At 45.7% G+C, this 143,790-nt stretch overlaps 1 pseudogene; it reads right to left on the minus strand.

The window, feature by feature from the left end:
• Window positions 1-55,558: 55,558 nt before the first annotated feature.
• LOC147961309 (uncharacterized) lies at window positions 55,559-115,021 on the minus strand (annotated as a pseudogene).
• Window positions 115,022-143,790: the final 28,769 nt, after the last annotated feature.

Raw genomic sequence — 143,790 nt, forward strand, 5'->3', positions numbered from 1 at the left:
TGAAGTCTTTGCAATCATGCTGTAAAAAACAGAAACTTTAGCACTCACGAGAATTGCTTCCATTTTTATTTGGAGAGTTCTATTTAGTTAATTATTTTTGCAGATGATTAATAGATAAATTCCTCAGGTCCAGAAATTTATTTCAGAATTTTTGGGGTTCCAGAAGTATACGTTTGATCCAGATTACTACATACTGTTCTGTTTTTGATAGATTCTGTTTTCGATGTGTTGTTTGCTTATTTTGATGAATCTATGAGTAGTATCGGAGGGTATGAACCATATATAAGTTGGAATACAGTAGATATTACACCAATATGAATTTAGAATGAGTTCACAACAGTACCTAAGTGGTGATTTATTTTCTTATGCTAACAGAGCTTACGATTTTCCTGTTAAGTTTTGTGTTGTGAAGTTTTCAAGTTTTGGGTAAAGATTCGATGGACTATGGAATAAGGAGTGGCAAGAGCCTAATCTTGGGGATTACCAAGGCACCCCAAGATAATATTCAAGGACAACCAAGAGCCTAAGCTTGGGGATGCTCCGGAAGGCATCCCCTCTTTGGTCTTCGTTCATCGGTAACTTTACTTGGAGCTATATTTTTATTCACCACATGATATGGGTTTTGCTTGGAGCGTCATTTTATTTTCTTTTATTTTGCTTGCTGTTTGAATAAAATACCAAGATCTGAAATTCTTAAATGTTAGAGGGTCTTCATATAGTTGCATAATCATTCGACTACTCATTGATCTTCACTTATATCTTTCGGAGTAGTTTGTCATTTGCTCTAGTGCTTCACTTATATCTTTTAGAGCACGGTGGTGGTTTTATTTTATAGAAATAGATGAACTCTCATGCTTCACTTATATTATTTTGAGAGTCCTAAACCGCATGGTAATTTGCTTTGGTTATGAATTTAGTCCTAATATGATGGGCATCCAAGAGGGATATAATAAAAACTTTCATATAGAGTGCATTGAATACTAAGAGAAGTTTGATACTTGATGATTGTTTTGAGATATGGAGATAGTGATATCAATGTTGTGCTAGTTGAGTATTTGTGAATTTGAGAAATACTTGTGTTGAAGTTTGCAAGTCCCGTAGCATGCACGTATGGTAAACGTTGTGTAACAAATTTGAAACATGAGGTGTTATTTGATTGTCTTCCTTATGAGTGGCGGTCGGGGATGAGCGATGGTCTTTTCCTACCAATCTATCCCCCGAGGAGCATGCGCGTAATGCTTGGTTTTTGATGACTTGTAGATTTTTGCAATAAGTATGTGAGTTCTTTATGACTAATGTTGAGTCCATGGCTTATACATGCTCTTACCCTTCCATCATTGCTAGCCTCTTTGGTACCGTGCATTGCCCTTTCTCACATTGAGAGTTGGTGCAAACTTCGCCGGTGCATCCAAACCCCGTGATATGATACGCTCTTTCACACATAAACCTCCTTATATCTTCCTCAAAACAGCCACCATACCTACCTATTATGGCATTTCCATAGCCATTCCGAGATATATTGCCATGCAATTTTCCACCGTTCCGTTTATTATGACACACTTCATCATTGCCATATTTCTTAGCATGATCATGTAGTTGACATAGTATTTGTGGCAAAGCCACCATTCATAATTATTTCATACATGTCACTCTTGGTTCATTGCATATCCCGGTACACCGCCGGAGGCATTCATATAGAGTCATACTTTGTTCTAGTATCGAGTTGTAATCATTGAGTTGTAAATAAATAGAAGTGTGATGATCATCATTTTCTAGAGCATTGTCCTCAGTGAGGAATAAAAAAAAAGAAAGGCCATAAAAAAAGAGAAGCCCCCCCCCCCAAAAAGAAGAAAGGCCATAAAAAAAGAGAAGGCCCAAAAAATGAGAAAAAAAGAGAGAAGGGACAATGCTACTATCCTTTGCCACACTTGTGCTTCAAAGTAGCACCATAATACTCATGATAGAGAGTCTCTTGTTTTGTCACTTTCATTTACTAGTGGGAATTTTTCATTATAGAACTTGGCTTGTATATTCCAACAATGGGCCTCCTCAAGTGCCCTAGGTCTTCGTGAGCAAGCAAGTTGGATGCACACCCACTTAGTTTCTTTTGTTGAACTTTCATACATTTATAGCTCTAGTGCATCCGTTGCATGGCAATCCCTACTCCTTGCATTAACATCAATCGATGGGCATCTCCATAGATCATTGATTAGCCTCATTGATGTGAGACTTTCTCCTTTTTGTCTTCTCCACATAACCCCCATCATCATATTCTATTCCACCCATAGTGCTATATCCATGGCTCACGCTCATGTATTGCGTGAAAGTTGAAAAAAGTTTGAGATTACTAAAGTGTGAAACAATTGCTTGGCTTGTCATCGGGGTTGTGCATGATGAGAGCATTCTTGTGTGACGAAACTGGAGCTTGACCAAACTATATGATTTTGTAGGGATGAACTTTCTTTGGCCATGTTATTTTGAGAAGACATGATTGCTTAGTTAGTATGCTTGAAGTATTATTATTTTTATGTCAATATTAAACTTTTGTGTTGAAATCTTATGGATCTGAATATTCATACCACAATTAAATAGAATTACATTGAAATTATGCCAAGTAGCACTCCCCATCAAAAATTCTGTTTTTATCACTTACCTACTGGAGGACGAGCAGGAATGAAGCTTGGGGATGCTGATACGTCTCTAGCGTATCTATAATTTTTGATTGCTCCATGCTATATTATCTTCTGTTTTGGACATTATTGGTCTTTATTATCCACTTTTATATTATTTTTGGGACTAACCTATTGATCCAGAGCCCAGTGCCAGTTCCTGTTTTTTCCCTTATTTTAGTGTTTCGAAGAAAAGGAATATCAAACGGAGTCGAAACGGAACGAAACCTTCTGGAGAAGTTATTTTTGGAAGGAAAGCTGCCCGATAGACTTGGTGTGCACGTCAGGAAAGAAACGAGGGAGCCATGAGGCAGGGGGGCGCGCCCACCCCCCTAGGGCGCGCCCCCACCCTCGTGGGCCCCTCGCGGCTCCCCTGACGTATTTCGTTCTCCTATATATATCCATATACCCTAAAACGATCAAGGAGCACAATAGATCGGGAGTTCCGCCGCCAGAAGCTTCCGTAGCCACCGAAAGCTAATCTAGACCCGTTCCGGCACCCTGCCGGAGGGGGCAATCCCTCTCCGGTGGACATCTTCATCATCCCGGTGCTCTCCATGACGGGGAGGGAGTAGTTCTCCCTCGGGGCTGAGGGTATGTACCAGTAGCTATGTGTTTGATCTCTCTCTCTCTCTCTCTCGTGTTCTTGATTTGGCACGATCTTGATGTATCGCGAGCTTTGCTATTATAGTTGGATCTTATGTTTGTAATGGATTGAGTTTCCCCTTTGAAGTTGTCTTATCGGATTGAGTCTTTAAAGATTTGAGAACACTTTATGTATGTCTTGTCGTGCGTATCTGTGGTGACAATGGGATATCACGTGATTCACTTGATGTATGTTTTGGTGATCAACTTGCGGGTTCCGCCCATGAACCTATGCATAGGGGTTGGCACACGTTTTCGTCATGATTCTTCGGTAGAAACTTTGGGGCACTCTTTGAGGTTCCGTGTGTTGGTTGAATAGATGAATATGAGATTGTGTGATGCATATCGTATAATCATACCCACGGATAGTTAAGGAGACATTGGAGTATCTAGGTGACATTAGGGTTTTGGTTGATTTGTGTCTTAAGGTGTTATTCTAGTACGAACTCTAGGGCTGTTTGTGACACTTATAGGAATAGCCCAACGGATTGATTGGAAAGAATAACTTTGAGGTGGTTTCATACCCTACCATAATCTCTTCGTTTGTTCTCCGCTATTAGTGACTTTGGAGTGACTCTTTGTTGCATGTTGAGTAAGGATGGCAATGGATCGGGTTTGGATCGGGTTGAACAATATCAAATCCATATCCATATCCATAAAGACAGTCTTTACCCGCCCACGAAAAAAATACATGGATGAAAAATTATGTCCACGTCCAAATCCGATGGATATCCATATCCACTGGATATCCATTGGGTCCTCTCGAGACATATAAATAAGACTTACACAATATTAACATAAACTCTTCCATTCTTCAGCTCGTGACAGGTTAGGCTTCACTTATGGTAAATCAACATCCAATAGCAACCTAGGATCATTTAGTATTTTTCTAACATATGAGAATAACGAGTCATTTGAGAAGGAGATAAAAATAAGGGAAGGGGTGTTGGAGTATGTTACGGAGGGGATTGACTGTCAACTTATAAAAGTTATGATGAAGATTGTGTAATTTCTTATGCATGTTTTAGATAAAAAAAGTGTAAAATTGTTGTGGGACATGTGAACGTGGGGCAGGGATAACATATTTTTTTCCATTAAGTCATACTATCGGGTCGGGTTTGGGTATATCCATGGGTACAAGATTATATCCATCCCCTACCCACGAACAATCGGGTCAGGTCTGGGTATCCCCCATGGACACAAAAGCATATCCAAACCCTATCCATTCGGGTCGGATATCCATGGATATCCATGTCCATGGATAAAATTGCCATCCTTAATGTTGAGGGATAGTTATATGATCCAATGATGTTATTATTGTTGAGAGGACTTGCACTAGTGAAAGTATGAACCCTAGGCCTTGTTTCAACACATTGCAATACCGTTTACGCTCACTTTTATCATTCATTACCTTGCTGTTTTTATATTTTCAGATTACAAAAACTATTATCTACCATCCATATACCACTTGTATCACCATCTCTTCGCCGAACTAGTGCACCTATACAATTTACCATTGTATTGGGTGTGTTGGGTACACAAGAGACTCTTTGTTATTTGGTTGCAGGGTTGCTTGAGAGAGACCATCTTCATCCTATGCCTCCTACGGATTGATAAACCTTAGGTCATCAACTTGAGGGAAATTTGCTACTGTCCTACAAACCTCTGCACTTGGAGGCCCAACAACATCCACACGAAGAAGGTTGTGTAGTAGACATCAAACGGCCGACTCGGGGAGGCACGCGGTGACGGGGACGAGGACGGCGGGCTCGGGGATGCCAGCGACGAGGACGGCGCTGGCTCGGGGAGGCGACGGCGTTGGCGGCGGCAGCGGCGACGGCGAGGTGGAGCAGCCTAACGGCGACGATGAGCTTGGCGTCGTCGGCGGGGGGGGGGGGGGGCAACTGGCGATGAAAACTAAAAAATTTCACAAGTGTTTCTTATATAGTCGAAGCATTAGTCCCAGTTCGTGGCACCAACCGGGACCAATGCCCCCTTTCGTCCCGGTTGGTGCCACCAACCGAGACCAAAGGTCTCTTTTCAGCGGCCCAAAGCGGGAAGTGACGGCCATTGGTCCCGGTTGGTGGCACCAACCGGGACTAAAGGGGGGGCATTGGTTCTGGTTGGTGCCGCGAACCGGTACCAATGCACCCCTTTAGTCTCGGTTGGTGCCACCAACCGGGACCAAAGGCCTTGCACAACGGGGTGGTGGTGGGAGTTTAGTCCCACCTCGCTAGTTGAGAGGGGCGAGCAGTGGTTTATAAGCCCCACTGCCGCACCCCTCTCAAGCTCCTCTCCATTGCAGGCTTACGGGCCTAATTGTGACTGCTATGCCTAATGGGCCTACTGGGCCTTCTGCGGGCCTGAATCCTGGCCCATGGATGGGTTTCTAGTCGTATTCAAGCCGTGGTGGCATAGTAGGTGGCAATTTTTTTATATTTTTCCAGTTTTTTTGTTTTCTTTTTTGCTTTATTTTTTGTTTTGTTTCTACTTACAACAAAATACTTATTTATTTTGTTTTATTTTGTTTCTAATTACTTATTTATTTTATTTTATGATAATTCTTTTTGCTATTAAAGTTTCTAACAAAAAAAGTTCTTTATGAAAATTATTTTTGCTTTTAATGATTTTGAACATAAAATATTTTGATAATTTTAATTGCATCAATTTTATATAATTTTAGTTTCATAAATTTTAGAGGTTGCTTATAATGTTTTGAACAGAAAATACTTTGATAATTTTAGTTTCATAAATTTTATCTATGTTATTAAAGTTTATTTTATTTTGTTTCTACTTATATATTTTATTAAAGTTCATATTATTTTGTTTCAAATTACTTATTTATTTTATTTTATGATAATTCTTTTTGCTATTAAATTTTCATGCATTTACTGATTATTTTGAGCTATAAGACCCTAAAAATTGAAAAACATTTCAAATGAACTCTGAAAAGGTTAAAAGTTGGCATGGTATCATCATTTAACCCACATAGCATGTGCAAGAAAGTAGATAGTGTTACAGCAAAAACTGGATGCACTTCGTGTACAAAACGGATAATCTCTTTCGAAGTATCAGGGTCTCATACAGAAACTCGTCTGTTACAAAGGGATTTCATTTTTTTGAACTTATTTGAACTCCACAGTTTTTCTGTGTTCAAAGTGCACCATTCAAAGCCACACCATCAATTTTCAACCCTTTCTGACTTCATTTGTTATTTTTCGTGCATTTACTAATTTTTTAGCTATAAGACCCTGAATTTGAAAAGCACTACAAATGAACTCTTAAAAGGTTGAAAGTTGGCATGGTATCATCATTTCACCCACATAGCATGTGCAAGAAAGTAGAGAGGCTTACGGCAAAAACTGGATGCACTTCGTGTACAAAACGAACAATCTCTTTCGAAGTATTAGGGTTTCATACGGAAACTCGTCTGTTACAAAGGGATTTCATTTTTTTGAACTTATTTGAACTCCATAGTTTTTCTGTGTTCAAAATGCACCATTCAAAGCCACATCATCAATTTTCAACCCCTTCCGACTTCATTTGTTATTTCTCATGCATTGACTGATTTTTTAGCTATAAGACTCTGAAATTGAAAAGCACTACAAATGAACTCTGAAAAGGTTGAAAGTTGGCATGGTATCATCAAATCACCCACATAGCATGTGCAAGAAAGTAGAGAGGCTTACGGCAAAAACTGGATGCACTTCGTGTACAAAACGGACAATCTCTTTCGAAGTGTGAGGGTTTCATACGGAAACTCGTCTGTTACAAAGGGATTTCATTTTTTTAACTTGTTTGAACTCCATAGTTTTTCTGTGTTCAAAATGCACCATTCAAAGCCACATCATCAATTTTCAACCCTTTCTGACTTCATTTGTTTTTTTCATGCATTTACTGATTTTTTCAGCTATAAGACCCTGAAATTGAAAATCACTACAAGCGAACTCTGAAAAGGTTCAAAGTTGGCACGGTATCATCATTTCACCCACATAGCATGTGCAAGAAAGTAGTGAGGCTTACGACAAAAACAGGATGCACTTCGTGTACAAAACGGACAATCTCTTTCGAATAATTAGGGTTTCATACGGAAACTCGTCTGTTACAAAGGGATTTCATTTTTTGAAGTTATTTGAACACCATAGTTTTTCTGTGTTCAAAATACGCCATTCAAAGCCACTTCATCAATTTTTAACCCTTTCTGACTTCATTTGTTATTTTTCATGCATTTATTGATTTTTTTCAGCTATAAGACCCTAAAATTGAAAAACACTACAAATGAACTATGAAAAGGTTGAAAGTTGGCATGGTATCATCATTTAACCCACATAGCATCTGCAAGAAAGTAGAGAGGCTTACGGCAATAACTGGATGCACTTCGTGTACAAAACGGGCAATCTCTTTCGGAGTCTCATGGTTTCATACGGAAACTCGTCTGTTACAAAGGGATTTCATTTTTTGAACTTATTTGAACTCCATAGTTTTTCTGTGTTCAAAATGCACCATTCAAAGCCATATCATCAATTTTCAACCCTTTCTGACTTCATTTGTTATTTTTCATGCATTTACTGATTTTTTTTCCAGCTATAAGACCCTGAAATTGAAAAGCACTACAAATGAACTCTAAAAAGGTTGAAAGTTGGCACGGTATCATCATTTCACCCACATAGCATGTGCAAGAAAGTAGAGAGGGTTACGGCAAAAACTGGATGCACTTCGTGTACAAAACGGACAATCTCTTTCGAAGTATCAGGGTTTCATACGGAAACTCGTCTGTTACAAAGGGATTTCATTTTTTTGAACTTATTTGAACCCCATAGTTTTTCTGTGTTTAAAATGCACCATTCAAAGCCACATCATCAATTTTCAACCCTTTCAGACTTCATTTGTTATTTTTCATGCATTTACTGATTTTTTCTAACTATAAGACCCTGAAATTGAAAAGCACTACAAATGAACTCAGAAAAGGTTGAAAGTTGGCATGGTATCATCATTTCACCCACATAGCATATGCAAGAAAGTAGAGAGCTGCCAGGACCCCAATTCCAAGTCACATCGATCTAGCCGGGAACACCTCATATCACTTTGCGGCCTCACGCACGGTATTCCCACGGGTGTCACCTTACCATGGCCCGGGACCGTTTGCGCCTTTTGGCTCACGTATATGATAGTGTCGCTAGCATCCATATGACAGAGAACCCGGGCCGACATGACTAGTCATGAACCCAAAGTGACACTAACTTACGGGGACATGCATACATGAATCAACATCGAGCATGTCGGTCAGCAGCATGCGAATCCGGGCTGTAGCACTGGGCTAACAGGACTCTGGTGAACCGGGCTGTAGCAGGCTAGGCAGGACTCCGGATGTCACCATGTGACATTTCCCCGAAGGGACAGACACAGGAACGAAGTGAATCACATGCTAGCCAGTCAAGTGTTCCGGAGCAGTAGTGCTGGGCTAGCAGGACTACGGTGAACCGGGCTGTAGCGGACTACTATGGCTCATGGAAGCACAAGACTACATTTCCCCATAAGAGAGGCTACCAAGGATAAACAACTAGGTTGTTGGATCCCACACATACCCAGCATTTCAATCATACACACAATATGCTCGATATGTGTAAATACAACATGGCATCACAACATAACTCTACGACTCAAGTATTTATTCATTAGGCTCCGAGGAGCGAGATATTACAAACATGGGTCTCATGACCCAACATTCAGAGCATACAAGTCAAAGCACATGCGGAAGCTTAACATGTCTGAGTACAGACAACTACAAATGAAAAAGGCTGAGAAGCCCGACTATCTACCAGATCCTGCCGAGGGCACAAGATCATAGCTGAGGTATCAAGCTAAACGTCGAAGTCCACACGGAACTACTAGCAAGACTGACGTCTCTCTGCAAAACATAAAATAGGCAAACGTGAGTACAAATGTACCTAGCAAGACTTACATCAGAACTAGCTACTTATGCATCAGTATCAACAAAGGGGGTGGTGGAGTTTGACTGCAGCAAGCCAGCTTTGACTCAGGGGCTATCCTAAACTATGACTGCAAGTAACTCTTTTGAGGTGGCGCACACGAGTCCACATATTCACCATATCAATACACCACTATGGATCCACTCCCGTCTTCCTACGAGAAGGTCATCCATAGCACTCACGCTTATCTTGCGCGTTTTAGAGTATCCACTTTCACTTGTCTATGAACTGTATAGGCAACCAAGTAGTCCTTTACCGCGGAAGCGGCTATTCGAATAGACGATGTTAACCCTGCAGGGGTGTACTTCTTCATACACGCTCTCACCACTTACCATCGTTTACACGACATGTACTCGGCAACCTTCAAGCGGAAGCCCAATGAGGGTGTCGGCCACGGCCTACCTAAAAGTCTCTAGCCCAGGTTTATCGCCTACCCAGGTTCCATCCGCAGGGAGTCCGGCCGAGGTTTCCACATACGGCCCCGAACGATGTGTACAGGGTTCCCGAGACACCAAATGGGTGACTCGGTACACCGTGCCACGGTGTATCTACCGCTTCATAGCCCACCCCTAGGGTCAGCGCTATGCACGGCCGCCAACACATATCCTATAAACACCAGAAACTAGTTGCAACTCCTAGACAGAGAACTAGGGTGGTTAAGAAGCCGAGAGGGTCCATTGGTTTCGGGCCCAATGCGTGGTAGTAGCTGGTTCTTAAATCACACATACAGATCTCGGTGCTTAAGGACGGTTCCAATGAAACAACCCACCTTGTACTCCTACATGGACTCTCATCGATACCTTTACCAAATCGTGTTCAACACACTTAGCTCACACACAGTAGGACATGTTCACAACTTTCCAATTCATCCCTGATGAATCAGACCTAACACAACTCTAAGCAATAGCAGGCATGACAAACAAGCATGAATGAGTAGGCACATCAGGGCTCAAACAACTCCTACTCATGCTAGTGGGTTTCATCTATTTACCGTGGCAATGACACGTCATGCAGAGGAAAGGGGTTCAACTACCGCAGCATGTAACAGTTGAATCATTGTTGTCGTAATGCAGTAAAAGAGAGCAGGAGCGAGCAAGTTGGTTTGTATCGGAATGAAGGTTTTGCTTGCCTGGCACTTCTGAAGATAGTATAGCTCTTCATCGGTGTCATCGAACTCATCGTCGGAACATATGTCTACTGAGGGGGAACAGGTACCGGCAACAAAGAGAGAGCACAATCTATGCAATGCACAATATGATGCATGATCATGACGTGGCAGGATGTTGTGATTTGAGCTAATGCAACTAAAACCAGATTAAATGAAGTTGGTTTGAACCAAAGATTCAAATTCAACTCCATATGTGATTATTTAAATGCCACTTGTTTGATTTAACCTGATCAGCAGGCATAAGCTGTTCAAACATGCATGATAATGCCATAATCAGGTTCTTTGGATTTTTCTGATCATTTTTCATATATAAATTATTTGATTTGGAGCTACGGTTGATTTTCTATGAATTTTACAAGTTTTGGATATTTTCTGAAATAAACAAATCGTTTCTAATTTATTTAAAATCCTAGAAAACATTTACTACGTAAGCATGACGTCGGTGTGACATCAGCAAGTCAACAGAGGCGGTCGTCAAACCTGACCAGTGGGACCCACACGTCAGTGTAACTGGGCAGGGACAGAGGCTGACTGGTGGGTCTGGGTCAACGATGACGTGGCATGGTCAAACTGACACGTGGGGTTGACTATATTAATCTAAACTAAATAGGGAATAACCCCGGGGTTAATTAAGGCATGGGGCCCATTGTCAGTGAGAGAGGGGTTAGTTAGTGGCGTCATTAGCCACTAATGACAGCGCCACGTCGACACGGCCGGAGTTAAGCCGCCGGCGACCTTCCCGCGCGGCAGAGTCCACACGGGACGGCGCTAGAGGAGGCGGCTGGGCGAGAGAAGGGCACATGGAGGAGGCCCTCGCTCGCGCGCATCCAACAGAGCAGGTGGGAGGTCGCGGGGTGGTCGGAGCTCGGCGGAAGTGAGCTCGCGGCGGCGCCAGAGTTCGGGTGAGTGCGGGGTTGGCACTGTGGTGCGCGGGAGGGCGAGTTAGCATGTGCATTAGGCTCCTGGTGGCTTCCTGATCGTGGTGACGCGCTCCAAATCGAGCTCAAGCAGCTGCAGTGACGGCGGCGACATGGCCGGCGGCAGGGGAAGCTCGGCCACGGTAGTTGCTGATGCTAGGGGTCTAAAGGGACGGAGGTAACGAGGGAGAAAGGACGGAGATCTCACAGCGCGTCGACGGGTAGGCTCTGCGTGCTCGGGGAAGGCCGGAAGCAGGTGAATCGGTGGCGGCGGTGGTCGGAGCCCGAGGTGGAAGACGACGACGATGGCGACGTTGTAGGGCGCCCGAGGAAGTGTGGCTCGTCTGGGATGATGAAGATGACGACGCGGAGCCGATGGACACGACGATTGGTCGAGGGACGGGCGGTGAGCGCGGTGGCAGTGAGCGGCGGCGACGAGCTCGCTCGGCTTCGGGAGAGAGAGCGAGAGAGGCGAGGCAGGGAGAGAGGGAAGCAGTCGAGGGGGTCTAGGGGGGTAGCATGGCGACGCCAGAGGCGTCCAGGCCGTCGAGGAGGCAGGTGAGCAGGGTGGAGGTGGCACGCGCGTGCACCGTGCCCAGCTTCTCCTCTGCCTACTGGCAAGAGGTAGAAGACGAGGCTGCCCCTGGTGGGCTGGCCAACTGGGCTGTAACAGTGCCAGGCCAGGTAAGCTAGGTGGGTTTCTCTCTCTCTGATCCATTTCTATTTTAGTTTCTGTTTTCTATTATTCTGTAGTCTTTAGGGCTTTATTAAGAATACTTAAACAGATCCAAAAATCATGAAACTGCTCAATGCCACTGTTTGGAATATAACCAACAGCAAACATTTTAGTTTATGATTATTTGAGCATTTAAAATATTTAATAGCATTTATATGCCCAAATGCAAATACTATATGATTTAATTCAGAGCGCAAATATGTCATGGAAAAATGTGCAACACCTCTAGTTATTGCTTCTAGCATTTTCCAGAAATGATGAACTTTTTTGAAAGCCATTTGGATTCACTGAGAATATTTTAGTTGAACCTAGTGAATTCCTTTGATGCTAGGGTTTAAACAATCCCTATTTCAAGTTCATTTGAAACTTAAACATGATGCACTTATGAAGCTGGCCTAGTGCAATGCCAGAAGCTAGGGATGTGACAACTCACCCCCACTATACAAGAATCTCGTCCCGAGATTCAGGACATGAGGTGAGAAGACAAAGGGGATGCAAGGCTTAACACAATCTTCATGATCCAACTGCCTTCCCGGAGTTGTTGATTCATTGGCTCCAATTGACCTTGACGTCTTTGCTTCGAGAACTCCAACCCACATGACAACGAGAGGAAAAGGAAAAACTCTAGAAGGATTGATCTTCTCGAAGATCGAACGACCGATGATCAACTCATGGAATGAGACATTGAAACATCTCTCGAGCTGAGACATGAAACATACATCCAGGGGGATGGAGTGTAACAGATGACGAAGGTTCACTAGGTAGACAACAATTTCATGATTAAGAAGGTGGTGAACGGTTGTCAACATAGCGAGGAGTTGAGTTGCCATGATACCATAACGAGACATCTTAGAAGAAGGTGATTTGCAGAAATATTCCCTTAAGTGGCAAAAAAATACTTTTGATTCAGAGATCATTGAAACTCTTCATACCAGCCTAGGGCAAATCACAACAATCGTTTGGCGGAATACGAAGGGATGGCATATCCGGACTAGGATGGATGATGTGGACTACCTTGTTGAAGACAACACAAGGGATGATTTTTGCTTATCATCGGAGATGGATGAGACCCATGGTAGGTCCACTTTTGAAGATGATCTTGGACAACAACTGCTGAGAAGGCGGATCATAGTGAAAAGGCACAATGGTGGGTGCAAGCTGGGGACAAAATGCAAATGTTGGGAATGATTCTAGTAACTGGGGAGAAACCCAACAGTAGAGAGAGATTCCACTATTGGAAAGGTTATAGCATAACCGAGGAAACTGAGAGTAGATCCCAATTAATGCCAACGATAAATCCTAGTGATTGTGCATGCTCTCAAGAACTTGAGCATTCCCATATTCAACAAGTTTTACCAATATCCATGTCAAGGATCCTGGCAACACAACATACTACCATGATGAATAATGGTGGAGGATGCAATGCAAAGAAAGATAACACTTTCTCAGGTTTCACCTTAGCGATGTCAAGGGATCAAAATCTGGATGATCGACCGACAGACATTTAGCACTCCACTTCTAATGTTCTCCTTGATGTGCTAGCATAACCCATTTATTGATATGGTTTGGTATCTAGGACATCAAGTAAAAGGTCAGACTTCGGGAACACAAAAATCCATAAGGAACTACTATTGGAATAAATTCTATGAGATCCTTATGGGGAGGTGGCCAACTTCTTCAAACAAGATACTACAATAATAGGTCTTCCGGTTGGGTGTGTTGGCCACGTCATCCACTCTACCGGTTACCGAGAGACCAATATTGTAGCTCTTGGGAAAATGTCCCAACCATCACATTTGCCTGAGATTCAGATCTGGTTGGTGTCAGGATATAACATACTCATCGAGTCTATACAGAAAATTAAAGTTTGCAACACAAATCGACGAGATGACATTGCGAGATTCTCGGGAGATGAACTATGATAGCAAGCTCCAGAACATGAGCTGGTTCTGCTACAACATGTGAACACGCTGTCCCAGACAAGCATGACCACATAGTAGTCTTATAATAAAACACTACTGAGTCCAGGTGGGGAGCCATCATCAATGATATCGAAGTCCTTGCATAAGTCTTGCTCTTAAGAAGAGACTTCTTCTCCTTGAACAAATCAATCAGTGGCTTGGTGTGCTAGGGATACGTATAGAATGAGGATGATCAGTCTATCAGACCATAGAATACTTTGCACATGCATGACTGACTTGTGATGATTCCAGAGGAAGCAAAACAAACTTTCTCGAATTTACGGCGGCAACTTACATCAAATGCACATGAATCAAAGGAAGTCACTTCTTTCATCCAAACATATACTTCATGAATGGGGCATGAAGAAAATGCTTACACAAGTTTCCAACACTAGCTGGATGTTCAACACAAATCATGGAGGAGACAAAATGTTGCTGATGGGCTCAACAGCGACTCATCGAAATTTCCATATCACTGGACTTCCACCATTATGTGAACAATGTGATAGTATTGGTCAGACCAAAAGATGTAATGGTGTATTCTCGAGGAGTCAACCACGAGTAGACAACATTACGAATATCGTTGGTTCTGATTTGATTTGAGGATAGCCCACACTCAAATCAAGGTTGGACAAGATAATAGATTCAAGAACTGATCACGAGGATCAATCGATGAAGATATCATCTTTCTTCAACACACACACAACACAAGGATATCCCTTCCGAAATAAACTAAGTGTGAAAAGCTTTCATCTTTTAACTCTGCAAGTTGTTGTTTGGCTCAACCGACTAGTTCAGGGTATCCAACACAGAATCTTGGAGAATGGGTGGTTTGGAGGAAAACGAATATGATCACGAACTCAACATAGCGGTCAGGTGACAACCTGGTAATACTTCTGTGAAGATATCCGGAAAATCACGAACCACCAATACGACTCTAAGCTCGAGAATAATCTTGCTTTTCAGGGCAAGACGATACGATCGAAAGAGTGAGGGATTGACACAATCCCAACTCATGGATCGAAGAGTGCACTAGAAATAATGACTAGGTAGCACGATCAACCTTAGGATGATGATTTAATAATCAACACTCTAAGAATGAGAATATTGTCCATTTACTACAAAGCAACGAGTTGCTCGGAGTATTGATTTCACACATCACAATTCACTTATCAGCATTTCGGTTACAACAACACGGGGCCGAGGAATGAATAATGATGGCGAGAAGTATCATTGCGTCAAGAATTCATAAGAGGTGGTGCAATTCTCATGACATTCTTGACATAAAGATGGTAACACTCCAAGGTAGAACAGAGCAAAAGCTGGATTGGCATCTTGATCTGCGAAATACAACTACTTTGACCAGTCCAAGAAATGGATGAGGTGCTGGAGTTTGTTTCTCCTAATCATTCCAGAATAGAATGGCTTGTCAGACCACAAGGATAATAGGAATCGATAATGCGAATGCACGACTACTCCTGACTACAAATTGATAGTTAGAGGTCAGAAAACAACTAATGAGGGACAACTCAAAGAACATATGATTTTCCGAGTTATGGATGCATAGATTAGTATGTCGAACAAGTTCAACATATTTCTTCCGGATAACCCATGCAGAAGATAAAGGGACTGGCAGAATCACAATATGAATGGAGTACTCCTCAAGAGCACCCTGGTTGTGATCTTTTGGTTCAAAAGAACTTCTGCCATGATGGTTCATGGTATTTGGAAGAATGATATACCACGGACCTCAAATACTATCACAAAGATTACTACCATCCTAAAGGTACAAGCAACACTATCAACACAAGGTAAGTAGAGTGGATCTGGGGTCAAGAACCCAGGAGTAGAATACCTACTACTAAATGGCATCACGAGATACTTTCGAGAATGGTGGCCAGAATCATCACACCGGGAACACAAAACATGGCTAGATTACTAGGTGACTCCCTAAAACACCTAGGGTCATAATAATAGCCCCAACATATATACCGGTTAGTGTGCTTATTCTGACTAAAAAGGACATCGAGAACGGAAAGAAAGGATTTGCAAATGCATCAGACTATTTAGTAACCTGGGATGACTCGGACAACATAACGGCTGTAAATGCTCAAAAAGATTTGAGACATCCTGCAAAATGGTGGCATAACCACTCAACATCACAATATCAAGGTTCCGAGACCAACTATGAACATACGGAAGTACTGGAAACTGAACTGAGACATGAATCCATCAATCCTATAAGTCTATGGATTAGTAACACGTCATCCTGATAGATAGATGAGAAGGCCTAGTTTCTTAACCCCATAGAAAAGAAGAGGTTGACTCAGATCAGAAGGGCATAAGGTAAAGGAGTAAAAAGATCCTTACGTCCCCTTCCACAATCAATTCCCTTATATAACTAAAGCATTTCTAGACTCAACTTTGACCAGCTTGGCTTGGTAATCCTACAGGCAGTCAGGCTCTGGTACCAAAGCTGTCAGGACCCCAATTCCAAGTCACATCGATCTAGCCGGTAACACCTCATATCACTTTGCGGCCTCACGCACGGTATTCCCACGGGTGTCACCTTACCATGGCCCGGGACCGTTTGCGCCTTTTGGCTCACGTATATGATAGTGTCGCTAGCATCCATATGACAGAGAACCCGGGCCGACATGACTAGTCATGAACCCAAAGTGACACTAACTTACGGGGACATGCATACATGAATCAACATCGAGCATGTCGGTCAGCAGCATGCGAATCCGGGCTGTAGCACTGGGCTAACAGGACTCTGGTGAACCGGGCTGTAGCAGGCTAGGCAGGACTCCGGATGTCACCATGTGACATTTCCCCGAAGGGACAGACACAGGAACGAAGTGAATCACATGCTAGCCAGTCAAGTGTTCCGGAGCAGTAGTGCTGGGCTAGCAGGACTATGGTGAACCGGGCTGTAGCGGACTACTATGGCTCATGGAAGCACAAGACTACATTTCCCCATAAGAGAGGCTACCAAGGATAAACAACTAGGTTGTTGGATCCCACACATACCCAGCATTTCAATCATACACACAATATGCTCGATATGTGTAAATACAACATGGCATCACAACATAACTCTACGACTCAAGTATTTATTCATTAGGCTCCGAGGAGCGAGATATTACAAACATGGGTCTCATGACCCAACATTCAGAGCATACAAGTCAAAGCACATGCGGAAGCTTAACATGTCTGAGTACAGACAACTACAAATGAAAAAGGCTGAGAAGCCCGACTATCTACCAGATCCTGCCGAGGGCACAAGATCATAGCTGAGGTATCAAGCTAAACGTCGAAGTCCACACGGAACTACTAGCAAGACTGACGTCTCTCTGCAAAACATAAAATAGGCAAACGTGAGTACAAATGTACCTAGCAAGACTTACATCAGAACTAGCTACTTATGCATCAGTATCAACAAAGGGGGTGGTGGAGTTTGACTGCAGCAAGCCAGCTTTGACTCAGGGGCTATCCTAAACTATGACTGCAAGTAACTCTTTTGAGGTGGCGCACACGAGTCCACATATTCACCATATCAATACACCACTATGGATCCACTCCCGTCTTCCTACGAGAAGGTCATCCATAGCACTCACGCTTATCTTGCGCGTTTTAGAGTATCCACTTTCACTTGTCTATGAACTGTATAGGCAACCAAGTAGTCCTTTACCGCGGAAGCGGCTATTCGAATAGACGATGTTAACCCTGCAGGGGTGTACTTCTTCATACACGCTCTCACCACTTACCATCGTTTACACGACATGTACTCGGCAACCTTCAAGCGGAAGCCCAATGAGGGTGTCGGCCACGGCCTACCTAAAAGTCTCTAGTCCAGGTTTATCGCCTACCCAGGTTCCATCCGCAGGGAGTCCGGCCGAGGTTTCCACATACGGCCCCGAACGATGTGTACAGGGTTCCCGAGACACCAAATGGGTGACTCGGTACACCGTGCCACGGTGTATCTACCGCTTCATAGCCCACCCCTAGGGTCAGCGCTATGCACGGCCGCCAACACATATCCTATAAACACCAGAAACTAGTTGCAACTCCTAGACAGAGAACTAGGGTGGTTAAGAAGCCGAGAGGGTCCATTGGTTTCGGGCCCAATGCGTGGTAGTAGCTGGTTCTTAAATCACACATACAGATCTCGGTGCTTAAGGACGGTTCCAATGAAACAACCCACCTTGTACTCCTACATGGACTCTCATCGATACCTTTACCAAATCGTGTTCAACACACTTAGCTCACACACAGTAGGACATGTTCACAACTTTCCAATTCATCCCTGATGAATCAGACCTAACACAACTCTAAGCAATAGCAGGCATGACAAACAAGCATCAATGAGTAGGCACATCAGGGCTCAAACAACTCCTACTCATGCTAGTGGGTTTCATCTATTTACCGTGGCAATGACACGTCATGCAGAGGAAAGGGGTTCAACTACCGCAGCATGTAACAGTTGAATCATTGTTGTCGTAATGCAGTAAAAGAGAGCAGGAGCGAGCAAGTTGGTTTGTATCGGAATGAAGGTTTTGCTTGCCTGGCACTTCTGAAGATAGTATAGCTCTTCATCGGTGTCATCGAACTCATCGTCGGAACATATGTCTACTGAGGGGGAACAGGTACCGGCAACAAAGAGAGAGCACAATCTATGCAATGCACAATATGATGCATGATCATGACGTGGCAGGATGTTGTGATTTGAGCTAATGCAACTAAAACCAGATTAAATGAAGTTGGTTTGAACCAAAGATTCAAATTCAACTCCATATGTGATTATTTAAATGCCACTTGTTTGATTTAACCTGATCAGCAGGCATAAGTTGTTCAAACATGCATGATAATGCCATAATCAGGTTCTTTGGATTTTTCTGATCATTTTTCATATATGAATTATTTGATTTGGAGCTACGATTGATTTTCTATGAATTTTAGAAGTTTTGGATATTTTCTGAAATAAATAAATCGTTTCTGATTTATTTAAAATCCCAGAAAACATTTACTACATAAGCATGACGTCGGTGTGACATCAGCAAGTTAACAGAGGCGGTCCAGGTCGAACCTCACCAGTGGGACCCGCACGTCAGTGTAATAGGGCAGGGAGAGAGGCTAACTGGTGGGTCTGGGTCAACGATGACGTGGCATGGTCAAACTGACACGTGGGGCGGACTATATTAATCTAAACTAAACAGGGAATAATCCTGGGGCTAATTAAGGCATGGGGCCCATAGTCAATGAGAGAGGGGTTAGTTAGTGGCGTCATTAGCCACTAATGACGGCACCACGTCAATACGGCCGGAGTTAAGCCGCCGGCGACTTTCCCGCGCGGCAGAGTCCACACGTGACGGCGCTACAGGAGGCGGCTGGCCGAGAGAAGGGCACAGGGAGGAGGCCCTCGCTCGCGCGCATCCAACGGAGCAGGTGGGAGGTCGCGGGGTGGTCGGAGCTCGCCGGAAGTGAGCTCGCGGAGGCACCGGAGTTCGGGTGAGTGCGGGGTTGGCACTGTGGTGCGCGGGAGGGCGAGTTAGCATGTGCATTAGGCTCCTGGTGGCTTCCTGAGCGCGGTGACGTGCTCCGAATCGAGCTCAAGCGGATGCAGTGACGGCGGCGACATGGCCGGCGGCAGGGGAAGCTCGGCCACGGCAGTTGCTGAAGCTAGGGGTCAAAAGGGACGAAGGTAACGAGGGAGAAAGGACGGAGATCTCATAGCGCTTCAACGGGTAGGCTCTGCATGCTCGGGGAAGGCCGGAAGCAGGTGAATCGGTGGCGGCGGTGGTCGAAGCCCGAGGTGGAAGACGACGACGATGGCGACGTTGTAGGGCGCCCGAGGATGTGTGGCTCGTCTGGGATGATGAAGACGACGAGGCGGAGTCGATGGACACGGCGGTTGGTCGAGGGACGGGCGGTGAGCGCGGTGGTAGTGAGCGGCGGCGACGAGCTCGCTCGGCTTCGGGAGAGAGAGAGAGCGAGAGATGCGAGGCAGGAAGAGAGGGGAGCGGTCGAGGGGGTCCAGGGGGTAGCGTGGCGAAGCCAGAGGCGTCCAGGCCGTCGAGGAGGCAGGCGAGCAGGGTGTAGGTGGCGCGCATGTGCGCCGTGCCCAGCTTCTCCTCTGCCTACTGGCAAGAGGTACAAGACGAGGCTGCCCCTGGTGGGCTGGGCCACTAGGTGGGCTGGTCAGCTGGGCTGTAACAGTGCCAGGCCAGGTAAGCCAGGTGGGTTTCTCTCTCTGCTCCATTTCTAGTTTAGTTTCTGTTTTCTATTATTCTGTAGTATTTAGGGCTTTATTAAAAATACTTAAACAGATCAAAAAAATCATGAAACTGCTCAATTTCACTGTTTGGCATATAACCAACAGCAAACATATTAGTTTATGATTATTTGAGAATTTAAAATATTTAATAGCATTTATATGCCCAAATGCAAATACGATATGATTTAATACAGAGCCCAAATATGTCATGGAAAAATGTGCAACACCTCTGGTTATTGCTTCTAGCATTTTCCAGAAATGATGAACATTTTTTAAAGCCATTTGGATTCACTGAGAATATTTTAGTTGAACCTAGTGAATTCCTTTGATGCTAGGGTTTAAACAATCCCTATTTCAAGTTCATTTGAAACTTAAACATGATGCACATATGAAGCTGGCCTAGTGCAATTCCAGAAGCTAGGGGATGTGACAAGAGGCTTACGGCAAAAACTGGATGCACTTCGTGTACAAAACGGACAATCTCTTTCGAAGTATCAGGGTTTCATACGGAAACTCATCTGTTACAAAGGGATTTCAATTTTTTGAAATTATTTGAACTCCATAGTTTTTCTGTGCTCAAAATGCACCATTCAAAGCCACATCATCAATTTTCAACCATTTCTAACTTGATTTGTTATTTTTCATGCATTTACTGGTTTTTTTCAGCTATAAGACCCCGAAATTGAAAAGCACTACAAATGAACTCTGAAAAGGTTGAAAGTTGGCATGGTATCATCATTTCACCACATAGCATCTTCAAGAAAGTAGAGACGCTGACGGCAAAAACTGGATGCACTTCGTGTACAAAACGGACAATCTCTTTCGAAGTATCAGAGTTTCATACGGAAACTTGTCTGTTACAAAGGGATTTCATTTTTTTAAACTTATTTGAACTCCATAGTTTTTCTGTGTTCAAAATGCACCATTCAAAGCCACATCATCAATTTTCAACCCTTTCTGACTTCATTTGTTATTTTTCATGCATCTACTGATTTTTTCCAGCTATAAGACCCTGGAATTGAAAAGCACTACAAATGAACACTGAAAAGGTTGAAAGTTGGCACGGTATCATCACTTCACCCACATAGCATGTGCAAGAAAGTAGAGAGGCTTACGGCAAAAACTGGATACACTTCGTGTACAAAACGGACAATCTCTTTCGAATTATCAGGGTTTCATACGGAAACTTGTCTGTTACAAAGGGATTTCATTTTTTTGAACTTATTTGAACTCCATAGTTTTTATGTGTTCAAAATGCACCATTCAAAGCCACATCATCAATTTTCAACCCTTTCTGACTTCATTTGTTATTTTTCATGCATTTACTGATTTTTTTCAGCTATAAGACCCTGAAATTGAAAAGCACTACAAATGAACTCTGAAAAGGTTGAAAGTTGGCACGGTATCATCATTTCACCCACATAGCATGTGCAAGAAAGTATAGAGGCTTACGGCAAAAACTGGATACACTTCGTGTACAAAACGGACAATCTCTTTCGAAGTATCAGGGTTTCATACGGAAACTCGTCTGTTACAAAGGGATTTCATTTTTTTGAACTTATTTGAACTCCATAGTTTTTCTGTGTTCAAAATGCACCATTCAAAGCCACATCATCAATTTTCAACCCTTTCTGACTTCATTTGTTATTTTTCATGCATTTACTGATTTTTTCCAGCTATAAGACCCTGAAATTGAAAAGCACTACAAATGAACTCTGAAAAGGTTGAAAGTTGGCATGGTATCATCATTTCACCCACATAGCATGTGCAAGAAAGTAGAGAGGCTTACGGCAAAAACTGGATGCACTTCGTGTACAAAACGGACAATCTCTTTCGAAGTGTGAGGGTTTCATACGGAAACTCGTCTGTTACAAAGGGATTTCATTTTTTTAACTTGTTTGAACTCCATAGTTTTTCTGTGTTCAAAATGCACCATTCAAAGCCACATCATCAACTTAGTACATATAGCTCTCATGAATAGATAAGTGACCAAATTAATAGAAGTTCACCATCACATTAAAAACAAAGTACATACATAGTTCTCATTGAACAACATATAGCTCTCCAGAGCATGTAGTTAAACCATACATTGAAACTATGTAAAACCTTTCAATGCAACAACAAATGCGATCATAATCACAACCAAGGTAAAAATTGATCCAACGGCATAATGATACCAAGCCTCGGTATGAATGGCATATTTTCTAATCTTTCTAATCTTCAACGCATTGCATCCATATTGATCTTGTGATCATCGACGACATCCGCAACATGCAACTCCAATATCTTCTTCTCCTCCTCAATTTTTTTATTTTTTCCTTCAAGTAATTGTTTTCTTCTTCAACTAAATTTAACATCTCGACAATAGGGTCGATTGGAATTTCCGGTTCAACTACCTCCTACATAAATAAAATCTATGTCAACTTGATGGGCATAATTGTCAAAAACAATAAATGAACCAAATAGTTATAAAAGATAATATATACCACATCCGAATCATAGCCAGGACGAGGGCCAACGGGGGTGGATACCAAAACCATCACACTATATAATAACAAGCAATAATAAAAGTAAGAAAATTAGACAAGTATCTATCTAAAGTAAGAATTTTTTTCTTTCAGAAGAAGATAAGAACAAGAGGCTCACCACGGTGGTGCAGGCGACGAGATCGGCGCGGGCGATCGACGGCATTGAGAACGGGGACGGGACGTGACATACCACTAAACCTAGACAAATCTCGGGAAAATGGAGCTTGGAGGTCGAGCTTCGAGAGGAGAAAGCTTAACTAGCGTGGCTCGGGCATTTCATCGAACACCTCATGTGCATAGGAGGTGAACTAGAGCACCCAAATGCCCTCTCCTCGCTGGCCAGAAAAAATAGAGCACTGTGGAGTGCTCTGCTGCGGCGACGAGGTATATATAGGCAACTCATTTGTCCCGCTTAGTGGCTGGAACCGGGACTAAAGGCCATCCTTCTGTCCCGATTCCTTCCACGAACCGGGACCAATGGTTGTGGGCCAGGAGCGAGACCCATTGGTCCCGGTTCGTGCCAAGAACCGGGACAAATGGGCCCAGACGAACCGGGACCAATGCCCACGAGGCCCCAGCCGGCCCCCTGGGCTCACAAAATGGGACAAATGCATCCATTGGTCCCGGTTCGTGGCAGAACCGGGACTAATGGGCTGGCCAGGCCCGAACGAAAGCCCATTTTTCTACTAGTGCTACAACCTTGTGGGGGGGATGGTTTGTCGGCTTGCGATCTTCAGATTCTTATCCAGTCTTATCATCTGCATCACTACCGTTCTGACTGCGAGGGATGTTGAATATCCTGATTAGTTAGAACATATATGATAGACTAGGAATTATTCCAGTTTTCCTTATACTGCAAGTTGATCACGTACTTCTATATATACGTCATGAGGCTTAAGCAATACACCAACGATTTCACCAATCCCTCCATATTCCCTCTTATAGGCCCTCTTTATTTATACACTTGCAACTTCTTAATTAATGAAATGGCAAAGTTTTGTTATGTATATACAAGAAAAAGAATGAAATCTTTGTCCACTGTAGATCAATCGATGCCGGTATCTTTACTATACTATGTACGGGGTAACATGTATGTTTCTTATTTTTTCTGACGGGACATGTATGCTTCTCATTTGTTGCATGATACGGAGTACTGTCATGGTAGCATCTACAGCCGGGTGCGCCAAACCTCCCTCAAACACTCTGGGTGGATAGCTCGGTCATGACTGATAAAAAAATCCGACCCAGACCGGCGCCTCAAACAGGGCTCAAACGTTTGGGATGATCGACACCCTCATATCCAACTCAAATCTAGGGAGGATATGGGGAGGCCCAGACGCGTCCACCACGTCGGACTGGCGATGGGTCCCGCAGAAGAACACTCAAAAACCCGGCGATCCAAAGCTTGTCTCCTCCATCGAACCGATGGCGCCGTGAGGCGCCGCTCCGGCGGGCCACGTAGTTTCCTAGCTAGTCTATTTAATCCGATCGCCGGCATCGAAACCCTATCCGTCCACATTTTCCCCTCCCGTCCGCGCCACCTTCACTTTTTAATCGTCATCTGTCACCACTAGCAGTCATGCTCCCACGCCACCAGGTAAGAAGCTACCCATATATAACAGCATAGTGCCAGTTGCAGCTCCTTGAGCAAATCCGGGCAGGTTTGGCAGGGGAAGACATGGCCACGCTCCAAAAACCACCAAGACGGGTCCGATCGGGGATTCACATCCAACAACTATGGAGGCTGGAGCTGTGCCTTTCAGCAGCTGCACTGCAGTTGCAAGGCTACTGGTTTTTTAGGCTAAGTTGCGGCAACGACGTGCCACTCACGGCCTTCTGGTTATGGATGTCCTTCTGACTGGACAGAAACCACTGCTAGAACCTGGCAACTCATGCAATCACCATCCAGATTAATCAAGATCACTGTGATTTAAAGGCTTGGAAATGTGCATGTTACCCTCTGTTGAAAGCTTTGTAATTCGCAGGGAGTGCGCATTTGGTGCCCTCTATTGTGGTAAAGCTGGCACGGGACATAGTACTATATAGGTGTTGACACCAGATTTTGACACGGCCAAGAACTTAATTAAGATGGCCTCAAATGGAGAAGTGCTCAAAGTGAGAAAGTTGTGTATCGTCAAAATGAGAAACTTTCATATTTGGGCCATAGCCATCCGGTCTCATCTCTAAGGCCGAAGTTGTGTTTGAAGTACTCAGATTTTATATTCAGAACACTATTCCGCTGATTACGCCCCCAAGATGGCCTCATATGAGAAATCTTTCTACACGGATTGTCTTCGTCTCGTCGAGGTGATCGATTTCGATATAAAAATCGTCTAAATCGGAGTTCGTATGAAAAAGTTAGAGCCAAAACAGTGTGGGGCATAAGTTTGCCCCGGAAGTTTCGGCCAAAACTTCCGGCGAGGTTCCGGGCTAAACTGAAAGTTTGCACGCGGTGCGCCCCGAAAACTGGAATTTTAACATTGTTTGCAGATTTGCAGGGCCAATTTCGACATCAAGGTGACCTCGAATGAAAAAGTGATCAACTGAAGAGTTTTTCTCCATTCTAAGATCTACAACTTTGCTTTTGGGACCATCATCATCCGAAGTAGTATGCGGCCTGCAGATTCAGTGCAAGAGGGCTACTTGATATAATTTCAGCCCGGAAGTTCCGGGCCAGACCGGAAGTTCCGGCCCTCGTAGTCTGAGTTAGGGTAACTTTTGATGATTTGGACGTGATTTGAGTCCTTTTCTTGTACGGGAAGTCCAGCCGCCTCATATATATGTAAGGGGTGACGACCGATTGAACAACACACAATCGATCAATCAATATATCATCGTTTTACCTTTACCTTTATCTCTCTCCCGTGTTCTTCTTCTTCCTCGTTCTTCGTCCGTTCTTCTTCATTGCAGGACAGAGAACCTCGAGGCCCTAGGGGCGGTCAGGCCGACCTAGGGCAGCCCATAGCCGCTGCCCGCCCTGACGGGGTCCCTCCCGGACGTGTGGGGTTTCGGGTCCTCAAAAGCGCCCGCCGGATTGTCTTGCTTACCGCGCTTCCGGACGGGTCTCCTTCGACGTGAGTTGCGGTGCATCACCCCCGGCGTCGAGGGTACACGGTGACGTGTTCGTGTGCGAACACACTTTTTGGCGACTCCGCTGGGGACGGAGCTTTGAACGGTCTCCAGCCCGTTCTTGCTACGAAGAGATCGTCATCAAGTTGCTGCAATCTACAAAGGTAATATGAATACCCAATTTCCCTTTGTAGATGCAAATAATCCATATGTTGTTGCTGGATCACCTAATGAGCATAATGTATCGGCTAGCCCTAGCTTTATCAATCATGCACCTAATTATGTGCAAGGGTCGATGCAACAAAATCTCCATGATTCTACTTCATATAAGTTTAGCAACATGCGGCATATGTATCCCAACTCCCATGCATCGGCAACCCCACAAATTTATATGCCGATGAATAACATGATGAGTTCGGTTAATCAAGTTGAGACACCCTATGTAGGAACTTCCAATGTTATGCAACAAAGTGTTTCAAGTTTTTATTCATCGGCAAATAACTTGCAGTATGTTAATCCAAACATGCCGGTGGATAGGGGAATTGGCCATGTTACTACTAGTTATTTGGCCAATTACCCTCAAACATCATATGCTACACCTAGTGCTACTAATTTTTTGGCACCATACGCAACTGTTGATGTCCATAATTCGGCTCCACACCTTCATGGTCATGGCCGAATAAGTGAAACTTCTGCAGGAGCACAAATGCCTTCACCTACTACCGTGGCATATCATGTACCCCCTACACAATTACAGAATTTCGGCAACATCTCATTGCCGAAAGAGTCTAAAAGCATCGGGGGCAACCATATCCAGACTGGGTGGTTGAGAAAAAGCTTACATTCTCTTGGGATTTGTGCAACTCCATTCGACGGGAACTAATAGAAGGCGAGAAGCCTCATGATTTTGCTGCAGTAAAAGCTAGAGTTGTGCAAATGATGCGGTCGCCCAGTGCTGTACCATCTAGTGTACCCCCTAAACAATTGCAATGTTTTGGCACCTCATTGCCGGAAAAGTCTGAAAGTATTGGGGGGCAATCACATGAGGAGTGGATGGAAATTGAGATGAAAAAGTTTAAAGCTCACCAAGCTAAGATGTGGGCTAAAATTAGACAAGAGCGAGAAGCCTTGCAAATTAAAAAATATAAAGTCATTGATTCAAGTAACAAAGAAAATTCGGTTATTGGAAAAGCTGAATCAAGTAGTATATATTCTGAGTCCATCAAATCCAAAGAGGCAAGCATTATTGAGAAAGAGCATGGAAAGCATAGAAAAACAACCATGCTTGATTTTTCTGAAATTAATGGAACCTACTTCCTGCCCTATGAGTTTCGTGCCATAGAAATTGACGAGCTTCAAGGACAAGAACAAGTAGCCGAACAAAGTTCGGTTGAAAAAGATCTTCAAATTTATGATGCACGGAATCAAGAAGAAAATTGTGACGCGGTGTTGGGAAGCCATCCAAAAGCAAAGCACGATATTATTCATGACATGCAATCATCATGCTCTCCCAACATATTTGAAGAGGTATGTCTAGCAAGTAATTTACCTATTTTCAGATTTGGTCACAACTTTATTGTTGATGCATCTATAAGAAATATTCTCATAAGTAATTTTCAAAGACCAATGAAGAAGGGAAGTTTACTTGTTAGCAATAAAATTTTTACTAAGCATACCGGTCAATATATTGTACCATTCAAAGAGACCAATAGTGACTTATTACTGCAGCCAAAGCTTTTCCCATTGCTTTATTTAAAATTCATATCTAATTGGGTAGCTTTGCTTGCTTCATACTTGGCTTACACATGGTATCAATTGAGACATGTATGTTCTAACTACTTTGATTTCAGAAATTTAAAGCCAAGGTTAAAATCTTTTAGGAAAACCGATGCTAGTATAGTTTCTTATTTAAGGACATCGGAAAAAGTATGCGAAAGAGAATTCATAGCCGAATGGGAAGATGCCAAATCTAAACCATTCGTTTTCTTAACTCCAAAGCTGTTCTCACAACAAGATTGGCTAGAAAACAAAATGTATACCTTCAATTAAAACATGTGTGATCAAATCTTTGCTTTGTTGTTGAAAAATAATTACATTAGAATTCTTGATCACCATGTCAAGCCATCTATCCAAGGACGAATGTATTGTAAGTTGCATGATTCGTCCAAGCGTAATTTTGAGGACTGCCACATGTTTCGTCAAATCGTTAAATCGGCCATTGAAAAAGGACGATTGAAATTTGTTGAAACACCAAAGGATGACCAGTCTATTCCGATTGGTCTTGATGGCAAAAAGTTTTTGCATCAGCTACTTCAAGTTGATCCATCTAAAGAGAAGGTAAAAACTGCAGGTGATGGGATCAAGCTTTCAAGTAAAGAAGTAGTTGAAGATCACAATGAACATGAACTTGAGGGTGAGAATTCCATCGAAGCTACAATGAAGACGCTAAGGACTGGGGGCAACAAGGAAATCCAATGATCGATGAAAGCAAACCAAAAGAAAACAAAGGCCGAAATAAGCGCAAGTGTAAGAGATCAAAAATCACCTTCGCTGAACTATTGGATAAATATCAAAACAAGAGTGAAGAGAAGAATGCTTATCTGCCAAATCATGCAAAGAAACCAAGATCACCCCAAGGCGCAAATATGAGGATCGGTATTGGCAAAGTGAGCATTTTAATGCAACATATTCATATCCTTATTTTGGGCCGCCAGTGCCAATGCCATGGATGCATCCCTATGCTCATGTAGATCCATATCCATCATGGAACAGGTATGATACAAGGGCACATTCTCCATCTTATTTTAGACCATCTAACCAATATTATGCATCTCCGAGAAGATCAACATTTGAACAATCATATGTTAAAGACCGTTTCAATCATAAGGAATCGTTCCGGAGCTCAAAGAAGAAGAAAGAGGTGGTCAAACAAGTGTACCGTGTTAAAAGAGATGGTCATAAGAGTGCAACTTCAGATTTGATCTCAAATGAAAAAGAGCCAATTAACGTGTTGACATTGGCTACTAAAGGCAATGAGATGAAGCAACCAATTATCAAGAGTCAAAGTGGCAAATATGAAGAAAAGAAGTTGATAGTGCACAAGGTAAAACAAGAATTGCCATTGCTTCAAACAAAATCACAGCCGGGGTGCCCACTCGGCTTATCGTATTGGCGAACGAAGGAATTACAAAAACTTAGTGCACAAGAGCTGAAAAAGAAGAACATGGCATGGGTTCTCAAGAGGAGCAGTCAAAATAAAAATGATGTGCAACCTTCTATTGCAACAAGTGTTATAAAAGTGAAGAAAGACAAGGATGGAAACCAGAAACAATTAAGCCGGAGGTTTGCATCACCCTGATACGTCTCCAACGTATCTATAATTTTTGATTGCTCCATGCTATATTATCTACTGTTTCGGGCAATATTGGGCTTTATTATCCACTTTTATATTACTTTCGGGACTAACCTATTAACCGGAGGCCCAGCCCAGATTTGCTGTTTTATACCTATTTCAGTGTTTTGAAGAAAAGTAATATCAGACGGAGTCCAAATGGAACGAAATCAACTGGAGAAGTTATTTTTGGAAGGAAACACACTGATGGACTTGGACCCCACGTCAAGGAAGGAACGAGGTGCTCACGAGGGTGGGGGCGCCACCCCAGGGCGCGCCCCCTGCCTCGTGGGGCCCCCGTGGCTCCCCTGACGTGCTTCTTCTGCTTATATATCTCCATATACCCTAAAACTTCCAGAACGCACAATAGATCGGGAGTTCCACCGCCAGAAGCCTCCGTAGCCACCGGAAACCAATCTAGACCCGTTCCGGCACCCTGCCGGAGGGGGCAATACTTCTCCGGTGGCCATCTTCATCATCCTGGTGCTCTCCATGACGAGGAGGGAGTAGTTCTCCCTCGGGGCTGAGGGTATGTACCAGTAGCTATGTGTTTGATCTCTCTCTCTCTCTCTCTCGTGTTCTTGATTTGGCACGATCTTGATGTATTGCGAGCTTTGCTATTATAGTTGGATCCTATGTTTCTCCTCCCCCTCTTCTCTCTTGTAATGAATCGAGTTTCCCCTTTGAAGTAATCTTATCGGATTGAGTCTTTAAAGACTTGAGAACACTTGATGTATGTCTTGCCATGGATATCTGTGGTGACAATGGGATACCACGTGCCACTTGATGTATGTTTTGGTGACCAACTTGCGGGTTTCGTGACATTGGGAACCTATGCATAGGGGTTGGCACACGTTTTCGTCGTGATTCTCCGGTAGAAACTTTGGGGCACTCTTTGAGGTTCTATGTGTTGGTTGAATAGATGAACCTGAGATTGTGTGATGCATATCGTATAATCATACCCACGGATACTTGAGGTGACATTGGAGAATCTAGGTGACATTAGGGTTTTGGTTGATTTGTGTCTTAAGGTGTTATTCTAGTACGAACTCCAGGGCTGTTTCTGACACTTATAGGAATAGCCCAACGGATTGATTGGAAAGAATAACTTTGAGGTGGTTTCGTACCCTACCATAATCTCTTCGTTTGTTCTCCGTATTAGTGACTTTGGAGTGACTCTTTGTTTCATGTTGAGGGATAGTTATGTGATCCAATTATGTTATTATTGTTGAGGGAACTTACACTAGCGAAAGTATGAACCCTAGGCCTTGTTTCAACGCATTGCAATACCGTTTACGCTCACTTTTATCATTAGTTACCTTGCTGTTTTTATAATTTCAGATTACAAATACCTTTATCTACTATCCATATACCACTTGTATCACCATCTCTTCGCCGAACTAGTGCACCTATACAATTTACCATTGTATTGGGTGTGTTGGGGACACAAGAGACTCTTTGTTATTTGGTTGCAGGGTTGCTTGAGAGAGACCATCTTCATCCTACGCCTCCTACGGATTGATAAACCTTAGGTCATCCAGTTGAGGAAATTTGCTACTGTTCTACAAACCTCTGCACTTGGAGGCCCAACAACGTCTACAAGAAGAAGGTTGTGTAGTAGACATCAAGCTCTTTTCTGGGGCCGTTGCCTGGGAGGTGAGTGCTTGAAGGTATATCTTTAGATCTTGCAATCGAGTCTTTTAGTTTCTTGTTTTATCACTAGTTTAGTTTATAAAAGAAAACTATAAAAAAATGGAATTGAGTTTGTCTCATACGCTTCACCTTTTTAATATCTTTCGTGAGTATGATGGAAAGGATAATTGTGCTCAAGTGCTAGAAGAAGAAATCTATAAAATGTTTGGCACTAAATATTTGAATGATGAGCATGACTGCAATATTGTTAGTATGAATTCCTTGAATATCCATGATGCTAATGATATGCAAAGCCACAAGCTTGGGGAAGCTATGTTTGATGAAGATGATATTTTTTGTTCCCCAAGTTTTGATGAGCAAATTTATTATGATGAAATCATGCCTCCTATCTATGATGATTATTGTGATGACACATATGCTTTAAAGAATAATGATAACCATGAAACTTGTCATCTCGATCTTAATTTTCAATCACATGATAGTTATTTTGTTGAGTTTACTCCCACTATTATTCATGAGAAGAATTTTGCTTATGTGGAGAGTAATAAAATTTCTATGCATGTAGATCATGAAAAGAATGCTTTAGGTGCTGGTTACATTGTTGAATTCATTCATGATGCTACTGAAAATTATTATGAGGGAGTAACATATGCTTGTAGGAATTGCAATAATATCAAGTTTCCTCTCTATGTGCTTAAAATCTTGAAGCTATGCTTGTTTTACCCTCCTATGCTAGCTGATTATTGTTCCCACAAGTTGTTTGCTCAAAAAATCCCTATGCATAGGAAGTATGTTAGACTTAAATGTGCTAGTCATATTCTTCATGATGCTCTCTTTATGTTTCAATTCTTATCCTTTATGTGAGCATCATTGAAATCATCATGCCTAGCTAGGGGCATTAAACGATTGCGCTTGTTGGGAGGCAACCCAATTTTATTTTTGTCCCTTGATTTTTGATCCTGTTTAGTAATAAATAACTCATCTAGCCTCTTTTCAGATGTGGTTTTATGCTTTTAATTAGTTTTTGTGCCAAGTAAAACCTTTGGAAGACTTGGGGAGAGTCTTGTTGATCATGCTGTAAAAAACAGAAACTTTAGTGCTCACGAGAATTGCTGCCATTTTTATTTGGAGAGTGATATTTAGTTAATTATTTTTTAAGATGATTAATAGATAAATTACTCAGGTCCAGCAATTTATTTTATAATTTTATGAGTTTCAGAAGTATACATTTGATCCCGATTACTACAGACTGTTCTGTTCTTGACAGATTCTGTTTTTCATGTGTTGTTTACTTATTTTGAGGAACCTATGGCTAGTAAAATAGTTTATAAACCATATAGAAGTTGGAATACAGTAGGTTTAACACAAATATAAATAAATAATGAGTTGGCTATACTTTCAAGTGGTGTTTTGTTTTCTTTCGCTAACGGAGCTTACGAGTTTTCTGTTAAGTTTTGTGTTGTGAAGTTTTCAAGTTTTGGGTAAGGATTCGATGGACTATGGAATAAGGAGTGGCAAGATCCTAAGCTTGGAGATGCCCAAGTCACCCCAAGGTAATATTCAAGGATATCCAAGAGCCTATGCTTGGGGATGCCCCGGAAGGCATCCCCTCTTTCGTCTTCGTTCATCGGTAACTTTACTTGGAGCTGTATTTTTATTCGCCACATGATATGTGTTTCGCTTGGAGCGTCAATTTATTTTGTTAGTATTTTCTTGCTGTTATTTAGAACAATATTTTGCATCTTTTATTTCAATAAAAGTGGCATTGATAGGCCTTACTATGCCTATGTTACAAGTATACATGTTGCTGTTTGAAAACAGAAAGTTTACCGCTGTTGCAATAATTCCGTAGAAACGTCAGAATGTGATAAAATGTTGAAACCTGCTGCATATTAAGCTCTGATAAATTTACTACAGTGGTAATTTCATTTCATAATTTTTGGAGCTAGGGAAGTATGGATGTTGCTGCATTCTTTACAGACTATCCTGTTTAGGCAGATTGCTGTTATGTTTGCATTCTTTGCATATGTTTGCTTCTTTAATGATTCTATTTGAGGATAGGACTATTAAATATGCAGAGGCATTTAGTATGCAATGTTTAATAATAATTTTAGTGATTTGCTACAGTAGAGTATAATAAGGTGTTGGCAATGGTTTATACTAACTTATCTCACGAGTCCTTGTTGAGTTTTGTGTGGATGAAGCTTTTGAGATTTAGGGAGACCGTGATATGAGAGGAATTAAGGAGACACAAAAGCTCAAGCTTGGGGATTCCCAAGGCACCCAAAGAAAATATTTCAAGAAGTCTCAAGCATCTAAGCTTGGGGATGCCCCGGTTGGCATCCCACCTTTCTTCTTAAAAAACTATCGGTTAGTATCAGTTGATCCTAAGTTTTTGCTTCTTCACATGATGTTTGCTATTCTTAGAATGTCATTTTATTTTGCTTTGCTTGCTGTTTGAATAGAATACCAAGATCTGAAATTATTAAATGTTAGAGAGTCTTCACATAGTTGCATAATTATTCGACTACTCATCGATCTTCACTTATATCTTTCGGAGTAGTTTGTCATTTGCTCTAGTGCTTCACTTATATCTTTTAGAGCATGGTGGTAGTTTTATTTTAAAGAAATAGATGAACTCCCATGCTTCACTTATATTATTTTGAGAGTCTTAAATAGCATGGTAATTTGCTTAAAATCCTAATATGCTAGGTATTCAGGAATAATAAAATTCTCTTATGAGTGTATTGAATACTAAGAGAAGTTTGATGCTTGATGATTGTTTTGAGATATGGAGATGGTGATATTAGAGTCATGCTAGTTGAGTAGTTGTGAATTTGAGAAATACTTGTGTTGAAGTTTGTGATTCCCGTAGCATGCACGTATGGTGAACCGTTATGTGATGAAGTCAGAGCATGATTTATTTATTGATTGTCTTCCTTATGAGTGGCGGTCGGGGACGAGCGATGGTCTTTTCCTACCAATCTATCCCCCTAGGAGCATGCGCATAATACTTTGCTTTGATAACTTCTAGATTTTTGCAATAAGTATATGAGTTCTTTATGACTAATGTTGAGTCCATGGATTATACGCACTCTCACCCTTCCACCCTTGCTAGCCTCTCTAATATCGCGCACCTTTCGCCGGTACCATAAACCCACCATATACCTTCCTCAAAACAGCCACCATACCTACCTATTATGGCATTTCCATAGCCATTCCACGATATATTGCCATGCAACTTTCCACCATCTAGTTCATCATGACACATTCATCATTGTCATATTGCTTAGCATGATCATGTAGTTGACATAGTATTTGTGGCAAAGCCACCGTTCATAATTTCTTTCATACATGTCACTCATGCATCATTGCACATCCCGGTACACCGCCGGAGGCATTCATATAGAGTCATACTTTCTTCTAGTATCGAGTTGTAATCATTGAGTTGTAAATAAATAGAAGTGTGATGATCATCATTAATAGAGCATTGTCCCAAAAAAAGAAAGGCCAAATAAAAAAAGAAAGGCCGAATAAAAAAGGGAGACAGGCCATAAAAAAAGGGCCAAATAAAAAAATAATAAAAAAAATAAAAAGGGGCAATGCTACTATCCTTTTACCACACTTGTGCTTCAAAGTAGCACCATGATCTTCATGATAGAGAGTCTCCTATGTTGTCACTTTCATATACTAGTGGGAATCTTTCATTATAGAACTTGGCTTGTATATTCCAATGATGGGCTTCCTCAAAATGCCCTAGGTCTTCGTGAGCAAGCGAGTTGGATGCACACCCACTAGTTTCTTTTGTTGAGCTTTCATACATTTATAGCTCTAGTGCATCCGTTGCATGGCAATCCCTACTCACTCACATTGATATCTATTGATGGGCATCTCCATAGCGCATTGATACACCTAGTTAATGTGAGACTATCTTCTCCCTTTTTGTCTTCTCCACAACCACCATTCTATTCCACCTATAGTGATATATCCATGGCTCACGCTCATGTATTGAAGATTGAAAAAGTTTTGAAAAAGTTAGAGTATGAAACAATTGCTTGGCTTGTCATCGGGGTTGTGCATGATTTAAATACTTTGTGTGGTGAAGATGGAGCATAGCCAGACTATATGATTTTGTAGGGATAACTTTCTTTGGCCATGTTATTTTGAGAAGACATAATTGCTTTAGTTAGTATGCTTGAAGTATTATTATTTTTATGTCAATATGAACTTTTGTCTTGAATCTTTCAGATCTGAATATTCATATCACAAGTAAGAAGAATTACATTGAAATTATGCCAACTAGCATTCCACATCAAAAATTATCTTTTTATCATTTACCTACTCGAGGACGAGCAGGAATTAAGCTTGGGGATGCTTGATACGTCTCCAATGTATCTATAATTTTTGATTGCTCCATGCTATATTATCTACTGTTTTGGGCAATATTGGACTTTATTATCCACTTTTATATTACTTTCGGGACTAACCTATTAACCGGAGGCCCAGCCCAGATTTGCTGTTTTATGCCTATTTCAGTGTTTTGAAGAAAAGGAATATCAGACGGAGTCGAAACGGAACGAAATCAACTGGAGAAGTTATTTTTGGAAGGAAACACACCTGATGGACTTGGACCCCACGTCAAGGAAGGAACGAGGTGCTCAGGCCAACTCCGCCGCGCGACCCCAAACGGACGTCCGTTTTGTCCTGTTTTTGTCCCTTTGGGTAGGGATTTGGGGTCGTGTCCGGGCCTGTCCTGGGATGCGGTGGCCGTGCGCCCACCGCGCGGACGCATCCTTTTGCCCCATCCTGTCCGTCAGGGCCAAGAAATGCCCAAATTTGCATTAAAACTAGTTTTGAACCCAAATTTTTGTCTGAAAATTAAAATAGTTTTACAACCCAATTGAAATTGTCTTTAATAAAATAGTTTTACAACCAAATCAAAATTGTCTTGACTGAACATAAAATGGACAAATACATCTATTGGTTGCCAATGTGACCCCACACGTGCTCAACCAAGTCATTTTGAAGATTCACATGAGTGTGCCAATCACGCATCTCACGGTGGAATTGGGCAAACTGTTCAAATGTGGCTGGGTCTTGGTGCAGGGGCTCAATATTTTCACCTTGATAATCAAATCCTTGGTCGAAGATACTCTCATCACGCTCGTCCTCGACGATCATGTTGTGCATGATCACACAAGCAGTCATCACCTCCCAAAGCTTCCCTTCATCCCATGACAGTGCAGGGTTTCGAACGATACCCCACCGGGATTGAAGCACACCAAAAGCATGTTCCACATCCTTTCTAACACTCTCTTGCATTTGGGCAAATCTCTTTCTCTTCTCACCTTGGGGTTTCGAGATTGTCTTCACAAAAGTTAACCACTGAGGATATATACCATCAGCTAGATAGTATCCCTTGTTGTAATGGTGGCCGTTGATCTCAAAGTTGACAGGTGGGGAGTAGCCTTCTGCAAGCCTCGCGAAGACTGGAGAACGCTGCAGCACGTTGATATCATTGTGAGAACCTGCCATGCCGAAGAAAGAATGCCATATCCAAAGATCTTGTGATGCCACCACTTCTAATATGACAGTGCACCCGTTAACATGCCCCTTGTACTTGCCCTGCCAAGAAAATGGACAGTTCTTCCACTCCTAGTGCATACAATCTATGCTGCCAAGCATACCTGGAAAGCATCTAGCTGCGTTAGTCGCCAATAATCTCTCTGTATCAGCGGCAGTTGGCTGCCTCAAGTACTCTGGGCCAAAGACCTCGATCACAGCCTGGCAAAACTTGTACATTGACATCAGACATGTTGTCTCACTCATACGCACATACTCATCCACCAAATCGCCTGGAATTCCATATGCAAGCATGCGGATGGCCGCGATGCATTTCTGGTAGGAGGAGAATCCAAGCTTGCCAAGGGCATCCGTCTTGCACTCGAAGTATGGGCCATGAGCAACCACTCCCTCTTGAATATGATTGAACACATGCCTTGCCATACGAAAATGGCGACGAAATTTATCCGGCCTGAAGAGCGGGGTGTTGGCAAAGTAATCTGCATAGAGCAGGGCGTGGCCTCTCTCCCTGTTGCGGTTCAGGTTGGGAGCACGGCCAGGGAGTGACCCCCTGTACCGAGGAAGCTGCCGTTGAATATGGTCGTGAACGACCAGTGCAGCCACCACAAGATCGTCATCATCCGACGACGAATCGTCCGATGAACAAAGGAAGTGATGGAAGAAAAACTCGTCTCCACTGTCCATACCTTTGTTGGCAAAAGGTCGAACACCTTGCGGTCGTGGTGGCGAAGAGGCCGCGATGATCACCTCGACGCAGCAGGGTGGTTGCCGGCCGGCTACAGGCCGCTCTGGAGCTCTCGTCGGAATCCGGACATTTGTCCGTTTGCACCCGCGCGCTGGGCCGTCTCGTTTGTCCCTTTTACCCCAAACGGACAGGGGCGGATAGGATAGGGTCGCGCGGTGGAGTTGGCCTCACGAGGGTGGGGGGCGCCCCCCCCCCTTAGGGCGCGCCCCCTGCCTCGTGGGGCCCCCGTGGCTCCCCTGACATGCTTCTTCTGCCTATATATCTCCATATACCCTAAAACTTCCAGAACGCACAATAGATCAGGAATTCCGCCGCCAGAAGCCTCCGTAGCCACCGAAAACCAATCTAGACCCGTTTCGGCACCCTGCCGGAGGGGGCAATCCTTCTCCGTGGCCATCTTCATCATCCCGGTGCTCTCCATGACGAGGAGGGAGTAGTTCTCCCTCGGGGCTGAGGGTATGTACCAGTAGCTATGTGTTTGATCTCTCTCTCTCTCGTGTTCTTGATTTGGCACGATCTTGACGTATCGCGAGCTTTTCTATTATAGTTGGATCCTATGTTTCTCCTCCCCCTCTTCTCTCTTGTTATGAATCGAGTTTCCCCTTTGAAGTAATCTTATCGGATTGAGTCTTTAAAGACTTGAGAACACTTGATGTATGTCTTGCCGTGGATATCTGTGGTGATAATGGGATACCACGTGCCACTTGATGTATGTTTTGGTGACCAACTTGCGGGTTTCGTGACATTGGGAACCTATGCATAGGGGCTGGCACACGTTTTCGTCGTGATTCTCCGGTAGAAACTTTGGGGCACTCTTTGAGGTTCTATGTGTAGGTTGAATAGATGAATCTGAGATTGTGTGATGCATATCGTATAATCATACCCACGGATACTTGAGGTGACATTGGAGTATCTAGGTGACTTTAGGGTTTTGGTTGATTTGTGTCTTAAGGAGTTATTCTAGTACGAATTCCAGGGCTGTTTCTAACACTTATAGGAATAGCCCAACGGATTGATTGGAAAGAATAACTTTGAGGTGGTTTCGTACCCTACCATAATCTCTTCGTTTGTTCTCCGCTATTAGTCACTTTGGAGTGACTCTTTGTTGCATGTTGAGGGATAGTTATGTGATCCAATTATGTTAGTATTGTTGAGGGAACTTACACTAGCGAAAGTATGAACCCTAGGCCTTGTTTCAACGCATTGCAATACCATTTACGCTCACTTTTATCATTAGTTACTATGCTGTTTTTATAATTTTAGATTACAAATACCTTTATCTACTATCCATATACCACTTGTATCACCATCTCTTCGCCGAACTAGTGCACCTATACAATTTACCATTGTATTGGGTGTGTTGGGGACACAAGAGACTCTTTGTTATTTAGTTGCAGGGTTGCTTGAGACGAACAACGTCTCCTACGGATTGATAAACCTTAGGTCATCCACTTGAGGGAAATTTGCTACTGTTCTACAAATCTCTGCACTTGGTGGCCCAACAACGTCTACAAGAAGAAGGTTGTGTAGTAGACATCACACCCCATCAAAATCTTCGGTTAGCACATCATCCATGTTTTTCAACCATACCATTGATGCCTTTGCCATTGAATTCATCATCATGTATGATAAATTACCCTCCCTGGATTTATTTTGATCCATGGAAGCGACATAATTTTCTGCATCATGAGAGGGTATTACCAAATCCCTATACAATTTATTAGCTACATTTTTTCTTGCTAATCCAAAGGGCCGAAATATTTGGTTGCTATTTCATTTATTTATTTCGGCTATACATGATTTGGTGAATGAATTTTACATGGACCTCATGGTAATGGCTGATACTTATCTATCGCCCTAAGAATATATGTAAGAATGGCCGGTGTGGTGCTCTAACACCGTCCTTAGTTTGAGTAGTGATTGAGATAAGTGCTTGCAAAGGAATTTGTCAAATTGATGCCATTGAGGATATTATGCATAGACCAATTCACCAAAATTGCAAAGTGAACTTATGTTTTGATTGGGTGTGCTTTGGCTTGTTAGTTTTCAGAACTTACGTAAGGCCAAATCATGGTTGATTTTATTATTGAGCATCATATTGACATCATGCATAATATTGATTTTAGTTGATCTCTCTAGTACCATGGAGATTATATATTGATGGTTAAATTTGTAGCAATGGCCAAGGTGTTGGTGTTGTTTATATATCTCCTTATGGTGCTATTTTGTGAAACCTCATGCCGCTTAAAATATTTTTGCACAATGATCAAAGCCGAATATGCATTGTCATTCGGATTGGAGCTTTGCCTTGCTATAGGTGCTATACATATTGAGGCTTCCAGTGATTCGTTATTAGTAGTGCAACAAATATCCAAGGGTTATCAATGTTTTGACGAATCACTTATAGTTTATCTTTTGGTATGTCTAGATGCAAGATTTACCTTGGGTTGCTTTAAAATTGTTCATATATATAGACATGACAATTCGAAAGAGTTGGCACAACAAGCATCCGGCTGCTATGTTAACCATGGTGTATTGCATTTCTATCAATAGCCGATGCTAGGTCTTGTCAACATAGGTAAGGCCGAATCGGAGCCCATCGCTTCAGCCACTAATGAAACTTTTATGTAGACGAAGTAAGGATTGAAGGAAGTTCATTCTTGATTATTTGCAAAATCCTAGCGAAAGGGAGAACAATATGGTTCGGAGGATGGTTTTGGTCTATGGAACCTTATCACCGGATTGTTATAGAAGCTGAGAAGTTTTCACCCAAGTTTGCCTCAAGAGGTTCAAACAAGCAATGGCCGATATATACTTATCGAACTAAGAACATGCAAAATGGCCGATGGAGTGTTGACATCGTCCTTAGAAAAACCATCGTGCAAGTTATTTTTCGGCAGACAAGTTTGCCGAAAAACAGGGGGGCATGTGTTGACACTAGATTTTGACATGGCCAAGAACTTAATTAAGATGGCCTTAAATGGAGAAGTGCTTGTCGGTGTCAAAACCGGCGGATCTCGGGTAGGGGGTCCCGAACTTTGCGTCTAGGCGGATGGTAACAGGAGGCCGGGGACACGATGTTTTACCCAGGTTCGGGCCCTCTGGATGGAGGTAAAACCCTACGTCCTGCTTGATTAGTATTGATGATATGGGTAGTACAAGAGTAGATCTACCACGAGATCAAGAAGGCTAAACCCTAGAAGCTAGCCTATGGTATGATTGTTGTTCGTCCTACGGACTAAAACCCTCCGGTTTATATAGACACAGGAGAGGGCTAGGGTTACACAGAGTCGGTTACAATGGTAGGAGATCTACATATCCGTATCGCCAAGCTTGCCTTCCACGCCAAGGAAAGTCCCTTCCGGACACGGGACGAAGTCTTCAATCTTGTATCTTCATAGTCCAGGAGTCCGGCTGAAGGTATAGTCCGGCTATCCGGACACCCCCTAATCCAGGACTCCCTCAGTGCTCAAAGTGAGAAAGTTCTGTATCGTCAAAAGGAGAAACTTTCATATTTGGGCCATATCCATCTGGTCTCATCTCTAAGGCCGAAGTTGTGTTTGAAGTACTCAGATTTTATATTCACAACACTATTCAGCTGATTACGCCCCCAAGATGGCCTCATATGAGAAATCTTTCTACATGGATTGTCTTCATCTCATCGAGGCGATCGATTTCGATATAAAAACGTCTAAATCGGAGTTCGTATGCAAAAGTTAGAGCAAAACAGCGTGTTGCATAAGTTTGCTCTGGAAGTTCCGGGCAAAACTTTCGTGGAGGTTCCGGGCTAAACCGAAAGTATGCACACGGTGCGCCCCGAAAACTGGAATTTTAACACTGTTTGCAGATTTGCGGGGCCGATTTCGACATCAAGATGACCTCAAATGAAAAAGTGATCAACTGAAGAGTTTATCTCCATTCCAAGATCTACAACTTTGCTTTTGGGACCATCATTATTCGAAGTTGTATGCGGCCTGCAGATTCAGTGCAAAAGGGCTACTTGATATAATTTCAGCACGAAAGTTCCCGGCCAGCCCGGAAGTTCCCGGCCAGACCGGAAGTTCCGGCCCTCATAGTCCGAGTTAGGGTAAATTTTGATGATTTGGACGTGATTTGAGTCCTTTTCTTGTACGGAAAGTCCAGTCGCCTCATATATATGTAAGGGATGACGGCCGATTGAACAACACACAATCGATCTATCAATATATCATCGTTTTACCTTTACCTTTATCTCTCTCCCTTGTTCTTTTTCTTCCTCGTTCTTCATTCGTTCTTCGTTTGCAGGGCGGCGAACCTCGAGACCCTAGAGGCGATCGGGTCGAGCTAGGGCAGCCCATAGCCGCCGCGGGTCCAGACGGGGTCCCTCCCGAACGCGTGGGGTTTCGGGTCCTGAAAAGCACTCGCCGGATTGCTTGCGTACCGCGCTTCCGGACGGGTCTCCTTCGACATGAGCTGCGGTGCATCACCCTCGGCGTTGGAAGTACACGGTGACGTATTCGTATGCAAACAATAGATAAATAAAAGCGGACGGGCCGGGCCGGGTTGGACGGACGGACGAGACCGTCCATTCCAACCGGATCGAGGTGTGGTGCCGTGCTACTGCTCGTGATAGATAGATTCCACAGGTTTGGTCAGGTCAGGAGTCACGACACAGGAGCAGGCAGGCAGGCGAGCTGCTGGGCACGGCTTGCATTGCATGCATGCATGCGATCCCGCAACACGTCAATCAATCATTGGAGAAACGAAACGAACGAAGAACGGTGCGTGCCACTCCACACCACTCATCCTTGCCGCTGCCCGTCCAAGATCGGCATGCAGGAATCCAAAGCCGAGGCTGCTCCGACATGGAATTTTAGCTACAAATGTGCGTGTCACTTGTTTTCTTTTCATCTTCTGCAAGAAAAGCGTGCGTGTGTGTGCCGGCCACCTTTTCCTCCAGCAGCTAGCAGGTGTGCATCGCTTGTCACCCTGGCCCTGGCAATCCACTACACACTGTGCCTTTTTTTAGCAGTGAGATGCTCCCATGTACGCGTACACGATTTTCTCTCAAACTATACGTGCACGTTGCTTGTTGTTGGGCCATGCTGCTGCTATGTTCGCCCCAATTAGTCTCGCAGCCATGTGGGTGCCCTGACATCACGTGTGTCGGTGTGTGTGTGATGGTAACGGACGGCCGAGAACGCACGGGGTCACGGAACAACTGTTGTGTGTGCAGGCCGGGTTTCATCAGAGAATGAAACGTGGTGCAATGTGGAGCGTGGGCTCAGCCTCCGCGCGCAGATGTTGTTGGGCCAGAACGGTTGTTGCCTTTGTCGGCACGGTTCTAGCGTCACTGTGTCGGTGTATCGTTCATCGCTCCCTTTTCACACGTAAGATTGTAAAAAGTTGGCTGTTTTTTCTCAAAAGATACAAAAAGATTGTAAAGTTTGTGTCGCCGTCGCGTTTGATTGCATGCGTTGCTTCACGAGGTGCTCGACCTCCACGTCCTACACGGGACCATGTGGGACGGTTCGGCCATGGCTCCTGGCACCCATGGTTCGGTGCACAGGCACGGCCGCCGATCCTCGTCCTGTTGCCCAGCAGGCCAGCACTGTTAACTGTTGTCAATTAACTAACCATCACGCATCATCACTGCAGCTTTTGGCTGCTGCTGCTGCTTAGATTGATCGCGAAACGGTCACCTGATGAGCCCTACTGTTACTGGATGTATATGCCCGTGACAGAGCGAGCGAGTTGTGACAAAGCTCCACCCCGCAACGTGGTACAGGTTTCTCGATCCGTTGCACGGGTACAGATAGGGCGGCGGCCGGTAGGGTAGCCTCAGTCCATAGACGCACTGCCAGTGTTTATTTAGGACAAACGGGATAAACATGCCTGTACGTGACTAGAAGTAGATCTAGAGTCCCAGTGGACAGTGGTCGATGAAACTGGGGAGTATCACGGCTTGGTCGTGGATCAATTTTACGGCTACCATATTTTCACCCAGAAATGATGCTGGCAATGGTAGCAAGCGGCGTGGGCGATCACGTGGAGTGAAAAGATTGGCCGGATCCAGGAGAGGATACCTCCTGTCCTGCCTCGCCTCGCCTCTGCATGCATGCTACTACACCTATCTCCGACGTGACAAATCATAGGCACGTTAAGAGAAGGCGGCCGCTGCACCGTGCTCGCACACATGCATGCTCCGGCCATCCATCCACCCCCGGCCGGCCACCGCGCGGTACAGTACAGTGCACGTCTCAGAAACCCCACGTTTCTACGCCGGAAAAGGCATAGGCCCTGTTTGGATCCCTAAGTTAGAGTTAGTTTTAGTTTGTTGGAGCTCAAATAACCTAAAAGAATTCAAACATAATGGGTTAGTTTGGATTAGTTGGATCTAACCCATCCAAAAAAACTAGCCCACACTAGAGGAGCTTATTTGGGTTAGTTCTCTTGGTCTCACTAAAAAAATAAATAAAAAATGTTACCCCTCCTATCCAAACAGGATCTAAAGTAGTCAAATGATTGAGAAATAATATTTATTATCAATCTAATCCTACCATCCAAACAGCTCTTTGGTTAGAGTTAGTTCAGAATTAAAATCTAACTCTAATCTCTAACGAAGTTAGAGTATACAAACAGGGCCATAGACCAGTCCAAGTAGAGTAGGGCGCCCATGCACGGCACGCGGCAGCAGCCCACCATGCATGTCAATAACTAAGGCCAACTCCACCGCGCGACCCCATCATGCCCGGCCCCGTCCGTTTGGGGTAAAACGAACAAACGAGGCGGCCCAGCGCGCGACGGCCCGGACCCATGTGGTCCGTTTTGTGTCCAGGCCGACTCATTTCAAGCGCATCTTTGCGTCGGGTTTGGGTCGCCGCGGACACCGGATGGACGCGGCGCTCGTCCGCGTCTGGCCGCGTGGCGGGGCGGCCACCTACCTCCCGCCCGCCAACATCAATGCGCACGGGTGGCTGACCCCACCTGTCATCGGCCCAGTGGAAGGTCGTCGTCCTTCTTAAATAGGGAACCCGTGGACCGGTCGTCGTCCACACTGCCCCACTCCATCCAGCGGCCTCCTCGAAACCCGACCGCGCTAAACCCTAGCCCTCCCTTGCCGAGCTCGCCGGCCGGCCACCCTCGACGCCATGGGCTTCTGGAACCGTAAGGGGAAGCACGACCGCGAGGCCGGCTCCTCGTCGGGGTGCCGCACCAGCTCCGTGAAGAAGGAGGCCGCATCACCACCACGCCGGGCCCCCGCGCCGACGGCTTTCTCCTTCGCCCCCACGTCCGCCGGCGAGCGCGACCGGCACTACATCCGCACGTCGGTGTGCCGCCGTTATTGGGAGACAAGGACGCCGCTCCCCTGGAGCGATGCCCACCTCCCCAACGGATGGCACCTCAGCGCCGACCGTGTGCCGATCCCGCCGGTCCCGGTGACCGGCCGTGCACGCCGTCAAGAGATCGAGCGCCGCCGCCGCCTCCTCCCCGACGACCTGTACTATGATGACAGGTACGCCCGGACTCCTCCCTCTGGGATACCTGGCTCAGGGACGAGCACGATGTGCGGCATGCCTCTTTCTTCGCCAGCACGGCGTCTGGGCCGTGGCGGCCACGTCGGGAACGCGCAGTGCCTGCTCCCCAGGAGCGCGGGCGTAGGCTGGTGCGCGGCCTCATGCCCATGCCCTCGCCGTCGCCTTCGCCATCTCCGTCACCACCTCCTCGCATGACAGCGGAGGAGGAGGCCCGTCTCATGGCGCGTGTCATGGAGGACTCCATGTACACGCACGATGAGCGGCAATGGGAGGGCCTGGAGGAGATGATGGCCCGCTCCACCGCCGGCGAGGTAGCCATCCCCGAGGAGGAGGCAATGGAGGAGGAGCCGGTGGCCGCGTTCCACCCGGGTCTGCTGGGCCAGGGGTGGGGTTGGTCCTGCACTGCACCAGAGATGGCCGCCGCCGTGGGCGTGGACTGGTGCGCCACTCCGCCGCGGTCACCGGAGCGGGAGGCGTCGTCACGGGAGGAGGTCGTGCAGGCACCTCCTGTCGTCCAGCCCGCCCCCGTCTACCGTGCACCGCCGGCCCACCTCTGGACGCCGCCGGCCTACGTGGACCTCGTCAGCGATGACGACGACGCCGGAGGGCACTGAAGACGGCGACGGCGACGGCATCGACGGGCACGGGCAGGAGCGCGCTGGCGGCGGTCGTTTTTTATTTACTTTTTTATGTTTAATTATGTCAAGTTGGACGTGAAACTGGGCCGTTTTGTGGCCGTGGCGACCCTAACTAAGTTTTATGTTTATTAAACTACGCTTATTTAATTTTTTTAGTCATTTTATTTACATTTTTCTATTTTTTTAAATCATGTCCAACGCGGACGTGAATTGGGGTGCGGCCGCACGGTGGGCGCACACACAACCCAACGGACAAGACCGGACACAGGCGAACCCATCGCCGCCCCAAAGAGACAAAATCCGGCCAAACCGGACGTGCGTTTGGGGTCGCACAGTGGAGATGGCCTAAGCTATGGGGCCGTGACAAGACTTGGCGTGCCTGAAAGGTTGAAACAGTGCATGACCCCAACAGTGGCTGGCTAGCTAGAGAGAGGGTGCATGGGCCATGTCCATGGACACTGTTTGCCATGCTACCAGCTTTTTTTTGAGCATCTGTAACCTTTATTAAATCTGGATGTTCATAGGGATACAGATGATGTCGGGCGGTATTAACGAGCCACAGGTGGCGCCCGAGAGATAGAGAAGCCGCAGCTTTTGCAAGAGCATGCGCTTCAAAATTATGCTTTCTATTCTCATGAACAAAACGGATATTAGGGAAATTTCTATCCCTATGGTTTATCTCACTCAAGACCGAAGCGAACTGACAAGGAACTTCCCCGCCGATCATAGAGATCACGGTGGCACAGTCTGACGCCACGCATACAGAGTTGAGATTGAGATCCGTCGCCAACGCCAGGGCTTCATTGCATGCTTGTGCTTCCAAAGAGGGCGGATCCGTGAGACCGTCGAAAACTCTGGCAGAAGCTCCCAGAAACAGTCCCGCTCTGTCACGGCATACCACAGCTGCTGCGCCTCTGTTACCAGATCTGGACACGGCCCCATCTGCATTTAGCTTTGCTTCTTCGTTGGTTGGGGGTAGCCAAACTGGTGGTGACATTCTGGTCCTTGGATTCTCCCTTGTTACATGCAGATCCCTTGGGTTCGCATGCAAGTCCTTCAGACGTGACTTGTTCACCGCCGTACAATCAAGCTCCACCAGAAATTTCTTAACAAAAACCAAAGTGCTCAGGGGACTTTGGTACTGCTCATCGTGGATAGCACGGCGTCGCGCCCACCATATGGCCCACATGGTGATCAAAATATGAATAACTTCCTGCTCTGCTAAAGTATCCAGAAGCCAGAACAACCATAATCGAGCATCCTCGGTTCTGTTGGAGATCATCACTTTTGTTTCTTCCTCATTGGCCAAAGCCCAAACACACCGTGACATATGGCAATCCAGCAGAGAATATCTCCAAGTATCTACTGCCGCTTGGCATAAAGGGCAAGCCGGCGAATCTGCCATCTTCCGGTGATTCCTAACTTCACCGGTTGGGATCGATGTCTTGGCTAGCCTCCAAGCAAAAATTTTGATTTTGGATGGTATGCTCAATTTCCAAAGTTTGCCCCAAGCCTTCTTATCTGCTTCCGAATGTGAGTGTCCCGGAACATGCTCCAACCAATCCGTTCTCTGTTGCTTTGTAGCCGCTAGTAAACGGTACGCCGACTGTACTGAGAAAATACCTCTTCTATCATAGTGCCATGCCCAGAAATCGGCTTGAACTCGTGTACTCAGGGGGATATTCAGTATTGCTTCCTTGTCCATCGCATAAAAATGCTCATCCAGTACATGAATGTTCCAGCCCGCATTAGTGTGGTCGAGCAACTCCGACACCAGTTGCAGGGGTTTGGAGACTTTGGGCATACCGGTCGTAGTTTATGATCTCGCGGTATCCAGTTGTCATGCCATATGCTTGTCTCGCTTCCCGTCCCTATCCTTTTGATGATTCCCAACTTAAGGGTGTCACACCCTTCATGTATGGAACGCTAGACTTGGGACGGATTACTTCCCAACTCGGCTTCCAGAACGGTACACATGGGATAATATACTGCTTTCAGTATGCGTGCACTTAGCGAGTCAGGATGTTGCAGTAGGCGCCAGGCTTGGCGGGCAAGTAGGGCTAAATTAAACAGCTCGATGTCACGAAAGCCCATACCTCCCATAAATTTTGGTTGTGTCATAACCTCCCATGAGACCCATGCGGTTTTTCTTTCTCCCTTCTTAGAACCCCACCAGAACTTCCGGAGCAAGCCGTTAATATGTTGGCAGAGACCCCTTGGTAACTTGAAGCACACCATCGAATAGGTGGGTATCGCTTGCGCCACCGATTTTATAAGGACTTCTTTGCCACCCACTGAAAGGATCTTCTCCATCCACCCTTGAACATGTTTCCAAATCCTATCCTTTAGATACTTGAAGGATCCCTCCTTTGCTCTACCGACGTCCGAAGGGAGCCCCGGGTACTTCTCGGATAGTTGTTCCTTATTCACATCCAAGACTTGCATAACTACTTTCCTCAAGTCCTCAGAACACCCCTTGCTGAAGAAGATTGACGACTTGTCTTTATTAATACGTTGTCCCGATGCATTGCAATATCTCTGAAGCAAATCATTGACCCGTGTTGCCATCTCAGGTGTAGCATCGAAAAAGAGCAAACTGTCATCAGCAAAAAGGATATGATTGACACGTGGGGCATTTGGAGCTACCTGAATGCCATTGATAATCTCCCCTGGGACCGCAGATTTCAGCAAGGACGAGAGGCCTTCTGCCGCCAACAGAAACAAATAGGGCGAATTGGGATCACCCTGCCTTAAGCCCCTTGTTGGCTTGAATTCCTCCAGCTTACCTCCGTTGAACATGACTGAAAAAGATACCGAGGTCACACACCTCATGATAGTATCGGTGAACCGAGGGCTGAACCCTAGCTTTAGCATGACTGCCTTCAAATATGGCCACTCGAGTCTGTCGTAGGCCTTCATCATATCAAGTTTTAGAGCACAAAATCTGTTTCCCTTCAACTTCCTAGTTTTCATGTAATGTAGGCACTCATAAGCAGAGATAAAATTGTTAGTGATTAGGCGACCAGGTACAAATGCACATTGTTCCTCTGATATGATGTCGGGGAGAATGAGTTTGAGCCGGTTAGCCAATACCTTTGATGCAATCTTGAAGATCACATTGCAGAGGCTTATTGGTATGAACTGTGCTAAATTTTTTGGACTAGCAATCTTGGGAATAAGAACGATGAACGTTTTGTTTATCTCCTCCGGCGAATCATCACCACTTAGAACACGCAGCACCATATCGGTTACCTCGTCACCACATAAGTCCCAGTGTCGCTGAAAAAAGTGAGCGGGAAAACCATCAGGCCCCGGGGCCTTTGTCGGGAACATTTGGAAGAGTGCAGATTGCACCTCTTCCTTCCTATAAGGTGTGTTCAACATGCAATTCATTTAGCCATCAACTTTCACCGGTATATGAGAGAGGACTTCTTCCATGCCTATAGTGTTTTCTGAAGCATACAGATTCTCATAGAAGCTAGTTGCCATCGCTGCCATCTCATCGGGGTCGGACGTCATAGAACCATCAGCTCTCTGGAGCTCCATAATGCGATTCTTGGCTTTTCTTGCACTAGCTTTTTTATGAAAAAATTTAGTATTACTGTCCCCTTCCAAGAGCCATTGTATACGGGCCCTTTGTCGCCACATAATCTCTTCTCGGCAACACAGCTCGACCATCCGAACTTCAACTTCCTCCTCTTCCGTGTTTGGTCTGACGCACATTGGTGCAGCTCGTAGATCCTCGAGCCTCTTACGGAGTCGTCTAAGCTCGGATCGGACCGACCCAAAAGTATGCCGCCCCCACTTCTGTAGCTCTGTAGCCACACTAGCCAGCTTTCCAGAAAAATCTGAAACTGTCTGCGCCCTGTCCTTTGCTTTCCACGCACTTTCCAGAATAGCACCAAAACGGCCATCTCGTTCCCACATACATTCATACCGGAAGGGCCGCTGGGCTGCCCGAACACTCTCATTGACTAGGTCAGTCTCCAGAAGAATTGGAGAGTGATCCGACTTGATTACCGTGAGATGCTCTAAGCTGGCAAAAGGGAATAGAGTGGACCAAGAAGCCGATGCCAGTGCTCTATCAAGACGAACTCGACAATAATGACCACCTGAGACTTTCTTCTCCCAAGTCCAATCCAGCCCCCTATATCCCAAGTCCGCTAGGGCACAAACATCCGTTGCCTCTCGGAAAGCCTCCATTTGTGCACTGTCTCTCTCATTTGGCCCCATCTGCTCTTCTTTTCTGAGAATTTCATTGAAGTCACCAATGCACAGCCAGGGCAAAGTACTTTCTCCTCTCAACCGCTTCATCATATCCCAAGTTTTATAGCGGAGGCTTCTGTTTGCTTCGCCATAGAAACAAGAGAGCCGCCATTGTTCCTTCAACGGCTCCCTGACCCATGCATCCACATGATACTGAGAAAAGTTCTTTATTGAAACAGTCAACGAATTTTTCCAAAAAATACAAATGCCGCCACTGCGGCCCGAACTACCGACTCCAAAACTGAAATAAAAACCTAGCGAAAAACGAAGACCTTCAACATGATTCTTCGGAAATTGAGTTTCCACTAAACAAAGAATCGACGGCGTACTCCTCTCCACGAGATCGCGGAGTTCTCTGACCGTCGCGGGGTCGCCAATCCCGCGACAGTTCCGGCATAATGTTTTCATTGGGCCTGGCGGAGCCCCGACTCGGAGCCCGCCAATGACGCCATCTTGTTTTCCTTTGTTGGTGAGGAACCCTTTCTGCTTTCTTTAACTCCCTCGGAGACATGTACACTGGTGGAGGCGGTGGAGTATTAGACGTAACAGCAGGTATAGGATCAGCTCCCTTTCCTGCCAGCGTCTGCACTTGGCTTTGATCATAGATGATCATGTTTGACCCCCTGTTGTTTCTCTCCTTGGGTATGTTGGTACTTGCAATAAGGGCACCATCCAGATTACGCCTAGCCGCTGGCTCCACATCCGGTACAGAACCAAGATCAGTACTAGGTTTCAAAGGGCTGGTTACCTCTGCCCCAAAGTCCTCTCCATCTTCAAAACCAGCATCCTAGGATGACCTCTTCCGCGGACCATCCTGTTCCCTTTGTGGGGCTCTACCACACCCAGCCCCGGCTCTGCCACGACCCCGGGACCAACCCCCGCGAGTAGAGCGACCATACTGCTGTTGCTCAGGTGCAACTTCCTTGCGTTGGGCCAGCATCCAGCTTCCAAACTGCCTTTGTTTGGGTTCCCACACCCCATCTCCACACTCTTCATGGTTGTGCCCCATGATGCCACAAACCTGACAAAAGTAGGGGATCTTCTCATACTTTACTGGGAGGAAACGACGCCCCTCCCCCGTGACATTTAATGGCGTAACCCTAGTCAGAGGCTTATCAACCATCACCCTTGCTCGCACCCTGACATAATCTCCCTCATAGTAAAGCTTCGGAGCAAGTACCACCTCCTTCACCCTGCCAATACGGCAAGCGAGTTGATCAACAACTTCTGTTTTGCGATACAATTCAGGGATATTGTGAATTTGAGCCCACACGTACAAGCCATCGAAGACCACCGACTCTGGTTCTGTCTTGCCATCATAGTCCTCAATCAGAAGGCCCATCCCCTTGAACAGCCACAGGCCGCCATGGACGACCTTCTTCCAGTCCCCCAAGCAGAACATCTAAAACACAAACAGATTATCGCCTGCCTCTCTGAACTTCGGCACCTGAGCTAGCCCCCAAACCGATTTCATGGTCTCAAACATCGCGGTGGAACTAAAACGTCTCGACGTGTTCAGCTTCCCGATTGCCATCCAGCGAGTCTCTGCCTCAAATTTCCTCAACTCCTCCTCGCCTACGACCACGTCATCCAGCTCCTCATCCTTCAGATCAAGGTGCTGCAGCATCTCCTCCAAGTTCTTGCCAGTCCAACCGGTCGTCGATGAGCCGCCTTCCGAAGTCGCCATCTAGGGTTTGGGACCCAACAGCCGCTCCACGGGAAAAAGGGGAAGACACACCGATCCTACTCTCCCCGCAGCAAACCAGCACGGTGTGCGCAAGCAGGAAAAGGACCGGCTGCAAGGTAAAAACTCACAGCGGCGATGAGATCGCCGCCGGAGGACGAAAACCCTAAACGAGAGGGTGCTCCGAATTGTGAGGACCGGCCAGCTAGGAGGGCCGGCCGGGGCATGCATGGCCGCTACGCTACACTACGATGGTAGAGTTGGAGTAGTACACGGGAAAGTGTTTTTTTATCCCAACCTCATATGCTCCTCATGAATAGTAAAATCGTGAATAGTAAAAAAATTAAAATTTTAAAAAGTTGGTGGTAAACATTGTGAAAGTTTCACTATGTGCAAAAAATTGTGATAATATGACATTCGTGGAAATGTGGGAAAAAATCAATGCTCGAAAATGCTTTCAACAATAGTTTTTTCGAAGCATCAATTTAGTTTTTTTGCCCACATTTCCACGAATATCATTTCGTCGTGATTTTCCCCGTGCAATGAAAACTTTCATTAATGTTTATAAAAGAATTCAATTTTTTGAACTTTTTTAGTACTTTTTTGATTTTACTATTCATTAGAGAGCATATGAGCTTGACATACTCCACATCCACACACGTCTTTTCTTCCATGCATGCATGCCGCAGCTGCAGCGGCGGATGAGCTGATGGGACACATGGGATTGAACTTAGAGCAAATATGGCCTTCTAAGCATTTGTGGACGCGTCTGGTCAGTGACCGAGCGCATCTATTTTGAGCCTCTATTTGTCCGTTTATATAACCACACTTTTTTACTAGCACATATGCCTGTAGGTTGCAACGAGAGTAAACGCCATCCTCAGTGTCCTCCTCGTACGGTATGGGTGCCTGCGGGTCGAGGATAGCTTCTGCCCTATGGCACATAATTCAATGAACACCATGCAGTGGGAGCACAACTAATGGGTGTAGCCTAGGGCAACATCCTATAGTCAATCATGTTCTCGACGGGTCTTGGATGGTGTCGAGGCACCACCGATTTGGACCCTCCTTTCTATCAAAAGAGATGCCGAATTTCACGGAAGGAAACAAACACCCAATTCTTGGAATGGCAAACACCCTAAAAAATAAGGGGAAGTCAAGGAAATTGTATCTATAGGGAGGATCTCTGCATAAAGTTGTAGGAAGCGGCTCCCACTCGTGATCGGAGATAGCATTGAGAGTGACGGTGCCTAGGTTAGCCTATTTGCCTTCCCGTGTGGCTCCTCTACGCTTGTCATCTTATTGCCTTGGCGTCGCTAGCTAGATAGATAAAGAGCGCAGAGGCATGTCCATGGACATTGTTTGCCATGCTAGGCAAAATTTCATGTTTTGACCCTTTTGTCAAAATTAATCGAGATCTGACCCCTGTTCAAAACTATTTCGGGATCCGACCCTTTTGCTACCGCCAGGGATCACGGCGGTAGGCATATACAGGCTACTGCCATAATGAGCGGCGGTAGTTTAACGGCGGTCGCCGTCAGCCAGCCGCAGTGAGGCCACCTGGCGTAACAGTCCTACCGCCGCAGGACAGGGCGGTAGGCTAGCTATGGCTACCACCACATGGCTCGGCTGTAGGGTCGTAGGCTATACCTCGACGGCATTCGGTACTGTAACGAAGAAGGGGTGCCCACTTGGCGGTAGGGTACCACAGCCTACCACCATAGGGCTTGGCGGTAGGGTCATGCACACATGTCATTACTGTAACGAAGAAGGCGTGTCCCCTTGGTGGTAGGGTACCACAACCTAGCGCCCTAGGGTTGGCGGTAGAATGGTTGAACCTACCGCCATGTCGTCCGGCGGTAGGGCCTGTGCCACTTATTCTCTAAACAGGTTCTTGATCCTATCAGTCACAAAAATATAAACAACACGACAAATATTGTTTGTAATTGAAAATATGATGATTGCACACATTGTAGATAGCAAATTGACATGTCAAATAGGTTCAATATAATTTGAAAGTAGCAATTCGACATCGCCAACAAAGCTTGAAAGTACCAAATAGACATCACTAACATAGCATACAAGTTCATGCTCACAACTAGTTGCACTAAACGACATCACCAACATGACCTATCACTTGATCATGCCCCTCTTAGCGGTACGCTCCTCGTTTCTCTTCGAGCGGGTTTCGTCCGGCTTCTTCGTCCGGCTCAAAACATCCCGGTGTGGATGAGATACCCTCTTCCCTGGCTTGGCTATGTCGGTTGAGGCCCGTCATCGTCATCGTACTCTTCCTACTCTTCCTCTTCCCCCTTCCATTTCTTCTTCCTCTTCCTCATGATCTTCTTCCTCTTTCTGCTCAACAACACGAGATGACGAGGCGGCATGGGTAGAGGAAGCTCCGCCGGCATGGCTCGGTGAAGCGATGGCACGCATCGACCCTCTAAGAGCAGGATCATGGACGCTGGCCGCGCGAGCGAACCCAAGCATACACACTATCTTACGACAATGGGTCATGAATTTCTGCAATAGTAAACAACCAAAAACATAATAAGGATCAACTCAAGCATGCCCAGGGTTCACGGCGGTAAGCTTCTGCGATAGTATAACGTGGCTAAGGAAGCTCGATGTTACCTTCACCGTATCCCTCGTCTTGGTGTTGGATTCCATGGTTCCGGCTTCATACGGAAGCGTGTTCGAGCCATCAATAATGCTTCTGTTGAGCTTCGAAGCCTACACTTGTAAGCATTATGTTAAAGGCCAAGTTTTCACCCAACTGCTCATAGCTCAAATTAAATGAGAACACCACTTAGCACTCTGTTTATCAGGGGCGCATACTCCCTGAAATCACCTTCAAGATCTCGGAGCCGTCCATGGTATGCTTCGTCCTCGCTGTCATTCTCCTCCAATTCAGCGATATTTTCTTTCCGTCCACTGCGGCCTCATGCGTAGACGGTACTTGACACCATCGTCATACCACTTCATGTGGTATTCACGGTACGCGTCCAAGTTAGCCGCTCTCCTCTCGGCGTCTTTTTGATACCCCCTCTCGTCCCACGCTTTCACGTGGTCTTTGTGCTCGTGCCCCCAGTCTATGATGGACCAACAATTCTTTCTACTCTTCCCGCAAGGCATAGGAAGTAGCCGACGTCATGACAACATCAAACACAAGAGAAAACACAGCAAGTAGAGAACAATGTCCTCACCAGTGAAGGTCGGAGCCGCCGGTGTCGGTGGGTCTACCTAGTGGGGTATGTTGGAAGATCCCAAACGGTGTGGCCACACGTTGTGGTTAGTGTCACTCAACGGTGTGCACACATATCAAGGACACAATGCACCGCAAGGCAAGCCGATCCTCCTCGCACATCGAGTTGAGCTCGAACCCCCATTCTTGATTGTGGTACAACCTCCAGTTAACCTACAGAAGGATTGATAAGAACAATGAAAGTTGCTACGAAACGATTGATAAGCTACTTGGTATACCTGGAATTCTATTAGGTTATCCAGCTTGTTGTTGAAGAGCTTGTATAGCATACTGGCCTTGCCTGTGTAGACCTTCACCTTGTCCCAGGCATACGTGGCGGTCGGGTACCGGGCACTGTCCCCTTCTTCTCCATAACCCGTCCATGCACACGAGCGAACTCTCTTAGGATGACCAACCGGCAACCACTCCCACATCCAAATTGAAAGGGCCCAAACAAATCCACACACGCTGGAGGTATCTTCGGTCCTCTGTGTTGCGTCATCCAGGTACAAACATGAAGTGATGATGATCAGATAACACAATCTAAAACAACATACATAGGTCAAAAAATGAGTATTGAGATTTTTATCGTATCGAGCGGTATAGGTAAGCTAGGCCGGCAGACCCCCAGCTTTACCCCGCATCCCAGTCCTCCAAGAAGCCGATATACGTCCATAGGGCGTAATCCCCAAGCAGTCTGGAAAGATGACCTCGTCAGAAGGTACCACAAATAGGCCCTCGCGTACTACTCCACGGTCCGCTCATCGGCATCCTGCAGGCACACAGACCGGTTCTCGAGGAGCCACTTGAGTCGCACACCAGAAGTTCTGTTCCCCTTCATGGGAGGGCAGTCGCCGATGAGGGCGATCACCCTCTCCTACCAGTTGGTCATCTCCACTCGCCCAGTGAGACCATGGCCCTGGATGGGCAGGGCCGTAATTATGCCGAAGTCCTCGAGAGTCACTGTCATCTCACCGCAGGTGAGGAAACTGTGCGTCTCGGGGTACCACCGGTCGATCAATGTCGTGAGAGCCGAGTGGATGAGCATGGGCGGGTGTCTTTTGAACTGAAGAACGAAACCCAACATCTGTGCTCTCCTAAAGTACGGAGTGTCGCGCTCGTCGTACTGCATCTGCACGGCCTTCGTGTGGCCCCTCATCCGCAATAGGGGGAGCATCTACAAAATGTAAACGGAATTATTAGTGACTTATTTTGTCATGAACAATACAACAAATTTATGATAGACATTACCACTCCGTTCTCCATAAAACGTGCATGGTGAGCATTGTCGAAAGCACAATCAAGCATGGTGTACTTCATGCCGATTTCTGGTGCAAGGGGGGCGGGGGGTGCTATAACAATTAGAAATGATGTCATCCATAAAACGTGCACGGTGAGCATTGTCGAAAGCACAATCAAGCATGGTGTACTTCATGCCGATTTCTGGCGCAAGGGGGCGGGGGGTGCTATAACAATTAGAAATGATGTCATTTTCAACCAACTTGTATCATTTTGAACAAACATGAAACATATCAAGTCCAAATATAAATGAATCATATTCAACCAACATGAATCATATCATTTTCATCAATCATCACTTATTCAACCAACATTCATCAAGTATCATATATTCAACAAATATTAATGATCAATGCGAATGAATCATATTCAACCAACATCTTTCATTCTACAACATTCAACCATCACCACTACTAGGGAAAACGTTATACACAGAACTTTAGTAGTAGCGCTTGTTAAAAGAGCACACTACTGCTAGACAGCAGTAGCGCGTGCAAAATAAGCACGCTGCAGATGGAAATATATCAGTAGCGCGTCTCACCGAAAACTCGCTACTACTAAAATTCCAATCACTTAGCCGATGGGCTACACATAGTAGTAGCGATCTACTAATAAACTTATAGCAGCGCGTTTATGCGTAAATCGCTACTACTAGCGAAAAGAAAATAAAATGAAAAATGAATAGAGAAGTAAATGAAAATGAAAGAAATAGAAAAAGGAGAAAGGAAAAATATATAATGTAAAGAAAAATAAATGAAAAAGGGAAAAAATGATGAAGATGTAGCAATAGCGCGTTCTCTAAAATGCGCTATAGCTAACTTAGCTATAGCGTGTTTTCTGTAACGCGCTACCGTTACTTTTGACTTAACCAAAAACGGTTTCCCCCCGGCCACCACTTCTCCCCCAAACCGATCCCTCACCCCACTTCGCCGCCTTCTCCTGCCAGCGTTGACGCCGCGCTCATCCTCACGACCGCCGCCCCGAGGCCGCCCAGCCTCACCGCCGCCGTCTCTCGGGGCGCCCACAACCTCACCGTCGCCTCCCTCGACCTCACCGCCGCTGCCCTCGACCTGACCGCCCCCGAGCCCACCAGGACCACCGCGTCCCGATCCTGAGCCAGCCCTCACCACCCCTACCTCCATCGCCGAGCACCTCCCCGCCACCGTCCATCCCCTCTCTCTAAGCCCCCCACCCATCCTTTTTAGTTAATAGGTGTTAATGTTAAGTAGTAGATAATGTTGATGTTTTTTAGTTAGGGTAATAATAGACGATGTTAAGTAGTACATAATGTAGATGTTAATTAGTTAAGTAGGGTTTAGTTTTTGAATTGAGTTTGTTTAACTAGATGTTAATTAGGGTAGTAGGGTTTAGTTTAGAGTAAATTTTAGTTCAGTAGTTAACTAAATATAATCTATATTTCGTTTTTGAATTGAGTTTGAGAGAGCATGAGATTTGTGTAGATTTTCTTGAAGTGTCAAACGCTAGGACATGCAAATTTGAAGTGGTCAGGATATATGCAAATTCCTCAATTGTGTTTGCCCATGTTTCGATTGTGCCCAAGTGGCTTTGTTGTTTCCAGGAAATGAACCTGAGTGGCCTATGTTTTGCTAGAATGTTGATTCATATCCGTTCCGGCAAATTTCAGATTCTCGATTTGTCCACTTTTTAGCAAAAGTCATGCCGAATTTTTTCATGAATTTCGGCATGACTTGTGCTACAAACTAGGACATATCGAGTGCCCGGGATTTGCCACACCAGGAAGGAGTCAACGTTCCTGAAAAACATAGACCTTTTGTATGTCATTATTCATTTTATTAGGTTTAGAATTAATTGACTAGATTTAATCGTAGGAAACATGGCTAGCAACGATGAAGGACAGGGTTCTGGTGATTGCGACGACGTCTACCTGGCGATAGACGAATTTTTGAGCCTTGCCAATGATCAACCAATGTTGTTGCTTGGCCCACCGGTCGCATCGGGGACTGAGACCGACACGCAGACCGGCGCTGAGACTGAGACCGGCGCTGAGACTCAGACCGACATCGAGACCGGCGCTGAGACTGAGACCGGCGCTGCCTCGGGGAGCGGAGCCGGTATAGAACTGAAAGCAAAGAGGCGACGACTTCCTAACAAGCTCAGGACTACTAGACTGGTGGTCACGGAGGTGGACGACGGCAATTTTGAGCCAAACGCACCCGAGGAAGAGCGCGCGTGCTACAGCAATGAAATTGGCTGCATCATACGGACAACCGCCACCATCAATGATGAGAAACTAAACAAGTTAGATAATATGAGGCCCTCCCTCCTAAAGAAGCTGCACCAGATATTCTTGTTCCCGGGCCAGAATGAAAAGGATTATAAAGATCCAGAAAAGGACCCGGCAATGAAGAAGATAAACAAACACGCCATGAGCAAGTTTAGCGACGCATTGGCCGCCTGGAAAGCAAGGGTGAAATATCGGATCTTCAACGAAAAGGAACCCTACTCCGAGATTGTAAAGGATAATCCGGCAATCACGACAGAGCACTTTGAAATATTCAAGGCGGCTTGCAAGGCCGAAGATGCCAAAAAAGTCAGAGTACATGAAGGGGCTTCAACAGAAGAACATTGGGTACCACCACCTCGGAAGCCGTGGTTACGGCGGGAAGAGGTCCATATGGGCCAAGGAGGACGCGGAAGCCGCGAGTCTGGGCATCCCAGACCCCTTGGCGGAGTTCACCGTCCTGCAGGAGCGTGACGTCCTCAGGTCCCGGCACCGTTGGGACCCAGTGAAGAAGGTTTTCGAGAAGAACGCGGCCACGACGGAGTTCATTAGACTGCTGGTAATTTTAGTTTCTGATCAATTTGACTGCATGTTAGTCATATTTGTAAATGATCCTTGTGCCTTTTGCAGAGAGAGCAGCACAGGATTGCGGTCGAAAGCGACTCGCCCTCTGAGGCGTTGGCAAGGCCCAAGTGGGACACTCCATTCAACCGGGCATTGAACATATTGAAAGGACTCCCGGTGGAGACTCGACCGTCGTATGGACGCGTGCACGGTGTCGGAGACGGCGCCACGTGGAAGAAGTACTACCGTGAGACCACGGAGGAGAGAAAGGAAAGACGGAGGTTAACTGAAGAAAACATCGACAAGAAGGTTGAGATTGCGGTTGAAAATAAATCATCTGAGACAATTGCAATAGCGGTAGCTTCCGCAAAACAGGTGCTTGTAGATATGTCTACTACCTTGGTTCCGGCCGTTTTCAATTGGAGCAGGCAAAATCCAGAAAAAAATGCCGCGGACTTTCCCCTTGCTGACTTCCTCAGGAGCAGCTCGACTAGCGTTGCACTAGCACCAGCACCTGCTCCCGCACCTGCTCCGGCACTGGCTCCTGCACCTGCTCCTGCACTTGCTCCTGCACCGGCTCCTGCACCCGCTCCCGCACCGGCTTCCGCACATGCTCCGGCACTGGCTCCGGCAACGGACGTGCTCGGCGGTGCTTCGTCTTTGGCTGAGCTCGACGCCCTCACGGTATCTATCACACCGGCCCCCTTCAATAAATGTATAATCTCCCGTTTTCGTTGCCTTTCGGATGTCTCACGATGCAGACTTTTTTTTGCAGGCCAACGAAACCCCATGCACCATATTGTACACCATCGGCGACCAGAAGGTGGACGTGGGGAAGGCGGCGATAATGGAGCCAAAGGAATCATTGTTCCACAGCCGGCCGATCCCCCCGGAAGTCTTCAAGGTTTCCGTGGCCAGTGTCAAACCGGGACATGAGAATTTGGCTCCTCCGGTACTAGTGGGGGATGACGACGAGACCCCGCGGCGGCTTGGTGATTGTTGCAATGGGTGGGTCCTATTGTGGCCAAAGAGTCTGCTTCATCTAGAGGCAGCTGGGAGCACACGCACAAGCACGCACTTAGGTATGAACATCAACACCTCGCCTACTCCATTAGTCGCTGGTGACGTCGACATAGATGAGGATGAGGATGACGATGACACTCAATAGTATGTCCGCACTGGCGCCTACTTAGGGGTTGAGCTTCATGAGTGGGTGCCTGAATTGCCGCCTCCGGAGTCTGAACGTATTATGGACAACCTTCCGGTAGTAAAGAAGTCTAGGAAGAGACCGAGGAAAGGCAAAAAAGCTGCTTCTGTGATCGAGCAGCCTCGGGTTCAAGACCATATAGATATCCCTGGTGCGGCAAAATGGCATATCCCCGGTCAACCAATCCTACCTGAAGCAGCGCTGCGGGCGAGATTCGGCGATTTAAGGAGACTTCATGATGATGTGTTACGGATAGAGAAAGGCCTCATCGCCTCAAAAAATCCAGGATACCCACTCTACGTGGTTAACGTGCCGCAGGGATTGTCATACGTCGACACATTCCCCGCGGAGAAGTTCTTCCTTCGATTCGATTACATCTTCGACATGTTTCACTTGAAGAAGCTGGATCTTGCGTTTGTCCGCCTTTATGCTTTGCACATGAACTACCTCATTGGGTTGAACATATACCTTATATCTGTGTCGCTGACCCGTACTTCATGCATGAGGCCATCTTGGGAGTCTGCGCAAAGCACTGTGAATACGCGAGGGAATACATCATCAATTTCATGCTCGCCAATAAGGATAAGGAGGCAATTCTCGTACCTTATCATCCCATGTAAGTCATCTGGGCGGATATCCTTCCTTTGATTTCAATCATTCATTTGCACGGTGGAGGCTAATTAATTTGAGGTGTACTTATTTTCCGCAGCGGCGGGCGTGCCTTCCTCATCATCCTCTTCCCCCGATACTCCCACGCTATTTACTTGGACTCGTCGAAGAACATTAACAAAAAGGATTACACCCACATCAAGTCTGTTCTCGACAGTGCTATGTTTTACTATGGCGCACGAGGTGGAGAGGTCAAGGACAAGAAGAAAAAGGACGGCATGCCCGACTTCGGCCATAAGACCGACTTTTGCTGCATCCAACAACCGAGTGGTTCTCTTTATGATGAATTTTATGTCCTACACCAGATGCTGGAATACAGACGGGATCACCAGAACCTTCGCATGTCACCTACATCCGGCGATGCCCATAGAACCCTTTAACAGTCGCGCAATGTGCACTTGCTCGCCGTGTCCACGTCAGCTTCAGTACACGCCAACGCATGAATAGTGCTTTCAGTTCCGATTGGATGTGAATGGGTTGGGCAGGAGCGCCTCGTTCGTGGCCAGATAACCGTCAGATTACATTAAGATGTGTGCAATTGTATTAGTACCAGAACAAATTGGTTAAACTTTGACTCTTTAATTAGGAAAGAATTATTGCTTGATCTGGACACTTAATACCCTTATTAAATAAGAAAGAGAAAATCAGCAATTAATGGTTCATGCATGCTACGCATATTTAATTGATGGTTATACTTTTTTTGTATATACCTTGTCACGTACTAATTCATATACCTATAAAAATTCACGTACTAATTCATATACTTATAAAAACTCATATACTTCATCACGTACTAATTTATATATTTATAAAAATCATATACCTAGTCACGTATTAATTTATATATCTATAAAAATCATATACCTAGTCACGTACTAATTCATATACCTAGTCACGTACTAATTTATATACCTATAAAAATCATATACCTAGTCACGTACTAACTTTTTCATATACCTAATCAATATCTGCCGTATATGTAAATTATACTATTTTTGGGTATATCTCTAATATCATTTACGAGTATGTCTCAAAATATTTTACGTGTATTAAAAAATGGTGTATCATTTTTTGGGTTATGTACCGTTCAAAGTATATTAGTTTTGCGTGTATCTTCAAAGCATGCATGTATTGAAAAAGGATATGCGGGTATGATATGTTAGGTCCATGTACGTACTAAAAATCACGTGTGGGTATTAGCATGCATCATATATATTTGTAAAAGTAAAAATAATTAGGATTACATTTAATATTATTTGGTGACTTTATTTTTGAAAAAAATATTAGTCGCCAAAAAGTGTGACCCGGCCCTAAATTTTTTAATACTAGATACCTTGAAAAGTAAAACACCAGAAGAATGCATAATATACATCGTAACTATACATACAAACATTTGCGACGATATTTCGTATTATTTTGACATATTTGATACCTTAAAAAATCAAAGTGTATATACATACCCTTTTATTTAGGAAAGGAATCATTGCTAGGAAAGTACTAGAATATTATTTTTGGAAAGCAATAATTGCCTATTGGAACTGATAGTGCATGCAAACAAAATTTGGAAAGTCATATGTCGTGGATTGTACATCACGCATCATGAATATCACTTATTATAACGGTATATATATATATAGGGTCGTGCTATTCGTCACCCTGGATGAGGAATAGTTATTCTTCACCCCCTCTATTTTACCATCAATGCACCGTAATTTTATGTTCCATAAGTTTTGTCTTATTTCCGACGCAAAAAAGGGACCGTAAGAAAATATATAATCGCCGTAAAAAATATTTTATGTTATGTAAAATTACAAACGTAAAAACATAGTCTAAAATACACATAAACTGCAAATTTTCTTGTCTTATGACCTATATTTTTATTTTTCTTATGTCAAATTTTACATAGTGAATCAACAGGAATGTAACTATTTGAATTCAAAATGTAATTTAATTACGAAATGATCGTAAGATAACTCGGGTGAAGAATAACCTATTCTGCACCCTAGGTGATGAATAGTAACACTATATATATATATATATATATATATATATATATATATATTAGTTTAGTCATGTGCATCTGTGGTGCTAACCTTCAGTTCAATCCTATGTTATATGTGTGCTTCAATGAGTTCATGCTGATGCTTGAGATGACAAAGCTTTTCGGTGCATCCTACAGGGTAATCCACCAGAGCAATAGGACGATGGGAGCTGAGGCCTGATCGGGATGCAGCGCCCGTCCCGGTCCCTGCTGCCGTCAGAGAGGCGAGGATGCCGTCGGCCGCGCCATAGCAGCTCGGCAGTTCCATGAACAGCGGGGCGACCTATGCCGCCGCCACGCTGTTGCACGGCTCCACACCCCCAGCATGAATGGGGATGGGTATGACAACGACGACAGCTACAACGCCACGCGGCCCGTGAGTACCCTGTTAGGATGATCTCCACCGTGTGGGCCCAACGGCCCACCGGGCCCTTAGATCTGTGCCCTGATCGGGGGCGCTCAACCCACTATGGTTGACGACCCCTTTCACCTGCACTATATAAAGAGGTGGGGGCCGGCGGCTCACATCACGAGGTTCGTCACGACACCGTACACCCCACCTACATCCCTACTGATCTAGGGTTAGTGCAGTGCTGACGGAAAGCTCCGCCGCTACCACTACTCTCTGCCATCACCGGCCCCCGTCGCCATGGCCGGCACTGGGACCTCCTTGAGCCACAAGGAGAAGGTAAGAAGTACCGCGAATCATCTGGCTTACCCGATCCAAAGGAAATAACAATGGTATCAGACCATGCAAGGCTAAGATTTTCGGTACAAAGAAGATACAGAGAAAGAAAGATCCATCCCTCCCCCCAAGAACCCTAGACAGGGCAAAGAAAAATTCCTCAACAGAGAAAGTAGTGCCGCCGTCATGGCCGCGCCGTTCCTCTCGATCCGGATGGGCATCGGCATGCCGAGCCATTCGGAAGAAGAACACGGGCAATGGGGTCACCACACCTTTGCCACTGCCAAAAGAACAAACCCCATCGGGGGAAAGGGGCACCGCGGCCAAACCGCTCGATGGCGGCATGCTCACCACACGGGGAATGTGCAACCGGCGAGGGGGATGGCAACGGCGCCACTGCAGGACTTCTCTGCCATCGCCACGGGCAGGGAGAGCACAGAAGGGCGCAGCCACACGTCTCACTCCCTCTCTGTTACAAAAAGGAAAAGAGGGAAGGGAAAGAGCTCGCGCAGCACGGTGGCACAACGTCGTCGCTGGCGGGCGCCGGGACCCCATCCCGCCGAGCCTAACAGGGGAGCAGAAAAGGCTCCACCGCATCTCTCTCTGTTGAAGGATGCGTGGGTGGAGGAACAAAGAAGGGGAAAGGGAAGAAGAGGTGGCGTGCGACGCAGTGGCCGCCGACTCCGCCGTCGGCCTGCCGGCGGAACGGCTGGATTCCTGGAGGAGCTCCGCCGCCGCGGGAGAGAGAGCGAAGAAGGAGAAAGAAAAGGGCGGCGCGGCGCGGTGGCCGTCGCCGTCGCCGGTGCCCTGGCGCGGCGTGATGGCGCTCGACGCCGTCGCCAGCGGCCGGGGGCGAAGCTCTCTTCTCCGCCGTCGCACGGGACAGAAAAGAAAAGAGACGAAGGAAAAACAGAAACGGCTAGGGTTTCGGTCGGGAGGATCGATCGAGGAATTTTGATCCAGCGAATCGCACGGATGGCCGTCGGATTTCCATGGATGGTCCAGATCAAAACCCTAGCGCAGCACTGGGCCATTTGGGCCGAAAGTGGTGGCGGACCAGGCCGAGGCCAGGCTGGCTTGCGAGGCGCGGTGCGCCGAGCAGGCCATGGGCCGGCTGGCTTCCGCTGAGCGCCGCGTGCGCTACGCTGTGCTGCTACTATTTTTTTGTTTTTTCATAAAATAAAAGGTTTCTGAAAAGTAAATAGAAAAGTTTATGATATTTTTGCTTTTTCAGAAAATATAAAGTTTCTGAAAAGTAAAATAAAAGTTTTTGAAAATGAAAATAGAAAATTTTTAGAAAAATAAATGTTCATGAATTTTATAAAGAAAATAATAAAGTTCATGAATTTTTATTTAGTGAAAGAAAAGTTTCTGTAAAAAGAAAAAGTTCATGAATTTTCTATTCATGTTTCCGCTGGAAATAAAAATAAAAGTGATCTTTTAAAAGTGAATAGAACCAAAGTAAAAGATTAAATTGTTGCTTCTCTAATGCATTTTTTGAACCAACCCGTTAAAATATCTTAGAGAGTAATAGAGTACAGAATTGTTTCTGAATACAATATTCTAAATTTCTGCTGCAAAGTGAAAGTTCTATCCTCCAATTAAATTGGAACCAACGGGAAAATTTAATTGGAAGAACTGTTCTTAGCAATGTTTTTTCCCATGTGGGTGAAATCAAATTCAGATAGTTTCCGCTATGACAAAAGAAAGATATTTGTTTTTCAAGTTAAAATATGGTATTGTTATTTTCTAACCAACGCTGATGATAACAGTACTATAATTCTATGAGTCTTATGTTCAAAGTTTAAATCTTTGATAAATTTTGTATCAAAGTGATCATTTTTCAGAGAAGAGTTAAAGATGAAGAAATGCTCTTGAACTAGAGAAATGTATTTTTTTTGTTTCCGCTGCAATAAAGTTGACGATGATGATTATTTCTTATCAAAGTTGTTTAATATAAATATTATCATCACATTGTTTATGAGTTATATGCATTATTTCCATTTGAGCCCAACAGTGATATGGAATTAATGTAGAAGAATGAGTTTTATTCTAATTCTACCACAATGGTGATTTAGAGTATAAAAAGGAAGTTTTACAAAAGTTTAATGTGCATATTTTTTAACCAGACCAACGTAGGGTTATGTTTATGCTCATTATTGTTGACTATTGGCTAAGTTTTCTCAGACTAAAAGTTTTCCATGCTTTCATTCGTGAAAGCGAATGGCTGGGTACTTGTGACCCAAAAGATGACCAGGAAAGGTCATAACGTGAGGGAGTATGTTCTCTCTAAAGAATGGCTTCAAAAGAAAAGAATTCTTGGATATTAATCCAAGAGGAGAAAACAGATAGATCATTGAGAGTCTTGGTTGATGAATGTCTTTCATGTATTCTATATGAAGAAGATTTATCAGTCAACATGATTTGAGATGAAACAAGCAACATGCGTGTTTAATTTGACCAACGTCGGATCAAGCATGTGTGTCAAAGAGTATTAGGATTTATTCCTAAATTTGATGATTGAATAATGCAGTCAAAAGAGTCAATTCTTGCATTTATGTCCCTTACAGGGAATTACCCGCATAGCGGGAGAAGATGATTATGATAAAACCCGCATGGCGGGAAAAGTCTGGGAAAATACCTGCATAATTAACGTGGTAAAGTTGACATATTATTATGTCAAAGTATCTACAATGAAAAAACAAAATATGAATTTGTTTGCAATGGTACTTAGAGTAGCAATTTGCTTTATTATACTAACGGCTCTTACCGAACTTTCTGTTGAGTTTTGTGTGGATGAAGTGATCAAAGATCGAGGAGGTCTCGATGCGAGGAGAAGGAGGAGAGGCAAGAGCTCAAGCTTGGGGATGCCCAAGGCACCCCAAGTAAATATTCAAGGAGACTCAAGCATCTAAGCTTGGGGATGCCTTGGAAGGCATCCCATCTTTCTTCAACAAGTATCGGTATGTTTTCGGTTTCGTTTCGTTCGCGTGATATGTGCAAATCTTGGAGTGTCTTTTGCTTTTAGTTTTAATTTTTCTTTTATGCACCATGATGGTATGAGATAGTCCATGGTTTATTTATAGAATACTCATTTCACTTCACCTATATCTTTTGAGTGTGGCTTTATAGAATGCTTCATGTACTTCACTTATATCATTTGAAGTTTGGATTGCATGTTTCTCTTCACATAGAAAACCGTTATTTGAAGAATGCTCTCTTGCTTCACTTATATTTATTAGAGCATGGTCTTTTGTAGAAAGAATTAAACTCTTATGCTTCACTTATATCTATTTAGAGAGTCAACGAGAATTGGTCAATTGCATGGTTAGTCATAAAGTCCTACATAAAACTTATGGATCACTTAATATGATATGTTTGATTCCTTGCAATAGTTCTGCGATATAGAGATGATAATATGTGGGAGGTACTAGTAAATGATTGTGGTTAGTAGGAATATTGGTGTTAAGATTTGTGATTCCCGAAGCATGCACGTATAGTCTCTCGTTATGCTATGATGTTGGAGCATGATTTATTATTGATTGTCTTCCTTATGAATGGCGGTCGGGACGAGCGATGGTCTTTTCCTACCAATCTATCCCCCTAGGGGCATGCGTAGTAGTACTTTGCTTTGAGGGCTAATAAACTTTTGCAATAAGTATACGATTTCTTTATGACTAATGTGAGTCCATGAATTATACGCACTCTTAACTTTCCACAATTTGCTAGCCTCTACGGTACCGTGCATTGCCCTTTCTCACATCGAGACGTGGTGAAAACTTCGCAGGTGCATCCAAACCCCGTGATATGATACACTCTATCACACATAAGCATTATTATATCTTCCTCAAAATAGCCACCATACCTACCTATTATGGCTTTTCCATGGCCATTCCGAGATATATTACCATGCAACTTCCACCGCTTCCGTTTGATGACTTGAGTATTCATTGTCATATTGCTTTGCATGATCATATAGCTGACATAGTAGTTGTGGCTCAGCCACCGTTTATCATTTTTCATACATGTTACGCTAGATCATTGCACATCCTGGTACATTGCCAGAGGCATTCATATAGAGTCATATTTTGTCATAGATATCGAGTTGTAATTTTTATTCCTTTGAGTTATAAGTAAATAGAAGTGTGATGATCATCATTATTCATTTTTAGAGCAGTGTCTGAGTGAGGAAAGGATGATGGAGACTATGATTCCACCACAAGTCGGGATGAGACTCTGGACAATGAGAGAGAAAATATAAAAAGAAAAAAAAAGAAAAAAAGCAAAAAAAAGAAGAAAAAAGAAAAGAAAGGAAAAAAAGAAAAAAAGAAAAAAATAAACAAAGAGAGAAGGGGCATTGTTAGTATCCTTTACCACACTTGTGCTTCAAAGTAGCACCATGTTTTTCATATGGAGAGTCTCCTATGTTGTCACTTTCATATACTAGTGGGAATTTTTCATTATAGGATTAGATGCACACCCACTTAGTTTTTATATGGAGCTTTCATACACTTATAGCTCTTAGTGCATTCGTTGCATGGCAATCGCTACTCCTCACGTTGATATCAATCGGTGGGCATCTCCATAGCCCGTTGGTTAGCCGCGTCGATGTGAGACTTTTTTACCTTTTTGTCTTCTCTATATTTACCCCTATCATCATATTCTATTCCACCCGTAGTGCTATATCCATGGCTTGCGCTCATGTATTGCGTGAGAGTTGAAAAAGCTGAAGCGCGTTAAAAAGTACGAACCAATTGCTTGGCTTGTCAACGAGGTTGTGCATGATAAATACTTTGTGTTAAGAAGACATAGCATGATAAGACTATATGATTTTGTAGGGATAGCTTTCTTTAGCATTGATATTTTGAAAGACATGATTGTTTGTTGGGATGCCTGAGTATTGATATCTTTATGTCAAATTATAGACTATTGCTTTGAATCACTTATGTCTTAATATTCATGCCATGATAAGATATATGATCAAGTTTATGCTAGGTAGCATTCCACATCAAAAATTATCTTTTTTATCATTTACCTGCTCGAGGACGAGCAGGAATTAAGCTTGGGGATGCTGATACGTCTCCGTCATATCTATAATTTTTGATTGTTTCATGCCAATATTATATCACTTTCACATATTTTGGCAACTTTTTATATGATTTATTGGACTAACCTATTGATCCAGTGCCAAGTGCCAGTTCCTATTTTCTGCATGTTTTTTTGTATCGCAGAGTATCCATATCAAACGAAGTCCAAATGCAATAAAATTTTACAGAGAATTATTTTGAAATATATGTGATTTTTGGGATTTGGAATCACAGCAAACGGAGGCCCACACAGGGCACAAGACACCAGGGCGCGCTAGAGGCCCCTGGCATGCGGTGATGGGTTGTGCCCACCTCGTATGTCAGTTGGACCTCTACTTCGGGCACAAGGAAGCTTATATCCAGAAAAAAATCATGTTAAAATCTCAGTTCAATCGGAGTTACGGATCTCCGGACATATAAGGAACGGTTTCGGCCAGATCTAGAGAGCACGAAACAGAAGAGAACAGAGAGGGAGATCCAATCTCGGAGGGGCTCCCGCCTCTCCGCGGCCATCGAGACCAAGGACCATAGGGGGGACTCTCCTCCCATCTAGGGGGAGGAGAAGGAAGAAGAAAAGGAGGGGGGCTCTCTCCCCCTCGCTTCCGATGGCGCCGGAGTGCCACCGGGGGCAACGGTCGGGACAACGATCTACATTAACAATCTTACTACCGTGAACACCAACTTTCTCCCCCTCTATGCAGCAGTGTAACACCTCTTCCCCGCGCTGTAATCTCTACTTAAACATGGTGCTCAACTCCATATATTATTTCCCAATGATCTATGGTTATCCTATGATGTTTGAGTAGATCCGTTTTGTCTTGTGGGTTAATCGTGATCTTGGTGGGTATGATTGTATATTTTATTTATGGTGCTGTCGTACGGTGCCCTCTGTCTCGCGCAAACGTGAGGGGACCTCGCTGTAGGGTTTTGCAATATTTTCATGGTTCGCTTACGGTGGGTTGCGAGAGTGACAGAAACTTAAACCCGAGTAGGTGGGGTATGACGTATGGGAATAAAGAGGACTTGATACTTAATGCTATGGTTGGGTTTCATGACCTTAATGATCTTTAGTAGTTGCGGATGGTTGCTAGAGTTCTAATCATAAGTGCATAAGATCCAAGTAGAGAAAGTATGTTAGCTCATGCCTCTTGCTCATGTAAAATTGCAAGAATGATTACCGGTACTTGTTATCGATTGCCTAGGGACAAATGACTTTCTTGTTGAAAAAAGCTATCCATTTTTATTACCTTGCAATGTTTCCGTAGTTTTATTCCCGCAAAGTACTCGTAGTTTTATCCTTGCAAAATAGTTTCATACCTGTTTCTGGTAAAGCAAATGTTAAAGTGTGCGTAGAGTTGTATCGGTGGTCGATAGAACTTGAGGGAATATTTGTTCTACCTTTAGCTCCTCGTTGGGTTCGACACTCTTATTTATCGAAAAAGGCTACAAACGATCCCCTATACTTGTGGGTTATCACCAGCCTTAACTATGTAGCAGCTAGCACAATGGAGCCCATCCAGGAAAGGTTGTAGATGGATGCGTCTCCAGGACTGCCTCGTTTTCTTCCTGAGGCAGCTAGCCGCATGTTAGGTTATCTGCACCGATTTTGCTTGCATTGCATGTGTTTCTATGATGAGTCTTATCGAGGTAAAGCAACCTACAATCAACATCTGCATATAGGTTGGTTGTCCGTATCTAGGCTGGCTGCATGAGGGAACCAATATTGACCCGACGTTTGGTTGGCTGCGTTGCAGTAGGCGCACAAATCACACACTGTTTGGTTGCAAATTGCAGAACGTGATGTCACCATTTCTCACTAGTGATGACCTTACTACACACGATCGGAACTTAGTTTCAGTCTTAGCGAGGAAACAAACCGCGGTTCTTCCTACCTACTAACAAACAGCGGTACAAATTATTAAGAGCCATATGATTGAATAGGGGAAAGTTCATCGATGGTAACTAGGTGGAAGTCCGTCCTCTTCCTCTTCTTTTCTATTGCTTCTTCTTCATCGATGGTAACTAGGTGGAAGTCCGTCCTCTTCCTCTTCTCTTCTTTCAAAGCACCCACAAATCCTGGCAAAAGGTGCTCTTTCATTCAAAGCATCCACAAAGCCTATGTGTCGTTGCAGTTGTACATGTAGTTCAGATTATCCATCCTCTCCTTATCCTTGATTAACATTGGACCATAACAGATGATAGGCTTATCACCATGACGAACAACTCTCTTGTGGATCAACATAAACCATGCCTAAATCATAACCATCAGTGTTGTAGGCTGAACTACTAGCTTCATCCGCGCGTCCATAACCTAGCCGACATCGAGGGTGCGTGAGCAATGGAGAAGTTGATCCTAGACCTTGCCTAACAGTCTAATATGGACCTAACATAAGGGGGGTCCTCGGTCGCTTACCAGCTCCGGAGACGACGGCGATTAAGGGGGATCATGGCTGAGTCAAGGATGACCAGATGGTGGCCAAGAGGAAGGGGAGAAGCAAGTCCTGCTGTCGGAGACTCATGTTGCGCCATGCGCCGCCTTTGTCGCTGCCGCTTGCGCATCTGAGTCGCCGCCTATAGGGAACGTAGCATGGAATTTCGAAAAATCTCCTACGATCACGCAAGATCTATCTAGGAGATGCATAGCAACGAGAGGGGGGAGCATCTTCATACCCTCGAAGATCGCAAAGCAGAAGCGTTTATCAACGCGGTTGATGTAGTCGTACGCACCTTCACAATCCGTCCCAATCAAGTACCGAACGTACGGCACCTCCGCGTTCAGCACACATTCAGCTCTATGACATCCTCGCCTTCTTGATCCAGTAAGACTGGTGAATTAGTAGATGAGTTCCGGCAGCACGATGGCATGGTGATGGTGTTGGTGAAGAACAATCTCCAAAGGGCTTCGCCAAGCACAACGGAACCTATGACGGAGGATAAACTAGAGGGGACAGGGTTTCTGGCACACGGCTTGGTGATTCTTGATGTGTCTTTGGTGCTAGCCATGCCCCTGCATTTATATGTTGAGCCTTGGGGTCGATACTTGGAGTAAAAGCCTTCACAAAGTCAGTTTCACCCGAAAGGCAAGAGTCCTTCTCGGACTCTAGGGCCAGACACCAGGGTTCCCGGCGTCTAGGCCCAGACGCTAGGGACCTTGGCGTCTGGCCCCTGGACTCCGCAAGACTTCCTTTTGCGCTTTCAAAAACCTTGTGGATTCCCCCCTTTGGCCCAAATAAAGTGTTCTCGTACCCAACCATTTCGGGAACCATCAAGAACCCCTTCCGGAGACCAAACACTATTATCCCATATATTAATCTTTACCTCCAGACCATTCCGAAGCTCCTCGTCATGTCCATGATCACATCCGGGATTCCGAACAACATTCGGTTACCAACATACATAACTCGTATAGTACTATATCGTCAACGAACGTTTATGCGTGCGGACCCTACGGGTTCGAGAACTATGTAGACATGGCCGAGAGACTTCTCCGGTCAATAACCAATAGCGGAACCTGGATGCCCATATTGGCTCCTACATATTCTACGAAGATATTTATCGGTCGAACCTTATGACAACATACGTAATTCCCTTTGTCATCGGTATGTTACTTGCCCGAGATTAGATTGTCGGTATCCTCATACCTAGTTCAATCTCGTTACTGGCAAGTCTCTTTACTTGTTCCATAATGCATCATCCCGCAACTAACTCATTAGTCACTTTGCTTACAAGGCTTATAGTGATGTGCATATCGAGAGGGCCCAGAGATACCTCTCCGATACACGGAGTGACAAATCCTAATCTTGATCTATGCCAACTCAACAAACACCTTCGGAGACACCTGTAGAGCATCTTTATAATCACCCAATTACGTTGTGACGTTTGATAGCACACAGGGTGTTCCTCCGGTATTCGGGAGTTGCATAATCTCATAGTCAGAGGAATGTGTATAAGTCATGAAGAAAGCAATAGCAATAAAACTAAACGATCATTATGCTAAGCTAACGGATGGGTCTTGTCCATCACATCATTCTCTAATGATGTGATCCCGTTCATCAAATGACAACACATGTCTATGGTCAGAAAACATAACCATCTTTGATTAATAAGCTAGTCAAGTAGAGGCATACTAGGGACACTATGTTTGTCTATGTATTCACACATGTACTAAGTTTCTGGTTAATACAATTCTAGCATGAATAATAAACATTTGTCATGATATAAGGAAATATAAATAACAACTTTATTATTGCCTCTAGGGCATATTTCCTTTAGTCTCCCACTTGCACTAGAGTCAATAACCTAGATTACATAGTAATGATTCTAACACCCATGGAGTCTTGGTGCTGATCATGTTTTGCTCATGAGAGAGGCTTAGTAAACGGGTTTGCAACATTCAGATCCGTATGTATCTTGCAAATCTCTATCTCTCCCTCCTTGACTTGATCGCGGATAGAATTGAAGCGACTCTTGATGTGTTTGGTTCTCTTGTGAAATCTGGATTCCTTCGCCAAGGCAATTGCTCCAGTATTGTCACAAAAGATTTTCATTGGACCCGATGCACTAGGTATGACACCTAGATCGGATATGAACTCCTTCATCCAGACTCCTTCATTTGATGCTTCCGAAGTAGCTATGTACTCCGCTTCACACATAGATCCCACCATGACGCTCTGCTTGGAACTGCACCAACTGACAGCTCCACCATTCAATATAAACACGTATCTGGTTTGTGACTTAGAGTCACCCAGATTAATGTCAAAGCTTGCATCGATGTAACCATTTACGACAAGATATTTGTCAACTCCATAAATGAGAAACGTATCCTTAGTCCTTTTCAGGTATTTCAGGATGTTCTTGACCGTTGTCCAGTGATCCACTCCTGGATTACTTTGGTACCTCCCTGCTAGACTTATAGCAAGGCACACATCAGGTCTGGTACATAGCATTGCATACATGATAGAGCCTATGGTTGAAGCATAGGGAACATCTTTCATTTTCTCTCTATCTTCTGCAGTGGTCGGGCATTGAGTCTTACTCAACTTCACACCTTGTAACACAGGCAAGAACCCTTTCTTTGACCGATCCATTTTGAACTTCTTCAAAACTTTATCAAGGTACGTGCTTTGTGAAAGTCCAATTAAGTGTCTTGATCTATCTCTATAGATCTTGATGCCTAATATATAAGCAGCTTCACCGAGGTCTTTCATTAAAAAATTCTTATTCAAGTATCCTTTTATGCTATCCAGAAATTCGATATTATTTCCAATCAATAATATGTCATTCACATATAATATTAGAAATGCTATAGAGCTCCCACTCTCTTTCTTGTAAATACAGGCTTCTCCAAAAGACTATATAAAACCATATGCTTTGATCACACTATCAAAGCGTATATTCCAACTCCGAGAAGCTTGCACCAGTCCACAAATGGATCGCTGGAGCTTGCACACTTTGTTAGCACCTTTAAGATCGACAAAACCTTCTGGTTGCATCATATACAACTCTTCTTTAAGATATCCATTAAGGAATGCAGTTTTGACATCCATTTGCCAAATTGCATAATCATAAAATGCGGCAATTCCTAACATGATTCGGACAAACTTAAGCATCGCTACAGGTGAGAAGGTCTCACCGTAGTCAACTCCTTGAACTTGTCGAAAACATTTTGCAACAAGTCGAGCTTTGTAGACAGTAACATTACTGTCAGCGTCGGTCTTCTTCTTGAAGATCCATTTATTCTCTATGGCTTGCTGATCAGCGGGCAAGTCAACCAAAGTCCATACTTTGTTCTCATACATGGATCCCATCTGAGATTTCATGTCCTCAAGCCATTTTGCGGAATCTGGGCTCATCATTGCTTCCTCATAGTTCGTAGGTTCGTCATGGTCAAGTAACATGACCTCCAGAACAGGATTACCGTACCACTCTGATGTTTACTACACAACCTTCTTCTTGTAGACGTTGATGGGCCTCCAAGTCCAGAGGTTTGTAGGACAGTAGCAAATTTCCCTCAAGTGGATGACCTTGAAGGAAATATGCCCTAGAGGCAATAATAAAGTTATTATTTATTTCCTTATATCATGATAAATGTTTATTATTTATGCTAGAATTGTATTAACTGGAAACGTAATACTTGTGTGAATACATAGACAAACAAAGTGTCACTAGTATGCCTCTACTTGACTAGCTCGTTAATCGAAGATGGTTATGTTTCCTAACCATAGACGTGAGTTGTCATTTAATTAACGGGATCACATCATTAGGAGAATGATGTGATTGCCATGACCCGTTCCATTAGCTTAGCACCCGATCGTTTAGTATGTTGCTATTGCTTTCTTCATGACTTATACATGTTCCTATGACTATGAGATTATGCAACTCCCATTTACCGGAGGAACACTTTGTGTGCTACCAAACGTCACAACGTAACTGGGTGATTATAAAGGTGCTCTACAGGTGTCTCCAAAGGTACATGTTGGGTTGGCGTATTTCGAGATTAGGATTTGTCGCTCCGATTGTCGGAGAGGTATCTCTAGGCCCTCTTGGTAATACACATCACTTAAGCCTTGCAAGCAATGCAACTAATAAGTTAGTTGCAAGATGATGTATTACGGAACGAGTAAAGAGACTTGCCGGTAACGAGATTGAACTAGGTATTGAGATACCGACGATCGAATATCGGGCAAGTAACATACCGATGACAAAGGGAACAACGTATGTTGTTATGCGGTCTGACCGATAAAGATCTTCGTAGAATATGTAGGAGCCAATATGAGCATCCAGGTTCCGCTATTGGTTATTGACCGGAGACGTGTCTCGGTCATGTCTACATTGCTCTCGAACCCGTAGGGTCCGCACGCTTAACGTTACGATGACAGTTTCATTATGAGTTTATATATTTTGATGTACCGAAGGTTGTTCGGAGTCCCGGATGTGATCACGGACTTGACGAGGAGTCTCGAAATGGTCGAGACATAAAGATCGATATATTGGACAACTATATTTGTACACCGGAAAGGTTTCGGGTAAGATTGGGACAATACCGGATCACCGGGAGGTTATCGGAACCCCCCGGGAGGTATATGGGCCTTATTGGGCCTTAGTGGAAAGGAGGGGAAAGGAGCAAGGGAGGGGGCGCCCCCCCAAGCCCTATCCGAATTGGGAAGGGGGTCGGCCCCCCTTTCCTTCCTCCCTCCTTCCTCTTCCTTCCCTCTCCTACTCCTAATAGGAAAAAGGGGAGTCCTACTCCCGGTGGGAGTTGGACTCCCCCCCTTGGGCGCGCCACCCTCCTTGGCCGGCCCCCTCCTCCACTCCTTTATATACGGGGGCAGGGGGGCACCCCAGAGACACAACAATTGATCATTGATCTCTTAGCCATGTGCGGTGCCCCCCTCCATCATAATCCTCGATAATATTGTAGCGGTGCTTAGGCGAAGCCCTGCAACGGTAGAACATCAAGATCGTCACCACGCCGTCGTGCTGACGGAACTCATCCCCGACACTTTGCTGGATCGGAGTCCGGGGATCGTCATCGAGCTGAACGTGTGCAAAAACTCGGAGGTGCCGTAGTTTCGGTGCTTGATCGGTTGGGCCGTGAAGACGTACGACTACATCAACCGCGTTGTTATAACGCTTTCGCTTCCGGTCTACGAGGGTACGTAGACAACAGTCTCCCCTCTCGTTGCTGTGCATCACCATGATCTTGCGTGTGCGTAGGAATTTTTTTGAAATTACTACATTCCCCAACAGTGGCATCCGAGCCAGGTTTTATGTGTTGATGTTATATGCACGAGTAGAACACAAGTGAGTTGTGGGCGATATAAGTCATACTGCTTACCAGCATGTCATACTTTGGTTCGGCGGTATTGTTGGATGAAGCGGCCCGGGCCGACATTACGCGTACGCTTACGCGAGACTGGTTCTACCGACGTGCTTTGCACACAGGTGGCTGGCGAGTGTCAGTTTCTCCAACTTTAGTTGAACCGAGTGTGGCTACGCCCGGTCCTTGCGAAGGTTAAAACAGCACCAACTTGACAAACTATCGTTGTGGTTTTTGATGCATAGGTAAGATTGGCTCTTGCTAAGCCCGTAGTAGCCACGTAAAACATGCAACAAACAAAGTAGAGGACGTCTAACTTGTTTTTGCAGGGCATGTTGGGATGTGATATGGTCAAGGCATGATGCTAAATTTTATTGTATGAGATGATCATGTTTTGTAACCAAGTTATCGGCAACTGGCAGGAGCCATATGGTTGTCGCTTTATTGTATGCAATGCAATCGCCCTGTAATGCTTTACTTTATCACTAAGCGGTAGCGATAGTCGTAGAAGCATAAGATTGGCGAGACGACAATGATGCTACGATGGAGATCAAGGTGTCGCGCCGGTGACGATGGTGATCATGACGATGCTTCGGAGATGGAGATCACAAGCACAAGATGATGGTGGCCATATCATATCACTTATATTGATTGCATGTGATGTTTATCTTTTATGCATCTTATCTTGCTTTGTTTGACGGTAGCATTATAAGATGATCTCTCACTAAATTTCAAGATAAAAGTGTTCTCCCTGAGTATGCACCGTTGCCAAAGTTCGTCGTGCCAAGACACCACGTGATGATCGGGTGTGATAAGTTCTACGTCCATCTACAACGGGTGCAAGCCAGTTTTGCACACGCAGAATACTCAGGTTAAACTTGACGAGCCTAGCATATGCAAATATGGCCTCGGAACACTGAGACCGAAAGGTCGAGCGTGAATCATATAGTAGATATGATCAACATAGTGATGTTCACCATTGAAAACTACTCCATTTCACGTGATGATCGGTTATGGTTTAGTTGATTTGGATCATGTGATCACTTAGAAGATTAGAGGGGTGTCTTTCTAAGTGGGAGTTCATAAGTAATATGATTAATTGAACTTAAATTTATCATGAACTTAGTACCTGATAGTATCTTGCTTGTTTATGTTTGATTGTAGATAGATGGCCCGTGCTGTTGTTCCGTTGAATTTTAATGCGTTCCTTGAGAAAGCAAAGTTGAAAGATGATGGTAGCAATTATACGGACTGGGTCCGTAACTTGAGGATTATCCTCATTGCTGCACAGAAGAATTACATCCTAGAAGCACCGCTGGGTGCCAGGCCTGCTGCTGATGCAACTGACGACGGTAAGAACGTCTGGCAGAGCAAAGCTGATGACTACTCGATAGTTCAATGTGCCATGCTTTACGGCTTAGAACCGGGTCTTCAACGACGTTTTGGACGTCATGGAGCATATGAGATGTTCCAGGAGTTGAAGCTAATATTTCAAGCAAATGCCCGGATTGAGAGATATGAAGTCTCCAATAAGTTCTATAGCTGCAAGATGGAGGAGAACAGTTCTGTCAGTGAGCATATACTCAAAATGTTTGGGTATAATAATCACTTGATTCAACTGGGAGTTAATCTTCCGGATGATTGCGTCATTGACAGAATTCTCCAATCACTTCCACCTAGCTACAAGAGCTTCGTGATGAACTATAATATGCAAGGGATGGATAAGACAATTCCCGAGCTCTTTACAATGCTAAAAGCTGTGGAGGTAGAAATCAAGAAGGAGCATCAAGTGTTGATGGTCAACAAAACCACTAGTTTCAAGAAAAAGGGCAAGGGGAAGAAGAAGGGGAACTTCAAGAAGAACAGCAAGCAAGTTGCTGCTCAGGAGAAGAAACCCAAGTCTGGACCTAAGCCTGAAACTGAGTGCTTCTACTGCAAGCAGACTGGTCACTGGAAGCGGAACTGCCCCAAGTATTTGGCGGATAAGAAGGATGGCAAGGTGAACAAAGGTATATGTGATATACATGTTATTGATGTGTACCTTACTAGAGCTCACAGTAGCACCTGGGTATTTGAGACTGGTTCTGTTGCTAATATTTGCAACTCAAAACAGGGACTACGGATTAAGCGAACACTGGCAAAGGCGAGGTGACGATGCGCGTGGGAAATGGTTTCAAAGTCAATGTGATAGCGGTCGGCACGCTACCTCTACATCTACCATTGGGATTAGTATTAGACCTAAATAATTGTTATTTGGTGCCAGCGTTGAGCATGAACATTATATCTGGATCTTGTTTGATGCGAGACAGTTATTCATTTAAATCAGAGAATAATGGTTGGTCTATTTATATGAGTAATATCTTTTATGGTCATGCACCCTTGAAGAGTGGTCTATTTTTGATGAATCTCGATAGTAGTGATACACATATTCATAATGTTGAAGCCAAAAGATGCAGAGTTGATAATGATAGTGCAACTTATTTGTGGCACTGCCGTTTAGGTCATATCGGTGTAAAGGGCATGAAGAAACTCCATACTGATGGACTTTTGGAACCACTTGATTATGAATCACTTGGTACTTGCGAACCGTGCCTCATGGGAAAGATGACTAAAACACCGTTCTCCGGTACTATGGAGAGAGCAACAGATTTGTTGGAAATCATACATACAGATGTATGTGGTCCAATGAATGTTGAAGCTCGTGGCGGATATCGTTATTTTCTCACCTTCACAGATGATTTAAGCAGATATGGGTATATCTACTTAATGAAACATAAGTCTGAAACATTTGAAAAGTTCAAAGAATTTCAGAGTGAAGTTGAAAATCATCGTAACAAGAAAATAAAGTTTCTACGATCTGATCGTGGAGGAGAATATTTGAGTTACGAGTTTCGTTTACATTTGAAACAATGCGGAATAGTTTCGCAACTCACGCCACCCGGAACACCACAGCGTAATGGTGTGTCCGAACGTCGTAATCGTACTTTACTTGATATGGTGCTATCTATGATGTCTCTTACAGATTTACCGCTATCGTTTTGGGGTTATGCTTTAGAAACGGCCGCATTCACGTTAAATAGGGCACCATCAAAATCCGTTGAGACGACGCCTTATGAACTATGGTTTGGCAAGAAACCAAAGTTGTCGTTTCTGAAAGTTTGGGGCTGCGATGCTTATGTGAAAAAGCTTCAACCTGATAAGCTCGAACCCAAATAAGAGAAATGTGTCTTCATAGGATACCCGAAGGAGACTGTTGGGTACACCTTCTATCACAGATCCGAAGGCAAGACATTTGTTGCTAAGAATGGATCCTTTCTAGAGAAGGAGTTTCTCTCGAAAGAAGTGAGTGGGAGGAAAGTAGAACTTGATGAGGTAACTGTACCTGCTCCCTTATTGGAAAGTAGTACATCACAGAAACCGGTTTCTGTGACACCTACACCAATTAGTGAGGAAGCTAATGATGATGATCATGAAACTTCAGAACAAGTTACTACTGAACCTGTAGATCAATCAGAGTAAGATCCGCACCAGAGTGGTACGGTAATCCTGTTCTGGAAGTCATGCTACTAGATCATGATGAACCTACAAACTATGAAGAAGCCATGGTGAGCCCAGATTCCGCAAAATGGCTTGAAGCCATGAAATCTGAGATGGGATCCATGTATGAGAACAAAGTGTGGACTTTGGTTGACTTGCCCAATGATCGGCAAGCAATTGAAAATAAATGGATCTTCAAGAAGAAGACTGACGCTGACGGTAATGTTACTGTCTACAAAGCTCGACTTGTCGCAAAAGGTTTTCGACAAGTTCAAGGAATTGACTACGATGATACCTTCTCACCCGTAGCGATGCTTAAGTCTGTCTGAATCATGTTAGCAATTGCCGCGTTTTATGATTATGAAATTTGGCAGATGGATGTCAAAACTGCATTCCTGAATGGATTTCTGGAAGAAGAGTTGTATATGATGCAGCCGGAAGGTTTTGTCGATCCAAAAGGAGCTAACAAAGTGTGCAAGCTCCAGCGATCCATTTATGGACTGGTGCAAGCATCTCGGAGTTGGAATAAACGCTTTGATAGTGTGATCAAAGCATTTGGTTTTGTACAGACTTTTGGAGAAGCCTGTATTTACAAGAAAGTGAGTGGGAGCTCTGTAGCATTTCTGTTTTTATATGTGGATGACATATTGCTAATCGAAAATGATATAGAATTTCTGGATAGCATAAAGGGATACTTGAATAAGAGTTTTTCAATGAAAGACCTCGGTGAAGCTGCTTACATATTGGGCATTAAGATCTATAGAGATAGATCAAGACGCTTAATTGGACTTTCACAAAGCACATACCTTGACAAAGTTTTGAAGAAGTTCAAAATGGATCAAGCAAAGAAAGGATTCTTGCCTGTGTTACAAGGTGTGAAGTTGAGTAAGACTCAATGCCTGACCACTGCAGAAGATAGAGAGAAAATGAAAGATGTTCCCTATGCTTCAGCCATAGGCTCTATCATGTATGCAATGCTGTGTACCAGACCTGATGTGTGCCTTGCTATAAGTCTAGCAGGGAGGTACCAAAGCAATCCAGGAGTGGATCACTGGACAGCGGTCAAGAACATCCTGAAATACCTGAAAAGGACTAAGGATATGTTTCTCGTATATGGAGGTGACAAAGAGCTCATCGTAAATGGTTACGTTGATGCAAGCTTTGACACTGATCCGGACGATTCTAAATCGCAAACTGGATACGTATTTACATTAAACGATGGAGCTGTCAGTTGGTGCAGTTCTAAACGAAGCGTCGTGGTGGGATCTACATGTGAAGCGGAGTACATAGCTGCTTCGGAAGCAGCAAACGAAGGAGTCTGGATGAAGGAGTTCATATCCGATCTAGGTGTCATACCTAGTGCATCGGGTCCAATGAAAATCTTTTGTGACAATACTGGTGCAATTGCCTTGGCAAAGGAATCCAGATTTCACAAGAGAACCAAGCACATCAAGAGACGCTTCAATTCCATCCGGGATCTAGTCCAGGTGGGAGACATACAGATTTGCAAGATACATACGGATCTGAATGTAGCAGACCCATTGACTAAGCCTCTTCCATGAGCAAAACATGATCAACACCAAGGCTCCATGGGTGTTAGAATCATTACCGTGTAATCTAGATTATTGACTCTAGTGTAAGTGGGAGACTGAAGGAAATATGCCCTAGAGGCAATAATAAAGTTATTATTTATTTCCTTATATCATGATAAATGTTTATTATTCATGCTAGAATTGTATTAACCGGAAACGTAATACTTGTGTGAATACATAGACAAACAAAGTGTCACTAGTATGCCTCTACTTGACTAGCTCGTTAATCGAAGATGGTTATGTTTCCTAACCATATACATGAGTTGTCATTTGATTAACGGGATCACATCATTAGGAGACTGATGTGATTGACATGACCCATTCCATTAGCTTAGCACCCGATCGTTTAGTATGTTGCTATTGCTTTCATGACTTATACATGTTCCTATGACTATGAGATTATGCAACTCCCGTTTACCGGAGGAACACTTTGTGTGCTACCAAACATCACAACGTAACTGGGTGATTATAAAGGTGCTCTACAGGTGTCTCGAAAGGTACATGTTGGGTTGGCGTATTTCGAGATTAGGATTTGTCGCTCCGATTGTCGGAGAGGTATCTCTGGGCCCTCTCGGTAATACACATCACTTAAGCCTTGCAAGCAATGCAACTAATAAGTTAGTTGCAAGATGATGTATTATGGAACGAGTAAAGAGACTTGCCGGTAACGAGATTGAACTAGGTATTGAGATACCGATGATCGAATCTCGGGCAAGTAACATACCGATGACATAGGGAACAACGTATGTTGTTATGCGGTCTGACCGATAAAGATCTTCGTAGAATATGTAGGAGCCAATATGAGCATCCAGGTTCCACTATTGGTTATTGACCGGAGACGTGTCTCGGTCATGTCTACATTGTTCTCGAACCCATAGGGTCCGCACGCTTAACGTTACGATGCCAGTTTCATTATGAGTTTATATATTTTGATGTACCGAAGGTTGTTCGGAGTCCCGGATGTGATCACGGACTTGACGAGGAGTCTCGAAATGCTCGAGACATAAAGATCTATATATTGGACGATTATATTTGTACACCGGAAAGGTTCCGGGTAAGATTTGGACAATACCGGATCAACGGGAGGTTATCGGAACCCCCCGGGAGGTATATGGGCCTTATTGGGCCTTAGTGGAAAGGAGGGGAAAGGAGCAAGGGAGGGGGCGCCCCCCCAAGCCCAATCTGAATTGGGAAGGGGGCCGCCCCCCCCCTTTCCTTCCTCCCTCCTTCATCTTCCTTCCCTCTCCTACTCCTAATAGGAAAAAGGGGAGTCCTACTCCCGGTGGGAGTTGGACTCCCCCCCTTGGGCGCGCCACCCTCCTTGGCCGCCCCCCTCCTCCACTCCTTTATATACGAGGGCAAGGGGGCACCCCAGAGATACAACAATTGATCATTGATCTCTTAGCCGTGTGCGGTGCCCCCCTCCACCATAATCCTCGATAATATTGTAGCGGTGCTTAGGCGAAGCCCTGCGACGGTAGAACATCAAGATCGTCACCACGCCGTCGTGCTGACGGAACTCATCCCCGACACTTTGCTAGATCGGAGTCCGGGGATCGTCATCGAGCCGAACGTGTGCAAAAACTTGGAGGTGCCGTAGTTTCGGTGCTTGATCGGTCGGGCCGTGAAGACGTACAACTACAACAACCGCGTTGTTATAACGCTTCCGCTTCCGGTCTACGAGGGTACGTAGACAACACTCTCCCCTCTCGTTGCTGTGCATCACCATGATCTTGCGTGTGCCTAGGAATTTTTTTGAAATTACTACGTTCCCCAACAGACCTAAGGTTTATCAATCCATGGGAGGCATAGGATGAAGATGGTCTCACTCAAAGAACCCATCAACCAAATAACAAGGAGTCTCTTGTGTCCCCAACACACCCAATACAGTGGTAAATTGTATAGGTGCACTAGTTCGGCGAAGAGATGGTGATACAAGGCAATATGGATAGTAGATATAGGTTTTTGTAATATGAAAATATAAAAACAGCAAGGTAACTAATGATACAAGTGAGCACAAACGGTATTGCAATGCTAGTAAACATGGCCTAGGGTTCATACTTTCACTAGTGCAAGTTCTCTCAACAATAATAACATAATTGGATCATATAACTATCCCTCAACATGCAACAAAGAGTGACTCCAAAGTCACTAATAGCGGAGAACAAATGAAGAGATTATTGTAGGGTATGAAACCACCTCAAAGTTATCCTTTTTGAATGATCTATTCAAGAGTCCATAGTAAAATAACACGAAGGTATTCTTTCCGTTCAATCTATCATGGAGTTCGTACTAGAATAACACCTTAAGACACAAATCAACCAAAACCCTAATGTCACCTAGATACTCCAATGTCACCTCAAGTATCCGTGGGTATGATTATACGATATGCATCACACAATCTCAGATTTATCTATTCAACCAAGACAAAGAACTTCAAAGAGTGCCCCAAAGTTTCTACCGGAGAGTCAAGACGAAAACGTGTGCCAACCCCTATGCATAAGTTCACGTGGTCATGGAACTCACAAGTTGATCACCAAAACATACATCAAGTGGATCACCTGATATCCCATTGTCACCATAGATAAGCACATGCAAGACATACATCAAGTGTTCTCAAATCCTTAAAGACTCAATCCAATAAGACAACTTCAAAGGGAAAACTCAATTCATCACAAGAGAGTAGAGGGGGAGAAACATCATAACATCCAACTATAATAGCAAAGCTTGCTATACATCAAGATCGTATCACCTCAAGAACACGAGAGAGATCGATCAAACACATAGCTACTGGTACATACCCTCAGCCCCGAGGGTGGACTACTCCCTCCTCGTCATGGAGAGCACCGGGATGATGAAGATGGCCACCGGAGAGGGATTCCCCCTCCAGCAGGGTGCCGGAACGGGTCTAGATTGGTTTTCGGTGGCTACGGAGGCTTCCGGCGGCGGAACTCCCGATCTATTCTGCTCTCTGATTTTTTATGGTATATGGATATATATAGGCGAAAGAAGTCGGTCAAGGGAGCCACGAGGAGCCCACGAGGGTGGGGGTGCACCCAGGGGGGCAGGCGCGCCTCCCTGCCTCGTGGCCACCTCGAAGCTTCCTTGAATTCAACTCCAAGTCTCCTGGATCACGTTTGTTCCAAAAATCACGCTCCCGAAGGTTTCATTCCGTTTGATATTCCTTTTCTGCGAAACACTGAAACAAGGGAAAAAACATAAACTGGCACTGGGCTCTGGGTTAATAGGTTAGTCCCAAAAATAATATAAAAGTGCATAATAAAACCCATAAACATCCAAAACAGATAATATAATAGCATGGAACAATCAAAAATTATAGATACGTTGGAGACGTATCAGCATCCCCAAGTTTAATTCCTGCTCGTCCTCGAGTAGGTAAATGATAAAAACAGAATTTTTGATGTGGAATGCTACCTAACATATTTCTCTAATTAATTCTCTTTATTGTGGCATGAATGTTCAGATCCATAAGATTCAAGAAAAAAGTTTATTATTGACATAAAAATAATAATACTTCAAACATACTAATAAAGCAATCATGTCTCCTCAAAATAACATGGCCAAAGCAAGCTATCCCTACAAAATCATATAGTATGGCTATGCTCCATCTTCACCACACAAAGTGTTTAAATCATGCACAACCCTGATGACAAGCCAAGCAATTGTTTCATACTTCTGATGTTCTCAAACTTTTTCAATCTTCATGCAATACATGAGCGTGAGCCATGCACATAGCACTATGGTGGAATAGAATGGTGGTTGTGGAGAAGACAAAAGGGAGAAGATAGTCTCACATCAACTAGGTGTATCAACGGGCAATGGAGATGCCCTTCAATAGATATCAATGTGAGTTAGTAGGGATTGCCATGCAACGGATGCACTAGATCTATAAGTGTATGAAAGCTCAACAAAAGAAACTAAGTGGGTGTGCATCCAACTTGCTTGCTCACGAAGACCTAGGCCATTTTGAGGAAGCCCATCATTGGAATATACAAGTCAAGTTCTATAATGAAAAATTCCCACTAGTATATGAAAGTGATATCATAGGAGACTCTCTATCATGAAGATCATGGTGCTACTTTGAAGCACAAGTGTGGAAAAAGGATAGTACCATTGTCCCTTCTCTCTTTTTCTCTCATTTTGTTGGGTCCTTCTCCTTTTTTATGGCCTTTCTCTTTTCTTTTATTTTCGTCCGGAGTCTCATCCCGACTTGTGGGGGAATCATAGTCTCCATAATCCTTTCATCACTTGGGACAATGCTCTAATAATGATGATCATCACACTTTATTTACTTACAACTCAAGAATTACAACTCGATACTTAGAACAAAATATGACTCTATGTGAATGCCTCTGGCGGTGTAGCGGGATGTGCAATGACTCATGAGTGACATGTATGAAAGAATTACGAATGGTGGCTTTGCCACAAATACGATCTCAACTACATGATCATGCATAGCAATATGGCAATGATGAAGCGTGTCATAATAACGGAACGGTGGAAAGTTGCATGGCAATATATCTCGGAATGGCTATGGAAATGCCATAATAGGTAGGTATGGTGGCTGTTTTGAGGAAGGTATATGGTGGGTTTATGGTACCGGCAAAAGTTGCGTGGTACTAGAGAGGCTAGCAATGGTGGAAGGGTGAGAGTGCGTATAATCCATGGACTCAACATTAGTCATAAAGAACTCACATACTTATTGCAAAAATCTATTAGTTATCAAAACAAAGTACTACGCGCATGCTCCTAGGGGGATAGATTGGTAGGAAAAGACCATCGCTCGTCCCTGACTGCCACTCATAAGGAAGACAATCAATAAATAAATCATGCTCCGACTTCATCACATAACGGTTCACCATACGTGCATGCTACGGGAATCACAAAATTCAACACAAGTATTTCTCAAATTCACAATTACTCAACTAGCACAACTCTAATATTACCATCCTCATATCTCAAAACAATCATCAAGTATCAAAATTCTCATAGTATTCAATGCACTTTAAATGAACATTTTTATTAAACCCATCTTGGATGCCCATCATATTAGGACTAGTTTCATAACCAAAGAAAATTACCATCCTCTTTAGGACTCTCAAAATAATATAAGTTAAGCATGATAGTTCATCTATTTCTTCAAAATAAAACCACCGCCATGCTCTAAAAGGATATAAGTGAAGCACTAGAGCAAATGACAAACTACTCTGAAAGATGTAAGTGAAGATCAATGAGTAGTCAAATAATTATGCAACTATGTGAGGACTCTCTAACATTTAAGAATTTCAGATCTTGCTATTTTATTCAAACAGCAAGCAAAACAAAATAAAAGAAAATGACGCTCCAAGCGAACACATATCATGTGGCGAATAAAAATATAACTCCAAGTAAAGTTACCGATGAATGAAGACGAAAGAGGGGATGCCATCCGGGGCATCCCCAAGATTAGGCTTTTGGTTGTCCTTGAATATTACCTTGGGGGTGCCTTGGGCATCCCCAAGCTTACGCTCTTGCCACTCCTTATTCCATACTCCATCGAATCTTCACCCAAAACTTGAAAACTTCACAACACAAAACTTAACAGAAAACTCGTAAGCTCCGTTAGTATAAGAAAATAAATCACCACTTAAGTACTGTTGTGAAATCATTCTAAATTTATACTGGTGTAATATCTAATGTATTCCAACTTCTCTATGGTTCATACCCTCCGATACTACTCATAGATTCATCAAAATAAGCAAACAACACATAGAGAACAGAATCTGTCAAAAACAGAACAGTCTGTAGTAATCTGTAGGTTTCGAATACTTCTGTATCTCCAAAAATCCTGAGAAATTAGGAAGTCCTAGGAAATTTGTTCAATCATCTACTGCAGTTGGAATTGGCATTTGATCGCTCTCTGGTAAAAAAATGAAAATTATTCTCGTGAGCGCATACTTTCTGTTTTTTACAGCAAGATCAAATAACAATCACCCAAGAAGGTCCTAAAGGCTTTACTTGGCACAAACACTAATTAAAACATAAAACCACATCTAACCAGAGGCTAGATGAATTATTTATTACTAAACAGGAGCAAAAAGCAAAGAGCAAAAATAAAGTTGGGTTGCCTCCCAACAAGCGCTATCGTTTAACGCCCCTAGCTAGGCATGATGATTTCAATGATGCTCACATAAAGGATAAGAATTGAAACATAAAGAGAGCATCATGGAGAATATGACTAGCACATTTAAGTCTAACCCACTTCCTATGCATAGGGATTTTGTGAACAAACAACTTGTGGGAACAAGAATCAACTTGCATAGGAAAGCAAAACAAGCATAACTTCAAGATTTTAAGCACATAGAGAGGAAACTTGATATTATTGAAATTCCTACGAGCATATATTCCTCCCTCATAATAATTTTCAGTAGCATCATGTAACGCCCTCGATGCGGCTATATCTCCCACGTGTCGAAGCACGACTTAGAGGCATAACCGCATTGAAAGCAATGTCACAAGTGAGGTAATCTTCACACAACCCATGTAATACATAAGGGAAAAAGATACATAGTTGGCTTACAATCGCCACTTCACACAATTACATGAATAAAGCATTACATCATCCAAATACAATCAAGGCCCGACTACGGAACCCAAAATAAAAGAAGACTACCCCAAAAGCGACACGGTCCCCAATCGACCCCAACTGGGCTCCACTACTGATCAACTAGAACGAATCAACACAAAGGACAAGATCTTCATGGAGCTCCTCCTTGAGCTTGGTTGCGTCATCTGCACGGTAACCTCGGCACTTGCAAGCTGGTTTTGGAAGTATCTGTGAGTCACGGGGACTCAGCAATCTCACACCGCCGCGATCAAGACTATTTAAGCTTATAGGAAGTGTAAAAGGTATGAGGTGGAGCTGCAGCAAGCGACTAGCATATTTGGTGTCTAACATATACGCAAAAGAGAGCGAGAAGAGAAGGCAAAGCACGTTCGAGAAATCTATGATCAAGAAGTGATCCTAGAATAACCTACGTCAAACATTACTCCAACATCGTGTTCACTTCCCGGACTCCGCCGAGAAGAGACCATCACGGTTACACTCGCGGTTGATGCATTTTAATTAAGATAAACTTCAGGTTTTCTACAACCGGACATTAACAAGTTCCCATCTGCCCATAACCGCGGGCACGGCTTTCAAAAGTTCAAAACCCTGCAGGGGTGTCCCAACTTAGCCCATCACAAGCTCTCACGGTCAACGAAGGATATTCCTTCTCCCAAGACAATCCGATCAGGCTTGGCATCCAGGTTACAAGACATCCTCGACAATGGTAAAATAGGTCCAGCAACACCGCCCGAATGTGCCGACAAATCCCGATAGGAGCTGCACATATCTCGTTCTTAGGGCACACTCAGATTGTCCAAACTTCCGGTAGGCCAACTAGAGTTGCCCCTGGTGGCCACCGGCGGCTGACAGGTTGGACCACCACTCAGAGGAGCACTGGCCCAGGGGGGGGTTAAAATAATGATGACCCTTGAGTCTGCAGAACCCAAGGGAAAGAAAAGGCTAGGTGGCAAATGGTAAAACCAAGGTTGGGCATCGCTGGAGGAGTTTTATTCAAGGCAAACTGTCAAGGGGTTCCCATTATAACCCAACCGTGTAAGGAAAGCAAAATCCGGGAACATAACACCGATATGACGTAAACTAGGGTGGCAAGAGTGGAACAAGACACCAGGCATAAGTCCGAGCCTTCCACCCTTTACCAAGTATATAGATGCATTAATTAAATAAGAGATATTGTGATATCCCAACAAGTAAACATGTTCCAACAAGGAACAACATCTCCATGTTCCAACAAGGAGCAAACTTCCTCTTCACCTGCAACTAACAACGCTATAAGAGGGGCTGAGCAAAGCGGTAATGTAGCCAAACAACGGTTTGCTAGGACAAGGTGGGTTAGAGCCTTGGTTTAACTATATGGGAGGCATGATAAGCAAGTGGTAGGTATCGTAGCATAGGCATAGCAAAAGAGCGAGCAATCTAGCAAGCAAATATAGAAGTGATTTCGAGGGTATGGTCATCTTGCCTGAGATCCCGCAAGGAAGAAGAACGAGTCCATGAAGAAGACAAACGGACGTAGTCGAACGGGTCCTCACAAACGCAACGTTATCGGAACCAACCCGAAGAAGCAACACCGGAAAAGAGCAAACAATCATGGTAAACAACCACCACATAAGCATGGCACAGTGCGCAAACAAGTATGATGCATGTCCGGTTTAATGAGGCAAGGCATGGCAAAGTGCACCAATAACCCTACAAATTAAGTGGAGCTCAATATGCAACTCCAACGAAACACCACATTCAAGTTATTTAGTTCGATCTCGTTTATGTACCCAACAATGTTAAATGTTGTTAAACATGGCAAGAGGGTGAAGCAAAGTAAAACTACCTATCTAATCAAGTTTAAATGAGGCCGGAAGCAACGAACAACAATTCCGGTAAATCCCCATATGCATATATTAGGTTTGGTACTGTTCTGCCCTAAACCATATTTTAGAGTTATTAAACATGCAAAGTGAGTACACCATGTTAAACTAGGCATTTTTCTACCCCATTTACATATGAAGTTTGTTAAATTTGGAGCTACGGTTAATTAGTTATGAATTAAAGCATTTTAGCATGGCATATGGGCAATATTACAGAAACAACATTTTAAACATTTTAAACATGGATGAAAGTGGCATATTATTAAACTAGATGAAATTTTAAGCATCTTTCATATTTAAAGTTTTTACATATGATGCACGGATTGAGAGTTACGATATGCATGCACTAGAGGGGCTATACTGTAAAAGTGATGTTCTCTGGGGAAAAAATAAGAAAAACGTTCTATGTAAAAAAACACGATACAGGCCGGATCTGGTTGGCCCATCAGTGCACAGGAGGGGCTGGGGGGGTCTCTCACCATGGGCCTCGGCCCAGCTGGTGGAGAGGTAGGCCGGATCTGGGCTTCGAGGCTGTTGGCCCAAGCGTTGTCGCGGTCAACGCGTGCCAGTGGATCGAGCGGGCGCCTCGTCCTGGAAGCAGAGGACGCAGGCGGCGGGAGAGATGACGGTGAACTTGGCGCGCGAAGAACTCAGGCGAGCGCAGGTCTCCGGCGAGGTCAGCAGGGCGAGGACGACGGCGAGGAACTTGGCGCGGCTGCGGAGCCTCAGGCGACGGACGGGCGACGAGGAGGTCGTCCATGGTGACAGGAACCTGCGGGGTTCTCTGTAGGCGCTCGGGCGATGAGGAGGTCAGGGCGCCGGCGGACGGTGTGGTGGGTTTTGCTCCGGTGAGAAACAAGGTGGAAGCAGGGTCGGGCGACGCTCGGGACTGCTACTGCTTCGGTGACTAGCGGCCATGGCTCCCTGCGAGGAACAACGGGACGGGGAGAGCGATTCAGAGAGAGAGAGAGAGCAGCGGGGAAGGAGGAGAAGGAGGGCATGGCCTGGTGATGTAGTCCGGTTGCATGCTCCAGCGAGGAGCTATAGGCGCGGGCGACGAGGACAGCCTTGTGCGTTCCCTCGGGGCACGCGGGCCGAGCTCAGGATGGCCATGGCGCTGGAACTCCTGGAGGTGATCATCGGCAGCGGCGCCGGTCATCGAGGTGAGGTGGTGGAGCGGTGGATGGATGGATCGATGGAATTGGCTGGATTTGGATGACTAGTGTGAAATCGAGGAGGGGATGGATCCCAAGAGGGATTTTGTGGAGTGGCGGCGGCGATGGGACAAACCCCCTAGAAATTAGGGCTGGCTTGATTTAGTAGGGGTTGGACTATATATATAAAGCAGGGGATTTTGGGTAGGGGCTAATCCGTCTCACCGATCCTAATCGGACGGTCGGGAAAAATAGGCTATGGAGCCTAAATAAGAAAACGGTGATATTTTGTAGATGTTTGGGGATGTTCCGGACACAACGGTAACGATAGTCCGGGTCGGGCCCGGGACAGCTATCGGACGCGCGCGCGAGGAGGGCCACGGGATGACGAGAGAGCTTAGGTTGGATCTGGCGGTAGGTAGTGGGCTGTGTAGACGGTCTCGAGCTGAGAGAAGAGAAGAGAGGGAGGCCCGGCGACTGTTTCCAGAGACCGAAAACGTCCGACGTTAGACCGACTATATTGTCGCTATAGTTAATCGTTGGGGCATCAAACGAACTCCGAATGCGATGAAATTTGGCAGGCGGCCTACTGGAAACATAACAACACCACACGCCAACTTTCAACCCATTCCGAGAACATTTTCCGGCCACTTATAAAACACTATTTTGGACAAGCCGCGGGCGCGTGCAAGTGTGGTTGGGCTCAGAACGGACAACAGAGAGGACGAGGAGACCGGGACAGATGCAAGTTTTGAAAACATGATGATGCAATGCACACGATAACATGATAAAATGCAACACGCAAGCAAAAGACATGACAACGATAGGGAATAACTGGAAGACACCTGGCGCAACGGTCTCGGGGCGTTACAACACTCCACCACTACGAGAGGATCTCGTCTCGAGATCAAGAATGGCACCGGAGGGAAAAACGGAAGAGGAAGAATAGCGGTAAAACTAAGTTGCTTCTTTGACCAATGAGTGAAACCAAAGAACCTTGAAAAGGTTAAGCCAACTCGAGAAAAGAATACAACGGAGATAAATGAAGTTGAAAACACTCCATTAGAAAAGATGAACTAGGAAGAACAACTTCGGGCAGAACTCCGATTGAAAAGAAAAGGAATTGAATAAGAACTTGGTAAGATGAGAAGATACTTGATGAAATCACAACACACTGCCTCCGGAACTAATGAATGAATGTAACAAGGGGTAAGAAAGATCTCAGACAGCACTCCGGTTGAAAAGAGATGCAAGGCTTGATAAGGCGAAAAGAACTTGAGCAAAAGGGCACAACACTCCGGTTAAATGGATAAGCACAAAAAGAAGATGATCTTTGACAAAACGAGATGATGGGTTGAAAAGAGCAACATGACAATGCCCCCGGAACAAAAGAATAGAAGATAGATAATTGACATAGGAGAATGGAGAAGAAAAGGCCAACTTCTGCTACAAAAGAGCTTGAAAAGGTATCCTTAGGAGAATGGTTGAACGGAGTTGTTGGAAAACCAACAACGAAAAGAATAACCTTGATATGGTCTTATGGAATACATCTCAAATTATGAGGTGACAACCAGCCACTTACGGTAAAAGAATTGGATTGATATCAACAAGGAGACGAGAAAGTATTTCATCGGGAGGATAAAGAAGAACTTGGGTCTTTTATAAGCACCATATATAGCAACAAACCTTAGGGAAGGCTTTAGGTGAAATATAACCCAAGATAACTCCAAAGAAGAGATTGATGGATTCAAAATACCTCATTCCTAACAACATGTGAATCATGAAACATGAACCCAAATTATCAAGAATGACATAATACCACCTCCAACAATATGGTAGAAAGAATTGCACTCCGGATTGCAAGAAGAAGAATACTTGAGCTACTCTGAAAAGAATCTTGACGAGCACTTCGAGAAGGAACTAAATCCTTGGTGAACCATCATGTAGAACCTCCATGAAGAACTCCGGTAATAAAAGGATGATCAAATGAAAGGAAAGAGAAGTTGAAAACACAAGGTGAAACCTTGTAATGATTTAGATGGATCCCCGTGATAATTAGAGCATGGAACTCCGAGAAAGAAAAGATGAACAAAAGAAAATCAAGAATTTATTCATCATGAACAAACTCCGGAGGAAGGGATTTATCACTTGGATAAAACAAGAATAAGAATTATGTTATGCTTATCCTTCACCAATTTAAATTGATGACAGGCAACGGATTTGGCACGCTACTTATTCTCATAGAAAGGATTAAGGTAGATATAGTGCAAACTTGAGAAAGTGTTCAATGATCCACTGGTAGAATTGAAACAATGAATAGATTGATATGATAACAACGAAAGAGAATCCTGGAAGAACCACCGTAAGAATTAAAAATGAATGAGCAAAAGATAAAGGAACATCGGGAGGAATTAAAAAAGAACGAAGATACTTGAGAGAATTGATACAAAAGAACAAAGAGATCACGAGCTGACTAGAGAATACTTGAACGATGCACCGGTAAGATTTGGAGAACGAGAGCTAAAAACCGGGAATGAGTAATATTTGAAAAGATGGTCTCCGGGGGAAAGAAATGGAAACAACTCATGAAATGCTCCAGATGGGTGAAAAGAATTCTCACAATCGAAAACAATTATGAGAGGAAGGCATCAAGCTAGAACCATGAATCTCGAGAGAACAGGAAGGATATGGAGGAAAAACTCTTCTTCGGTCTTCAAAAGTTGAGAATGACGACGAGAAACACCAACAAGAATTATTGAGGCACTCCGGAATGAAGAATGGAAAAGTAGAGCCAACGATGAAAAAAATTGAGAGATCTTGGAGAAACACATCTAACTGATGAAAAATTCATTCTTACGTCACACTTCGAAAAGAATTTGATGGTAGCTCCGGGAAAATAGAAGAGTCAGGTAAGATCCTAGAAAAACGACCTATGGGTTAGGGCCCACTGAAAAATACACCGTTGAAATGATTTACTTGAAAGATATTGCACCGGTTGATTTAAATGGCTTGAATAAGATGACAACCACGAAATAACTTGAATGGAATTAGGAATGGAAACGCGAATCTTCGAGATATTTTGAGCACTCTGGAACAATTGAATAGCAAGCGGGGAAGATTAAGAGGTGCACCGGCATAAGAAAGCATTGAAATGAGGAAAAGGTATGATGAACAAAGCTTGACTTGAAACCACCGGAGAAGAAAAGAACGAAGAATGATGAACTAGAAGCTTCGTTAGAATCTTCATGAGAATCACCGGGTAAGAACATTGACAGAAAAGAATGGAGAGACTTCCCATCAATAAAAGGATACTTGAATAAGAAATCTGAGTCCTTGAAGAAACAAGGGTGGGAGGGCGGGAAAACAAAGGCAACTTGGGACGGTTGAAACAAACACCATTGAGAAGAAATGATAATTAATCTTGCTGATGTTGAAATGATCGGATCCACTTGAAGAGAAACACGCCGGTTAAAAAGGATTGACAAAACAATCTTGATGATCAAGAAGGATTGGTATTCACATCGTAGTATGAGAACACCATTTGGGGAAGGTATGGAATCAACATTTGACTTCGAAGCAACTGGAATACCACAGCTCAAAAACAAAACAAGGATTGGCTTGCAGAATGAGCCAGAACAAACATATGATAGAGATTTCGTCCGAAGTTTTCGTGGTGGGGCCTACACGGGCTCGATCGTACAACACCATCATGTACAAGGCAGTGCACATGACATACGAAGCGTCCCCGAGTCGGCATAGCCAAGGACTCTTTAAGACACAAAGAGACCACTATAAAACCAACCGTGGATAGGCGGACCACTAGACGTCGAACCCCAATTTCGTATCATACATCTATCGGAAAGATATCCTAAGAGCTACTTGAATTCCCACTTATAAACTCCCGAAATTTTCCGGTTATGCAATCAGGTGTTGGGGATACAAGGGAAACATAATATCTCACCCAAAACTAACAAATCCTACATCCAGCAGTATCCATCCTTCAACACATAACCAAGAAACCTTCGGAAATCGTTTACCTCAACCTTCGAAAAGCATCTGTTATATGAGTTATGGCAATACTCCCGAACTTCCGCCCTAGTACTGGGTGGCGTCGAGGTTATCTCACCAACAACTGCATAAAAGAGATTTTCGATGTTGGCGATACTAAACTTATGTATTCCAGAAATGCAACGATAAAATTGTGACGACAACACCTCGGAGCTCAACTCCCCGGGACACTGCCACAACCCCTAAATGACAGGAGGCACCAAGAACAATGTTCTCGTCACAAATCGATCGGAACGATTCCAAGATACCCGCGTGATCCTAAATTTTTTTTAGTGAAATTTGAGAAGAGAAGAGTCAAAACTCTACGTCAGGATGCCTCACCAGAGCGACGAAGGGACTGAGGAGTAAAAAGAAGTCCTACTCTCCAATATATATAATCCTAAATGACTCAAAACATTTCTAGACTCAATAACGCCAGCGATTCGATCAAGCAGGGGGCTCCTAAGGTCGGGGAAGGCTCTGATTACCAACTTGTAACGCCCCCTACTTGATCGAATCGAGGGCGTTACACATCATGAATGAATTCAACAATATAACCATCACATAAAGCATTATTTTCATGAGCCAAAAGCATAGAATTTTTATTACTCTCCACATAAGCAAATTTCTTCTCATGAATAGAAGTGGGAGCAAACTCAACAAAATAACTATCATGTGAAGCATAATCCAATTGAAAGATAAAATCATGATGACAAGTTTCATGGTTATCATTATTCTTTATAGCATACAAGTCATCATAGATAGCAACTTTGTTCTCATAATCAATTGGAACCTCTTCCGAAATAGTGGATTCATCACTAAATAAAGTCATGACCTCTCCAAATCCACTTTCATCAATATAATCATCATAAATAGGAGGCATGCTTTCATCATAACAAATTTGCTCATCAAAACTTGGGGATAAAAAATATCATCTTCATCAAACATAGCTTCCCCAATCTTGTGGCTTTTCATATCATTAGCATCATGGATATTCATAGAATTCATACTAACAACATTGCAATCATGCTCATCATTCACATATTTTATGCCAAGCATTATAAGTAATTCTCCTTCTAGTACTTGAGCACAATTTTCCTTCCCATCATTTTCACGGAAGACATTAAAAAGATGAAGCGTATGAGGAAAACTCAATTCCATTTTTTGTAGTTATCTTTTATAAACTAAACTAGTGCTAAAACAGGAAACAAAAAGATTCGATCGCAAGATCTAAAGATATACCTTCAAGCACTCACCTCCCCGGCAACGGCACCAGAAAAGAGCTTGATGTCTACTACACAACCTTCTTCTTATAGACGTTGATGGGCCTCCAAGTGCAGAGGTTTGTAGGACAGTAGCAAATTTCCCTGAAGTGGATGACCTAAGTTTTATCAATCCGTGGGAGGCATAGGATGAAGATGGTCTCTCTCAAACAACTCTGCAACCAAATAACAAAGAGTCTCTTGTGTCCCCAGCACACCCAATACAATGGAAAATTGTATAGGTGCACTAGTTCGGCGAAGAGATGGTGATACAAGTGCAATACGGATAGAAGATATAGGTTTTTGTAATATGAAAATATAAAAAGAGCAAGGTAACTAATGATAAAAGTGAGCACAAACGGTATTGCAATGCTAGTAAACAAGGCCTAGGGTTCATACTTTCACTAGTGCAAGTTCTCTCAACAATAATAACATAATTGGATCATATAACTATCCCTCAACATGCAACAAAGAGTCACTCCAGAGTCACTAATAGCGAAGAACAAATGAAGAGATTATTGTAGGGTACGAAACCACCTCAAAGTTATCCTTTCTGATCGATCTATTCAAGAGTCCGTAGTAAAATAACACGAAGCTATTCTTTCCGTTCAATCTATCATAGAGTTCGTACGAGAATAACACCTTAAGACACAAATCAACCAAAACCCTAATGTCACCTAGATACTCCAATGTCAACTCAAGTATCCGTGGGTATGATTGTACGATATGCATCACACAATCTCAGATTCATCTATACAACCAACACAAAGAACTTCAAAGAGTGCCCCAAAGTTTCTACCGGAGAGTCAAGACGAAAACGTGTGCCAACCCCTATGCATAAGTTCACGTGGTCACGGAACTCGCAAGTTGATCACCAAAACATACATCAAGTGGATCACATGATATCCCATTGTCACCACAGATAAGCACGTGCAAGACATACATCAAGTGTTCTCAAATCCTTAAAGACTCAATCCGATAAGACAACTTCAAAGGGAAAACTCAATTCATCACAAGAGAGTAGAGGGGGAGAAACATCATAACATCCAACTATAATAGCAAACTCGCAATACATCAAGATCGTTTCACCTCAAGAACACGAGAGAGAGAGAGAGAGATCAAACACATAGCTACTGGTACATACCCTCAGCCCCGAGGGTGGACTACTCCCTCCTCATCATGGAGAGCACCAGGATGATGAAGATGGCCACCGGAGAGGGATTCCCCCTCCGGCAGGGTGCCGGAACGGGTCTAGATTGGTTTTCGATGGCTACGGAGGTTTCTGGCGGCGGAACTCCCGATCTATTCTTCTCTCTAATGTTTTTAGGGTATATTGATATATATAGGCGAAAGAAGTCGGTCAGGGGAGCCACGAGGTGCCCACGAGGGTGGGGGCGCGCCCAGGGGGGGCCTCCCTGCCTCGTGGCCACCTTGAAGCTTCCTTGACTTCAACTCCAAGTCTCCTGGATCACGTTCGTTCCGAAAATCACGCTCCCGAAGGTTTCATTCCGTTTGGACTCCGTTTGATATTCCTTTTCTACGAAACACTGAAACAAGGGTAAAACAGAAACTGGCACTGGGCTCTGGGTTAATAGGTTAGTCCCAAAAATAATATAAAAGTGCATAATAAAGCCCATAAACATCCAAAACAGATAATATAATAGCATGGAACAATCAAAAATTATAGATACGTTGGAGACGTATCACACTCTAGTGTGGATCGTATTCTGGTTGACCTACGAGGTTCGGTAGTAACTTGATCTGATGTTTCATGATCATCATCATTAGCTTCCTCACTAATTGGTGTAGGAATCATTGGAACTGATTTCTGTGATGAACTACTTTCCAATTCGGGACAAGGTACAATTACCTCATCAAGTTCTACTTTCCTCCCACACACTTCTTTCAAGAGAAACTCCTTCTCTAGAAAGGATCCATTCTTAGCAACGAATATCTTGCCTTCGGATCTGTGATAGAAGGTGTACCCAACAGTCTCCGTTGGGTATCCTATGAAGACACATTTCTCCGATTTGGGTTCGAGCTTATAGGTTGAAGTTTTTCACATAAGCATCGCAGCCCCAAACTTTACACTACTAGGGAAAACCTTATACACAGAACTTTAGCAGTAGCGCGTGTTAAAAAAGCACGCTAGTACTAAGTAGCAGTAGCGCGTTGGCATAAACCGCGCTACAGATACAATTGTAGCAGTAGCGCGCCTGAAGATAAAAGCGCTACTACTCAAATTCCCACTGCCAAGCCGATAGGCTACACATAGTAGTAGCGATCTACTGCGAACAGCGCTGCTAGTTGGTTTGTAGCAGCGCGTTTACGCAGAAAGGTGCTACTGCTAAAGGAAATAAAATAAAATGGAAAGCGAATAGAAAAGTAAATGAAAATGAAACAAATAGAGAAAGGAGAAAGGAAAAGAATAAAATGAAAATGAAAATAAATGAAAAAAGGGAAAACAAAGAAAGGAATAGCAGTAGCGCATATCTGAAAACACGTTATAGCTAACTTAGCAGTAGAGCACTTCCCAGAACACGCTACTACTACTTTTGACTTAACCGCGCGGTTCGTTCCTCCCCACGGCCACTTCCCCCAAATCCAAACTCCTCCGCTGTCGCCGCCGCCGTTGCCCGTCGGCCGCATCGCGCTCTCCCGTCGCTCTCCGCACATCCTCGATGCCGCCCCCGACCACGGATTCGACGCCGCCCCCGATGCCGACCTCGACGCCGCCCTCCACCGCGCGCCCGAGCCTTGACCCCGACCTCGACGCCGCCCGCCTCTCCCTCGCCACAGGCACCCGAGGTGAGCATGCCTGCTCCTCCCCCTCCCCTACCTCTGTCTAGGGTTCTTCAAATTTTAATTGCATCAAATTAGTTATGGTTCATATAGGGGTGGAAACGAATCGGATGTTTTCTTGATTCGAAACGGATACGAATAATAGCAACATATTGTTTAAGTGTATTAGTCAATAGCTATGTGACATGAAGTATTCAACTTGTGACATACAATAAGTCAACTAAATAGGTTTATGAATAAACACTATTGTAATGCATAATAATTTCTAATATTAATCATAAAACGAGTAAAATTTGACCACATATTTGACTTTTAAGTTGGATCATTGGAATATCCGATCGAATATGAATATCGGACATTTTGGATTATCCGCTACCACTTTCCACCCCTAGGTTCATCAAATTAGATGGTAATTAGGGCAGTAGTTCCTAGGTACTAATTAGTTAGAAAGAACTAGGTACTAATTAGATACTAGTTTAATTTTATTTATAGTAAGTTTATATTTAGTAAGAACTAGTTGAATAAATAGAACTAGTTGAACATGTCACATTGTTGTTATTTTTCTAGTTAAAGCAATTATTCCCGCATCGACATCGATGATGCCTATCCTGCATCCTCATCGTTGACTCGACGGAGGACACCTGCTTGACTAGATGGGCCATGTCTGGGACTTGGCTCCGCCAGGCTGGTACTGGGAGGCGCTACCTACCGGGGGTGCAGCTTGGTGAGGAGCCAGCCCGTCGTTGACCTGAATCTTCTTTGGTGGAGGTCGCGTGGGCCAGTGACGGTGTAGAGGCTTGAGGACCTCACGGAGGTGGTACGTCACCGTGTCAGCGAGGAGGACGCGCATGTCCGTCGCTACTTGTTTGCGTTGGAGCACAGGTTCTCTAATACTTGGCAGGTTCTCCAGGGATCTCACTGGAGCTATGATCCTGTGATGGTTCCTTCTCTTTGGGTGTCCACCTCCCGCGCCGATACCCGTCGTGCACTAGGGTTTTAGTTGTATTAGTGATGTTGTATGTATGATACTACTCGGGATGTATTAGTGATAATATTCGACGATGTACGGACGCATGAGATGATTTACTCTTGCTTATTGAATGCATGCTAATTTGAATACTTATTTATTTTACGCTTTTTTTTGCTTATTGAACGCTCATGTCAATATGAGTCCTATAAGATATTTTGAAATGTATATCTTGTGTTGCTCAAATAAGATATGTGCTTGCCCAAGTGGCCGGTCATGTTTGCAGGTTACACCTCCGAGTGGCCTATGTTTTGCCGGAGTGTTGATTCATTTCCATTTCGGCAAATTTCAGGCGCTCGATATGTCCTATTTTAGCAAAGGTCATGCCGGGTTTTCCGTGAATTTTGGCATGACTTGTGCCAGAATATGTAGGAAATATCGAGTGCTTTGGATTTGTGTGTTGAATATCCTGGTAGTTGCCTTCGATCGATTTTCAATTGATGTTTCAACTATGAACATAGGAAATGTCTGACGACGAAAAGGATTTCGGTATTTGTGAATACTGTGAAGACGAGCGCGGCCTGTGCAACAGAATCTTCCTAGATGATGATAGGCGCTTCAGCATCAAGCTGGATGAGAACTTTGAAGTGGATACAGTAAGTCACAATGACAAGTCTTTTTTTCGTAATCAAGCATGACATCTGCTTCATTTGCTTCAACTTATAATTTAATTTTTTTACTATTCTGCTAGCGTATCCCCTGCCATGCAAGAGTTTTTGTCTTGGATAAGATAGGTTTCAGTCCTATGAAAACTACTATGGAGGTAAAGAGAGTTTACTTGAAGACCGAGCATGGTTATACTTTCCATGCAAAATTATACAACGCAGACACCTACACCTATTTTGAGTGCAAAACTTGGCAAGCACTATGCAAGACTTATGCATTTGAGCTGATATGGTTATCACCTTTGATATTCGTCCGGAAGATGATATTGAAGGTAATATCGACATCTCGGTCGATGTGCAGACGCCTCCAATTATACCATTATGTGAGTTTCTCAACCATAATTATGCCTTCGATATTGTTTATTCAAAAATAGATGACAACTAATTTCTATTGACAGCTTATTTCCGTTCAAGCAAACATGTCCAGCGCTTGGTAGACAGGACCTACTATTGTCCCGGGGCTGAACTAAACTGCGAGGAGATAAGTCATTATGTTTTCTTCATACTGTCAAGACAAATTATTTTTCTGGACTTAAAAATCTTAGTACTCAAAACGTGCGACCAATAGTGTTCGTACTGAACTACGGTCACATCTATTTGTTGGGGAACGTAGCAGAAATTCAAAATTTTCCTACGTGTCACCAAGATCCATCTATGGAGAGACCAGCAACGAGGGGAAGGAGAGTGCATCCACATACCCTTGTAGATCGCTAAGCGGAAGCGTTCAAGTGAACGGGGTTGATGAAGTCGTACTCGTCATGATTCAAATCACTGATGATCAAGTGCCGAACGCACGGCACCTCCGCGTTCAACACACGTACAGCCCGGTGACGTCTCCCACGCCTTGATCCAGCAAGGGGAGAGGGAGAGGTTGAGGAAGACTCCATCCAACAGCAGCACAACGGCGTGGTGGTGATGGAGGAGCGTGGCAATCCTGCAGGGCTTCGCCAAGCACCACGGGAGAGGAGAAGAACTTGGGAGAGAGGGAGGGCTGCACCAAAGGCATAAGGTGTTGTCTCAAGATGCCCTCCTACCCTCACTATATATAGGGAGCCCAAGGGGAGGGGGGGCCGGCCCCTCAGATCCCATCAGAGGAGGAGGCGGCGGCCAGGGGAGGTTTCCCTCCCCCCCAAGGCACCTAGGAGGTGCCTTCCCTCCTTGGGACTCTTCCTTAGGGTTCCCCCTTCACCCTAGGCGCATGGGCCATAAGGGAAGTGGCGCCCCATCCCACTTTGGGCTGGATCCCTTCCCACTTCAGCCCATGGGACCCTCCGGGATAGGTGGCCCCACCCGGTGGGCCCCCGGGACCCTTCCGGTGGTCCCGGTACAATACCGATGACCCCGAAACTTGTCCCGATGGCCGAAATAGGACTTCCTATATATAAATCTTTACCTCCGGACCATTCCGGAACTCCTCGTGACGTCCGGGATCTCATCCGGGACTCCGAACAACATTCGGTAACCACATACAAACTTCCTTTACAACCCTAGCGTCATCGAACCTTAAGTGTGTAGACCCTACGGGTTCGGGAGACATGTAGACATGACCGAGACGTTCTCCGGTCAATAACCAACAGCGGGATCTGGATACCCATGATGGCTCCCACATGTTCCACGATGATCTCATCGGATGAACCACGATGTCAAGGACTTAATCAATCCCGTATACAATTCCCTTTGTCTAGCGGTATTGTACTTGCCCGAGATTCGATCGTCGGTATCCCTATACCTTGTTCAATCTCGTTACCGGCAAGTCTCTTTACTCGTTTTGTAACACATCATCCCGTGATCAACTCCTTGGTCACATTGCGCATATGACGATGTCCTACCGAGTGGGCCCAGAGATACCTCTCCGTTTACACGGAGTGACAAATCCCAGTCTCGATTCGTGCCAACCCAACAGACACTTTCAGAGATACCTGTAATGTACCTTTATAGCCACCCAGTTACGTTGTGACGTTTGGCACACCCAAAGCACTCCTACGGTATCCGGGAGTTTCACAATCTCATGGTCTAAGGAAATGATACTTGACATTAGAAAAGCTTTAGCATACGAACTACACGATCTTTGTGCTAGGCTTAGGATTGGGTCTTGTCCATCACATCATTCTCCTAATGATGTGATCCCGTTATCAATGACATCCAATGTCCATGGTCAGGAAACCATAACCATCTATTGATCAACGAGCTAGTCAACTAGAGGCTTACTAGGGACATGGTGTTGTCTATGTATCCACACATGTATCTGAGTTTCCTATCAATACAATTATAGCATGGATAATAAACAATTATCATGAACAAGGAAATATAATAATAACCAATTTATTATTTCCTCTAGGGCATATTTCCAACACTATTTAGGAAAGATGGTAAGATTTTTACTATTTGTCCTCAGTGCATCTTTTGCATGCATTATTTTTAAGCTAAACTTCATTGCTAAGTATGTTACTATACGATGTTCTTCAACAGGGACACCCGATAAATGTTGTGCCTCATTGCATCGAGACTAAAGGTCGCATGAGAATTGTTAGCTTACGGCCAAGACATCCTACAATGCACTTTAGTGCATTCAGGATTTCTAATAGCAAGGAAAGCTTAATAGTGAAAGACTGGAGCAAAATTGTGAACGATCGCAGAGAAGTACTAGGGGCAGCAATCAGAAGTGCAGCCCACGATTAGGAGACAGGTTCATCTTCATGCTCCAACTTGATGAAGCAGGAGTGCTACAGATGTTTTATGCTATTTTACCTGAGAGAGAGAGAGAGCAGCAGGAGTGATTAGCTAGCAAGAAATGAGTTATGATGATCAAATAGCTAGTGTTGGTGGTAATGACTATGATGATTATTATTAGCTAGTGTTGGTGGTTGTCGGTGTCAAAACCGGCGGATCTCGGGTAGGGGTCTCGAACTGTGCGTCTAGGCCGGATGGTAACAGGAGGCAAGGGACACGAAGTTTTACCCAGGTTCGGGCCCTCTCGATGGAGGTAAAACCCTACGTCCTGCTTGATTAATATTGATGATATGGGTAGTACAAGAGTAGATCTACCAAGAGATCAGAGAGGCTAAACCCTAGAAGCTAGCCTATGGTATGATTGTTGTTGTGTATGTTGTCCTACGGACTAAAACCCTCCGGTTTATATAGACACCGGAGAGGGTTAGGGTTACACAAAGTCGGTTACAATGGTAGGAGATCTGCATATCCGTATCGCCAAGTTTGCCTTCCACGCCAAGCAAAGTCCCTTCCGGACACGGGTCGAAGTCTTCAATCTTGTATCTTCATAGTCCAACAGTCCGGCTGAAGGTATAGTCCGGCCATCCGGACACCCCCTAACCTAGGACTCCCTCAGTAGCCCCTGAACCAGGCTTTAATGATGACGAGTCCGGCGCGCAAATTGTCTTCGACATTGCAAGGCGGGTTCCTCCTCCAAGTACTTCATAGAAGATTTTGAACACAAAGATAGTGTCCGGCTCTGCAAAATAAGTTTCCACGTATTGCCATAGAGATAATAATATTTACATAAATCTAATCTGCTGATGTATTCCGTAGTGTGACACACCACGGCCAAGCCTTTATCTGAGTCATTTCATTATCCCACCTCAGCGCGTCTTGCGAGGCGGTTTCCTTGGCACGTCTTGTTAAAGCGGAGATCGTGTCCCCTTATTCCGGGATTCTCATCAATACGGGCGTGGGTAACCGTGCCATTGATTACGAAGCTTCGAGATAAGCGAGTTTTACCAGGCTGGTGGGGACACGTAGTTGCGTCCACCCATATAAGGGGATAAGGATCCACCTTTTCACCTACGCCTTCTTCCTCCCTTGCTTATCCATTCTCGCGCACTCGAGCTCCAGCGCCAAAGTCCGCACTCCCCACCTCAACCTTCTCCAGCCATGTCCGGAGCGGGAGGTAAGTGGATGGTCTCCTCTGTCACGGAGGGACACATCAAAAAACTGAGGAACGCCGGATACTTGTCTAACGACATTGCGTACCGGCTTCCCGAACAGGGGCAGCTCATCCCCACCCCTAGGCCCCATGAGAGGGTGGTGTTCCTCCCCCATTTCCTCCGTGGACTGGGCTTCCCTCTTCACCCATTTGTCCGGGGGCTCATGTTCTACTATGGCCTGGATTTCCATGATCTGGCCCCGAACTTTGTCCTCAACATCTCGGCGTTTATCGTCGTGTGCGAGGCTTTCCTCAGCATCCGCCCCCATTTCGGCCTATGGCTCAAGACTTTCAATGTCAAGCCAAAGGTGGTGCGCGGCAACTAGGCGGAGTGCGGAGGCGCCATGGTGGGTAAGATGGCCAACGTCTTATGGCTCGAGGGCTCCTTTGTGGAGACCCTGAAGGGGTGGCAGTCGGGGTGGTTTTACATCACCGAGCCGCGCAACCCCGAATGGGTCGCAGTCCCCGAGTTTCGATCCGGGCCCCCTACGCGGCTCACCTCCTGGAAGGAGACGGGCCTGTCGTGGGGTAAAAAAGGAGAGCTGACCGGACTCCAAACATGCGTCCAAACCCTGGTGGACAAGAAGCTCAAACTTGTCAACGTAGTCCAGGTTATGCTCATCCGCCTGATCCTCCCGTGTCAACAACGGGTTTTCAACCTGTGGGAGTTCGACCCGGCGCGGCACCGAACTCTGAGCAGGCTCTTCGACACGACGTACGAAGATGCCTGGAAGGTGCTTTTCAAGGGCGCCGAGGCCCCCGCATCCGCTACCGAGGATCGCGGATTCAGTACACAGCGTCACGCTCATGCGGTAAGCTGTTTTTTCCTTTTACAGGGTATCGGTTTTTCATCGTTTGACTCCATGCGGGATCTAAGCTCCCTTACCTTTGACAGGATTGGCAGGAGACATCCGGACAGATCAACTGTCCGGGTCCTTTGCCCGAAGGCCCAGCGGACGCTCGCTTGGCGAAGCTACTGGTTCTGGCACCCTATGTGGTGCCGGAGAAGAAGGCCACGAAAAAGGCCACGGGGACTCGAAAGAGTGCCCGGCGCCAGGAGGTGCTGGATCCATCATCCGACGGTTCCGAGGCGCATTCCTCCCGTGAAGACGAGGAGGAAGAAGAAGTGACCTCTCCCCCTCTAGCGGGAGGAGAGAAGAAAAGGAAGGCCGCCCTCTCTGGGGAGGCCGGAGGGTCCAAGAAGGGGAAAACCCTTCCTCCGGACTACTCCATCGACGCCGACGATGGCGGAGAGGAGTGGCCGCCTAGGGCCAAGCCCCTGGCAAAATCGTAAGTATCCGGATACCAGAGTAATTCATAGTATTCGTTTATTGCACAGCTTTCCCTTATGTCGAATATGTTTATGCAGCCCACCCAAAGACCGGCTCGATGCATCGTCGAGCGGCTCACTGGACTCGTCGGATGTGAACTCGCTTCCGACGGCTTCCTCCCCCCGCCCTACAGACGACACCGAAGTGTTGTCCCAACAGGTTCCAAGCCGAGAGGAGGTGGTCCTGGAGGCGCCGCAAGGCCACCTCCCGGACTCCAGGAGTAAAGGGGATGAAACCCCCCAGGGCTCCAAGTCCGGCTCTAGGCCGGACACCGCTCCGGAACCTTCAAAGGTTCCAGAGTCCGGCGGGGGACCTCCTTCCAAGAGGAGCAAGCCCACCGTGCCGGTGACCCCCGTCCAACCGGAGGCGCCGGACAATCTGTTGGAGGCGCTCCAAGGCGCCTCCATCGACGAGAAGCACCGCACCATTATGAGTGTGGTGGTCCAGAAGGTTCAGTCCGCCAAGAGTGGACTGACTGAAGCTTGTACTAGCCTTTTAACAGGCTTTGAGGTAAGTAAAGAATGTGTAAATAATATTACCGCATAGACAGTAGCCCCTGATGCTCTGTTTGGCGTTCGGGAAGAAAAGCCGAATAGAGGATCAAATAAAATTTGCAGGAGTCTAACAAAAAGGAGTCAATATGCGTATGCAGGCTTCTTTGCTTGCGTCCGCCGCACTGACTGCGGAAGTGGACACGCTAAAGCAGAACCTCGAGCGGTTCGAGCAAGAGCTCGGGCGTGCCAAGAAGCAGCTCGAGGACAATGAAGGTAAGAAATACCTTGTTTAAATATATATAAAAAGGTGCAATTGCAAAAAATGACAGGATTATCGTGGCTATGGTAGGGACCACGTCTGAGGTGGCGACCCTTAAGCAAGCGGTGGTCGAGGCCGAGAAGAGGGCGGCCACGGAGCGCACCGAGCAGGAGAAGTATGAGGCCGAGGTTGGCAAGGTACGGCAAGAGCTCCAGGCTCTCATGGAAAAACATGAGAGTTTGGAGCTTGACTCAAAGACGCGAGCGTCCGAGCTCGCGGTGGCTATTGAAAATGCCACGTCTGCCAAGGCCGAATCCCAGAAGACCCTCAGGAGTTGGATGAGGTGAAGAAGATAGACGTGGGTAAGGCATTCTTTATGCAAAGCAAACACATAAACGTGAGTTACTTGTTACTTACCCGAATCCGGAGCTCTCCAAGAGCGTTCGCAGATCTTCCCCGGAGTGTGTCCGATGCCGCCGCATTCTATCCAGCCGAGGAGGGCAGCTCGACAGAGAAGGTGTTCTGGTCTCAGTATGCTGAGGCCGGACACCCTGTGCCCCTGAGCGACCAGCTGAAGCAACTGGTCGAGCTCCACAAGGCGGACGAACAGGCCATGAAGGGCCTCATAGTTCGGCTGTGGCCCGGAGAGGCTCTGCCTGGGAGCTATTTCGGGCTGGTGTGGCGGCTGGTGGAGGCCTGTCCAAGGCTCGAAGTCATCAAGCGCTCCGTCTGCATTGAAGGTGCCCGTAGGGCCCTTGCCCGTGCTAAGGTGCACTGGGGCAAGCTGGATGCTGAGAAGCTTGTGAAGGACGGGCCACCGTCGGGGAAAGAGCATCGCAAGCCCGAGAATTATTATAAGGATGTTCTGAAGGGTGCCTGCCTTGTGGCGGATGAATGTTCTAGGGATGTAATTTTTGAGTGAAACTTGCTCGTTTTGTCCTGTGCGCTGAAAACTTGTTCATATGCGCTAAGCAATGCTGTTGGAATTTAAAATATTACCTTATGTGCGGTTGTTTATCAATTCTGAGAGATGGCAAGTCGTCGGCTTCTGCCCCCGTGTCGCTAGTGCTGGGGTGTTCGGGGATAAACCTGAGCGCTCTTTTTTCCCATGTTTGGGTCCTTCGAGGGAGGCTCTCAACCCAACGAACAAGGCAATCGGACTATAATGCGTGAACACTCTCACTTAGCCATAGAATTCTATAATTTTAAATTCCGGCAAAGCCCCTGGTATTCAGAAGACCGAGTTCGGGGCGCTATCCATGCCTTGGCCGGACAGAGCCGGCTCCTCGCTCTAAGCGGCATAAGTCGTTAGGGACTCGAAAAACCTCTCGAATAGTGACCAGCTCTCGCTTCATCATGACAGTCAGTTTTAGCTTTCTCCACTGAGGTGCTCGACCCAGCTCAACTAGGGCACAATCGCAGTGGTTCTCCTAGTGCTACCTTAGCCGATATAGCGGAACGTAAGGCACCAAAACATAGGAGCCGGGCAAACCCAACTATTGACCCAAGATATGATTCGGAGCCGATGCATATAATGCTATAAGTTCGGGGTGCCGCACTTGTTAAAGTGTTCGGACTTCTCACACCATATTGAGGGGTACTAAAGCCCCTGGCGTATTTAGGCCGTACCGAAGTGTATGGGTGCAATATGTCGTTAAGGAACATATATATATATAAAGAGTAATGCAAAAATAGACAAAAGCTATGCATTGTTTATTAAAGAGGGCTGCGATCAAAGCAGAACGATACAAATAATGCGATAAGCAAAAGGTTGTATATGTAACATGTCCGTTCCAGGGGCAAGCTGCGGAATAGTATGCGAAACAGGTATACTGCTCGTGATAGAGACCACCTGGGAGTTCCGTAATGCGGCGTGGCTTGTCTGCTTCCCTGGTTCTTGCATCGTTTGTGCGGTAATTGAACTGCCGAACAGGCCTTCCGAAGAGTGGAGTCCTGAAAGTAAGAGAAAATTAAAAAATCTGCAGCCCCTGGTGCGGTTTAAGCCGTGTTTCGGGCGTGCCGTGATGGTGCCCCTCCCCCTGTACCCATGGTATTTCTAGAGCGTAGTTATGTACGCGAAGTACTAGTGTCGCATTTTTGCGAGGGCTGGGGTTGGGGCCGCATTGCTACGCCTGCTCGGATCGTGCCAGGCGGTCTTGTTGTAGGTTACTCTGAGAGCACTTGACGGTGTCCGGTCGTTTAATGGCCGGACTGGAGAACTGCCTGGAGAGGCTGCTTTGTACTTCCGCTGCGAGGGCCGCCGTGTGCTACTCCGTTCGGAGGGAGCGTTCGGTGTTTCCATTGACCGTAATTACTCCTCGAGGGCCTGGCATCTTGAGCTTAAGGTATGCGTAGTGCGGTACCGCATTGAACTTGGCGAATGCGGTTCGCCCGAGCAGTGCGTGATAGCCACTACGGATGGGACTATATCGAAGATTAACTCCTCGCTTCGAAAATTATCCGGAGATCCCAAGACCACTTCAAGTGTGACTGAGCCTATACAGTTGGCCTCTACACCTGGTATTATGCTTTTAAAGGTCGTTTTGGTGGGCTTAATCCTCGAGGGATCTATGCCCATTTTCCGCACTGTATCCTGGTAAAGCAAGTTCAGGCTACTGCCGCCGCCCATAAGGACTCTAGTGAGATGAAATCCGTCAATAATTGGGTCTAGGACCAATGCGGCGAATCCGCCATGACGGATGCTAGTGGGATGGTCCCTTCAATCAAAGGTGATCGGGCAGGAGGACCATGGGTTGAACTTTGGGGCGACTGGCTCTACCGCGTATACGTCCCTTAACGCGCGCTTTCGCTCCCTTTTGGGGACGTGGGTTGCGTATATCATGTTCACCGTCCGCACTTGTGGGGGGAAACCCTTCTGTCCACTGTTGTTCGGCGGCCGGGGCTCCTCGTCGTCATCCCTATGCAGCCCCTTGTCTTCATTTTCGGCATTTAACTTGCCTGCCTGCTTGAACACCCAACAATCCCTGTTGGTGTGATTGGCCGGCTTTTCGGGGGTGCCATGTATCTGGCACAAGCGGTCGAGTATACAGTCCAAACTGGACGGGCCCCTAGGATTCCTTTTGAATGGCTTTTTCCGCTGACCGGATTTAGAGCCTCTGAATCCGGCATTAACTGCCATATCCTCAGCATTGTCGCCGTTAATGTGGCGCTTCTGCTTGTTGCGATGCGACCTGCCACTACTTTCCCTGGTATCCGAATTACCAGGGTACTTGGTCATATTGTTGCTACGAGCAAGCCAGCTGTCTTCTTCCGCGCAAAAGCGGGTCATGAGTGTCATGAGTGCTGCCATAGACTTCGGCTTTTCCTGTCCAAGGTGCCGGGCAAGCCACTCATCACGGATATTGTGCTTGAAGGCTGCTAGGGCCTCAGCATCCGGACAGTCGACTATTTGATTTTTCTTTGTTAGGAACCGTGTCCAGAATTGCCTGGCCGATTCCTCTGGCTGCTGAATTACGTGACTTAGGTCATCGGCATCTGGGGGTCGCACATAAGTGCCCTGGAAATTGTCGAGGAATGCGGCTTCTAGGTCCTCCCAACAACTGATTGATCCTGTTGGCAAGCTGTTAAGCCAATGCCGAGCTGGTCCTTTAAGCTTGAGTGGGAGGTATTTGATGGCGTGGAAATCATCGCCGCGGGCCATATGGATATGAAGGAGATAGTCCTCGATCCATACCGTAGGATCTGTTGTGCCATCATATGATTCGATGTTTACGGGTTTGAAACCCTCGGGGATTTGATGATCCATTATTTCGTCTGTGAAGCATAGTGGGTGTGCGGCGCCTCTTTACTGGGCTATATCACGACGTAGCTCCAATGAGCTTTGTCTACTGTGTTCAGCCCTGCCGAATTTGTGGCCGGCGTGACGGTTACCGTCTCGAGCCGTGGGGCGCCCACGCGATCCATAGATCGATCTTGTTTGCCTTGCCTTGTCCTCCAACATATCTCGTAAGTCCGGTGCATATTCCCGTGCCTTGGTACGGGGAGCGGCTTGAGTGGAGGGCCGAGAGGCCTCTCTGTCGCGGCCATGAGGTGGCCGGTCGGCCGCATCAAGTGCTTCCTCCTCTAATCGGGGTAGCAACATGCGCTTTGGGTAGCTCTTGGAGGGGCGTTCGAGTTTATGCTCTTCGGCCGCAAGGACTTCAGTCCATCTGTCGACTAGCAAATCTTGATCAGCTCTAAGCTGTTGCTGTTTTTTCTTGAGGCTTCTTGCCGTGGCCATAAGCCTGCGTTGAAAACGCTCTTGCTCGACGGGATCCTCTGGCACGACGAATTCGTCGTCGTCGAGGCTTGCCTCATCTTCGTAGGGAGGCATATAATGCTCGTCCTCGACCTCTCTGTCTGCCGCTCTCTCATGAGGGCTGGTTTCTCCATCCTCATGTGCTAAATCTTGCTGGAGGGGGTTTTCTTCGGCACTTTTCGGAGTATTATTATCTCCCGTGCTGGAATCACCGTATTTGTTTTGGCGGGATTTTGAGCGGCGCCGCTGATGCCGACGCTTAGGCTGTTTCTTGGAGGGGTCATCCTCCGCTGTTCCATCGCCATCTCCTTCTTTCAGGGTGTCCACCATGTATATGTCATATGACGAGGTGGCTTTCCAGGGCCTGATAGGTGCTGGTTCTTCATCGTCTTGTTCATCGACGTCCATACCGTCGATGACTTCGGAGTCGAAGTCGAGCATGTCGGTTAAGTCGTCGACAGTGGCTACAAAGTGGGTGGTGGGTGGGTTTTGACTTTCTTCATCGTCCGAATCCCAACCTTGCTGACCGTAGTCCGGCCAGGGCTCTCCTGATAAAGAGAGAGACTTCAGTGTCTTCAGAATATCGTCGAAAGGCGAGTGCTGAAAGATGTCCGCGGCAGTAAACTCCATGATCGGCGCCCAATCGGATTCGACCGGCAGGGGCGCGGAGGGTTCGAAGTCCGGAGAGGAGTCCGGCTCCTTAGAGTCACGAGTCTCGCAGAGTGCGGGGCTGGTGTTCGGCTCGATCACCATTGGGATCGCAGCCCCCGAGGCGGCGTCCAACCACCCATCCTCGATCGGCGCAGTTGGCTCCGAATTAAGGGTCGAAGCTGATGCAGGTGCGGCCTCCAGGGCACTATTCGGCGGCAGAGCTAGATCATGCTCGTCGTGACAGTGCGGCGCGCTCGGCAGTGGCTCGAATCCATCGAAGATCAAGTCCTCGCGGATGTCAGCCGTGTAGTTTAAGCTTCCAAATCTGACCTGACGGCCAGGGGCATAGCTTTCGATCTGCTCCAGATGGCCAAGTGAATTGGCCCGCAGTGCGAAGCCGTCGAAGACGAAGATCTGTCCGGGGAGGAAGGTCTCACCCTGGACTGCATCGCCATTGATGATCGTAGGAGCCATCAAGCCTGACGGTGACGACACAGAGGAACTCTCAATGGAAGCACCAATGTCGGTGTCAAAACCGGCGGATCTCGGGTAGGGGGTCCCGAACTGTGCGTCTAGGCCGGATGGTAACAGGAGGCAAGGGACACGAATTTTTACCCAGGTTCGGGCCCTCTCGATGGAGGTAAAACCCTACGTCATGCTTGATTAATATTGATGATATGGGTAGTACAAGAGTAGATCTACCATAAGATCAGAGAGGCTAAACCCTAGAAGCTAGCCTATGGTATGATTGTTGTTGTGTATGTTGTCCTACGGACTAAAACCCTCTGGTTTATATAGACACCGGAGAGGGTTAGGGTTACACAAAGTCGGTTACAATGGTAGGAGATCTGCATATCCGTATCGCCAAGCTTGCCTTCCACGCCAAGGAAAGTCCCTTCCGGACACGGGACGAAGTCTTCAATCTTGTATCTTCATAGTCCAACAGTCCGACTGAAGGTATAGTCCGGCCATCCGGACACCCCTAACCCAGGACTCCCTCAGTGGAGATTAGATATAGCTACCGCAGCTAGTGTTGGTGGTGATTAGCTAGCTAGAATGAGTTTGAAGATGATGATGTGTGCTACACTATGGCTATGATGATTAAATAGCTACTATTGGTGGTAATGACTATGATGATGATTAAATAGCTTGTGTTGGCGGATTAGATTCAAGTGGAGGCAACATGTGGTGCATGTCAAAAGTATACTACTAATCCAAACTTGATCACCTAATCCACCTTCATTTGACACACTGTTATGGACATATTGATATAAGAACCTCATAATTGGTATTATATCAAAATTTGTATAACGGCGTATAAATACACTAAAAAAATACTAGTAGCGACGGACAGGAAACACGCTACTACTAGTTAGATTAGCAGTAGCGCTGGAGTAAACACGCACTGCAGCTATATGTCTTAGCAGTAGCGTGGGCCGCACGTGCTACTGCTAAGTAATAGCTGTAGCGCCTTACTAGTAGCGCGGTTCCCCGTGCTACTAATAGGCCTGAAAACCACGCTACTATTAGGCTTTTCCCTAGTAGTGTTAAGAAATGACAGCTTAGGTTTCTTACTAAACCATAGTTCATATGGTGTCGTCTCAACGGATTTAGATGGTGCCCTATTTAACGTGAATGCGGCCGTCTCTAAAGCATAACCCCAAAACGATAGCGGTAAATCGGTAAGAGACATCATAATCGCACTATATCTAATAAAGTACTGTTACGACGTTCGGACACACCATTACGTTTTGGTGTTCCAGGTGGCATGAGTTGTGAAACTATTCCACATTATTTCAAATGAAGACCAAACTCATAACTCAAATATTCACCTCCACGATAAGATCGTAGAAACTTTATTTTCTGTTTACGATGATTTTCCACTTCACTATGAAATTCTTTAAACTTTTCAAATGTTTCAGACTTATGTTTCATTAAGTAGATATACCCATATCTGCTCAAATCATCTGTGAAGGTCGGAAAATAATGATACCTGCCGCGAGCCTCAACACACATCAAACTGCATACATCAGTATGTATTATTTCCAATAAGTCAGTGGCTCGCTCCATTGTTTCGGAGAATGGAGTCTTAGTCATCTTGCCCATGAGGCATGGTTCGCAAGCATCAAGTGATTCATGATCAAGTGATTCCAAAAGTCCATCAGCATGGAGTTTCTTCATGCGCTTTACACCAATATGACCTAAACGGCAGTGCCACAAATAAGTTGCATTATCATTATTAACTTTGCATCTTTTGACTTCAATATTATGAATATGTGTATCACTACAATCGAGATTCAGGAAAAATAGACCACTCATCAAGGATGCATGACCATAAAAGATATTACTCATATAAATAGAACAACCATTATTCTCTAATTTAAATGAATAACTGTCTCACATTAAACAAGATCCAGATATAATGTTCATGCTCAACGCTGGCACCAAATAACAATTATTCAGGTCTGAAACTAATCCCGACGATAGATGTAGAGGTAGCGTGCCGACGGCGATCACATCATCCTTGGAACCTTTTCCAATGCGCATCGTCACCTCGTCCTTAGCCAGTCTTCGTTTAATCCATAGCCCCTGTTTTGAGTTGCAAATATGAGCAACAGAACCAGTATCAAATATCCAGGCGCTACTACGAGCATTAGTAAGGTACACATCAATAACATGTATATCAAATATACCTTTCAATTTGCCATCTTTCTTATCCGCCAAATACTTGGGGCAGTTCCGCTTCCAGTGACCAGTCGCTTTGCAGTAGAAGCACTCAGTTTCAGGTTTAGGTCCAGACTTGGGCTTCTTACCTTGAGTAGCAACTTGCTTGCTGTTCTTCTTGAAGTTCCCCTTCTTCCCTTTGTCCTTTTTCTTGAAACTAGTGGTTTTGTTAACCATCAACACTTGATGCTCCTTCTTGATTTCTACCTCCGCATCCTTTAGCATCGCAAAGAGATCGAGAATAGTCTTTTCCATCCCATGCATATTATAGTTCATCACGAAGCCTTTATAGCTTGGTGGCAGTGATTGAAGAACTCTGTCAATGACACTATCATTAGGAAGATTAACTCCCAGCTGAGTCAAGTGGTTATGGTACCCAGACATTCTGAGTATGTGTTCACTGACAGAACTGTTCTTCACCATTCTGCAGCTATAGAACTTGTTGGAGACTTCATATCTCTCAACTCGGGCATTTGCTTGAAATATTAACTTCAACTCCTAGAACATCTCATATGCTCCATGATGTTCAAATCGTCTTTGAAGTCCCGATTCTAAGCCGTAAAGCATGGCACACCGAACTACGAGTAGTCATCAGCTTTAGTCTGCCCGACGTTCATAACGTCTGGAATTGCTCCTGCAGCGGGTCTTGCACCTAGCGGTGCTTCCATGACGTAATTCTTCTGTGGAGCAATAAGGATAATCCTCAAGTTATGGACCCATTCCGTGTAGTTGCTACCATCATATTTCAACTTAGCTTTCTATAGGAACACATTAAAATTCAAGGGAACGGTAGCATGGGCCATTGATCTACAACAACATAGATATGAAAAAAATATCACGTACTAAGTTCATGATAAATTAAAGTTTAATTAATCATATTACTTAAGAACTCCCACTTAGATAGACATCCCTCTAGTCATATAAATGATCACGTGATCCATATCAACAAACCATGTCTGATCATCACGTGAGATGGAGTAGTTTTCAATGGTGAACATCACTATGTTGATCGTATCTACTATATGATTCACGTTCGACCTTTCGATCTCAGTGTTCCGAGGCCATATTTGCATATGCTAGGCTCGTCAATTTTAACCCGAGTATTCTGCACGTGCGAAACTGGCTTGCACCAGTTGTATGTGAACGTAAAGCTTATCACACCCGATCATCACGTGGTGTCTCGGCATGACGAACTGTAACAATGGTGCATACTCAGGGAGAACACTTATACCTTGAAATTTAGTGAGGGATCATCTTATAATGCTACCGCTATACTAAGCAAAATAAGATGCATAAAATATAAACATCACATGCAATCAAAATATGTGACATGATATGGCCATCATCATCTTGTGCCTTTGATCTCCATCTTCACCGGCTTGACACCTTGGTCTCCATCGCATCGTCTCGCCAACTATTGCTTCTGCGACAATCGCTGCCGCTTAGTGATAAAGTAAAGCAATTACATGGCAATTGCATTTCGTACAATAAAGCGACAACCATAAGGCTCCTGCCAATTGCCGATAACTTTTACAAAACATGATCATCTCATACAACAATTTATATCTCATCACGTCTTGACCATATCACATCACAACATGCCTTGCAAAAACAAGTTAGACGTCCTCTACTTTGTTGTTGCAAGTTTTACGTGGCTGCTACAGGCTTCTATCAAGAACCGTTCTTACCTACGCATCAAAACCACAACGATTTTTCGTCAAGTGTGATGTTTTAACCTTCAACAAGTACCGTGCGTAGTCAAACTCGATTCAACTAAAGTTGGAGAAACAGACACCCGCTAGCCACCTGTGTGCAAAGCACGTCGGTAGAACCAGTCTCATGAACGCGGTCATGTAATGTCGGTCTAGGCCGCTTCATCCATCAATACCGTCGAATCAAAGTAAGACGTTGCTGGTAAGCAGTATGACTATTGGAGCATCTCCAGCCGTTGAGCCCCCTAGGAGGCATTTTTTGCCACTTGGGGGGCTTCCGACGAAACATATAGTCTTGCGGTGAAAAATTATCCACTCGTTGCCCCCCACGCACTTATCCACTCGTCCGCACGCCCTCGCCATGTCTCGCGGCCCTCCTGATGCTCGCCGCCCTCGCCATGGCGCCACTCGCCGCCATCCAGCATGCTCCCCCTCCCTCCTTGTCGGCGCGAGCTTGGAGCCGACCCAGAGGTGGACTGCAGCTGCGGCAGCGAATCTTGGAGGCGACCCGGAGGTGCAGCTGCGCGAGCTCGGCGGCAACTCCCGCCCCTCCCCCGGAAGCTGGCCTACTCGCTGGTGCAGCTGGGCTCGCTCTTCCGTTTTGTCCAGATGGCCGACGGGGAGAGGACTCCGACGAGCAGCGAGCGGCAAGTCCCCACTCCACGGCCGCGCCCGCAACGCTCCGCCCCGGCCATGCCCACGCCGTCCCGTCTGCTCCCATGCCAGTTGGCGTCCGCGTGCTCCTTCTCCGTGCCTCATCCAGCTCCTCCTTGTCAGGTGCCTCCGCCATGGATGTGCGCACGCATGAGTGCGGTGCCGGGGCGCGCGGCCTGCGCCAGTACTTCCACCACGACCAGGTGTCCTCTCTGGCTACGGCCACGAGCTCGCCCGGTCTCGGAGTTGCGTGACCGGTGGTGAGCGTTGTCGGTGTCAAAATCGGCGAATCTCGGGTAGGGGGTCCCGAACTATGCGTCTAAGGCGGATGGTAACAGGAGGCGGGGGACACAGTGTTTACCCAGGTTCGGGCCCTCTCGACGGAGGTAATACACTACTTCCTGCTTGATTGATCTTGATGATATGAGTATTACAAGAGTTGATCTACCATGAGATCGTAGAGGCTAAACCCTAGAAGCTAGCCTATGATTATGATTGTTGTTGTCTTACGGACTAAACCCTTGGTTTATATAGACACCGGAAGGGGCTAGGGTTACACAGAGTCGGTTACAAGGGAGGAGATCTACATATCCGAATTGCCAAGCTTGCCTTCCACGCAAAGGAGAGTCCAACCCGGACACAGGACAAAGTCTTCAATCTTGTATCTTCATAATCCAACAGTCCGGCCAAAGGATATAGTCCGGCTGTCCGAGGACCCCCTAATCCAGGACTCCCTCAAGCGCGCGACGAGGGAAGCACGCTGGCGCGCATGGGGCGAGCGACCGGAGCGAGGGGGATACGCCGACGCGAGGCAACAGTGGGCCATGGCCGGCGAGGGAGTTGCGGGGACGCGGCATGTGCGGGCCGCATCGGGCGCGGTGCAGAGGAGTGGCGCGGGGGCGGGTGCGACGGCCGGAGATGAGGCCATGGTGCGGGGAGGCGGAGGACGCCAGCGAAGGCGGAAGTGCGGGGATGGGGGAGGCGGCGGCGCTGAGAGGACTCAGGCATGCGTGGGCAGATGCGCGGCGAGACGTGCCAAAGCGCGGGGCGGTTGGGCTGGGAAGGAGGAGGGGTCGGATGAGAGGGGCGCGGCGGCTTGGTCGGCGGGGTCGGGGCCTCGTCGGCGCGCGAGAGAGAGGCATGGGAGAGGAGAGAGGAAAAGAGAGGAGAGAGTGTGAGGGCACGTGGGTAGGACCCAGATGAAAAGAGAGAAGAGAGTGAGGTGGGAGGCTGAGGGTGGGCCAGTTGCATGCAAAAACTAGCGCCGGTGTTCCCAGCTCGCCCCCAGTGCGCTGGGTTCCGGCGGAGAGCGATGGCTCAAACTTTTGTCAAATCCGGCTAAAAATGGGGCCTTGGGTGCATGGCTGGGACGTTTTTTTACATCCGGCGCAAACAAAGCGGTCCTGGGGGGCTATTGGGGGGCCTAGTGGAGATGCTCTTATCGCCCACAACTCATTATGTTCTACTCGTGCATATAACATCTACGCATAGACCTATCTCGGATGCCACTATTGGGGAACGTAGTATTTCAAAAAAAATCCTACAATAATGCAAGATCTATCTAGGAGATGCATAGCAACGAGCGGGGACAATGTGTCCACGTACCCTCATAGACCGAAAGCGGAAGCGTTTAGTAGCGCGGTTGATGTGGTCGAACGTCTTCGTGATCCAACCGATCCAAGAACCGAACGTACGGCCCCTCTGTGTTCAGCACACGTTCAGCTCGATGACGTCCCTCGATCTCTTGATCCAGTTGAGGACGCGGGAGAGTTCCGTCAGCATGACGGTGTGGCGACGGTGATGATGACACACGTCGGTAGAACCAGTGTCATGAATGCGGTCATGTAATATCGGTCCAGGCCGCTTCATCCAACAGTACCGCCGAATCAAAGTAAGACGTTGGTGGTAAGCAGTATGACCATTATCGCCCACAACTCTTTGTGTTCTACTCGTGCATATCATCTACGGATAGACCTAGCTCGGATGCCACTGTAGGGAACGTAGCTTGCAATTTCAAAAAATTACCTACGATCATGCAAGATCTATCTAGGAGATGCATAGCAACGAGAGGGGGAGAGCACCTTCATACCCATGAAGATAGCAAAGTGGAAGCGTTTATCAACGTGGTTGATGTAGTTGTACACCTTCACGATCCGTCCCGATCAAGTACCGAACGTACGGCACCTCTGCGTTCAGCACACGTTTAGCTCGATAACGTCCTCGCCTTCTTGATCCAACAAGACTGGCGAAGTACTAGATGAGTTCCGGCAGCACGACAGCGTGGTGACGGTGTTGGTGAAGAACAATCTCCGCAGGGCTTCGCCAAGCATAACAGAAACTATGACGGAGGATAAACTAGAGGGGACGGGGTTGCCGGTGAAGGAAATATGCCCTAGAGGCAATAATAAAGTTGTTATTCGTATTTCCTTATATCATGATAAATGTTTATTATTCATGCTAGAATTGTAAAACCGGAAACTTAGTACATGTGTGAATACATAGACAAACAGAGTGTCCCTAGTGTGCCTCTACTAGACTAGCTTGTTTATCAAACATGGTCAAGTTTCCTAGCCATAGTCATGTGTTGTCATTTGATGAACGGGATCACATCATTAGAGAATGATGTGCTGGACAAGACCCATCCGTTAGCTTAGCACTATGATTGTTTAGTTTATTGCTATTACTTTCCCCATAACTTATACATGTTCCTATGACTATGAGATTATGCAACTCACGAATACCGGAGGAACACTTAGTGTCCTATCAAACGTCACAACGTAACTGGGTGATTATAAAGATGCTCTACAGGTGTCTCCGATGGTGTTTGTTGAGTTAGCATAGATCGAGATTAGGATTTGTCACTCCGATTGTCGGAGAGGTATCTCTGGGCCCACTCGGTAATGCACATCACTATAAGCCTTGCAAGCAATGTGACCAATGAGTTAGTTACGGGATGATGGATTACGGAACGAGTAAAGAGACTTGCCGGTAACGAGATTGAACTAGGTATGATGATACCGACGATCGAATCTCGGGCAAGTAACATACCGATGGCAAAGGGAACAATGTATGTTGTTGTGCGGTTTGACCGATAAAGATCTTTGTAGAATATGTAGGAACCAATATGAGCATCCAGGTTCCGCTATTGGTTATTGACCGGAGAAGTGTCTCGGTCATGTCTACATAGTTCTCGAACCCGTACAGTCCGCACGCTTAACGTTCGATGACGATTGGTATTATGAGTTTATGTGATTTGATATATGAAGGTTGTTCGGAGTCCCAGATGAGATCACGGTCATGACGAGGAGTTTTGAAATGGTCGAGACATAAAGATTGATATATTGGACCATGTTATTCGGATATCGGAAGTGTTCCGGGAGGTTTCGGATAAAACCGGAGTGCCGGAGGGTTACCAGAATCCCCCCCCCCCCCCGGAAGGTAATGGGCTACCATGGGCCTTACAGGAGAGAGGGCCGACCAGGAGGTGGCGCCCCCAGTCCGAATTGGACAAAGGGTGAGGGTAGCGCCCCCCCCCCTCCTTCCTTCTCTCCCCTTCCTTGTTGGACTAGGAAAGGGGGGAGCCTACTCCTAGTACGAGTAGGATTCCCCCCCTTGCGGCGCGCCCCTTGAGGCTGGCTGGCCCCCTCCTCTCCTCCTTTATATACGGGGGAGGGGGGCATCCCATAGACACACAAGTTGATTTCTTATCCGTGTACGGTGCCCCCCTCCACAGATTTCCACCTCGGTTATATTGTTGTAGTGCTTAGGCGAAGCCCTGCGTCGGTAATTTCATCATCACCGTCAACACGCCGTCCTACTGACGAAACTCTCCCTCAGCCTCAGTTGGATCTAGAGTTCGAGGGATGTCACCGAGCTGAACGTGTGCAGATCGCGGAGGTGCCGTGCGTTCGGTACTTGATCAGTTGGATCGCGAACATGTTCGACTACATCAATCGCGTTACTCAATGCTTCCGCTTTCGGTTTACGAGGGTACGTAGGCACACTCTCCCCTCTCGTTGCTATGCATCTCCTAGATAGATCTTGCATGGTCGTAGGAATTTTTTTGTAATACTGCATTCCCTAACATCCAACACACGTCTTGGTGATTCTTGAAGTGTCTTTGGTGCTAGCCCTGCCCCTCTATTTATATGTTGAGTCTTGGGGTCGAAACTTGGAGTAAAAGCCTTCACAAAGTCAGTTTCACCCGAAAGGCAAGAGTCCTTCTCGAACTCCAGGGCCAGACGCCAGGATTCATGGCGTCTGGACCCAGACGCCAAGGACCTTGGCATCTCGCCCCTGCACTCCGCAAAACTTCCTTTTGCGCTTTCCAAAAACCTTGTGGGCTTTCCCCTTTGGTCCAAATAAAGTGTTCTCATACCCAACCATTTCGGAAAACATCCGGAACCCCTTTCGGTGAACTTCGGAACCCTTCCGGAGACCAAACACTATTATCCCATATATTAATGTTTACCTCTGGAGCATTCTGGAGCTCCTTGCCATGTCCATGATCACATCCGGGATTCCGAACAACATTCGGTTACCAACATACATAACTCATATAGTACTATATCGTCAACGAACGTTTTAAGTGTGCGGACCCTACGGGTTCGAGAACTATATAGACATGGCCGAGACACTTCTCTGGTCAATAACCAATAGCGGAACCTGGATGCCCATATTGGCTCCTACATATTCTACGAAGATCTTTATCGGTCGAACCTTATGACAACATACGTAATTCCCTTTGTCATCGGTATGTTACTTGCCCGAGATTCGATTGTCGGTATCCTCATACCTAGTTCAATCTTGTTACTGACAAGTCTCTTTACTCGTTCCGTAATGCATCTACCCACAACTAACTCATTAGTCACTTCGCTTGCAAGGCTTATAGTGATGTGCATTACCGAGAGGGCCCAGAGATACCTCTCCGATACATGGAGTGACAAATCCTAATCTTGATCTATGCCAACTCAACAAACACCTTCGGGGACACCCGTAGACATCTTTATAGTCTCCCAGTTACGTTGTGATGTTTGATAGCACACAAGGTGTTCCTCTGGCATTCGGGAGTTGCATAATCTCATAGTCATAGGAACATGTATAAGTCATGAAGAAAGCAATAGCAATAAAACTAAACGATCATTATGCTAAGCTAACGGATGGGTCTTGTCCATCACATCATTCTCTAATGATGTGATCCCGTTCATCAAATGACAACACATATCTATGGTCAGGAAACATAACCATCTTTGATTAACGAGCTAGTCAAGTAGAGGCATACTAGGGACACTCTGTTGGTCTATGTATTCACACATGTACTAAGTTTCCGGTTAATACAATTCTAGCATGAATAATAAACATTTATAATGATATAAGGAAAATATAAATAAGACCTGTATTATTGCCTTTAGGGCATATTTCCTTCACCGCCGCCGCTGGTGCTAAGCATAGTGAAAGTGCTTGTCCTAGAGCCAGTGGTGACCGAGTAAATGGGGCGGTGAGGCTACATTTGGCTCCATCCCACCTCACATGATTTCCATCTCCCGACATCTCCGCTCGATTTCGCCTTGCTGCCTGGCATGCGAGCTACATCCCTTTTGGGTCGCACTCAGCCTGGCTCGCTGGAAACTGTCTATTTGAGGGTTTCCAGAGAGCCAGGCCCTGGGCTGCTTTAAGGTACGGGCCGATGCGAGCAGCCCACCCCGTTTGCAACCGAACGTGTTTTTCATGGTCCAACTCGGCCTGGCTGGATGTAATGCGGGCTACCAAACACGCCCTAGCCGTGTGGCTTGCGCAATGGCGCGTCCACTGCTGTCCATGGCTCCTCCGCGGATGTCCCATCTTTGTGCTCAACCGTTCTTGGTCTATTCCTTTCTGTTCTTTGTGGGCTTCTCTTTCTTTTCCATCTCTCACCTCGCTGACTGTTGATTCGCGCATTCGCACGTTTATAAGTCGATGAGATTTGGTGTGGAACTATTTATTAGAAAACGTATCCTACAATTCAATATGGGCAAGAGGAAGCTTAGGGTGGCAAGTTTATTTAATGGAGGGGAGGTCATGGGTTCAATCCATGCACACATATTTTTTCCCTGTCTTTTTGGAAGCCCATAGCACGCAGCCCACGAGAATCTGGCCAGGTCACATACAGAGCTGATCTCGAGCAAGTTATTTTGTATGAAAAATTAATACCACATCGGATAGTAAAAAAATATCAAAAATAAATATGGTTGAATCGACCAAAAAATTAGAGAAACACACCTTACTTTATTATTAGCTATAGATATAGATAAGTCCGATCACTTCTACGTGATTGGTGGAGATGAATAGAAAAAGAAAAAATAAATAAAAAGAGAAAGATGATCCGAAGAAGGTTCAGGGGAGGGCGGGGCGGTGAGGCTGCGTGAGAGCACCTCCGGCTGTGGGCGGTGGTCACCGACTGTTCGGCGGGTGGTACGTTTGGCTGGGGGGAGAAGAATAAGGTGGGGTGAGCTGAAGGTTGAAGACGGGCTGTTGACTGTTGTATCTGCATGCAAGGATGACATATGATACTCCCTCCATTTTATAATGTTGAGCGCTCACGCTTTTCGAGATTTAACTTTGACTATAAGTTTAACTGACATGGTCAACTGAGGTGGGAGCAAGACAGATACCTTTGAATTTGTATTCGAAAGAATTTCAAATGTATGATATTTCAATAAAATAACTTATATGTCATTGATCTAATTTATGATCAAAATTAAATTTTAGAAAATGTGGACGCACTATATTATGAGATAAAGAGAGTAGTAGGTAGTTGTGCTACCGTAGGCATAGATCCCACAAGGCATTACGGTAGACCGTATAGAAACAAGAGTGGGATTTCATGGGACGGACAAGGCGGCATGCCAAAGAGCATAATGGAGGGCCCTGTCCAGTTATCCCCATACCTTAACAGAACCCCGTTATTGCATCTGCGCCCACGCTAGTGTACAACCACAACTGCTGTTTCAATCGCTTCTTTTTTCTCTCGGACAAACAAAACATGGCTGTACCACGATCCATGACGACGGCTTTGGCCCTGTCCGATCCATACCGCCCTGGTTGATCGCCAGTGAGATAACATAAATCGCGTGCAGCTGGTCAGGTTTTATGGATGTGGTAGAAGCCGCAGTCTCCCTGCCTGCCAGTGCTACATTAGCTTCGTTGGAGCATATGCGTGAATTGTGATCCCCTCCGTAACTATATGTTACCGAACGTCTATACAAGATCTTAACGTAAAAAGTGCATCCGAAAAACTTCTCGGTCGATTTAACAGTTTTGTTCTTGCAATTACACATGTAAAAAAGAAATCATCCGGTCCCAAAATTGGCACTGATTCTCGTATTTCTTTGATTTATTTCAAGTTTTCTAGCATTCGTTTAGTGCGAGAAGACATTTTCATCGACTACGAGACATGTGTGCTGACTTTGTCAATCTCAAGATGTTATATCGACTCAGTATATTGAAGGTGCTCATAGCGGTAGGCTGCCTGCATTCATAGAGGCGAGTCTAGATGAGTGTCTGTGATTATACCATGTTTAATTTATTCTTATTCGTCTACTACGATTTTTGTGGGGTTTCTTTTCAAGCTGGGAAAATAAATAAATCATGCACGAATCTTAACACTGGGTCAACTATTCTCAGTATCGAGATTTAACTAACATTGAGTTGACTAAGGGCTTTTCTAACGAATCCCCTATCTGGCATTAATGGAGTAAAAGTCAGTTTTACTCCTCTAACGTGAACCTAACCGAACCACAATCGGCCGTAGTGAAGTAAAAATTATCCTCCGGCGCCTCTCCTCCCCTTAAATATACATGGCCATTGTGGCGCTGAGTAAAAGCCACTGCCGCTCCCTCGCCTCGCCCCCGCCATTGTCCCTTGTCGGCGCACCTCCCGATGACCGTCCACCGTGGCCCGCCGCTATCTCGTTGCCTTCCTTGGCCCCCACCATCCTTTTGCCCATCACTGAGCTCGTTCACCTGTGGGTGTCCACATGGGCTATCATGGGCATGGTTCAAACCTGACATGGATGCTTACCATGGTCGTGCCCACCTGCTTGCAAAATTTGGCGTCATTTCAAGAATGTTCAAAACTAGACCATGTTCAAATGAGGGTGTCTGTATGGGCTAGAAGGCTTCGTCTGAGAGCACGTTGTTTCTCGACATCCTTGAAATATCCCTAGTTTTTTGATGGCCTTGTATAACCAATTCAAGGCACCATGCCAAGTTGTTTTGGTTAACAATTTTTGCGTTTTCTGGAGTTTTCTCGGTAAAAAGACAAATAAATCATTTTAAGGATGTCCAAAACTAGAGCATGCCCACCTTTCTGCAAAAGCTGGGGTCATTTTAAGGATGTCCAAAACTAGATCATGCGCAACAGAGGGTGTCCAGATGTGAAGGTCCGTCTACGAGCACATTGTTTCGTGACATCTTTAAAATGGCCCCAATTTTTATGGCCTTGTATGCCCAATTCAAGCCACCATGCCACGTTGTTTTGGTTTTTGATAAATTTTGCATTTCTCGAAGTTTTATAGGTAAAAAAAGACTGATAAATGGTTGAATGTGTCGTACCTTGCATACGGTGTCAGGAATCATTTAAATCTGACATGGATGCCTACCATGGGCATGCCCACCTTCATGCAAAAGTTGGGATCATTTTAAGGACGTCCAAAACTAGATCATATTCAACGAACGATGCCCAGGTAGGTCAGAAGGCTCCGTCTGAGAACATGTTGTTTTTTAAAGTTCTAGAAATGGCCTCAATATTGTTTGCTTGGCCTTGTATGACCAATTCAGGGCACCATGCTAAGTTGTTTTGGTTTCCAATATTTTTTGTCCTTTCTGGAGTTTGTCGGTCAAAAAAGGTCGATAAATGGTTGGACGTGTCACAAATTGCATATGGCGTCGAAAGTCGTTCAAACCAGGCATGGACGCCTACCATCGGGATGCCCACCGGCTTGCAAAGTTATGTTCATTAGAAGAATGTCCAAAAAAATACCATGTGCAACGGAGGGTGTTCGAGTAGGGCTCGAAGGGGCCATTTGAAAGCACAATGTTTTTGGAGATCCATCAAATGGCCCCAAATTTTTTTCCACCAGTTTCTATGACGAATTCAAGACATCTTTGCAAATTGATTGGATTGTTGACAAGTCTTGCATTTTCTGGAGTTCTCACGGTGAAAAAGGTCCGTCCGGACGTGTCGCAGCGTGCAAATGGTATCGGAAGTCATCCAAACCTGGCATGGATGCCTCATATGTGCATGTCAGGCAGCTGCAAGAAGTTGGGGTCATTTATCCGTAGTCCAGTAAAAAAGACCAATTGAGAGGACTGTGCTAGACTGGGTCAGATGGGTGCATCCGTGAGCATGTAATTTAATTTGAATGCCTCTATTATTTGAAATTCCAGTCATTATCAATCGACATGAACATTCTTTTACATCCCAACAATTTCTTGAAATTTGTCGACAATTTTGGAATTTCAAATTGTGTGCGAAAATTTTCTAAACTTGATTTTTTTTCTTAATTGTGAACAAATTCATCAATTGATGTTATACACAAATTGCAAACCACATACTGTTTTTCAAATCGAAACGCAAACATTCTTAGATTTGTGAACAAAAAAAATTGACAAAAGGAACATTCTTTTAAATGGTAGAACTTTTTATAAATTTGAAAACAATATATGAAACCAAAAAGATTTTTTTGGTATTTCAAAATTATTTTAAAAAGTTAATCAGGTTTAAAAAATAATAATAAAGTTCAAAAAGGAGAAAAGTGAATTAATGAAAAATCAATGCAAAAGAAAAATAATACACTTAGGCCTTGGCTCAACTCGGCGACGGCATCGCTCTCGCGGGTGCCTATTGAGCCGACCCAAGCGTTCGTGGATTTAAAAAAGTTCATAATTTTCGAAAACAAATGTTCACGAATTTGAAAAAAAATTGCGGGCTTTGCCAAATGCTCATAAAAGTTGAAAAGTGTTCGTGGATTTGGGAAAAAGTTCACAGATTTGAAAACAAGTTCATGGATTTAAGAAAATACTCACAAATTTGAAAAGTTTACGGTTTAAGAAAAGGTTCATGGTTGAAAAATATTTCATGAATTTTAATGAAGAAAGAAAATGAAAAAAGATAAAAGAAAACAAAAGGAAAATGGGATAAACCCAAAAAGGGGGAAAATAAAACAACGAATTTTCAAAATTGTTCATGTTTAGAAAGATATTGCAAATTGTTCATGTGTCAAAATTTTGTTCAAATTTAAAAATTAATTGCTCAAAACTTCATTCATAAATTCAAAAACTAATCAGCATTTTAAAAAATTCACAGTTTAATAAATGTTTCAATTTCTTATACGTTTCGCGCTATAAAATTCCACAAGCAACGGTGAGGTGAAGTTTTTTTAGCAAAATTGGTGGGGTAAAGTGGGTAGCAGCGCTGGCAAGTTTGCGCTATAGTGAACGTGGCTTTTTTTTACGGAAAGGCTTACTTTATTAATCAAATAGAGTAATAGTTACATCGTTCGCTAACAGTTTTATGACAAACGCAGGCGGGGTATCAACCCAAAGAGATGGGTTATCTGCACATCCCCATCTAGCCAACTCATGAAGCTACATAATTTGTCTCTCTACTACAATGCTTAATATTAACCCTCCTGGAATCTAGTAATATACCACGACAATCATCAAAAACCGGCATTGCCACCATAGAATACCCTTCGTTGCAATTTATAGCATCGACCACCTTACTATTGTCTGATCTCACCACCAGATTATAGCATCCCATGTTTCTTGCTTGCTTCAACCCCTCAAACAAGGCAGCTGCTTCTACCGTGAACACGTCAGCTACATGTTCTAGTCTTGCCGTAGATGCTGTTATAAAACTTCCCGGATGATCACGGATCACAGCTCCACATGAGCCTGCGTAGTCACGCTCAGGTAAATGATGCATCAACATTTAAATTTTGTAGTCCAAAGAGAAAACACCGGCAACTTGTTGATTTTAGGCGTGTTTTTTTTATCTCCGCTGCACAAACAAAATGACTTCTCCGCGAACGAATTGCCGTCGTTGCCATCAAAGGTACCAACACACCGTAGTATGAGCTCCGGCAACTCCAACGGTCCAGAATACAGTATCTGATTGACTATGTCCAAAAGAATGAGGTAGCCTCGTCATGTGTAAGCCGACTCCCTGGGCGACGTCCCAGGCGACGGCGGAGGCCATCACCGCGGCGCCTCGTCCCGCACCTCGGGCAGGCGTCGGCGGCCGTTTCTGGGCCCTTCTAGACTCGGACGACGAGGAGGCTGACGGCGACGGAGCAGAGTCGGGGGATTCACCGGCGTCGCCTACCCCATCAGACTTGATCTTGGATTTATTTCATGCAGGATACGGCGAGGATGATGTAGCTGCTACTGTCGACTCGGTAGTGCCGGTGGAGGATCCGTCGCGGATCGGGTTACATCCAGATGAGAGGACGGAGTTGGTGCGCCACGTCGTTCACCGGCGAACGGCGGCGACGGCAGTCAGGCCATGGCGGGGCCCTATACCTAAGGTTAGTCTTCCGAATTTGACTGTTTTTGATCTGATTCGACCGGACTCTTGGACTACGGTTACTAGAAGAAAGATTCCTCGCCGGACTCGGGCTTGATCGGCGCCGGAGGTGACCGCGGCGGCGCAGCCGGCGGGCATGGCGTCCCAGATCGGTGCATTCCGCCAGGAGCATTTGAAGTCGCTCCTGGGCCGCGAAGGGGGGGTTTCGGTTGTTGGGACGCGGGATGTTGCTGGGCTGGGATCGACTGGGTATGAGGCCCAGTCGGATCAGGCCTTGGAACACATACAGAGCATCGAAGCATGCAGCCCGAGACGTCCGTCGTTCCAGAAACGCACGCCGCGTCCTAGGGTTCCTGGCTCCAAGCCATCGCGTCGATCCTTGCTGCCGGGGGACGGCCGGGCTCGCCGTATTCCGCCGCTCGGGACCATGGCCGGGCGTGGTGGGCAGCCGGTGCTTCCTAAGGCAGATTCTGACGGGGGGGCTGGCCGTGGCGGGAGTGCGCCGCCGCCTGCTGCAGCCGGTGGCCGGGCCGCGCCGCCCCGGCCTGTGCATGGCTTTGGTCGTGGGGGCGTGCTGCCGGCACCGGTGGGTCGGGGCACTGGAGGACCTGGTGTTCAGCCCGGGGTGAGGCCGCCCTCAATGGCTGCCGCGGGACGTGGGGCGCCTCCGCCGAGGCATCCGTCTACTTCGGCCGGAGGGCGTGGAGCTGCACCGCCAAGGCCGCTGGTGCATGATGATCCTACACCAGTTGGCCATGATGGGGTAAGGCCGGGGGTTCAGGCTACCGATGCCGGTCAGCCTCGGGCAGCACCACCGCCTCATCACATCACGAGACCGAAGCATAATCGATCGGGACCGACGCAGATAAGACCTGGCAACGTGACTGCTGTGTCATCGGATCCGCCCCGAGGGCAGTGGGGAGATGATGGCTATGATGTGTATGGAAAAGGCCAAAACCGAGGGTCGTCATCTACGGGAGGTGGACGTGGATACGCATGGCAAAGTGATGGTTCGGATGAGAGACCTTTCCTTGGTCCGACGGGTACCTTCGTTGAAGGGACTTCGGGCCCGCACGACCGGCAGAGAGGTGGTTTCCGTGGCCATCGTGGTGGCCGTGGTGGTGGACGGGGTGCTGGTCGTGGTCGGTTTCGCAAGCTGGCCCCAACACCGGCTGTGGTTGACCCGGCCTCTTCAGATATGGCTCTTGATCATGTGCAGTCGACGGAGTTGCCTAGCCAGCCGATGGAGGTGGTGACGGATTTGGACAATGTGGAGGTCCCTAATACTACTGGTGGAGATGCCGAGGTAAGGGACATGGCTGAGTCTGAGAGGGCATCTAAATGGGCTCGTAAGAAAGAAAAGATGTTATGCTATCGCTGTGGTGAGAAAGACCATTTTATTGCAGAATGTGTAGCGGAACTTTGTAGCTTGTGTGGCAAGAATGCTCATGTCATGGGGGACTGCCGGTTATGCGTGACCAGGCTCCTGTGCTCACGATGTATGGAGTATATTGTGCCGAACTCACTTTCTTTGAGTCCCCGGCGGCGAGGGATATTAATGTTGTGGCTCAGAGTATGACTACTGGCATTGTGAAAGCCACCCGAGAGGTGGTGTCTGAGGCTCAGATTGTGCGGAGACTTCAGGAATTGGTTCCCGGTGACTTTCAGTGGGAGCTTGTTCGGATCGAGGATAATGTCTTTAGGGTTGATTTCCCAACGGTGGAAGACTTACAGAAGCTGCTGAGTTTCGGGTTATGCAGGCTGCCTGGTACTAAGTGTATCCTGGAGTTCCACGAGTGGAAAAAAAAGGAGCCTAAGGGCAAACCGCTCACAAAGGTGTGGATGCGGTTTTCAGGAGCCCCATCTGAGGCTTTGACCGATGCTCGAGTTGTGGCGAGTTTGGGTATGCTGGTGGGTAAGACTGAGGAAGTGGACATGGCTTTTACCCGTGCACATGGGGTGGCCCGGATCTTAGTGGGCGTTCTGGACATTGATTTTATCCCGAACATGGTTAACTGGTTTTATCGGGGAGAGGTGTTTTCTCTCGAGATAGAGTTTGAGGATGTCGAGTTGTTGGCCGATGTGGGTTCTGGGGCTGATATGGACATGCACGAGGGGGATGGTGATGCCGGTGCTCGTGAGGACCCGTCTGAGGACACAGGACGAGAGAGGGCCAATGGGACTAGTATGGCTGCTCAGGTACCCCGTGATGGTTCTGGAGTCGAACCTGCACCGGCCCCGACGGTACCGATGAGTACATTGCGTTTTGGGTCTTTTGAGCCATCCTCGGCGCCTCCTAGGCTTTGGAGTGACAGGGTTGAGTCTGCTGATTGCTTTGAGTGTATGCTTCCTCCTTTGGAGTTTGAGGTGGTGGCTAATCCTGGGATGGAGACGGAGGTGGAGCCTCAGGTGGGTTCGCCTCCTCATATTGTAGCTTCGCCTAGGGATATTAAGACAGGCTCGGAGGTGCTCGTTGGGGAGGAGAGTCTAGGGCAGGTGGTCCCGGCTTCTCCTTCTCGTGGTTTACTGCAGGTCACTCCGGTGAGGCCGGCGTTGGTCGGCCGTGGGGGAGGTTGCCCAGCCTCCTCTCCTACTGCGACGCCCGGACCGGTCGACTTGGCCAGTACCGGGGCAGCGAGCCCGAGGCAGGAGGCCTCGGCTCCTGCTTCTCCGGTTGGAGCGGTGGTTCCCGCGCCGGCGGCTGCGCTGGGGGTAGAGCTGGGGCAGGTGGCCGTGGCTCTTCCCTCCTCCCCGGTAGTCGGGCGGACTGCTTCTCCTATGAGTTCCTCGCCTACGGTCAGGAGGACCGCACTGTCGATGACTTCCACGCTTCGCTCCGAGCCGGTAGGTGGGGCAGGAGGACGGATGGGGCAGGTGGCCCCAGTCGTCCCGTCTCTTGTCCTACCCGCCGGACACCTGTCCGAGGGCATTGGGAGCCCGCGGCCTCCTCAGTCGCGAGAGGAGGTTATTGCCTTTGGCGGGGTCCCAGACCCGGCTTTGACGGCGAGGCGGACGAGTGCTCGCGTTATGGACCTTCCAGAGGTGGATGATATGCAGCAGCGGTGCGCTATGAGGGCGGCCAAGCTTCAAGATGCTGCGATGTCTTCTGGTATGTCCGTTAACATATCTAATTCTTTATTGCATTATGCCCCTAAGGAGATTATTAATAATGCAAACCAGTTAGGAGTTTCACTCGGCGCTACTGATAATGAAATTTCCAATTCGGTGAATGATATGTTAGATCTAGAGGCGGAGCGGGCCTTAGAGACTATTCGTCATCTTGCTGCGGTCAAACCCATGAATGATGAGGAAATTGATGCGTTAGGGGTTAGAGTGCTTAATAACCTATGTGCGGATCTAGCACCTTCCAATCAGGAGTCTGAGGGTGATGATGAGCCCTTACATGATGTAGTTGTTGATTCCGTTCAGCCCGGTGATGAGGACCGGGTGGCGGAGCCTACTGAACCTAAGCGTAAGTGGAAACGAAAGATTTATCCTGACTCTGCAGTGCGTAGGAGTGCTAGGTTTCGGACTGCTAAAAAATTTCATGATGAACTATGAAAGGAATATTTTGGAATAGCAGAGGTCTGAAGGACTTGGCTAAAAGAAGATTTCTTGCTGAAGCTTCTCTGGAACATCGGTTAGATTTTATTGCTTTGTCGGAAACTGGTAGAGAGAATTTTGCGCCACAATTTCTTTCCTCTCTCGTGGGTGGTATTGATTTCGACTGGCATTGTCTCCCACCCCGAGGTAGATCGGGAGGTATCTTACTGGGTGTGAGGTGCGATTCCCTTGAAGTCCGAAGTGTAGTTATGGGTGACTTCGCGGTAAAGTTTCGAGTTAGGTCTAAAGTTGATGGGTTCAACTGGGCTTTGGTAGCGGTCTATGGTGCCGCCCAACCCGAGCTTAAACCGGAGTTTTTGGCGGATCTTGTTCGGATATGTGGGTCCGAACAATTGCCGATTTTGGTCGGGGGTGATTTCAATATCATTAGGAGGAGAGAGGAGAAAAATAATGATAACTTTGACGGCAGATGGTCGTTTATGTTCAATACCATTATTGAAAGTCTAGATCTAAGGGAGATTGAGCTTTCTGGTAGAAAGTTTACCTGGGCTAATGCTCTGCCAAATCCGACGTATGAAAAGCTTGATCGGGTTCTCGCCAGCGTGGAGTGGGAACAGAAGTTCCCTCTTGTTACGGTGCAAGCTCTCACCCGGGGAATCTCCGATCACACACCTTTGTTCGTTGACTCAGGGGAGCCGAACCATGTGGGAAACAAAAACACCTTCTCATTTGAGATGGCCTGGTTCGAACGCGAGGGGTTCTTAGACATCATAGCCAGGGAGTGGGCCCAGGGTGTTGGAGGAAGGATGGCGGTCGAGCGCTGGCAGAACAAAATTAGGCATTTGAGAACTTTCTTACGGGGTTGGGCTAAGCACCTCAGTGGGGTGTATAAGATTGAGAAGGATCGGCTCCTCTCTCTTGTACAGGCCTTGGACGTAAAAGCCGAATCCGCGATATTGCTGCCAGCCGAGCTCCAGGATAAACATGAGGCGGAGAAGAGGCTGAAGGAACTTCTCCGAGAAGAAGAACTGAAGTGGGCTTTGCGTGCCAAGGTCCACAAAGTAGTCCATGGGGACGCGAACACTCAATTCTTTCACCTCATTGCTAATGGTAAGCACAGAAAGAAGCGGATCTTTCAGCTAGAGCAAGATGAGGGTACTATTTTAGGGCAGGATAATCTCAAAACCTATATTACTGAATACTATAGACAGTTATTTGGACCGCCGGAGGACAATTGTGTGTCCCTCGATGAGTCCAGGATCGAGGACGTGCCTCAATTGTCTACTACTGATAATGATATCCTGGTTGCCCCGTTCTCAGAAAAGGAGGTATTAGATGCTATTGCACAAATGAAAAATAACAAGGCTCCCGGTCCGGATGGGTTCCCGGCTGAGTTCTATAAAAAGTGCTGGCATATTATTAAGGGGGATTTACTACCCATGTTTCATGATCTATTCTCTGGACAGCTTCATTTATTTCACTTGAATTTTGGAACTATCACCTTGCTACCAAAGAAAACGGATGCTGTGAGGATTGAGCAGTTCAGACCGATTTGCCTCCTCAATGTTAGTTTCAAAATATTCACCAAGGTCGGGACTAATAGGCTCACACAGATTGCGCAGTCTGTGGTGCAGCAATCCCAAACTGCTTTCATGCCGGACAGGAACATCCTTGAAGGGGTGGTTGTTCTTCATGAAACGCTCCATGAAATCCATTCCAAAAAATTAGATGGAGTAATTTTTAAGGTGGATTTCAAAAAAGCGTACGATAAGGTTAAGTGGTCATTTCTCCAACAGGCACTGCGTATGAAAGGTTTTGATGAAGCCTGGCGCCGACAGGTCGAGTCCTTTACGCAAAAAGGGAGTGTGGGAATTAAAGTGAATGACGATATAGGTCATTACTTCCAGACACATAAAGGCCTAAGACAAGGAGATCCGATGTCCCCTATCCTGTTTAACATTGTGGTGGATATGTTAGCAATTTTGATAGGAAGGGCTAAGGAGAATGGTCAAGTGGGCGGGTTGGTACCTCATCTTGTTGAGGGAGGTGTCTCCATCCTTCAGTACGCCGATGATATAATCATCTTTATGGAGCATGATTTGGCCAAAGCGAGAAATATGAAGCTAGTGTTATGCCTATTTGAACAATTGACCGGGTTAAAGATTAACTTTCATAAGAGCGAGTTGTTCTGCTTTGGTAGAGCCAAAGATGACCAGGAGTCTTACAGGCAATTGTTTGGGTGCGAGTTGGGGAGTTTACCCTTCTCTTACCTTGGTATTCCGATTCACCATCGTAGGCTTACAAACAGAGAATGGAAATGCATCGAGGATCGATTTGAGAAAAAACTGAGCTGTTGGAAGGGTAAGCTCATGTCATACGGAGGGCGCTTGATATTGATTAATTCGGTGCTCACGAGTATGCCTATGTTTCTCTTATCTTTCTTTGAGGTCCCAGTTGGTGTTAGGAAAAGACTGGACTTCTATCGATCGCGTTTCTTTTGGCAGGGTGATGAACTTAAGAGAAAATACCGGCTTGCTAAATGGGACATCATCTGTAGACCGAAAGACCAAGGGGGTCTTGGTATTGAAAATCTCGAAGTTAAGAACAGATGCCTTCTTAGTAAGTGGTTGTGGAAGCTGTCTTCCGGGACTGAGTCCATGTGGGCGCAGATCCTACGCAGCAAGTACCTCCAGACTAAAACATTGTCCCAGGTCGCAGTTAGGCCGACTGATTCGCCTTTCTGGAAAGGACTAATGAAAGTCAAACAATCTATGTTCAATAGGACGAAATTTGTTATTGGAAACGGTACGACTACACGTTTCTGGGAGGATACTTGGCTTGGTGAATCACCTTTGGCCATTCAATATCCGTCTTTATATTGGATTGCTCAACGACACGACGTGTTTGTGGCAACGGTATTCCAATCTGTTCCCCTTAATATTCAGTTTCGACGGTCGCTAGCGGGCAATCGTTTCGAACAGTGGCTCCATCTAGTTAGGAGACTGATGGAGGTTCAACTGTCTGACCAACCCGATATATTGCGCTGGAAGTTGACTAGATCTGGAGTATTTACAGTTAAATCAATGTATATTGATGTTATTAATTCGAATGCTATTCCAACTTCCAAGTATGTTTGGGCTGTCAACGTTCCTTTAAAGATTAAAGTGTTTATGTGGTTTGTCCATAAACATATTATTCTGACAAAGGACAACTTGATTAAGCGCAATTGGACAGGACCTACTAGGTGTAGTTTCTGTGATCGGGATGAGACGATTAAACATCTATTCTTTGATTGCCCGTTGGCCAAAGTTCTTTGGCGGACGGTCCATCTTGCTTTCAATATTACTCCACCGACTTCGGTCAATGCTTTATTTGGGACGTGGCTTAATGGGGTTGAGCCTGCATTAGCAAGACATATTCGGGTTGGAGTTTGCGCCTTGTTATGGACTATCTGGAATTGCAGAAATGACTTAGTTTTTAACAGAACTTCACGGATTCATTTTTTGCAGGTTATTTTCCGAGCTACGGCACTGATCCGTTCATGGTCGCTACTCACTCTGATGGAGGCCAGGGAGCTTTTGGTTACTGGATCTATCCGTTGGGAGATGGTAGCTCGGGATATCTTCAACCGGTTTGGATGGCGGTCATGTAATAGGATAGGCAATTAGTTTCCCTATCTATTTTTAGCCAGCCGGTTGTGGCATCTTTTTCGGGCTAGTTTGTGTATCTAGCCGTCTGTCGCTCTGTGTGAGCTGCTTTTTTCCTTGGCTTTTTGTTTGGCTGGAGACTTTGGAATCTTGTTGGCACCTTTTGTTATTTGTTTAATAAGATGGCCGTATGCATCGTTTTAATGCAGAGGCCGGGGAAATCCCCCTTTTCGAAAAAAAAATACAGTATCTGATAGGACAACTCGCATAGGATAAACTCCATGACCTCTGCTCCCGACCCAGTCTCCCAACTGTGCAACTCTGATACAAGGTCTCACGACGTACTTTAAAAGAAAACCATCTTAACCTGTATTGTGAAGGAGTATGGGGTAATCTCAGCCGTCGATGTGTTTAGGGAGGGTGTACGTACTGAAGCAGAAGTGTTTAGGATATATGAATTTAAGTATTATTTTGAATCTGAGCAAGTTGAGGTCTGGTGCCATGCTATATGAAGCTGATATCTTCCAAAGTGCTGCACTGAATAGAGGAAAAGCATGCTGGGTAGTTTGCCCGTTGAGTCTTGTTGGTCGTGCCCTGGATCATGGCGATGATACAATTTGCCGGTCCCCGTCGTTGCCCTGACCTCCCGTAGTCTGCAAACGAGTACTTCATGTGGTTCCACTAATATTCACATGCACTAATAACCCCATGGAATTTATCATGCATGGCGGTCAATGGCACGGGGGAGGGACCAACGGTCAAAACGATGGAGAAATGCTGTTAAAACGGATCTGGGTGTACACCAGGTGGGCTGTGGCGCCTGTCTCCCTTTTCCCTGCAAGACAAGAAAGACCATGCAGCAGCGACCATCGTCGTGTGGGGCGGCGCAGCCATTGCAATCGCCATCGCAAGCCCATTGGACCACTTCCTTGTGTCTCCTCACCACCATTATCGGGCCTCTCTTGAGCCACGGCATGGCAGTCCAACGTCGTCTCGTCATCCTCCATGTCCACTACCTGGATTTACTTACACTCACGTACGTACACGTGATGTTCAGAACGATGTGGAGTAGTATCCTTCCCCTTTCTTGCATGATCGAAAACATGCGGAGACAGCCAGATAGAGGAGAATTCCGTTCCAAGATCACGAGGTTTGGGATGGGCAGGTACGTGTGCATGGCAGGGGAGACATGCCCGCGATCCACAAACCACCGCCACCCATGGCCCAAGACGAAGACGGGTCCGGTCGGCGATTCGCTCGTCAATCACTCATCAGTCTCTCCCGCCATGGCTCCATTATTTCGTCGCCACACCGCGCTCACCGTCGACCTGCAGCGAGCCGTGGTCCTCTCCTCACGACGTAGTGGGGGTGAGAAAGCCAAGCCTGGTCAGAGAGAGAGAGAGAGAGAGAGAGAGAGAGAGAGAGAGAGAGAAACAAGAGCAGTGTTCTGTTTCTATCCTCCAGTAAAAATCTTGCAGCTGAGACAGGCAACAGCTATGGAGCTCTGGGTTTTCAGGCCAAGTTGCGGCAAGATCATCCTTCTGGTCATAGGTGGTATCAACGTCCATGTTGTGTTCAGTAAAAAACTTGTTGTTCGTTGCAGCTGCCCGTCCAAGATCGGCAGGAACCACGACATGCGCGGGGATCCAAAGCCAGACCCTGGTAATCCACTGTGGACACAGTTTGCAACTTTTCTGAAACTATACATGTACACTACAGTACTACACTGCTTTTTGGGTCATGGTGTTGCTGCGTGCATTCGCCCCAATTAATCTGACAGCCATGGGTGTGCCCTGACAGCACGTGTGTCTGTGTATCCGTGTGATGGTAACGGACGGCCCAGAAGGCACGGTGGTTTCATCATCAGAGAATTTGTTTTTTGAACGACAACAGGAGAGCTGTTATATTCATTCTGAAGAAGAAGATGGTACAAGGATCCAAACTGCTTGGTTTATTAAAGGAAAACCAGGCGAAAACCTGCACAGGCCCTAGTAAGACTAGGCATAAAGCACACAAAACATACACTGGTTCATCAGAGAATGAAACGTGGTGCAATGTGGAGCGTGGGCTCAGCTTCCGCGCGCAGATGTTTTTTTGGCCACATCGGTAGTTGCCTTTGTCGACACGGTTCTAGAGTCACTGTGTCGGTGTATCGTTCATCGCTCCCTTTTCACACGTAAGATTGTAAAGTGGGGTGTCTTTTCTTCAAAAGAAAAAAAGTTTGTAAAGTTTGTGTCGCCGTACATCGTTTGGTTGCATGCGTTGCGTCACGACGTGCTCCGCGTCGAGGGGGGCATGTACGGTTCGGCAGCCCGACGCCCTGGCCATGGCTGCAGGTAGCACCCTGGTCCGTGGTCCATCAATCACCCATGCATGCATGACCCTGCATGTTACAACTCGCCAGCCGGCAGCTGCACCATTGGCGTGATGGCGGCCAAACAAACGGGCGATAGTTCCCAATGCCGCCCACTCGCGCTGCGCACGCGCCCACTCCCCGTGCGCGCCCGTGGTCACCACGCCCGGCCGCTCCCTTGATTCCCCTCCACAAGGAGAACAAAATGACGTGCCCGGCAACAAGTGATGATAACTCCGCGACGTAGGTAGGGAGCTTTAACTGGCCGAGAATAATTGGAACGGCCTGCGTCTGCGTGGCTGCTGGGTGAGGTCGGTGTCGATGCGTAGGCACGGCCGCCAATCCACGTCCTGTTGCCCAACACTGTTGAGTGTTGACTGTTGGCCAGTTAACTAACCATCATCGACCGGCACTGCAGCTTGGTTGCTGCCTTGATGCTGCTTGCTAGATTGATTGCGAAACAGTCGTTTGACGAGCCCTACTATATGATGCCCGTATCAGAGAGCGAGCTGTGACACCGTACAGTACAGGTTTCTCGATCCGTTCGGGCGGCGGCCGGTGGTAGGGTAGCCTCGGACGCACACCAATTGTGTTGTGTAGTACAAACGGGGTAAACGTGCTGTGACTAGAAGTAGAGTGCCACGGTTGGTCGTTGATCAGATTTTCCATTTTTCGCCGTGACTCGATCTGACCAACACAACACGTGAGCTCGCTGCATAAGGGCGGGTATTTTCTTGTTAATTATTATTACTACTAGTGCTCTGCTACTTTATTTACCACGACGTGATGGATTTCTGCTCGGTGGGTCTAGCCTTTCTCACCCGAAATGAGACGGTGTGGGCGATCACGTGGCGGGAAAAGATTGACCGGATCCAGCCGGGATCCCTCCTGTCCTGCGTCTGCATGCTATGAGAACCTACCTCCGACGTGACAAATCATAGGGCACCAGACCAGATGCACGTTACAACAAGACGACCGCCGCTGCGCCGTTTCTCGCACACATGCATGCATGCTCCGGCCGTCGATCCATCCCCGGCCACTACGCAGTAGTAGTACAGTACACCTCTCAGAAACCCCACGTTTCTACGCTGGAAAAGGCATAGACCAGTCCAAGTAAAGTAGAGTCGAGTAGAGGGAGTCCATGCACGACTCGCGGCAGCAGCCCACCATGCATGTCAATAACTAACTTGTGGTCCCCTCAAAAAAATACTAACTTGTGGGGCCGGCTGCTGCCGTGACAAGACTTGCCGTGTCCGAAACAGTGCGCGACCCCAACAGTGGCTGGCAAGCTACCGTAGATAGATAGTACAGGCAGGGGCAGGGGCCATGTCCGTCCATGGAGACTGTTTGCCATGCTATCCCTCTATCCCATGTAGCTCAGCTACCGGCTAGGGTGGCCGGCAGGGGCATGCATGGCCGCTACGCTACACTACGGCGCTAGCAGTAGTGGTAGTACACGCCTTTGCTTCCTCCGCCGATCAGCTGCGGCGCCGGCTGACGGGGCACATGGGATAGAACTTACAGCCAGGCATGCATGGTCTGCATGTGACCTCGTGGGTGATGAGGCAACGAGTGGGTTCAGAGATCGCGCCATGGTCGAGTCCCGTCAATCCGTCCGTCTAGCCTATCCTTGACTGGTTGTTTCTTGATCTATTTTATTACGTTTGCGGGGATTCTTGAAAGTTACCATTCACTAGCTTTTATCCCGTCTACTTTTGGCCGCGTTCACAACTTCATCGATAAATTTGTTTGCTTGCTCGTTTGCACCAAAAAATGGAAGTAGCTCCACAATGAAAGGAGCACGCTAAGCATGCATGCTGGCAGATTTTTGCATGCACGCACGCATGCCCTTGAGATTTACTAGTTGCATGTCGTATTGAAACGTACGTAGTGCAATCTGGCCATACATCCTACAGGCTACAGCCACAAGGCATTACCGTACTGTTATATACTCCTGCATGCACAAACAGGAGTAGGATTTGCAGTGCATGGCTGAGATTTCATGTGGACGGACAACGCGGCATGACAAAGAGCATAATGGAGGGCCCTGCCCAGTCATCCCCATACCGTAACAGTATCCCGTTATTGCATGCGTCTCCGCCCACCAACGCTAGCCTACAACTACAACTCAACTGCTATCTCTCTCCTCGTGTTTCTTTTCTCTGTCGGACAAACAAAACATGGCAGTACCACGATCCATGACGGCGGCTTACTTTACCCTGTCCGTCCATGCCACGCCATGCCCCGTCCTGGCCGATCGCCAGGTCGAACGGCTATGTGTGTCATGTCAGGGTCGGGCAGCCCCACCGGGACTAAATTTCGTGGACTCTTTTCTGAAACCTATTCGAAATTTAACTTTAGTTTAAAAAAAATTCGAGATCTGACCCTTTTGCTACCGTGAGGGACCATGGCGGTAGGGTATAACAGCCTACCGTCAAGGTCCCTGGCGGTAGGGTTGCATGCCCTACCGTCAAAAAACTCCTAAGTATTGAACACAGTGCGTGCTCGTGCCTACCGCCAAACACCTTGGCGGTAGGGTTGTGCAGGCTACCGCCAGTCCGGTTGACGGTAGCGATGTTTCCTACCGCCAAAGTCCCTGACGGTGGGTTGTTAGACCCTGCCGCCATGGACTCTGACGGTAGCAAAAGGGGCAAATCTTGAAAAAAATAATTAAACTACGGTCAAATCTTAAATAGGTTTCAGAAAAGGTCAAAACATGAAAATTTGCCTCCCATCAGGGAAAAGGTCTGAGCGGCGCCATGCAGTTCCGTCTCATCGGCTGGTGCCAGTTCGTTCGTTAGAGTTGCGGTGAGATCGGTCGAGCGCAGGCAGCTGGTCAGGTTGTGGTCGAAGCAACGGTCTCTAGATGGGAAGTTCAGATTTGTGCCACTCCTCCCTGCCTGCTACTGCTCGATAGCTTGGGCGCATGCATGAATCCTGATCCACTCGTATGTTTGGGATATTGGACTTCTTTATAAAGTTATTGCCAAAATGGTATACGGCTCTCCAACGCCGACACTCATATCGCCAGCATATGTCTGAATCGCGTGATCCGATTGTGTTTTGTTATCCCCCCTCCCCCCATCTGGGCCCCCCTAGGGCTTGTGGCCACCCTGTAGGTCTTCTGGCCTCCTCTTCAAGTTTCATGGGTGTTTTTTGTTCAAAAAAAATTATCGTGAAACTTTTACTCTGTTTGTTCTCCATTTGATATTTCTTTTCTGTAAAACTCAAAAAAAAATAGAAACTTGCGCTGGGCTCTAGGTTAATAGATTAGTCATAAAAATAATATAAAATAGTATATTAATGCATATAAAACATCCAAAACAGATAATATAATAGCATGGAACAATTAAAAATTATAGATACATTGAAGACGTATCAGGTGTGCATATGTGCGTTTATAGGGGTGAGTATATGCGTGTATATATGTGCGCTTGCATCTGTACCGTGTTAAAAAGATAATTAATTTTCTTTTTCTTGCAAAAAAATAATAATATTTGATAGTTATTTTTGCACTAATATTTATATACTAGCTTTGTTTGGCTCCCCTATACTCAAATCTTGGCTCCGATGCCCTTAGAGCAAGTATAATAAGGTGATGTGGGCGGGCAGTAAGGCTTAAAATATTATATCTTTATCGAGTTGGATGAGAGAGAAGAGGGAAGAAAATCTTATACGACCGGGTCGCATGCTTCCGAGCGAACGACCCTACCCATCGAGCGACGCGTGTATTCCTCAATCTCCAAGCGACCGGTCTATCCAGTGATTCATCGTTACCATTAATTCCCTTTCAGAAGAAATTAATCCCCTTCCAAATTGTACTGCCCAGCCCGCCGCCAGTGCTGGCTTCTCTATTGCTCCATCATGGAGCCCATGTCCGGCGAGCTAGTAGGTGGACGGCCGTCACACAACTGGTATCACAAGGGGCATATGAGGATCAGGAGCCAATGGAGCAGCTACTCCGTCGAGCCGGCACCGGGAGTAGGGGGAGTCCTCCACTTACCAATGCGCTCCCCGCCGGCAATCCGTCTGCCTAGCTCAGATCCAGCAGCGCCCGCAAGGAGCAATTCTGTTTAATTAATGCCGTCAGCATGTTTCTCACGAACTCCACGAGGTCGCCGGTGAACTTTTCATCGTCGTCAAGACAACCTGCGAGGGTGATTCACACTAGAAAAAAGGAGCAGGAAGAGCCAGTACGAGTATGACGAGGGGCTGCAACACATGGAATCAGGGATGGACGAGTGGGGAAGAAGAAGTGGGTTGCTTGCTTGGAGATTCGCGCTTCCATGTGTCCACCGACGGGTAGGGTCGTTCGCTCGGAAGCATGCGGACCGGGAGAGAAGAGAAGCGGGTTGTAGATTTACAGCCGGCTGTAGCACGGGCTTTAAGAAGGTATGTGAGAGTGTATGATGGATCACGTGATTAAAGAAGTAGTAATTTTTTGTAGCCCATTATTATGCATGTTGGCTATTACGTTGGCTATAAATGACATGATAACTTGTTTTTCCTGGCACAGAACGCATCCCTAGGGTCTCGTTATCTCGTGACTGTCTTCTGCGCCATTATTTTTCTTCTAGAACTGAAAATAAAAACAGTTACCGGTGGGCCAGCAATGACACGGCAAATGGGCTACACTACACATAAGGCCAACTCCATCGCACGACCCCAAACGGACGTCCGCTTTGCCCAGATTCGATCCGTTTGGGTAGGACAATGTGGTCGTGTCCAGGCCTGTTCCGGGATGCGGTGGCCGTGCGCCCAGCGCGCGGCCGCATCCTTTGGCCCCATCCTGTCTGCCACGGCCAAAAATGCCCATATATGCATATCAAAACAAGTTTGCACGTCCAAATATTAATTGTCTGGAAATAAAAATAGTTTTACAACCCAATCAAAATTGTCTCTAATAAAATAGTTTTACAACCAAATCAAAATTGTCTTGAATGAACATGATGAACCAATACATCTATTGGTTGCCAATATGACTCTACACGTGCTCAACCAAGTCATTTTGAAGATCCAAATGAGTGTGCCAATCACGTAGTTCATGATGAAATTGGACAAACTGTTCAAACGTGGCCGGTTCTTGGTGCAGGTGCTCAACATTTTCACCTTGATAATCAAATCCTTGGTCGAAGATCTTGTCATCACGCTCGTCCTCGACGACATGTTGTGCATGATCACACAAGCTGTCATCACCTCCCAAAGCTTCCCTTCATCCCAATGTCATTGCAGGGTTTCGAACGATACCCCATCGGGATTTAAGCAAACCAAAAGCACGTTCCACATCCTTTCTAGCACTCTCTTGCATTTGGGCAAATCTCTTTCTCTTCTCACCTTGGGGGTTCGATATTGTCTTCACAAAAGTTGACCACTGACACTAGTAGAAAAATGGCCTAATGTGAAGCACAATAGTGCCGGTTCCAACGGCTAGGCGGGCGGCGAACATTAGTACCAGTTCGTGGCGAAACTTTAGTACCGGTTCGTGCCATGAACCAGTAGTAATGAGGTCAAGGCAGACTCGTGTCAGGCTGGGGGCCCACCAAAACCTTTATTACCGGTTGGTTATATGAACCGGGACTAGAGATGCACCTTTAGTCCCGGTTCGTATAACCAACCGGTATTAAAGGTCATCCTATATAGACCCCTTCGTCGAGCCCGAGCGCTCTGTTCTTCCCCTTTCCCCTCTCCTCTGTTTTCTTCCTCTTCCTCTCAAGTTCACACTCCATTTTTGCCAAAAAATTGTGAAG

Source organism: Triticum urartu, chromosome 7A, assembly GCF_056163025.1.
Source record: "Triticum urartu cultivar PI428250 chromosome 7A, HENAU_Tu73, whole genome shotgun sequence".
NCBI lineage: Eukaryota > Viridiplantae > Streptophyta > Magnoliopsida > Poales > Poaceae > Triticum > Triticum urartu.